Source organism: Ictidomys tridecemlineatus, chromosome 6 (assembly GCF_052094955.1).
Source record: "Ictidomys tridecemlineatus isolate mIctTri1 chromosome 6, mIctTri1.hap1, whole genome shotgun sequence".
Lineage (NCBI taxonomy): Eukaryota > Metazoa > Chordata > Mammalia > Rodentia > Sciuridae > Ictidomys > Ictidomys tridecemlineatus.
The window spans coordinates 5172429-5298425 of record NC_135482.1 but is presented as its reverse complement, the minus strand read 5'-3'; the positions used below and the strand labels follow the sequence as shown (position 1 = coordinate 5298425).

Here is a 125997-nt window from a genome sequence, read left to right as displayed (position 1 = left end):
CAAATATCCTTCAACTGGATTAATGTATTCTGCTACATTCCTTCTGTGGAAACTCCCAACAATAAGAAGGATCAAAATATTGATACATGAAACTGCAAATGAATTATGTGAAGTGAAAGAAGATAAGACCATCCTCAAAGGCTAACTATGATGTCATTCCACTCATATGACATTCTGGAAAAGGCAAAAGTATAAACACAAAAAAGAGGTCCGTGGTTTCAAGAGACTGGGGAAGTAAAGGATGGCGTAGACGTGGGTAGAAACAGCTCTGTATCTTAATTGTGGTGGTTACACAAGTGTGTGTTCTGTCAAAACTCGAACTCTGCACTGGCACAGGAGCATTTTATTATGTGTGAATTACCTTAGAATGAAAATAGAAATAGGAACTAAAGCAAGTGCTTGGCGATGTGGGAGTGGGGAATATCAGTGCGTTAGTGGACACGTGCTTAGGGATGCGAGAAAGGCTGGGGATGAGATTCTCCATTTGTAATACTGACCCAATTGTGTTAGACACATACAGGAGGATGGTGACAATGACAACAAGGAAAACACATGAAAAACGGGAAAGACGACCATTGAATGTCAGCAATGTGACCTCTGGATGTCAGGATCTTGGATGACTTGACTGTGTTGCTGCTTCTTTTTACTAAATTTCCAAATTCCCTCTGAGCCTTTATTTCTTGGGTAATGAAGAGACTCTTAATTGCTGTGTGAGAAGATCCAGAGGGCAGGAGTGGGGGGGAAGCGGCCGGGCGCCTTCACCTGGGGGCGGTCTTGCGCAGCCCACGGTTCAGTGCATCATGCGGCCTTGGTGATCTGAAGGCCCAGGGCTCGGGCTCCCTCTATCCTCCTCCCTCTGGCCCGGGCACTGTCCTGCACCTGAGTTTTGGCCCACAGTCAGTTAGGTGTCCTTTCCTCAAAAATAATGATGTTACTTATTTAGTTCACTTGTTCTTTTCTTGGTCCTTCCCACAGGATATAAAGAGGCCTAAAGTCACATAATTTGGTTTTCACAGGATGGGCCTAAACTTATTTCCTCTTTCTTTTCAGTTCAGCCTTCTGGACGCTGGGGTGAAAGATGTTCTTGTCCCTGCCTCGAAAGTTTCCTCGGGGGAGAAAAACCAGCAGTGACAGGGCGTGTGGCTGTGTTGTGGTGAGGGGCTGGGGGCACAGGAGGGGCCTTTCAAGTCAGGCAGTTCAGTAAGTGTGGTAACTCCAGTTGTGGGAGGTGACATTGGGTAGGCACAGCACATGCAGGCAGAGGGCCATCTGCTGTACCGCTCAGGCAGGGGCCCTCATAGTGAGGGCCTGGGTCTGAACCGTAGCTCTGCTGTGCAATAGCTGTCACACATTGGGCAAGTTACCTCACCTACAAACACGGGGATCCTAACATTCCCTAGTTCATGCTGTTGCTGCCAGGGCTAAAGGAGTTAATGAATGTTAAAGAGTTTGGAACAGGGCCTGGTGCAGAGCGAAACGCAGGTGCTTACTACTGTTGTTCCCATTTTAGAGATGAGCAAACTGAGGCTTACAAAAATCAAGTGCTTTATTCAAGGTCACACAGCTAATGTCACACAATTGGATCCAAATTTGAGTGCAGGGAATATGACCTCACAGTGACACTCATAAACAGTGATGTGGCTTTTCTGTCTTTGTAGGATTGCTCATCGTCATGAAGCTTCAGAAAAGATAAACCCTTTGTCAGTGGTGGAGACAGTGCAGACGCCTTCGGGGCTGATCCTCACGGCTAGAGGAGCCCTGGGTGCCCAGCGGCAGGTTGGGGAGGATTGGCATCTCCACTGGGACCTGCATGTTTTGGGTATGACTGGCTTGGGGTGGTTTGTGGGGTGGAGACAGCCTCCATACACAGCGTCCTTGACCTCAATGATCATGAGGGAAGACAGGTACGAACCACTTCTCATTTTCCAGACAAGGAAACCAAGGGTCAGGGAGATAAAGAGGTTTGTCTGATGACATGCAGCTTATCAGTGACCCAAGAAGCCTGTTCACCCCTGGAAGACACCTTTCCCTCTACCACCCGGCCACCCCCTAATCCTTCCTGCCCTTGCTTGGGAATCAGGACAAGCTCAGGCTGAGATGTCATGCTGGCCTGTGTCCCTCTCCTTGGATCCTCCTTGTCCATACTGTCCCCACCCACTTGGGCCAGGCAGATGAGTCCTTGGCTCCTGGGGTCCATCTCCTGTGCCCCAGAGCTGGCATTATGGAATGTATACTGGTCACACAGACAAATCAGTAAGCACACAGCATTGCTGGTGCTTGGGCAGCTCTTTTGTAGTTTCAGGGGTTGGTGCTGTCAAATGTGGTCTTGGGCCAGCATCAACTGGGGACTTGTTAGATAGGCAAACGTGAGGCCCCATTCCTAACCTAGTAACTTAGGGAGCCGAGTTATAATAAACCCACGAGGTGACCAGAACTACTGTTTAGACAACAGCCACTGAGAATTCATGCCTGCTGTCTGGAGCTGGGCACACCTGAGGGCCAACCCCAAGTCGGCCTGACTTGCTGTGGGGGCCAACAGAAGTCACTCAGACTCTCTTGCTTAAATTTCCTCCCTTGTACACTCAGGTTCATAAATCGTGAGGTTTACGTTACTGTTTTCAGGGAACAGTGCTCAGCCTGGGGTCTGACATGAAGCTGATAAATATTGAGCCCAAGGCTGGTTGGAAATAATGGGCTATGTCACCTTTTCCACTGAAGGTGCCCAGGAGTATCAGTGAGCTCAGCTGCTATGACAAAAAAACACCACAGACTGGGGCTGGGGCTGGAGCTCAGGGGCAGAGCACTTGCCTCGCATGTGTGAAGCACTGGGTTCAATCGTCAGCATCACATAAAAATAAATAAAGATGTTGTGTCCACCTACAACTAAAAAAAAATTAAAAAAAAAAAAAGCAAAAAAACCACACCACAGACTGGGAGGCTTAGACACAAGAGAAATTTTTTTTTTATTTTACTGTTTTTTTTTCAGGGATTTTTTTTTCTTTATACCTAGGTCCTCCCATGGTGGCAAGGGTAGGAACCCTTGGGCCTCTCTTATAAGGCCACCAGTCCCATTTATAAGGGCCTCAAACCTACCTCACCCTCATCCTAATGCCATCACCACAGGGAGAGGATTTCAACGTATGAGCTTTGGGGACACAAACATTTGTACCATAGCAGTGGCTCCTTTGACCTTGTGCCTGGTGGTGGCCACGCTGGGCTGCAAATGCACCTTGTACTCAACTGTGGCCTTGAGAGGTTCAGCTCAGCCTAGGTCCACCCTTCAGGCTTCGTGGAGACGAACCATCCAGGCCCCAGAGCCCATTTGCTTGTTCCCACCACAGTCAGGCTCTGAGGTCACTGCCAACACTTCTGTGGGGAAAGCCAGACCAAGAGGGGTATGTGTCCCTGCAAGTGTCTGGGGATTGGATGGGGAGGGGACTGCTCTGCCATGGAGGGGACCTAGGGCAGATGGGCCTGGGGAGCTCCTGGCTCCTGGCTTGAACTGTGCAAACAGGTACAGGGAGAAGGGTCATTACAGGCTCCAAAGGGCATGGGGGACTGCTGGCAGGGTCTCTTGGCTTCTCCGCAGTCATCCTAACTAGTCATCCCCACCTTGCAGGAAGTGAGGCTCAGGCCACACCTGGGCTGCATCCTCGCTGCCCATTTACAGTCCAGCCTGACTGACCTCCTGCCTAAGGGGGACTCAAGTGCTTTGCACTGTGGATAGGGGAATAGCTCAAGGACCAGAGCCTACCTTCCTGAGGCTTCCAGAATCCATGTGCACTCTCAAGACATTCCTGCCCTTCCTCTCCAGATCTCCCATTCTGAGTCAGAATGACTTGGTCCCTGAGCCTCCAAGGATTCCCCAAGGGCAAAACCTGGCTCTTCCTCATGCCTATCCTGGCACCACAGTCTCCCCCACAGTAGACAGCCAATGAATGCCCATTGAGTGAATGACCCTGAGTGGATAAGGAGGGGCGACCTAAGGGTCAGACCTTATACACATCCTCCTCATCCATGGAGAGGATTCACCTTCCTCTCACTTGGCTTCAGTCACCCCAGGAACTAGAAGGCAGCTGATCAGGGGTTCACAGAGGCCTTCCCTGCCGCAGTCTGGCTGGGCACAATTCAGGAGCCACTTGTCAAGCAGAAACAAACTTTATTTTTAGAATACACACGCCGCACCACACGAGCTCTTCAGGAATTCCCTCAGAGCCCAACTGCCACCACCAGCTTCCCACAAGCCTCTCTACCCCCCCCACTCCTCCTGCTCTTCAGGCTGATTGGGTCGTGTAGGCGGAGCCAAAAGAGTCCCCCAATGAGCAGCTCTGTGGTCTGAAAGGGCGGGGAAACAGCCCAATGAGCATCACCGCAGAGGAGCCAATCAGCTGGAAGTTTGCTGGGGCCTCTTCGGCTGTGGCTCTCAACATCTCCCCCTCTCTGTTTAATCAAACAACAAGCATGTGGCTTAGGTACCATGCCTGCCTTAGGTTGTCCAATACTACATATGGTCCTTACCCGTCATCGGATGAGCTGACCTCAAGGCATCAAGCTCCTGTCTTAGGTTGGTACCACTGCAACTGGATCTTACCCGTCATTGACTACTGGTCCAGCATATAGCCACACCTGTGGAGAGGCCTTTGTACTAGTGGGGGGGTGAGGTTCTTTGCCTCACCTCTATTGGCTCCCAAATTTTAGCTGAATGACCATCACAAGCAGAAGGGAGGAGGATACACCAAGCCAATTGACGGCTCCTTTTGGAAAAATTGTACTACCGATGACACCATCAGCAAAAATACCCCAACACTACCACAAGTCGCTGCACCAACAGATAGTTCATAATGCATAGGGGTGATACATAGTCCAAGCAAGTTCTGCAAGCAGTTCAGTGATGGCTATTGCAGAAGCTGTAGATTGGTTTCATCTTTGTCTTAACCGGCACTGGGATGAAGATAGGAATTCTGGCAATAATGGCTAAAGAAAAAATCATGTAACATTCCAGTGGGCACTAAAAGAAAACAATTTTCTGAACAATTTACATTATCCTGAATAGAATTATTAAATATAATGAAAAGGAAAGGTGAAAGTAAACAAACAGATCTGTTAACCTCCTCTTTTGTTCACATATTAAAACAATCCTCTACAGCTGTTTACCCAATTTAAATTAAACCATTTAAATCACGTGAATAAGAAAAAATATATATTTGGATCCATTTTTTCATGAGTGCTCATCATATATGATATATGGACATACATTATACAAACATACAACACAAAACACAAGTGTGCACACATAATACATACAACACAAAACATAATAGTAAAGGCCTTATAACTTTTTACAGGTGAAATCTCCATTGCAATGTTTAAAAACTCTATAGTCAAAAAATAGAACTGATCAGCAAAACATTAATCTAGGTCTGTATGAGCTCAAAAAACAAAATAGAACTTCATGATGTGGGAAAGGGCAATAATAAAATAGATATTGAAAAAAGCATCCTGGTTCTGTCACAGATGTAAGGATAGCCAAACTGGAGTTCTGGATATCAGCTGTTATGGATTTGAGCCAAACCATCTTCTTTTTGGTCTGTAGAAATCGCTTTAGTTAATCTCTCTGGAATCCAAATCAGCTGCTGTTCTCCCTGTGGAAACACACAAACAGACCCTCCGACTCCAGACAATCACTGGGTCAGGACCTTTCCATTGTCCTCTTAGAATATCCTTCCAAAGTACCTTGGGCTTATGTACATTTTTTGGACACATGTGCCTTTCCGCAGCACTAAGCCCTGATGAATCCAAATTGTAAAAGTTTAGAGTAAAAAGGATTATTTTAAGTTTATCTTTGGGGGATATATACCCCTTCCCAATTCCCTCTTTTTGCTTTAATAAGTACATTTTAATAGTTTGATGAGCTCTTTCAACTATGCCTTGTCCCTGTGGATTGTATGGGATTCCTGTTATATGAGTAATGCCAAATGATGAGCAAAATTGTTTAAAAGAGGTAGAGTTATAGCCAGGGGCATTATCTGGTTTTAACTGTTTTGGAACGCCCACAGTGGCAAAATTTTGTAAGCAATGAGCTATAATATTTTTAATTTTTTCTCCGGTATGAAGGGAGCCCATCAAAAATCTGGAAGAAGTATCAACTGTAACATGCAAATATTTTAATTTTCCAAATTCTGGCAAGTGTGTGACATCCATCTGCCAAATATGGTTAGGTATCAGTTCTCTAGGATTGACTCCAAGATTAACTTGTGGTAAAAAGATCACACAATTTTGACATTGTTTTATTATTTGTCTAGCTTTTTCCTTAGATATTTTAAAAAGCTTTTGTAAAGTATTAGCATTGACATGGAACTTATGAAAATTTGTAGCTTCTTCTAGTGTAGAGAAAATATGTATGTCATGTGTAGATTTATCTGCTAAATCATTGCCCAAACTAAGGGCTCCAGGCAATCCTGTATGTGTCCTGATATGTCCTATAAAGAATGGATCTTTTCTGTCCCAGATTAGACTTTGTATAGTGGAAAACAAAGAGAAAACAGTTGAGGAAGGGGAAATCCTACCAGCATCTTCAAGGGATACTATAGCATTAACTATATACTGATTATCGGAAAATAAATTAAATACAGAATCTTTAAACATCACAAAAGCTTGTAATACTGCATTAAGCTCTACCTTTTGAGCTGATTGTTTGGGTACTAAAAAATGTAAAAGTTTAATCAGGGGTAACTACTGCTGCTGTACCATTATTTGACCCATCAGTGAATATATTTGGAGCATTCATGATAGGTGTTTTTCTTATCATTTTTGGAAAAATTGCAGGATGCAATGACCAAAAAGACAATAAAGGATTAGATGGTAAGTGGTTATCAAATGAAACATTAGGTTTGCACATGATTATTGCCCAAGTATTTAACTCATTAGCTAACTCATCAATTTGATCCATAGTATATGGAGTAATAATTTTATTGGGAGAAATTCCAAACACTCCCTTTGCTGCTCTTATTCCTTTGAGTATTAATTGTCCTACAGCCTCAGGATACCCAGTAAGAATAGTGTTAGGAGAATAAGATAATTGTATCCATAATAATGGACCTTCTTGCCAAAATACTCCTGTAGGAATATTTTTTGTTGGCAGTACAATAAATAATAAAGGCAAACTTATATCAATTCTATCTAAATGCATATTTTCCATATATGTTTCAATGGTTTTTAATGCCTTTCTTGCTTCAGGCGTTAACATTCGGGGTGAATTTGGATCTGATGGACCTTTTAGGATATCAAATAAAGGTCCCAACTCTCCTGTTGGTATGCCTAGATAAGGCCTTATCCAATTTATATCTCCTAATAACTTTTGAAAGTCATTAAGTGATTTGAGTTGATCTACTTGTATTTGAATTTTTGGTGGACGGACCATGGTTGAGAATAATAGAACTCCTAAATAATTAATTGGAAAATTTAATTGTACTTTATCTATTGCTATCTCTAGATTATAATTTTTTAATAAGTTTGTAAGTGTGGCATAACATTCTAGCAATGTGTTTTATCTTTGTGTGCTAACAATACATCATCCATATAGTGAACTATTTGTAGTTCAGGATTTTGATTTCTAAGTGGCTGGATTGCTTTGTTAACATAAATTTGACACATAGTTGGGCTGTTAGCCATCCCTTGAGGGAGCACTTTCCATTCATATCTCTGATCGGGACCTTCATGATTCAGTGCAGGGATAGTAAATGCAAAACGTGGACTATCCTCAGGATGAATTGGAATTGAAAAAAAAAAACAATCTTTAATATCTATAACTAAAACATACCAGGTTTTTGGCAAAGCAGACAATTGAGGAATCCCCGGTTGAGCAGATCCCATAATAACCATCTCATTATTAATGGCTCTTAAATCTTGCAATAATCTCTATTTACCAGATCTCTTTTTGATGACAAAAATGGAAGTATTATGGGGAGATACGGAAGGTTGTATATGTCCCTCCAATAATTGTTGTTTGACCAGGTCATGGGCTGCTTGTATCTTTTCTTTAGTCAGGGGCCACTGAGGAACCCATACTGGTCTTTCTGATTTCCATGTAATTTTAATTATCTCAGTGACCCCTCCTGAAAACCCAATCCATGTCTGTTTGTTCCTTCATCTATTTGTATTGGTGGTGCTATACCTTGTTCTCCTAATCTTTTTCCTTTCCTAAAACCTTGTCTAGCCATAATAGTGGACGCATTTGAATTGATGTTATTTGTTAATGTTAGTCCCAACTGATCTAGGACATCTCGTCCCCATAAATTTACGGGAAGATGATCCAATACATATGGCTGTATGGTTCCCTTACATCCTTTAGGATCCTCCCAATCTAATACCATCACACTTCTATGGGGATTAGTCGCCACTCCTAGGCCTCGAAGCGTTTGAGTGGCTTGTTGTAACAGCCAATGTTTTGGCCATTCTTGATGAGAGATGATGCTAAGGTCTGCACCTGTATCCAGTAGCCCATTAAATTCATGTCCTTGAATATTTAGTTTTAGCATGGGGCGAGAATCTAAATTTAAAGAAAGCATAGCCCAATCCACACCTGTGGAGCCTAATCCCCTGGAACCTCTTTCTACAGTACGACTGGAAAATTTATCATGCAGGCTGGGTATTATTAATAACTGTGCTATTCTATCTCCTGGTGAAATTACTGATATACCCCTTGGAGAACTGGCTATAATTTTTATTTCACCTTCATAATCAGGATCAATTACCCCAGGACTTATCATAAGTCCTTTTAGAGTAGAAGAACTGCGTCCCAATAATAAGCCTACTGTTCCTTGGGGAAGAGGTCCTTTCACCCCTGTGGGAATGATTTGAACTCCCATCTCTGGAGTTTGTACTGCTCTGGTGGAGGCGCAGATGTCCAATCCTGCACTTCCTCTGGTTTGTCTAGTGAGGGATCTAATGGACAATGTGTCCTGGGCATACCCTGATGGTGTTGCTGGGTTCCTCCAGTGCCCCGTATATTTTTGGTCACGGGCCCCAGAGCATTGGGTCCTCCTGTCCGTTTTGTGGCAATGGAGCCTGATGCCTTTCTCCATGATATCGTGGGTAAACACCTGGTCCTTGTCCATTTTTTGATATGTAACGGAGTACCCTCTATGGTGGTTTGAGAACGGCATTCATTAGCCCAATGTCTCCCTCTACGGCATCGTGGGCAAATAACCCGGTATTCTATTCCTTTGATACCTACTTTTGTTAAACCCTCCTTCTATGGGGCAATTCCTTTTAAAATGTCTTGTTTGTTCACAATTGTAGCATGTTTTTGGCCTGGCATCTAAAGCCTGTTGTACTGAAGCTGCCAAGACTTGCTCTTGTTCATTAATGTCTCTACATAATATATGTGTTTAAATCTCCATGTTTCCATGGTCTAACGATCTCCATGTTTCCATGGTCTAATGACATCTCTGCACCAACGATTTGCTTGCTCATAAGCCAGTTGTTTTATTAATGTCATTGCTTATTCTGTATTCCCAAAAACTCTGGTAGCTGTTTGAATAAGCCTATCTACAAATTCAACGTAAGGTTCATTAGTTCCTTGTATTACCTTAGATAATTGACCTTGTAAACCTCCATGTCCTTGTAAAGTCTTTCATGCTCTAACTACATCTACAGCAGGATCATATGCAATTTGTTGCTGCTGACCCTCATAAGGTCCCTTTCCTAACAACATATCTAGATTTCTCTGAGGATAACCGGCTGCTGCATTTTGCCCAGCCATCTCCATGCAAAATTCCTCATTGGCAACCTTCCATAACAGGTATTGTCCTCCATTTAGCACAGCTTTATACATATTAGTCCAATCTGCTGGCGTCATGTTCAAGTTGGTAATGGATTCTACCATGCTTACAGTGAAGGGTGCTTGAGGACCATAGATCATTACAGCCTCTTTTAGCTGCTTCACTGTTTTGAAATCTAAAACATGGTGAATTCGCTGCCCTCCTGCCTGTTCAAATACAGGGCATGCTAATCTTTGAGGTCCTGTCTCAGGATCCCATCCATCAACTACAGGGGTTGGGGGCCTCCCAGCATATGGAGGTGGCGCTGTTGGTTGGACACTTCCGCCCTCTGGTGATTGAAAGGTGTTAGTAACAGCCTCCTGTTGTAACTTCTCCCCTGATGGCTTTTCCTCCTTTAAGTTTTCTTCCTCTGTCTGACTAGCTCGAGAGACCTTCTCTGTTACTTGATCTAATATGTCTTCTACCATAGTCTGAACTGAAGGCTTTGGACTAGGCAAACAAAATCATTATCATCATTCACAATGGCAATGTGCCAACTGGCAGAGTTCCTGGGTTTTTCTTTTCCCTGTCCCTTAAATCTTCACCATGATGGTCCCATTGTGATATATCTAACAACTCCTCCTTAAAAAGCCATGGGCTACATTTTTGTATTGTATCAACGTATGCCCTGACTGCTCTTGGTTTTACTGGGAAGCCTCCTTCCTCGAACAATTTACTTAACACTCTTTTGGTTTGTTTTTTACTAATTTCTGATCCCATATTTCTACTATAATACAACCCAACAAGATAACACCAAATAAAACCAAGACAGAATGAAACAAAAATGGAACAAAATTCATTATATCAGCCTTTCTATCCTCCTGAAATGCCCATCCGTCCTTTCTCCCTATCTGTTCCTCAGACACAAATAGTTTTCCCTCAGATGTGAGCGGTTTTTCTTCCGTCTCACCCATCTCCAGGGACAGGCAACTTAAAACAAAAGTGAAGCAAAATGAAAGAAGAATCTTAAAGTGGCTCCCCACCCTCTCGCCCTGCCCTCAGGGGCGAGCAGTTTACCTTAACACTTACCCTCAGTCGTTTCTATGCGGGCCACCAAATGCCGCAGTCTGGCTGGGCACAATTCACGAGCCACTTGTCAAGCAGAAACGAACTTTATTTTTAGAACACACACACACACACACACACACACACACACACACACACACAGCTCTTCAGGAATCCCTTCAGAGCCCAACTGCCACCACCAGCTTCCGGCGAGCCTCTCAACCCCCACTCCTCTGGCTCTTGAGGCCGATTGGCTGGGTCGCGTGGGCGGAGCCAAGAGAGTCCCCTAATGAGCAGCTCCATGGTCTGAAAGGGCGGGGAAACAGCCCAATGAGCATCACCGCAGAGGAGCCAATCAGCTGAAAGTTTGCTGGGGCCACTTAGGCTGTGGCTCTCAACACTTCCCCACTTCGCCCATCCCTGCCCTGACGGGCTGTCCCAGCGCCCAGGGCCTTGGTGTAGCCCAGCCCCACCCATAGCCTGCTCAGAGAAGACCAGGCCAAGTGACTAGAGGCCTTCCATATGTTTGGGTGGCTCAGGGCCCTGTCCCAAAGCCTGGGACAGAGGCAGTCCTCTCCTGTCTGCAAAAACGCAGCACTTTATCTCAGGTGTAGCAGTCAGGTCCCTGCCTGGGTCCCTGGGCTCGGTCTGCATTATGGTGGGAGGTGGTGGGGAGGTGCGGCTGGGAGGAAGAGGAAGGAACACTTCATGGCACTGAACCAAGCCCCTGCTCAGGAGCAGGTTGGGGCCCTGACACTCCCCTCAAGTGCAGTGTGGAGCTCCGGTGGTGGCTGTGGGTGGCTGTGGGAGGCAGAACGAGGAGGAGCCAGGAGAACATAACAGCTCCACATGGAGGTGATGGAAAGGCCAATCAGGGATGGCAGAGTCCCAGCCCCCACCTGAGTGCCCCTCAGAATTAGGACAATGATGCCTCCTGAGCGCCTGTGGACTCCCCCTTACCCAAACCCTCCAAGGGGGAAGGCCAACATCCTTCTGCCTGGGAACAGAGGCCTGGAGAAGAGGTGGGCTTCCCAAGTTTGCCCCCAAGAGCAGAGCAGGACAGGGCAGTAGGCCTAGTCACCACCACAGGTCCCTGCGCGGTGGGGTGACCGTAAGAATGGGTCTAGCACGGGGCAGAGGTGCCACCTGCTGCCCCTCTTTAGGTGGCTCCTTTGGGAGAGCCCCATGGCCAGAGGGGTGTTTGGCTGGGCAGCCTCGTAGGGCTTGGTGAGTGTGGCTGTGGCAACCCTCGCCCCTCCTCTGCCCCACTTAACATCAGTAGGGGATGCCCAGGTCAGCCCACCTCCCGACTCTGCCCAGCCCAGTGGAAGGGTGGGCCCTGGAGTTTTGCTGAGCACCTCAGCCCTCCTGGGGCAGATCTGGCTCCAGGAGCTTCTGCTGTTCCTCTGTAAAACAGGAACAGGGACTCAGTCCCACCCATGGAGCTGTTTGAAGACTTGTTTGCAGGCGATATAAATACAAAGTGGAGCACAAGGACCAACGCACAGTAGGTGCTCAGGAAAAGATGTTCTGAGGACAGCTATGGGGGGTGAGTGATCACTGGCCTTGCTGCTGTGAGGGCCTGTGGAGAGGTAAACGCTAGGCAGATGCCCACCCCAACCTCTGGTTTGTTGGGGGCAGTGGGGCACCCCTTGGGCAGAGGCCCTGTGCCCTAGATCTGGTCCAGTTCCAAAGCCAATGACCCTGGGAAAACCACTGACGCAAGCGGGAGGTAGATGCACAGCAGAGGCCTCTGGGAAGCATGAGATCAACTGTTTATTGATTTTGCTCTAAAATACTGTACATCTAGAAATCAAAGACAACAGTTTTTGGTAACTCTGCAGCACAGGCACAAGGGTTTCTGCTGGGAAGCTGCGTGACACACAGATGTACCCACTTTCCAAGCAAGACCCACGCTGGCTGTGAACACTGAGCAAGTGCACAGCTTGCTGGGCTGCTCAGGCAGCAAGACCAAGGCCCTCCTGCACCTTCCCCTCCACCCACCATTGGGACTTCGAAGGGACCTGTGCACTGGGTGAGACCCAGCCTCCCTTAGCTCCTGAGGAACACAGGTGACTGCACAGCCTGCAAGTCCAACCGGCTCTGTGGCGGAGCTTGCACAGCGCCCTGCAGGGAGCTGGAACTGGGGCCTGTCAAGATGCTGGAGCCACAGGTGGCCAGTGAGGACCGCCTCAGCCAGAGGCCAGGGCCGCCTCAGAGTCCAGAGGAGGTCCAGCCAGCCAGTCAGCCACACCCCAGGTGGTCACCTCAGGCTTCAAGCAGTTTATAATGACACCCACGTTCAGAAGCTATTAAACCTCATTTAAACACTAGGTGAACTCTTTATATTCTCTGAATATCAAATAATATATACAGATATACAGCAAGACATGGCAGTCCAATATAAAGCATCTTAATCTACAGATGCATCTGCCTGAAAAGCTAACCTTTAATGTTTTAACCTTTCCAATCACTGATAGAACGTTAATTTGTACAAGAGTAAAGTTTTAAGCAACAGAATAAAAATAATTTTTAAATATGGCGACTCTGGGGAGTTCTTCAAAAGGTTCTCTCTGCAGTGCGCACTCTGTATTGAAACCTCACCACACATGTCCCCCACCTTTCTGCCAGGCCTCTGCCAAGGGCACTCCCTGCCCAGGAAGAGGTCTGGCTGATGAGCAGCGTGGCATGGAAATGGAGGTACTGTGTCCTTGAGAACAGAACGGTGCGGCTCAGTCTCACCATCACTTATGTACAAATGAATGGAAGAACAGGTGTATAAAAAAAGTATAACTGTACATCGCCTTTAAATTAAAAACCTCAAAATCTTTACTCAGAGATTGGCATGTAAGTTTGTTCATTTAACTTACAGGTATGGGACTCATCAGGGAAAATAATCAGTGGAACAAGAATCAGTGTAACCACCATTGACTTGGAGGAGACGAGGTCAAGAATAGACAGATCCATGATAAGCCAACAGAGCTAGCGGGCAGGGAGGGGCCTGGCTCTCCATGCTGCATCTGCCTGTGCCCAGTCCTCCCCAGATGCACTTGGAAAGGGGCTGAGTCCCAGGGGAAACGATCAGCTTGTCTGCCTTCAAAGGACACCAGGAGACCAAGAAACCATCTTTTGCAGGTGGAGTGGATGCCACATGGCTGCTGGGGCACCCAGGTGCTGCTGCCCAGGCCTAGGCTAGCGGAGCTCAGGGCCAGCCATTTCCATCCCTCCACCAGCCTGCTCACAGCCTGTCACTGGATGGCCTCGACGTAGTTGGCTGGGTACAGGCCAACTTGCCCGCTGTCCAAGCGTCCTTTGCACCAGCCCTGCTCATCCTCGTCCTCTATCTTGGTCAGCTCATCTCCTGCAAAATAAAGAGGGAGTGGTCTTAGAGGGTGGGTGACACTGACCTGATGCTGGCTGCAGGAGAGCTTGTGAAGGGTGTTTCTGGGTGGAGGGGCAGTGGGCCTGGTTATTTCTCTAATGTTTCTTTAGTCCCAGGAGCCCAGGATCTAAAGAAAACAGCTCTCACATAGTGACCCTGCAGCACCCGGCTCTCAGTTGCTATAATAATCCCCAAAGATGCTGCAGAGCCGAATACTACCAGCCTGGCCTCTGCCTTCCTGCCAGTCCCCTGTTCCTCACAGTTCAGGCTCTCAGTGCTGCATCCCTTCCTGAATCCCAGACAGCCAGCTCTTCCTATCTCATCTAGCTCTTGAGGCCATGGTCTGTGGGTCTCTGTTAATCCCTGTCCTTGCCACTCTCCAGGTTATGGGAGGCCAGAGATCATGTATGACTCAGACCTGTCATTCCCTGGCTTGTGCAAGATGACATCTGTCAATCCTCCTCTACATGCTGAGATGGAAGTCACAGGCTTCGTTCTGGAACCTCCCTGTGGCTCTGTGCATTAGTGTGGCTTCACTTATTTTTTGTTTATTCCAACCTGAAGAAGCCCCAGCTCCAGGCCCAGCCTTGCTGGAGGGAGAGACACAGAGATGAGAGAAATGGACAGAGCCCAGCTCAGAGAGATGGGGAATAAGGTCCATGGTGTGGCGATGGGAGCTGGGATGGGAGGTGGCACTGGGGCAGGGTCCCAGGTCCCATGTTTGCCAGCTAGGGCAAGCAGAGCAGCCTGGACCCCAGGTGTCCTCAGCTGCAAGCAGTGGGTGGAAAGCTCAAGCTGGGGCTGCCGTCTGCCATCATGGGCAGCTCCTGTTCTCGGGGTATCTGCTGTCTGTGGAGGGAAGGTGCCGTGCGCCCATGCACTCAACACGCAGGGCCTAGGAGGTAGTGAGGCTGGTGCGGGTTGTGCTCTCGACTCCCATTGCCCTGCCACCCCTGCAGCAGGGCTCCCACAAAATGGGCTGGAAACACGTGAGTCTGTGTCCACAATGAGCTGCCAGCTTCCCCTGCCCCTCCGGCCTACGGTCCAGCCCTCACAGCGGCTGCACTTAGAGGCAGCTGCCCAGCTCCAGCAGCTGCCCAGCTCTAGCTGCTCCCCATGTCCGTGCAGAGGCTGCTGGCAGGTGATGCTGCACGGGGCGGACAGAACCCAGGTAGGGCTCTGTGAGCACCACGTCCAGAGAGGGAGCTCAGTCTGCTGCGGACAGAGGAGGAGCAGCACCGGCTGGGCACTGCTTTCCATGGTTAAAAAAAAAAAAAAAAGCAAAACCACAAGAGACGGGCAGGAAAGTGAAGGAGTGCGGCTGGTGGCTAGAGAACACTCATTCCCATCAGCGTTTCTTTTTTGACAATTTACTCACAGCTGGAGGACACATTTGAAATCTATGAAATTGCTGCCAAGGCCAATACGTACGATGCAAAAATGATTAGAAGTTAAAAGTAAATAAATCAACAAAGTAGTGAGTGACCACAAGAATCACTGAAATCAGAAAAGTGGATGAAGATGGCTTAAAGGTACATAAAACACTTCTAGGGCCAGGCACGCGATTACCTGGTAGAACACGTGCAGGACCTGGGTTAGGTTCCCAGCACCACAGGAAAGAAAAGTCTACAGCAGGCCAGAGATGACCAGTGCTGGGCACAGGTGTTTGGGGCAGCTGGCTGGCCTTACTGAGCGCCCCGGAGAAGGAGGGTCAGGAGCCTGGCTGTTAGGGGAGGGCACGGGCACCTAGCCTCTCCACAGGTGGGGCCTGAGGGGTACACACCCCGCCCTGCTGCTGAGCTCCAGCCTGGCCTCCCTCTTCTTGGAGGGGTGGCTCTGGCTTTAGGGAGGTGCAGGGCAAGGGAAGGAACCTCCTGGGTGTGCTCTGAGGGAGTGCTCACCAAACGCAGGCCCATTTTGGTGAAATGCTGCCAGCATTAAAGAGAGCAGGATGGAAAATGCGCAGCAGAGCACGTGCGAACAGGGCCCCGACTGCCCGTGGCAAGGAGCGCGCACCATGGCTCTGGGTTTTGGGCAAAGCCTGGCAGCTGGGGCCTGGGGAGACGAGGCTTCCCTCGGGGCCTGCGGGGCTGCTGTGCTGAGCAGAGGGAGTGAATGAGGCCTGCTGCTCAGGCCAGTAGTGGGTCCGGCATGACTAGCCAGTGGCCAGCAAGGGCGGGCCTCCTGGGAGAGACGCGAAGGCACCTGGCTGTCTTCTGAGTTTTGGCACCCAGCAGGGACGGAGGAGAGGAGGCAGGGAGGACCAGCACCCAGCAGGGACGGAGGGGAGGCGGCAGGGAGGACCAGCACCCAGCAGCGACAGAGGGGAGGCCGCAGGGAGGACCAGCACCCAGCAGGGACGGAGGGGAGGCGGCAGGGAGGATCCGCACCCAGCAGGGATGACCAGCACCCAGCAGCGACAGAGGGGAGGCCGCAGGGAGGACCAGCACCCAGCAGGGACAGAGGGGAGGTGGCAGGGAGGACTGGCACCCACCGGCCTTGAAGCTCAGCTCGTCGTGCTCCTGACCCTCGTAGTCATAGAGCGCCCGGACTCGCACTTCTGTCCCTGAGGTGGTGTCCTCGTCGAACGGGTTGGAGTCCCCGTTGGCATCCGTGGAAGAGAAGGGGTTGTTGGACTCGTCGTCGGACCAGTCAGTGGGGTAGCTCTGGGTCTTCTCATAGCTGCTCACACTGTAACACAGAGGTGGTCACAGGGCCCTCAGCATGGGGATGGGAAAGGACTGAGGCCCCCACCCAGGGCCTCTGCCCCTTGGGCTGAGGGCTCCTGAGGGGGCACAGCTCCCTCTGGCCTACTAGCTTGGGTGGAGCCAGATCCCTGTGAGAATTCATGCCCTTCGCACTCATCCTGAGCCCCCAACAGCGGGGCCAGAGACGCCCCACATCAGTGGCTGCAGAGGCAGACTTGGGCCTGCTCCAGCAGGTCCCCAGCACAGCCTGTGTTCCTGTGGCAGTGGTGCCAGGGCCTTGAAGGGTTAATGCAGGATGAGAAAAAGCAACCAAAGAGCGTTAGCTGTGCCCTCCCCAGAAGTGGAGAAGCCAGAGACCGTCCACGGCCAGCAGGAGCCTGGCGTGCAGAGCGGCAGGCGCCCACCTCCTGCAGGCCTCATGCATTGCTGGAGTGCCGAGCGGCCGGGACCCCGAGAGAACCTTGACAGAGAGAAAGGGAGACAGAGCGAGCGAGGCGGAGACCAGAGGGAGACGTGTGTTCACCAACTTTTTGGCCTTAGTGTCCTCCTTCTCACTGACGGTGCTGCCCGTGTCGTCCTCGTCCTCAAAGGGGTTGTAGCTGGACTGTGACTGCGCAGACTGGGCGGGGTTGTTCAGGACACTAAGATTGCTATGGGGAGAGACAGAGCTTTCAGGGACCCCAGCTGGGGCCCGTCAAGGGTCCTGATGACTCCCAGCGGCAGGATCACAGTGTAGCCCTTCCAGGACCAACTAGTTCCTCGTACAGAGGAGGAGGAATATGTCACGTGGACAAAAATGGTTATTTTAGAAAAACACGCGGTCAAACCTCAGCTGTTCAAAACACTTCAAGAGTCTAGAGACAACCAGATGCCCACCTTCCTTCCTTCCACCTGGAGGCATCGATGTGCACAGAGGCCCTAGGCGTGGGGGGCAATGGGCCACAGCTGGTATCTGGCTTGCTCTTGGCTCAGGGCTTCTCCACATTCTTCCCCTCCCCCTGTTCCCACATGGGGCCGATCCAACGGGGCAGAGTCAGTGGGCCTTCCTGGGAGGATGACAGCCTGGCAGGGGCCATTCAGAGCTCTCCAGCTCTCCAGCCCCAGATCACACCGATGGTCCCTGAGCTCTGTGTGGTCAGGACTTTTCAGAGGCCCCCTCCTTTCACTACTAAAAGGCTTAGTGGCAGCTTCCTGGTTCTCCTGGGGCTGGAGCTTCCAGAGTCAGGACCAAAGGCTCCTCTGCAACCCTTTCCAGGAAGCGCGGAGGGTCTCTCTAGTGTCGTGGGAGACCATCCGCTCTCCCAACTCTATCAGCCACCTTCTGTGTGACAGGCCCAGTGTGGGGACCAGAGAGACTGGAAGTGAGGGGGATGAGATGAAGGGGCTGCAGGGTGCTAAGCACTGGGTGGGGTGGACGAGGGGACAACAGTTAAGAACGAAGTCTGAGGGCTGGGCTGGGGCTCAGCGGTAGAGCGCTTGCCCAGCAAGTGCAAGGCCCTGGGTTCCATCCTCAGCACCACATAAAAATAAATAAATAAAACAAGGGTATTGTGTCCATCTAAGACTAAAAGAAATTCAACTAAAAAAAAAGGCGGTGGATGCCCACCAAATAACTCTGGGCTGATGTCCTGCCCTCTACTGGGCAACACTGCTTTGGGGAACAGCTGGGAAAGGGAGGCAAGGAAATACCTTGGATGCCACCGAATAGCCTGAATGGCAGCCACTGCCTCATGGGGTCCAGTCTGGCATGGAGCACGGGGTGAGACCACGGGACGGCGGCTCTCCTTGGCATCTTTCTCTGCAGACTCTTCTGGGGGCTTGACGCCGGCACCCACATTGGTACAGTGTCTCTGGCCAGCCAGGAGCCTGCGGGCCTCCTTCCTACCCTCTGCCCCAGCACACAGGGCCGGCCTGCTCTCTAACCAGTGCTCACTGCCGATCCCATCTGCCCAGTCCACGTGAACAGCGGCTGAGCGAAGACCAGCCACATCTGCTGGGAGCCTGTGGGCGCAGTGCCCAGGGCGACAGGCAGGCCACGTGCCTGGCTGAGTCTTCCTGGGAAGACCCAGTCACAAGGTGACTAAGTGTTACAGAGCGGCCTCTGGGCAAGTCCTGCAATAGGCCTTCTACAGCACACACGCTTTCCAGAAGCATCTAACAACTGTGCAGCCAACTCTTCTTTCTTTCTTTTTGGTACTGGGATTGAACCCAGGGTCACTCAACCACTGAGCCCCATCCCCAGCTCCTTTTTATTTTTATTTTTTAGAGACAGGGTTTCGCTGAGTTGCTTATCGCCTCACTTTTGCTGAGGCTGGCTTTGAACTCATGATCCTCCTGCCTCAGCCTTATGGGCACTGGGATTACAGGCCACAGCGCCTGGCCTAAACAACTAAGAAAAAACCTGACCCAGGAATAACCAATGTTGTCAGCAAGAAGGTAGTTTAAAAAGGGGACACTAGAGGGTCCCCTGCCGCTCCCTCAACTGGCACCTGTACAGAGCGTGGGAAGGAAACATCCACCCTGACAGCACCTGACCTGCTGGAGGACTCCTGCATGCGCTACCTCTACCTGCCACGTCCACATAGGGCCGTTCCCTGCGGACATGAATGCCCAGTCCTTCCCTGTGAACTTTCAGCAGCTCCAGCACCAAGCAGCAAGACAATCTTATTGAGACACACTGCCCAGTCCTCAGGAGCCTGGGGGGCTTCAGGTAAGATGTCTGGGGGTGGAGGACCCTTCCTCTAGGGTCCCTCTACCACCAAGGACTTCTTCAGCTGAACAAGCTGGTGCTACTGAGGGACCAGGCAGATGGCCCAGGAGATGCCTCCCACAGGTGGCCTCTTGTAGACTGAGCCCATTCCTGGCACTCACCTGCTGGGCTTGCTCTGCATAGACTGGTCGCCTGTCTGGTTGATGCCTGTCAGGGTGATGCCATCAGCTGCCTTCTTCTTCTCCCTGCGGCTGAGAGTTCGATTCAGATCTGCAGACCACTCCTAGGCATCAGGGGTCAGGGAGAGAACCAGTCAGAGGTCTAAACATCTAGCAGGACAGAGATCAGCCCTGTGCATCAGTGACATCTGCCATCATGGCTGCTGGCCTCCCTTGTGACCTCCCTTGTGATCTCAGGCTCCCCAGCACCCACCTGTGGGCCAAGCGACCTGAGCCCATCCTTACTGATTACAGGGCTTGGAGGTCGGCACCCTATAACCACAGGGCCTAGCCCACCTCCTGGGATGAGCACACTTGCATGGGTGTGGGGTGCAGACAGAACCAGGGCTGACTCGAGTACCCAGCCCCGGCACTTCCCACTCCTTCTTGCACCATTCTTTCAGCTTCTGGTCTGCCTCGCCAGGTGTCCCAAGCCTCCCAGGGAAGTAGACAGGGAGCCAGTGCTCTGGGGACCTGACTGGGACACATGGCCTTGTCCTGAGGTGCCGAGGACCCTTCCCACTTACACACTAACTGCTGCAGAGGTCTGAGCAACCCTGCCAAGTGGGGACATTCAACCCTGCACTGCCAACAAGACCAAGGCTGACTACGGCACGACAAAGGGGGCAGCCCAGTGGGCTACGGCCATGCAGGTCCCCAAGGCCCACTCCTGATGTATCCGCAGGGTAGGGAACAGACCTGGCCGGATTCAAATCCAGATTGCCTTGTTTATTAATTACTCTCCCAACCAAATGCTCAGCTGGAACCTCACTGTTCCTTACAGAGACCTCTGAATATAAGCCCATCTTGCCTGGGTGGCTTCCAAAGGCTGAAGGGATTGGCATCAAGTGATTTTGGAAGGAGGGCCAGCAGCTAACAGCCCTGACACAAAGGGGCATCAATTGTTCTGCCACAGAGCAGGGGCACCCCCCGCCCCCAGGGTGGAGCTGGGTGAGACACACCACGGGGGGTTGGGCAAGCCATGAGTTAATCATAAATCAGACTTACTTCATCCTGGTGGCATGAAAAGCAAAAGCAAATAACTTCATCAGAGAAAAGAAAAGCAGTCTGGTGCCAGTGGCAGATGTGTGCCCAGCGAGCACGGGGACAGGGAACCCACAGGCTCTGGCCAGGACACCTCTCCAGGGAGACAGTCTGTCAGATATTCCTCCCTCAGTTCCCCTCTTATATTAACGGGCATCTCTGAGGGACACAGAAGAATCCCACTGTTGTTGCTTCCAACAACAGTGTCCCAGGCCACTGGAGGAGCAGCACCACTGTGGGCTAAATGTCAAACAGTGCCCAGACTCCAGCTCACACTTCCTCCCAGGGGGCTGCCAGGGGAGGGGAGGCTGCCTGTCCCCTCCAGGGCCACCTGCACTTGAGGGCTGGCCCCTACTAACCCCAAAGCCTCCTAGAAGGGGCACAGCCTGCTCTGCAGCCTCTGCTGGGCAGGTGGGAAGAGCTCAGCCCCAGGGGCCCCACCCTGGCACTGGAGATACCATGTGAAAGTCCAGAGACAGAAGCACAGGGTGAGGTCGGACCCCAGTGCAGACTGAGAAGGGACCGTGCGTGGTGGCCCTGGCTTTTCCAAGGGCCATGGGGGAGGTGGCTTTTGGCATTCTCCAGTGCCGACTTTTGGGACCAGAGTCGAGCCCATAACCCAGCAGGACCAGGTCACCGCCCCACCACTCCAGGTTGTCATTCCCATCTCACATTTGGGAAACTGAGCCACACGAGGGCAAGTGGCTCGTTCACCCCACAGCTGCAACACGGCGAGGCAGGAGGCAAGCGAGTTAGAGAGCCTCCCCAGCGCACAGGGACACCATGGGCTAGGCCTGACACAAGGAGGGGCTCGCCCTCTTTCAGGGAACGGGGTGGCAGGACTTCTGGCCACTGCCTTCTATGCTACCATCACCCAAGTTCCCCAGGCCCTGGGGTTTGTGATGTAAAGACCCTGGAAGGCTCATCTCACAGACGGGAGGCTAGGAGTAGGAGGGTGCCCAATGCAGGGAGGCCAGGGGACACTGTGGCTGCTGCCCTCCCAGCCAACCCTGGAGGAAGGGGCAGGACAAGAGGTCCCGTGTGTCCTTGCAGCTGTGGGAACAGCAGCAGGAAGGGAGTGCCAGTGGTCAGCACGTGACAGTCAATGTCCCTACCTTGCACCATCCCTCGAGACTCAGAAGGCCTTCAGTATTGCCTGTGGCACCTGGGACCAAACCCGGTCCGTACCATAGCCACCCAAGAAGACTGCCTAATAACCAGGACTAATGCTGACAGAGTCTGGCCATGGGTCCAGGTCCCCTCCTGGGAGATGGGGTAACGCAGCCTTCTCTTACCTCAAACTGTGGCCAGTTCATGGCCATGCCAGGCCCATGATTGGCTCGGAACCACCTCAGGTCCTCCACTGCATCAGCAGCTTTGATGCTCTGTTCCAAGTCCCGGTAAATGGTTTTGTAGCTAAATCAGAGAAAGCAGCACGGTGCTGTGGGACATGGGGCCGGCCACCACTCCCCCACCCGGTGCCAGCTGCAGCAGGCCCCCAGGTCTCATAGCCAGCATGAGTCGATTTCCCAGTGGTTCAGGAGTGCCCTCCCCGGTAGGCGAAGGCTGCTGGCTGTCACATGCACAGATGGGGACAACCACCCACCACAGCTTGCTTCCAACAAATGACGGTGGATCAGAGCAGAAGGCAGGCAGTGAGCCTCGCTTCGGGTCAGATGGCACTCATGGGCTGTGTGGGCTCCACTGTGTGGTTGCATTGGGGCACATTGAGGGGAAGGAGCGGCAACTGGAGAGTGCCAAAAGCCCCCTGCCCCATGGCCCTCAGAAAGCTGGTGGTTGGCAGAGTGCAAAGGCAGTCCAGTCTGAAGGCTGCTTGAGATGCAGGACATGCCCACTGCACCCTGGGGCCTTGCTCTGATCACTCCAGGAAGCAAGAGCCAGGGTCAGGGCTGGACCTGGTATTTTCACTCATAATCTGTGTTGCTGGCAAGTCAGTCCCCTTCTCTGGGCCTTCATTTCCTCTGTTAAGCAGGCAAGTCGCCCTCTGTTAAGGATTGAGTTTGTCCTCTAATAAAGACACATTGGAGTCCTAGTCCCAGGATCTCTAAATTTGACCTGATTGAAAACAGGGTCTTAATAGATGTAAGCAAGTTCAAACGAGAACATTAAGACCCCCAATAAGGGCTGGGCTTGGCAGCCCACACCTGTAATCCCAGGAGGACTGCGAGTTCAAAGCCAGCCTCAGCAACTCAGTGAGACCCTGTCTCTAAATAAAATACAAAATTGGGCTGGAGATGTGGCTCAGTGGTCGAGTGCCCTCGAGTTCAATTCCCAGCACAATCAATCAATCAATCAATCAAGACTGATGTTCTTTTAAAAGGAGGAATTTGGACTAGATACAGAAGGAAGGTGACATGATGACACAGGCATGGAGAGAAGACCAGGAGGCCTAGAGTGATGTGGTCAGAAGCTGACGAAGCTAAGGATTCTGGCAGACACCAGGAGCTGGAAGAGGTGGGAAGGATCTGCCCTGGAGGAAGTGTGGCATAACCTACACCTTGATTTTGGACTTCTGGCCTCCAGACTGTCAGGTGACAAACATCTCCAGTTTTCAAGCCACCAAAATTTTGGAACTGTTACAGCAGCCCTAGGATGCAAGTGGCCACCTCACCCAGTGGCTTGGAAGACAGGGAGTCAAGATGCGCACACCTGGCTACAGACTGAGGTTGATCACATATGAGGCAGAGATGACCCCACATGCAGAGAGAAGGACACACCCACTCCCCTGGCCTGACAGGTCACCTAACCCTTATCCACCATGTCCTTATCAACAAGGCAGGGACGGTGCTGTGTACTTTTCAAGGCTGTCATGAAGATGAATTGCATGGTGGCAGGTTGGCTATACAATAATTGTTGTTTTTCTTTTTTTAAAATGAAGAAGATAACAAGGAGAATGTAATTTCCTATAAACAGATCTTGACCTCTGATTTCTGTCTTAATGGCTCTGTTAGATGAATGATGAAAGTAGAACTCTTTTAATGCCCCAGGAAGTCTGGAGTTCTGACCAAAGACAACGAGGGCCCAGGAGAGACGTCATAGATCCCGTGTCATAGTTCAGAACCAAGCCTTGAGGGGTCTGAGTCTCCCCAGGAGGTCTAGGATCACTGTGAAGGGGAGTGGACAGCAAGGGTGAGAGGACCTCATGAGGGACCTCAGCATGAGCCTGTCCAGAGACAGGGGACACCCAGCCTGGAAAACATGGGACTCACGTCCAGGGGGAAATCAGACCCCCAGCTGCGCTGATCACAGCTATGGCCCCTTCCTGCCCAGAAGCACAAGGTGCTGGCTGGCAGTGCTGCAGAGGGGCTTGGCACGAGGGACCCTGGGCTCAGGGCTGCAGTGGGAGGCCTCTGGCTGACACTGCCCCCAGGCCTGCAGCATGGCACCCGAGTTCCGCTCCCCAGCAACTCCCCTGTGTTTTCCAGCAGAAGGAAACTTACCCAGCCACGTTTGACAGGTCCAGGTGCTTCTGAACCTCTAGCATAACCTCCCGGAAGAAGCGCAGCCGCTTCTCCTCAAACTGCTGGCACTGCTCGAACACCTGCTCCATGTTCTCCATGTACTGGGGAGTGCCCTGGTCCAGCTCCTTCAGGGCCTTCTCATACTTCTCTTTGGTCTAAATGAAAACCCAGGCACAAGAAGATGTTCATTTCCTGGGTAGCTTCTCAGGCCCATAGGATTTCAAACCCAAAGGGCAGGAGCTCTCAGACGGATTTCAAGCTCAAGTCCCAGTCGCCCTGCTTCTGTGCACCTGCCCTGCTTCTCACTGGAGTGAGGCCCAGGCAGACAGACACAGTCAAAGCAGGGGTCACTCCAGAGCTCAGTGTGCATGATGCCACCCGTGCCACACACCTGTCCTTTTTGCCTTTGGGAAGGGCCACCCTGCAGCCTTGGCCATGGTGCCCAGCAGCAATGGCTCAGTGAGTCACCACAGAAACAAAGTCACAGCTCCAAGTGCCACAGAGGGCTGGGGCTGAACCCCAGAGCTCTTTTGTTTCCCTGGAGCCTTACTTTCATTAGCAAAAAATGGGCACACTCCCCACCTCACAGGGTTCTGAGTGCAAACAACAGGCGCAAAGGCGGTGAATCAGCAGGCACTTGCAAGGTCTCATCCCTTGTCCCCCACACCGCTGCTCTTTTCCAGACGGTCCTGAGAAGGGGTTTCATCCCTATCCTAAGAGCACCCAGGGACAGCTAGAAAACGTGAGGCTCCTGCCTGGCCGGCAGGTGTTTGGGAATAGTGGCTTCGTCCACAGACTCCACTCTCTCCCCACCACATCATGCTGGCCCACTGCTTTGCTGGCCAGGGCATTTTGCTTTCTGGTGGCAGCTCCCTGGCATGAAGGGAGGCATAGCAGGGCTGGGGCCATCTCTCTCCTGCAGGGTTCTCCACCATGAGACCCTGAGAAACAAGGGGGTAGCCAGGGGCTCCACCTGGGAACTTTGCTTTGGACTCCCTTGTTCATGTTTGGGGCCTTCTGGGGAAGGCTGAGTCCTCCCAAGCCTGCAGGCCTCTGAGGCACCTTCTCTGCTCCCCCAGGACGCTGAGTCTGCTCTGCCAGCCTTGCCCAGCCTGCCCCCTTCCCAGTCACCCTTTGCTGATTCAGGGGCTGGGATACCCCTCTGTATTCCGAAGAGAACCCAGGAGTCATCTACCTGTAAGCTACATCCCCAGCCCTTTTTAAATTTTGAAATGGGGTCTAAGTTGCCCAGGCTTACCTCAAATTTGCAATCTTCCTGCCTCAGTCTCCCAGTAGCTGGGATTAGAGGTGTGCACCACCATGTCTAGCAGAGGTCCCTCTTCTTGAAGCCTCTCCCCATCTTCTGGGGACAGGTCCCACCCATCCCCCGGGGCCTGCTCCTCCCTGGCCCCTCTCCTGGCATCTGTGGTTCCTCATTTCTGTTCTGAGCTCTCAAAGGTGGCCATGCGTGGGTCCTCCAAGAGCACAGGAGAAGGTCATCCCTGCCAGGGCTAGGGAATGCTCAGCAGGAAGACAGTTCCACAGCCACTGTGGTTATTCCCCGTCTCCATCAGCTCTGCCTGCACCCGCTGCCCAGGGAGCCCTGTGTGGAGCCCAGTGTGGAGTCCCGGCTCAGACACAGGGCACGCAGGGCAGTGGGCTCAAGCACCCAGGTTGTGGGGCAGGAGCTAGAAACAGGTGGCTTCCCGGGAGCCCCTGGAGTGCAGTCGGTGCTCCCACCCCTGGACTCGGCCTGTCCCCAGGCTGTGCTGATGGTGCTGAGCCCCGCTTCTCCCCCAGCGCAGCCCATGTGCTAAGCTGGGGTCCTCACGATTCAGGAGACCTACAGGCAGAGCTCGCAGGAAGTTCCCAGTGAATATTCACTGACTGCATGGAGAGGCAGCCCTCGCCCTCTGGGGCACTGGAGTATTCTGGCACCAAACGCAAGAGCTTCCTCTCTGATGGACACTGCCCAATGCAATCTCTGCCTGGCCGCTACACAAACCCAAGTCCTTGTGCAACCAGTCAATGCTGGCATTTTCAAGGGTCGGGGGAACTGGGCTCTCCGCAGGACTCAAAGGCTATAAGAACCTCCAAGGCATCTACATCACTAGAAGAACAGAGGTGGGGAGGCCCCAGGAGGAAACCCCCTACAGACACTGCACCTCTGTTGTGCAGACGCATGGCTTTGATGTGTCTGTAAAACATGAAAGCACCCCCCAACCGATCCACAAGAAGAGGTTCCGTCTTCTTCCAGGCGCCCTCGAGCGCACCTAATTCCATCCTGGCCAGGGTGGAGCACTCCTTGGCTTGTTTCTTCCTTTCTTCCCGGCCCCTTTCCTTTTATTTCTCTTTCTTTCTTTGCCTTCTTTCCTTTTCTCTCTCCTTTTCTCTCCCTCCCTCCCTCCCTCCCTCCCTCCTTCCTTCCTTCCTTCCTTCCTCTCTCTCTCTCTCTCTCTCTCTCTCTCTTTCTTTCTTTCTTTCTTTCTTTCTGGAGGGTACCAGGGATTGAACTCAAGGGCACTCGACCCCTGAGCCACATCCCCAGCCCTATTTTATATATTTAGAGACAGGGTCTCACCAAGTTGCTTAGGGCCTTGTTAAATTGCTGAGGCTCGTTTTGAATTTGTGATCCTCCTATCTCAGCCTCCCAAGACGCTGGGATTACAGGCGTGTGCCAGCGTACCCTGCTCCTTGACTTAAAACCTAGGGGCACCCCCCACATCCAGCATGTAGGCCCAGGTCCCTCATTTAATCCCACAGGAAGGGACCTGGAGTGCTTCAAAACCCCCTAATTCCTGGCCCCACCCCAGCAATGGAGGCCAGAGGCGCTGCTCCCCAAAGGGACTCTGACATTTGATGGACTCTCACAGGATCACGCTTCCTCCCCAGCAGGGGAATAGTGTGGAAAGGCACTGGCACCGGGGTCAATACCCCTGCTCCTGAGCCACTGGGCAACATATGACTTCAACTCTGGCCTTGGCTGCCTCTCTCACAGTGCACATGTGCCACTTCCCAATCCACAGGGCATGGTGATGCTCGACTCAGGCCTGGGAATCAGCCCACGACTCCTGCTGCTCCGTGTAGCCTCCAGTTCTGTCTGTGGAGCGCAACCCTCTCTAGCTCTAGCCTATCTGCTCCTGCAAAGCCAGGTCTGGCCAGACCCCTGAGGCAGCTTGTCAGCAGAGCGTCCTCCAGCCAGCTCCTCACCGCTGAGCAGAGGAAGGGGGACATGGACAAGGGGCCGGCCCCTCACAAGAAACTTCAAAATTAAACATGCTGCCTAGTTTTTAGACTCCTGTGATTCCGGGATCTTCCAGGAAGAATTGCTCCCAGGATCTGTGGGGCACTTCAGTTTACAGAGCACTTTTACAAAATCATCTCCTGTCATCTCCTCACTCACCCCTGGAGGCAGAAGTTTCTTTTACAGGGAAACAGAAGCATGCCCAGGATTTCAAATTGCCTGGGCACTGACTGTCTCCTCATCAAAGGAGACTACCTGCTGCCCACAGCCTCTGCCGTGCTCTCTCGGGCCTGGCACTGCCATGAATGCAGGACAGTTCCACCCTTCTCCCAGGCCTCAATTTCCTATGGGCTCCAAGATACACTCTCCCCCTGGGCACCTCCTTCCCTCCTGCCCAGCACTTAGCTCTGCCCCTCACCTGGGGCAGGCACCACAGTGGAAGTAAGGTCAGTACCCAGAGGGAAGGAAGTGTTTCTCGCTGTTTCTCTCTACACCTACCCAGCCAACCAAGCAACTGCAAAAGGCTTACTAAGTGACAGACAGAGCGCAGTTTACCTTCAGTACATCTTGCTTGCATTTTTCTACCTTGTCTTGCAATTTCTTGAGCTGCTCAGGGTTGAGGGATGGATCTGCTTTGCTGTTGGCCTCTCGGGAGATGGCCAGCTTCTCTTCCTTGCATGCTGCATGGTGGGCTTTCTTTGCTGCTTCTACCTACAAGGAGAATGTGTTCTGAAGGCCTTGTTGCTGAAAGTCCAGGATCCTCACCAGAGGTCACACAGACTTGGGCGTGTGTTTGCTGCTGAGCCAAGGCACAAGGAAGCACAGGCTCCATGCACTCTACTTCCGAAACAGGACCACCAAGAAAGCAGGCAAGAGCCAAGGAACACCAGGGGGCCGACAGACTCACAAATGGCTGGAGCAAGTCAGCTGAGCGGACATGGAGCACCAGGGAGGAGGCACGGCTATCCAAGGCCAGTGCATGCCAGGCAGGGAAGTTCCAAAGGGGCTATCTTGTGGGCGAGTAAGCGGGCTGTGTGTGTTGGGGGGGAGGAGGACGCACATGCTGCCGCCTGTGATTCCACACGCACTCGCACGGAGGTGTCAAAGTGCGGGTCCCTGGTGTATTCCAGAGCTCTAGGTTCACTTTAGAGAAAAAGAGGCATTCGGAGCATCGGCCTTGTGAGAGGGGAAACAGTTCCACTGTGAATGGGCCCAGGGGTGAGAAGGAAAAGAAAATGGCTATAAAACCCAGAGACTGGAGGCATTTTCTGAACAATCATGAGAGGGCAGTCAGCACAGCTCCTGAGAAAAGCCACGTGGACAAGGAGGTGTGCCCAGCAGGGAGGGGGCCCAGGCTGTAGCAGGGTGCAGGGCACAGCTGCAGGCTGGGGTGGCTGAGGTCGGCCTCCAGCTAGCAGGGGCCTGAACAGACTCCGTGACCGGTTGCTCATTTTAGAAAATGGAATATCAGTACCCTTTGCAAATTTAGGAGAAAAACCCAAGCAAAAGAATAACAAAAGTCACTCCTTTCTACTGTTAGGGGGTGAGAGCTCGCGCTCTGAGCTCCACCACCAATATACAGTTCCTAGCCTGTTTACAAGTCGGGCTGGTAGGGATTACATTTAAAGAATGTTCATAAAGCACTTGTGTCTGCCATCTGGGTAAATGTCAGTCACTCTGACTCTGGGCTAAGGGGTGGCTTTTCCTCTACCATCTGTGGCCTCCCATGGCTAAGGCAGCAGCATGAGCTCTTGGGAGTGTGGGCAGGAGAGAGCCCTGGTGGTGGGGTGGCCAGCAGGACAGAGGTCAAGCCAGCAGTGGCCTGCGGGAGAAAGGCACCTCTTTCAGCTTCTTGGCCCAGGGCTTCTGGGCCTTCCGGAAGCCGTCCTCGGCTTCCTTGGTCTCCTTGAAGCCTCCCATCATCTGCTTGTGAAAGGCCTCCTTCTGCCAGTTCTTGATCTTCTCGAAGTCCTCGTTCATCAGCGAGGCCTTCACTTCCAGGTGCAGCTCGCTCACCCGCTCTGCCTCAGACATGACTGCCATCCAGGCCCTCTCCACCGTTCCATACTGGGGCCCTGGCATGGGACAAGAACTGGGTTACTTGGTCGCAGCTGGTGTCGGGGATTTCCTGTCACCCTGCAGCTGTTCACATGGAAACAGCCTGGCCCACACGCATTTCCTTTTTTTAAGGCAATGAGCTCTTTAAAAATGCAAATTTTTATACTTTGGAGGCATTAATTTGCTTAAAGATGGTCAGAGAAGGGGGGGCTTTCTGAAATGGGTCCCCTCTATCCCAGGCTGCTCTGCACCCACCACACCCACACCTGACGGTGGGGCTCTCAGGCAGCCCCTGGCCAGCGCTGTGGCTGTCGGCCTCCCAGGCAGGCTCCCAGCCCGGAGCAGCAGCCAGAATGCTGGGATGGAGGCCCGTCTCCTTGGCAGGACCAATCCTGTCCCTGGAGGAGGAGGGAGGAGGGGAGGAAGGGCAGCAGGACACAGGCCCAGATGGTGACCTCGCAGTGCAGCGGGGGCTCCTTGCTGCTCAGGAAGGAAACTTAATCTGGTCTGTCACTTTTGATAAGGGGACCCGGCAGGGGAAGAGCAGAGCTATGACAAAGCTGAGGGTAAAAATGAGACCCTGGCCAGGTCCTTGAGGTATTCACAGGGAGTAGTAGTGACCGGGCAAAGAAATGACAGAGGAGTGGGGCACACAACTCATGCTTGGGAACAGCAGAAGAACCATTAATCCCTTGGGATTGCATAACGAGGGGACTGCAAAATGATCAGCCTGCTGTCTGAGTCACAGTGCCCTCCAGACACCCAGGCGAGGGCGGACGCCGACAGCGGTGGAAAGGCAGCAGAGGGCTGCCACTGGCCAAGGGAGGTCTCCCCCACCCAGGGCTATGTGCCTCTCTACAACCTGAGCTCCGAACCCGAGTTCTGAGCCAGCAAGCCTGCGTGTCTCCTGCAGGCGAACAGGGATATTTGCAAAGAACAGTCTGGAGTCCTCAAGGAAAGGGGACAAAAGCTCACACGCCCTGTGCCAGGCTGTGTTGTAAGCCCCTTAAATGACCTGCTTCAGCATCCAGGGAAGGAACAGGCACCTGGTCAAGGCAGGGCTGAACCCATGCCCAGGGGCTTGGCTTCCCTGCTTGGCTCCTCTGAGGTCAGCTGGCCCCAGGAGAGCCTACCCCAAGCACCCCCGAGAAGCTCCCCTACGCTGTGTCCCTCCTAGGAACTCAATCAAGTCCCACCCCTAGGCTGGGAAGTGGGCTCCACCCTCACAGAGGCATCTGTGGACACAGATGTTGGTAGGGAGGGCAAAGGGACAAAAGTCCACCATGTGACACTGTAGTCACTCCCTTTAAGACTCCCAGCTACAAAGCCAGCCAGTTGTCACCATCTAGCCTGATCTGGGCTTAGAAATGAACAGCTCTGGTGTGAGAAAGCCAGACTTCTGAGCAGAGCGCCTGCAGGTGACAGGAACTTCCTCACAAGTCAGCACCAACAGCTGTTCCGAGCTGGCCATCAAGGCTGAGTGCCTGCGGACGAGGAACAGGAGGCTCAAGGGCTATTTGCAAAGAGCAGTTCAGAGTCCCCAAGGAAAAGGGACAAAAGCTCATGCAGTGGGTGAAAGGCTCCCACCAGCCCCGTGAAAATCACAGCCACAGAAATGTAAGGTATCCTGCTGCCCAGATCTTGGGAGACACAGGTCAGAGAGCGAGGAGCATTCCCCAGAGCCCCGGTGAGCACCTGGCGCAGGGCCAGCCTCCCTACCCTTCTCCACGAGCTGCTTCCACCGCCGCGCCCACTCGGTGAGCTGCTGCGCGTAGGCCTTCTCAATGCGTGCACGCTCATGCAGGCAGCTCATGAGGTCGCTGCACAGGCGGTGGCCATCGTCTATCCGCTTCACCGTCCGCTTGTAGTTACCAACCTAGGAGACAGAGCCATGCTGTGGGGCGGACGCCCAGCCAGCTGTTCACCTGCCAGCCCCTTGCTGCCTACAGGGCAAGCCACCAGGCCGGGCTCCCCCTCCCCAGTCTGAAAGACACCCTGCACGCTGGACAATAGCCTCCCTGCCTGTACTACCACAGGGGGCACAATTCAGGAAACCAGAGCTCCTCAGTACACTGCAGCCAGGTGCTGGGCAGAAAGCCACCTGTGGCCTGGGAGGGAGGCAGACGGAGGGGCCAGGGACGGCTTCCCAGACTTGGTGACTTGTAAGTAGACCTGCTCTGATGTCATTACATGCTGGATTATTACTTCCCAGTTTTAGTAATAAACGCCATTTCCCCCTTACTGAGCACCTAGCTTCAGCCAGGCACCAGACTAGGAAGTGCACACCTCCAACCACTGCCACCTACTACCAAGTAGGAACAACCACCTCTTTTTCAGATAAGCAAACCAGGCTGTGATCTCAAAGCTGCAGCAGCTGGGCTGGAGCTAAAGGTAGGTTTTCCAGTGGCTGCAGAAGGACAGACTCCCGCAAAGTTTAATTCTTATCTGCTTTGTCAAGGGCAAGGTGAGTTTTGACTGCTTATTTTACATATGAAAGGAGAAACTAGCTCATCTAAATTAGAAATAATAAAACTATAATTGAAATAGCCTTAATGTCTAATTTGGGGTGAAAATCAAAATATTTAATATTTCATCCTTTGAGTCACTGACCTGCAAGGGTATAGGGCAGCTGACCCTGGAGCACCCAGAGGAAATGACAAAAGCAAGGATCTATTATATTCTCATTCTTTTTTCTTCCACTGTCTTAAAAATTCTCATCCATCTTGCCTTTTCTAACAGTCTCTGCCTGGCTGACCACCAGGATGTTCTCTGTTCAGGGCCAGCCTGGAAGCTCCTAGAGGACAGGATGGACACATGCCTTTTCTGTGCGGAGTGGCCACAGCACCCCTGAGTCTCTCCCTTCCTAAGCTGGGTTAGCCAGTGGAGGAGGGCTTGGGTGGGTGGGTAGGTGGGTCTGCGATGAGACTTTGCAGAGGAACAGCCCCTGGGCCCTGCACACAGATGGCAAGGGGAGAGAAAAGGGCTGTGGCGCCTTGAGAAGGACTGTCCCCTGAGGCCGGCGTTCCAAACAGGCTAGGATGACCCCTGCCCAGCACAGAACCCCCACAGGTAATTTGCCTGGGCAGCTTCTCCAGAGGACCGCCTGATTTCCAGCCTATCTGCTTCGGCAAGGGAGCAGATCTGCCCTCCACCACCACCCCAGCCTTGTGCCTAGTCCTTCCCTCCACAGACGCCCCTCCTCCCAGGTGTGGCCTGGTGGAAACTCCTCAGCAAGGCCAGCAGCTCAGCCAGACACACATGAGCTACACATGAGCTACACATGAGCTACACATGAGCTACACATGAGCTGTGGCTCCAAACTTCAGCAGGCCCTTTCCCAAGGCAAAGCCAAGTGTTTTCACAACCAATTAGAAGTGTACCTGTTTTTCCTAAAATGGGGCCTTGTTATCATTTTGACACTTACAGCAGGATGAAAAAACAAACAAACCCTGATTAAACACAGCTCAGTACTGCTGAGCTGGAGGCAAGAGGAGAAAAGATAATCACAGGCCTAGGCAGCCTCCACGGTTGCCATGGAGCTGGGATGCAGAGTGGCTTCTCATCTCCTGCTGCGAGCAGTTCTCACACAGGCAGGCGCTGACCATCACAGCAGGCTGACCATCACAGCAGGCGGTGGGCTCTCCAAAAGCCCGGGAGGAAGGGATTTCCCCACAAGCCAAGCTTTGATAGGTTCATCAGCACACAGTGCAACTAGGAACTGAGGACTGGGGACACCTGAAGGCAGTCACAGGTGGGAAGGCTTTCTCAGCCAGTACACACACACTCCAGGCTTCTGTGCAAGCTATCGGTGGTCCTGGAAGTGGCTGAGGAAACTGTGCTGGCCTTGGGGCCACCACTGGAGCCACAATGAGAGAGTGCATAGAGCCACTAAGCGGTGCACAGACCCCGCTCCTCTCTCCACTGTATGCCAACAAGGCTCATCCCAAGAACCCCAAATCTGCACCCTACTAAGACCACTTGCTAGGATACCCTTGATTTTACCTTGAGAACAATCATGTCACTTAACCTGTGACCGTGTGTGTTAGTACCACAGCTGTCTTCTCCACCCTGGTGAGGAGGTTCAAAGTAAGCTAGCTGTGCTAAGCCTCCTCCCAGGCAAGCCCCACAGTCGGACAGTACACCCAAAGCTGAGAAAGGTGGTCGAGCAGTTCTAGTGCCCTCTCTGCAGGCTTGGAGGACAAGGGTGAAAGATGACTCTTTCAGGGATGCCTAATTATAGTCCTACAGATGGTTACAAGAGGGCTAAATAGCTTCTGAAAACTCACGCACCTATGGGCCGCCTGCCCTCTGGCTCTCACAAGGAGAGCAGCGCTGATCTGGCCCTGCCCCAAACGTGTGACCTTGAGTCTCCTCTCTGCATTTCTGCCCCTTCAGCTGAAAGGTGGGGTCCAAGCTGAGCCTGGGAGAGCAGGGCACCAGTAGGCACTTCCACTGCAGGCTGGCAGCTCGCCACCCGGCCCTCACTTGACTCAACCTGGCCTCTGGTTCCCATTAAATCATCTTGTCCACTCAGCCTGGGGGGAAGCGGGGGGGAGGCGAGGCTTGGATGACTCCAAGCCTTCACAGTTCTGGGATCTCAATTGAGCGGAACCTGCCACCACGGCATTCCTAACTCTCAACCTCCGAGGGTCTGGCAACACCCTCTGGCCGCCCTCGGACACTTAACATACATCAGGGACACGAGAGGTGCAGGAATGTAATGGAGAACAAACTGTCGCCACCCTTGTGGGACTGAGGGCCAGATGAACAACAAGTACAGATGGGAAGGGGACTCTGGTGGTCAGGGCAGCCCAGAGGAGTGAGCACCACCAGCGCAGCCTGAGTGCACACATCTCCCTCTGTGTGCCTCCTGCGACCCGGTCCCCTTGCATGGGCTGTGCTGCCACACAGCAAGATATATTAAAATGTAGGCTGCAAGGGAAGACTTGCAGCTTTCCTTCTCTCCATCCTCCAGGCTAGGCACACATAGGGCATTCCACAGTGTCTTCTCAGTACCCAAATAGCGCAGAGGCTGGGATTCTGTTCCACGGAGGAGGGGACCAAAGAGTTGCTGAGAGCTCAGAGGCACAGGCAATGGAATAACCTGAGGCCTTTTATTTAACAAGTCTAGTCCAGGGAGTCCCACAAGCTTTTGCCCACTGGTGTCCCAGGCAGGCTGCAGGGTTCAGGATGGAGTCCCTTCTCCCCAGGGTGGTGCTCTGCAGATTCTGCATCCTATACTTACCTGCAAGATCTCCCCTGGTAGCGCAGGGCTCCCCATCTCAGGCAACCTTCTGACTTCCCATTCCAAGCCCTCCTCTGAATCCTCCTTTCCAAATAGGGGTGACAACTGATTTTGGAGTCGTGAAATTTGTCATGCATGCTTAAAGACTCTAAGGGTTATGTTTAGAAAACTGTACTCTCTGAATCCTTGTTTTTATGAGATCCTCAAATTCCTGTCTCCATCTTCCCTTCCACCCGACCCTACGATCCCGATGTATCCTAAGCCTTCACCTGGGTGCTCCCCTGAAACACCACCCCAGACAACACCAAACCTCACTGGGGCCCCATCTGCAAAACAGGGTGATGCTCTTTACCTTGCAGCACCTGAGAGGGTCTGGTCTGGGCCTGCTGCTACAGCCATGGCTTCACCAACAGCCTTGTGTCCAGCCCACCTGGAGCTGGATCTGCAAGTTCCTGGCTGACTTTGACCCAGCACTACTACTGCTATTTCCCTGGGGCCTCCTTCGGTCAACTCTGGGTGCTTGGCTCCTGCCCCCACTGGCTGGCCCCACCCTCTGTTCCAGGATCTGCTGTTCATCAGGTGGAAGGGGGAAGAAGATAAGGCTCCCCATCCTGCAAAGGCAGCCCGTCCTTTGATAGTTTTAAACAAAACCCCCAGATTTCCACAACTTCAAAGATCAACTAAGTCATCCATCTTTAATCAAAACGTTCAAGATGACAAACTAGAAAGTGGATGAACTAGTAACCCAGAAACTTCAACTTGCAGATCCTGAGTCCAAAGGCAGAACACGTACAAGAAACACTGTCGAGAGGAAGGATGTTTAAACAAAGCTATTTTTGAGCCAAACTCCTTCCTCCTAAGCCAGGTTTGCTGTGCCCAGTGCCTGCGGGGCATGTGGTGCCCAGGAGCCCACCCCCGCACTGTCCCGCCCAGGTGCTCACACAGACAGTGCACCCCAGACCTGCGAGCAGTCACCCCGACACTCCCCTATACCTCCTGGTCTCCTGGGCAGAAATGTACAACTTCACTTGTCCTTCAGTCAACTGCCCGGCAAACAGCAGAAGCATGATCCATGGCTGTGGAGGGGCTGGACTGTCGTCGTCTTCATGATCCCTTGCACCCAAGCGAGGTGCCACAGGGGATGGCAAGATCCTTTTCCTGGGTAAGTGCTTGCAGAAGGCCAGCCGCTCTCAGCAGAAACCCAGAAGCATTCCCCAACTAACCACAGAAGAAGGCAGGAACAATCCTGGAGACACCAGGGACGGGGCCAGCCCCTAAGGTACAAAGCCAAATCCTCTGGTAGAGAATCACCACTGGGAGTTCCTCCAGGAACACCTGCCCCTGCACCCTCCCAGTTCCCTTGTCCCTGACCTCAGTCTACCTCTACCCTGGCCCTGGACCCCTGAGCTTGATGCCTGTCTACTTATGACTCCCGCCACCCTACACCCCTAGCCCCGCTGACTGCACCTGGGTACCTCCACCCCACCCTGCCAGCCCAAACCAACAACGGAGCCAAGCTACTACAGTGTCATTGAGCCTAAAGGCCTCTCCCACTCTAAACTCTACTGGTTAGAAAGGGAAATGTGCCTCCAACCCCTTAAACAGTTACTTCCAAACCACTGAAACCCAGGGAGAAAAGAAAGTTCTTCTTCAGAGAAGTGGTGTCCCAATGGCACAACCCTGAAGTGTTGGGTTCTCAGGAGGCAAGTACAGAGCCACTCTAACCCTGTGGCAGCCAGGAGGCTGCCCGCACTTAGGAAGGTCTACTTCCGCCACCACTCCTATCACCACGTGCCAGGCTCACACACACCACTGAGGGCCCAGGTAAGAGCAAAACTGGCGCTGCAGAGGCCTCCTGGGTTCAGAAGCCCCTTGGACCCTGGCTCTGCCCTGATACCAGAGGCTTTGGATTCAACATGCTGATCAGTGCTGCTGGTCCAGTGCCAGTCAGCACCAGCGTGTGGGGCACCTGGCATGGGCAGCTGGTCCCGATTCAGGAGCAGGCCACCCTGATTGTGGAGTCTACCCTGTGAGGATGCACCCTGAACACTACCTTTCCTTTCCCCACTAAAAGCACGACTCGATTCTCCCTAGCACTAGCAATGAGTGAATGCACAGGCTCAAGAGGGCTGCAAACGGGGCACGTGGAGGGCCCAAGCCGAAACCACACCCACAGAATCCATGCTCGGGGTAGCAGCTAAAATGAACCATCTGGCTGGTTCATTTTACTGGGCAGCTAGGTGAAGGGGACTGGCACCAGCCATGCCTGCTCTACCCTGTGGTGTCCACCCTGCATGCAGTGAGCTGTCTGGAGGTCCAGTGGCTGCCTGCTAGAACTGGCCAGTTCTGCACCTGAACCCAGGCTCCCACAGAGGACACACTGGGCTCAGCAGGGAGAGAGCTCTTGGGAGGACCTTCAGTACCTCCCTGTCCCATGCCCAGTGGTAGGCACTAGCATCACAAGCCAACAGGTCCACCCTGCTCCTGCTGCACCACAGGTCAGCAGCCAAGGCCAGGTGCAGCAGGGTGCTAAAGGCTACCAAGCACACACTGATAAGCCAGCCTGGCGCTGCACACTTACAATCCCAGCTCTACAAGTTCAAGGACAGCCTGGGTAACCTGACAAGACCTTGCTCAACATAAAACAAAACCCGCTGGGGTGCGGCTCAGCTCGGGGGTAGAGCACTTGCCCAGCAGGTGAGAGGCCCTGGGTTCATTCTCAGCACCACCACAACAACAAAAAAACAAAACCAGAAAAACAGAAGGAACCCAGGGCACTGATGCTAGCTGTGGACTCTACGAGGACGGAAACTGTCCCTGTCGTATTCACCTCAGGGACATGTCCCAAGCTCAGGTCTGGCACACGATGAGTGCTCAACTCATACAGGCTCACCTGAACGACCAAGAAGTATAAAGGAAGCCTGGAGAAAACCCAGAATCCCCTCCAAAAACCCCTTGGCTGGACAGAGAGCGCAGCACCGGCTGAGTTCTGCTCTAACATCAAAGTCCCAGCCAACGCCCGGCGCTGATGTTTGGATGCTGTCAGAGGCATCCAGCCACGGCTCATATGTATGTCTTCTGAACTGTAAAATCACAGAGGAATTTTCAGGTTTAATTCTGAAAATTCTGTAAGTCATGAGGTCCAGAACCAGACAAACCAGGCCATGACAAATGCAGCCCCAGAGTCTAGGAGCCCAGCACCCTTCAGGACTCCACCTCACCATCTGGACCAAGGACCAAAGTGGAGACATTCACCCACCAGAGAAGTGCAGGATCTTAGGAAAACCACATTATCTCACTGGCTGAAAAGAACTTCACAAGAACACAACTTACTCCTAAAAAGCTAGGGACAGAGCTCTGAAGAGCAGGCCACAGCAGCCTGTCTAGCAGTCCCAGAGTGACCAAAGGCCATCAGCAGCAATGTGACTCTCCTAGAAATATGAAGAACCTTAAATAAAGACTGCACTTGCCAACAAGTGCAGCACGCTTACCAGGCAGGGTAGAGAGTCTGTCGAGGAAAAAGGAAGAGGGTGTCATGTGCCTTGTGAGGCTCTTCGTGGAGGTTCTCAGTAATCATTATGACCGACCTGGGAAGCAGGGCCCAGCAATGCCACGGAACTGCTTGGGAAGCCAATCAGGCCTTCTCACCTCTCTGAGCCCACAGAGGACCCTGCTGTGTTCACGCGTGGCCACCACTGCAGAGGACGACTCCCTTCTGGCAGAGGCTCCGGAGGCTACGAGTGGAGGGAGCCCTGTGCCCAAATCCCAGCTCCACACCTTTTCCCTACAGGAACTCGGCAGTCCTAAACTACTCTGAGCCTGGGTTTTCCCACCTGTAAAGAGGCAGCTGCAGCCTTGGAAGGACCGCAGGGCCTGGTGCAGTGAAAACCAACCAAGAGCCCTGGTTTCCATTTCTAAACATCTTGAAGCTTAACATGCCCTCAGAAAAGGTCACAGATCAAAAGTACACCACCCATGTGTACAAGCTTGATGCGCCCTGCCTGGGACACGACAGGGCCAGGGGGTCACCGCTCTCTAGGAGCAGGCAGCCCAGGGCCACCTCAACCCAGCTGGTGCTCCAAGTCGGCAGGCAGGGCCTTCTGCTGGACCCACACAGCCTCCAACTAGGACCATTTTAGTCCCTCTGTCTGCTTTATCCATCCTGTGTCCCCAGGTCCAGAAGAGGGCGTGGTGCCTAGCAGGCCTCTATAAATGCTTAGAGAAAGAGTGATTTCTGCTCAGTGTTATTTAAGTACATATCTTATTCCAAATATCTGTCTGCATCTCAAGAGCAGTCCTAACACACCACCCAGTTTGGCTTCATCCTTTCAGATCAACTCGCACCCCCGGCCACTCCTCCCTCAGTCGGGCTCTCTGCTAAGCCCCAGACTGTCATGTGAGAAACATGTCCTTGCTGGCAGGGAGTTCACAGTACAGATGAAGAAGCAAGCAGTGACCATACAACATGCAGGATGAGCAGGCACGAAGGCTGCCTACGCTGGCCAGGAATGGTCCAGGGAGGCCTCCTGGAGGAAGTGCTCCCTGGGAAGGACACAGAGGTCCGGTTGGAAGAAAGAACCCTTCATGTGCTTGTGCTCCAGGAAGCAGCTCTTTGAGACAGGCTGCTACTTTGCTCAGGCTGACCTTGAACTCCTGGGCTCATTCGATCCCCCTGCCTCAGACCCTGGAATGCAGGGACTGTGCATGTACCACCGCACCAGCTCAGGTCATACTCATCCTGGAATGAAGGATTTAGTCCAAAGTCCACTGGGGCCTTTCACTTGAACAGGAAAGGAGAGTACAAATGATGGACATTTGAGCCCCTTGGCTCAAACCCTGGGCTTCTGAGATTTCCCGTCCCCATCAAATCATAACACAGACGTGTTCGACTTGCCACAAACTGACACTCTGTTTCTTGTTGTCCCTGGCCAACACCAGGACATCAGCCGCCACTTCCATCACCAGAGCGCCCGTGTCAGGAGGGCGCCCGTGCGGTGCTGATGGCTGTCCCACTTTATCTGGCAGTCTTCCCTGGGGACCAGTATCCACCTTTACAGATAAAGACCCTGAGGCTCGGATGAGCTGAGCCACTTGCCCAAAGTCACACAGTCACACAGCTGTGGTGGCTTAGCTGGAACCCACGCCCAGGTCTTTTCCACTGCAGGGCGCTGCTTTTTTTCATGAAGTCCATAGCTGCCAAGAAGCTCCAGGGGTCTTGCCCCAGGGACAAGAGGAGATCAAGAGCTGACTTTTAGGCTGGGGGTGTAGCTCAGTGTACAGCACTTGCCTCCCACGTGCAGGGCACTGGGTCCCCTTCCCCAGCACCACACAAACAACACAATTGACTTTCCTTTCATCAGTGGGCAGGAAAAGTAAGTGGGGCTCAGGAAGAATGGCTTCTGGAACAAAACACAACACAAACATTCACACTGCAGCCAGGAAGGGAGTTCCTCACAGGCACAGGGCAGCAGGCAGATGCTGCACTGGGCTCAAGGGCAGTGTGGTCAGTCCTCTGGCCATTTGCCTGCACCCTGCAGCATGATGTCACATCACAGCTGTCTGTGTCTCCATTCCAACAAAAGTAAAGCTGCCTCAGGCTAAGTTGGGTCATCAGCCTATGTTGCTCCTGGTCACAAAATTGCAAAGCAGAAAAGGAAACATCTAGAATGGAAAAGGTCCCCAACCTCTTCAGCTACCCGACCCCCAGCAGGACCAGCGTCACCTCCCTGCGAGTGAAGGTGAGCCTGAACTGGCCAACAGCAAACACTGCCCCTTCCCTGCTGCCATCCAGACCTGACCACAAGTGCCTGGCGGCCTCTGGGTATGTTCATCTCATCACCTCGACCAACACACAGGCTGCCAGGACTGAGGCCGGGCTCTGCATCACCAGCAGGGTGCCAGGCTTTACCTCCCAGAAGCTGTCACTGGACACCTCCACGCCCACGGAGTCATCATAGGGAACAGACATCTCTCTAAAGGGTGAGGCAGCAGCAGCGAGCTCCCGGACTCAGGGGTCAGCTTCAGATGCTCAAGATCTGCAGACACACCTAAGGAGGAAAAGCACAGGTCACTGCAATTTCCCATTCTCAAGGAAAAAAGGAAGTCACCCCATCCAGAACTTCCATGCTCTCCACTACCCATCCACAGAGGCTGAAAGGTTTCTGTTGGGTAAGAAAAAGAAAGTCGTGAACGTAAGCAGCTCTGGGCACTGGCCTATGAGCACAAGCTCCTCCATCTGTCTCCATGTTATCGAGGAAACCTCAACATCTTCCTGAAAAGCTTAAAGAACTCTGAAGATCAGTCCGTGTTCTCAGATCAACACGATTGATACCCTGGCTGAATAATCTTCCCCATCCCTCAAGGAAAGGACAGAGATCATGTATGGAGAATATGTGGAAGTGAGCAGGGCCCCTGGGTCAGGACTGCCCCAGCCCATCCTAACCATCTGGAGGGGCGAGGACTGGATGAAACCTGGTGGACTGGACACAGGCCCACCTTCAACACCTGACCTCATTCTCCAGAGTTTCCACCACATTTCGCTTTGGCTAAGCATTGATCCCACTCCCCATCTTGATGGACTCAGCCGCAGAAAGCCCAATTCACACCAGTTTAGTCTCGCACCCTCTGTGTGAGGCTTAACTAGAAAGAGAAAGACAACCCCACCATTTCTGAGTAATAGACTCAAGGCAGGCCCAGGCAAAGGGCAATCATTTCCCCTGCTAGCAGGAAGATGGAGGGCCCTCCACATTCATAGCACAGATGGATTTTCCAGGGCAACCTGCATGCAGCCAGGTGAGACAGTGACTTCCCGAGCTACAGGGCCAAGAGGCCAGTGCCTTAGCTTAGCAGTGGGAGGAGCTGGTCTCGGCTATGCTCCTTCTTGGAGCACCTACAAGGTACAAGGCTTTGTTCTAGGTACCTCCCCTATGTCATCCATTAATCCTCACCATTTCTTGGGAGACAACCTAGAGATAAAGTAATAAACACAGGCACTAGAATCAGGCTGCCCAGGCACCAATCCCAGAGCTGCTACTTACAGCTGGGCAACAGTGGGCAGGTTACCTACCCTCTCTGTGACTTAATTGCCTTATCTATAAAAGACAGATAAAAATGAAACCTACATCACAGGATTGCTGTGAGTCAAATACATACAAAGAGAGCTTGGAACAATACTTGATCCACACTAAAAACTGTGAACACTAATCACTATTGTCATTATGGTTACAAAGTAATTATAATTACTATCATTCCTTTTGTCTGTGTTACAGATGGGAAAACTGATGCTCCCGGAGGTTAAATACCTAGCACCCTGTAGTGTTCTCCCCATTATACCAACACGTTTTCAAAAAATAACCTAGGATCGAACCCGGGCCGCACGCATGCCAGGCGAGCGCGCTACTGCTTGAGCTAAAAAATAAATATTAAAAATTCTCTCTCTCTCTCACTCTCTCTTTAAAAAAATAAATAAATAACCTAGGGCTGGGGATGTGACTCAAGCGGTAGCGCGCTCACCTGGCATGCGAGCGGCACCACATACAAAGATGTTGTGCCCGCCAATAACTAAAAAATAAATGTTGAAATTCTCTCTCTTTAAAAAAATTTTTAAAATTTTTAAAAATAACCTAAAACTTAGATAAGTCAGGTGTCCTATCACCTAAACGCTAATTGCTGGTGGAAAGGGTTCATCCTGGCGGACCACAGAGCTTCCAGAAGTAAACACGGTCATCCATCGATACCCAGCAGGAACAGGTTAGGGCACTTTAGAGCCAGGCACTCCAAACCACTCAGGCTGAAGAGGCAGAGCCAGTCACAGCCATGTACCCGACAGTGGGCTCTTCTCACTGAGAGGACCCCCAGTGAGCACTCCTGCTTTGGGGCTCCACTCTGCAAATTGCTAAAATATCACAAAGGCCACCCTGCCTAGGTGCCACATTTCACAGTGTTCCCTTCTCCTATGGACTCCTATGCTACCAGCCAGGGATCTTCTGGAGTCACCCAGCCCATTCCTGCAGCAGCAGCAAGTCCCCTGCTAGAGTAGCTGTCTCTGCTCCAGGCCCTCAGGGAATACCAGGACTTTTGTATGGGGTGAGCCTCACGGTGGCCCCACCAGGCCATTTTCTGTCTGTATGTAGCTGTGGTTCAGACGCTAAGAGAAGATCAGTTCTGCACAAAATTTAAGTGCCTGCTAAACACTTGGAGCCAAGAAGAGGCTCAGCACAACAGCCAACTTTTAGGGGCAAGAGAGTAAAGGGGTAACAAATCCAAGACACCAGAGCCACCAAGGGTTATCTATGGGAGAGGATGCCTGTTCCTGCTATACAAGAACAGATTTGAAAGCCTGAAGGTCAAGTTACTTATGCAAGGTCACACAGCTCACAATAAATGGTGAGAGAAAGCTTTGAAAACCAGGTTCTAAAATCTGAGTTCTTCATCTAATAGTACATCACATATAATTAGCAATTCATGGTTATCATGAATGAAATACCAGGAAAATATCAAGGGGGCAGGAGTCTCTTCCTCCACAGGACAAAGGGAAAGGTGGGAAAGGGGTAACAGGCAGATGGGAACTGTTCAAGTATTGAAAGGAAGGGCTTCCTTTCTATAAAGGTGGTCGAGATGGGTCAAGGGGGACCAATGAAATTTCCTCTGTCCCTGGAAATCCACAAGTGGTGGTTTCACATATGTGACAGAATCAGCTCTCAAGCTTTATGCTCAAAAGGAATATTCTACACAATGAATGAGACTGACTGGTACCACAGACTCAATATGGTCTACTCCTGGGCCCAAGTGACCTCGAGTCACATCAACACACCCAGGCACAGAGCTGGGTCAGCAAGAGTAGAAGGGAAGAGTAGGAATCCTCGTGTGGCTCAGGACACAAGGGTCCCTGACAACCTGAAAAGGGAAGAGGGGAAACCTGCCATTACTAGCTGCTGTGGGCAAGTCTCATCCATTGAGTAAGTATCTAAGTTTCAGGAACTGGGCTAGTGCCGAGGATGCAGATAGTCCATGAGCTACGCACACTTCAATTTCTTTTAAATAAAATTCAAAAATACAGCTTGGCACGGTGGTGCATGCCTCCAGGCCCAGCTATTTGGGAGTTGAGGCAGGAAGATCACTGAGCCCAGGAATTCAAGATCAATCTGAAGTGAAACCTCACCTCAAAAAACAATAATTTAAAAATTAGTAATAAAACTAGACTCCATCAGTGAGGAAATAAGAACAAAATGTTAAATCTTGTCAAATGCAAACAGAAGAAAGGATTTGCTCTATAACACTGTGAGTAAAATTGGTAATAAATGTTTGATGACTATTAGAATAAAATTTCATGATGTCTGCTCTACATATTTACACAAGAAAAATGCCAACACCCAACGTGAAAGGGGCGTTAGGGTACCAATCAACTTAGACATTCTTCATCTTCTTTTTTAATGGATTTACAACTTAGGAAAAAAAGTAACCCGTTTTCCCTACAAAGCACTGAGAAGAAAGGGAAGAAGGCCTACCACAGCTCCACACTCCCTTCCAGCTCGCCTCCTGGCACCACCACAGTCCCCTCTCGCGGGTGAAGGCAAGTGCGCACAGTGGGTGCACACACGACTTGGTACCTAGAGCTGCAGACAAGTAGCTCTGAGGTGAGAGGAGAGGGCAAGGGACGCAGCCCTGTTCTAAGAGAAAATGCGCTTCTGGAACAAAATGCCCCTCATTAAGCAGATGAACACTGGCTCTCTGTTCTAGTGCGGACCCTCCCGTGAGGGTCTCCCTTCTTAAGTGAGTATTAGCAGTTGATCTGGACCATAGCAGGCAGGCTGTACCCCAAAAAGTACCACGCTGAACTCCACACACAAGCCACCAGGGAAGGAACTGCCTCACGACATCACATAGGTGTTTAATAACTCTCTGGTGACTGAATTACACCCCCACGGTGGCTCTCTTGACTGGAAGCTGCCGTGTTCGCTTCACAGGTGTGGTCTGCTGCTCCACCCGGAGTCCAGGGCAAGCGTTCTCCAGGGGTGGAGTAAGCCAACCTCAAGGTAGCACTGTGCTCTGAGCACCTCTCGGCACTGCTAGCTGTTCCAGGGAGCTTTGACACATTATTTCTGGTTCCTCAAACCCCCCACAGGTATATTACTGTCCCAGGAAAGCAGCCAAGGTGCGAGGGATTCCAAGCCCTGGTCCAGAGCCCTCTGCTCAGGAGTGCTGGCAGGAGCTCCCTCTGCTCTGGAGTCGCAGAGCTTCTTACTGGTAGGAATCCCCACAGCACCCCAAGGACAGCAGGGACTTTTAGTCAGAAGTTGTTTTTCCTTTTCTTTTTTTCCCCTCACACACAAATGTCCTTACCCATTTAAATGGTTGTGATTCCAGTATCCTCTGAGCTGAGGAAATCCCTAGTTTGGGGAAACGAGGGGTAACATTCCTGCTAAAGGAAGAGATGTTGCTGCTTCTGCTCCATCCCTTCTCCCAGGAGCAGGAGCTGGCCTGGCACCTGCCCATCCTGGGCACACGCTGTGGGACAGGCTGTTCTCTAACCCTGGAGGTACTGGACACGTCTAACCCCTCCCCATCAATGCCAAAAAATACAGACTGTGCATTTGATAATTAACTGCTGCCTCTCATCTGGACGATAAAGTTCCAGAAAGACAGCGGGAAGCTGAGAAGAAAACGGGCCTCCGCTCTGCCTCTGGAACTCAGGCATTCGTCTGTATGAGGGTCACCGTCCTCTGTGAGGCAGGCATCACAGGCCCTGTCACCTCCTGAGGTACTGAGAGGCTCCAGAGCAATAAGAGGTACAAGAGAACTCTGGGAAAACAAGACACGACAGACAAATGAGTCGTTGCTGCTCTCTCCTATGCCAGGGCCTGGGCTGGCACTTCTGCACGGTTCACATATCTGATCCTCAGGACTTGACTGATGATCTCGACCTACAGAAATCGAGCTGCAATACTCAAATCAATACCCAGACAACTCGTGCTGGGGTGAGGAGAGGGTTCCCGCCCTGACACGTTCTGCACGAGTTCTTGGCCATGGAACGGTTCCTGGCCCTGATGCTATCTCACGGGCTATGCTACGTGCCCCACAAGCTAGCACAGAAACGTGGCCATCTGAACTCCACACAACTAATTCTGAAACGAGCCTTTGGTGGGTACTGAATGCCCAGTTACTCTAGATTCTTTCCCATCACTGCGGAAAAATACGAAGGCAAGAAAGTATGTTTCTACAAACTGTTTCCTCCAAAACCATGACACTAAAATAGCTGACACACTCCTGCTGCCGAGGGTCCACTGAAGTGACAAGAGGGAATCTTTGACAATGTAGAGACACAAGAAAGAGGCAGAGCCGCAGGAGTGGAGGGTGGATTAGAAGCAAGCAGATGGACCAGGCTAGAGAACACAAAGGAACCACCCAAACACCAGGGGTGGGGAGGGGCCTTGCCAGGCAGGGGACAAGGGAGAAACCCAACAAAACTCTGGTAAGAATTCTCTAGGGCGTCAAGGATGACTGCATCACCATGAGACATGAATGGTTTGCCATGGAAAAGCAGAACTCAGGAAACCTTACTCTTTTTAGAACTTTATTAAATACCAAAATAAGTAATTTTAGTATAATAAACAAAATTAAATATGAAGCTAGTAGCCAGGTGTGGTGGCACATGCATGTAATTCCAGCTACCTAGGCAGCTAAGTTCAAGACCAGCCTGGGACACATAAAGACCCTGTTTCAAAAAAAAAAAAAAAACAGAAAGAAAAAACAGCAGCAGCAGCAGCTAGTGACCTGCATGATAAAACCAGAGGAATTTCCTCTTCCATAAAACAGGAGGATAAAGAGAAATGTAAGGGTCAGTGCAGGTAGCCAGGAGGAGCATCTGGGGTCCTGAAGGCCTGGGGACGAGGAGCTTTGTTCTGTGCACCCCACTTCCCCTCTAGCTCAGGGGGCCCACAGTACTGCGTGTGAGAGGGCCTCAGTGAAGGCTGAGTGGTGAGGGTGTGGGGTGGGCGGGTCACAGCAGCGCCCAGCCTCCCCTCCCTCCTGTCATCCGCTGGGAGGAGTATAGAGCTGCTATGGTCACTGAGCAAACTGCATTCATGGGTGGCTCCCTCAGGTCAGCTCCTTGGAGACCATAACATTCCTACTCACATGACAGCGTGCACCCCCGGACTCATCAAAGTGGACAAGCAGCAAACCACAGCTCGATTGCAAGAAAATCCCAAGTGTAAGACGTACAGTACAGATCACCACCTCCCCCCCCCCATCCTCTTGAAAAACACGCTCAGGGTCCTCCAGGCTGGCTCACAGTAAGCCCTCCGAAGATGCTCACCGTGCCCACATTCTAATAGGCACTCTTCAGGGATCCAGAATGACTGGGTTGGGTAAAGGGGCCCAGATCTCTGATTCCACTGACTTCTGCCATGAGGACCGTGAACACCGTCAGTCAGCCGCAGCTGAGGTTGAGCGCGTGCAGTCTCAGAGGTGAACAGGAAGTCGAGGGTGCCCTTGGCCTCAGCTGGAAGCTGGCATGACCTCCTTCCTCCCCTTAGGGCCTGATAACAGGTATCAGGCAAACAAAAGATACACATTGCATAAGTACCTCTAGTCCCCTTTAATCACCTTAGTTTGTTCCAAAAAGAAAAACCAGTAGAGGTCGTTCCTCCGTGGCGCTCATATGCCCGGGGATCTTGGGCTCTGCCTGTGAGTACACCACTCCCTGGAGCGCTGAATAGTCTGGGTTTAAGCTCTCTACATTCTACAAGGTCAAGAATGATGTGTGGGGAACAGTAAGAAGTTATGACTGTATGGAGATACCTGACACATATGGGGAATCACATACCTTAAGAATCAGGCCCCAGTGAAGTTTCCTAACAGCTTACGTGAATTTGAAAAGAACGAATAGTCTTCTCTTGCCTGGCCTTTTCCTGGTGTGCTCTTTTTCCCAGCAATGTACAACATATTTCTAAGGGAAAATCGTGGAGGATTTTGAAATTTAATGGTCATGCTTCCTAGCTCAGCAATCTAGGTCACCTCTGCCTTTGCCTTTGCCTGTTATTTCATAGTACTGTAGAAATGAAGCTAACCATAGTAATTAGAATCATTTCTGTCCATAGAAATGTAAATTGTGCCAAGTATAATGTCACTGACTACTGCTCTGTGGATACTGGCCAGTTTAGTGAGCTTTGCCCATCTGTGAAAGTCCTTTCAGCATTCTGTATCCCACAGTAAATGTTTAGAATTAACATTAATTAATTAAATTAATTGAGTCAGGTATGGTGGTGCATGCCTGTAATTCCAACAGCTTGGGAGGCTAAGGCAGGAGGATTGTGAGTTCAAAGCCAGCCTCAGTAATTTGACAAGGCACTTAGCAACTCAGTGAGACCCTGTCTTTAAATAAAATATAAAAAAGGGCCAAAGATATGGCTCAGTGGTTAACTGCCCCTGTGTTCAATCCTCAGTAGCCCCCCAAAAAGGAGAGAGTATTCACTTGAACAGTTTATCTTATTTATTCTCTCATTAATGAATTAAATAATTAAACACACACACACACACACACACACACACACACACACACACACACGTCATTCTTTGGATCAAAGGCCATTGCTTAAAGCAAAAACATTCCGTACAAAGTACTCCTTGGCAAGTCTCCCTGGAAGCCTCCTCCCATCCCTGACCACAGAGCCGCAGAGGGCCTGTCCCTGGGGCAGGCTGGGATCTGGGTTGCACTGCAGCCTCATGGAGTACAAGGCTGTGCTCGTGGCTTCTCTCCTCCTGGGAGGCAAAGAAAGTTACTTGGGATGGAATGTTCTCCAGGAACTGGGAAGTGATTGGAAGCTCTCCTGCTACTGCTCTGCCTGGGTGAGGGGAGGATCCTTCCTTAGGTAAGACACCTCTTTACCCATCTGTGCTACAAACATCCACCAAGGACCAGGTACTCTTGTAAGCCTGGCGATGCAGCAGTGAGTGGGACAGACATGGTCCCTGCCCTCTTGGGGCTAATGTCCTACTAGGGCACATGGCATGCAGCTGCAGCATGTGGGAACACTAGAACAGAAAGGAATGGGGCTCTAGAAAAAGAGCATGAGAGAGGGCTTGTTGATACCCCTGTGGCCTCTCGGAGGACCCTAGGAAGATGAGGAGTGGGCATGGGAAAGACAGGCGAGGGTTACTATCAGGAGAAGCAGAGGGCACTAGTGCTGGGCCTGCCACAGCACCCAGCAGGGTGGGAGAGCAGAAGGGTGGCACTGAGGGCTCCAGGGAAGGGTGACATGGCATCGTTGCTAACTAGGATTTTAATATCTGTGCTCTGGTTTTCAAAAATCAAAGCCTTGGGCTGGGGATGTGGCTCAAGCAGTAACGAACTCACCTGGCATGCGTGGGGGGCTAGGTTAGATCCTTAGCACCACATAAAAATAAAATAAAGATGTTGTGTCCACCAAAAACTGAAAAATAAATATTTAAAAAAAATAAAAATAAAAGCCTCAATTACTTAAAGGAAATGCTATAAAACCTAAGCACAAGCATTCTCCTGTCATCGCCGTCTCAGAGCCACGTAGCCGCACTGACGCACGCCTTCTCAATGGGAGATGCGCTTGACCCAGCCCTACCCTTGGACCCAGCTATTTCTTCGGAAGGTTTATCCTACAGATAAATTCACCCAAGAGCCAAATTCAAGAGTTCACCATGGCATTGCTTTCAATAGCAACAAACAAAATCAATACAACAAAAAAATTGAAGCTACCACGTGTCCATCCAGAGTAAAAAGTGCAGGTGTGCCTGCGGAGGGACACCAGGAGCCTGTGAGGGTGCCCCAGAGTGAAAAGAGTCACAGCCCCACAAGCAGATTCATCCCATAGTATTAAAAAAAATGACCAGGTATCTGTAAAAGCTCGCTGGTGCACAGGAGTTCCTGCAGGGTCTCAAGGGATATGTCACAGGAGTAAGGGGGGACCTTCAGGTTTCACCTGGTAACCTCCCAAACTACTCTAGGATGTTCTCCATCGGTATGAGCTAGTATACAAACTAGCTAATAAAACCCCAGCAAATACCCCATTGTTTTGTGACTGGCCTGAGCTGGAAGGGAGGGGGACCCCACCCTAGGACATGCTGGGGCTTTGGGAGAGCTTGGGGTCCACCTGTACTCCTGGGCTGGCTCCCCTCTGCAAACCCAAGGAGATGACTTCTTTCTACCATCAAGAATGCCACTCACTTTGCCCTCGGGTGATTGCTGTCGCCTGTCTCCTAGCGGACCTCCCAGCATGCTCAGCCCCACTTTAGTCTATTCTCAACAATGGGCCCTCCCAATGGCTCCTCCAAGCCGCTGCAGTGACCTCATGCAGAGAAGGGGCCCAGATCCTTCCAGCTGTGTTCTGCTCACCTCCCCCAAGTTACCGGGTCCCCAGGCCTCTCCCCGGCCATCACAACCCCAGCTCCAGCCAGGTAACTCTGCTGGTGGTGGCACTGAGGGGCACAGCCAACTGGTCATCCCCTCCTTAGAGTGGCCTTCCTTCTACACAGGCCCGTATTAGCCACTACCTCAATGAGGCCCCCTCTGCCTCCGTGGCCTGGCACAGCCCCCGCCCAGCCTTGTTTTGCTGTCCCAAGCACTATGGCCTCCCAACAAGCTACGAGATTTACTTCCCTGTTCTGTTCATTATCTGCCTTGCCCAGTAGAATGCATGCTCCAAGAGGGCAGGCGCTGGTGACCCCATTTTCAATGGTACAGCACCAGCAGCCAGAGTCCCACAGTAACAGTCACTGTTAAAACTTGCGAGAGGAGGGGCTGAAGCTTTAGCTCAGTGGCAGAACACTTGCCTGGCATGTATGAGGCACTGAGTTCAATCCTTAGCACTACATATAAATAAATTAAAAATAAATAAAGGTACATCAACAACTAAAAATTATTTAAAAATAAATAAAGTTTTAAAGAATAAAATAAAACTTGTAAGAGGAACTCAGGTAAGAAAAAATGAACGAGGCTGGGGATGTGGCTCAGTGGTAAAGGACTGGGTTCAATCCCCAGCACGAGCACAAGGGGAGAAAGAGGAAAGCTGAGCTGAAGACTCCAGTCATTCATACAGACTGAAGATCCACAGATGGAAACTAACTGGGAAGTTTATTTGAAGATGCTTTAACTCCAGGGGTTAGAATTATGTGATGAACACTATGGTACAGGTTACACCACACCACAAACGGACTCAGTAACCACGGTGGGGGGCATGCAGCTCGGCCACCATCCACCCCCAGCCACCCAGCAGGCCCTCCTACTGCCCGACAGCCCAGGGTCCCAGGCCTGAGTCTCTGCTGCTGCCAGCCTGGCCATGGGCCATTTCTGTTTGCCGCACTGGTCTCCTGCCTCTCTCTAGCCCCCTAGCCTCCGGGAGGAAGGCTAAGCCAGTGCACTGCTTTGTGCCTCTAGCTGTAAAAGCTCAAGTATTTGGCCCAATCTCTTTTGTTTCCAATGATTTCATCTGGAAAAGTGAACACTCCTCAAAGGGAAGAGATACAGATCAGCAATCTCTGCAACACTGTGTGGTGCACTTAACTCAGGACTGGAAAAAAAACACTGGGTTGCAAGACGTTGAGTTAAAGGTGCCCCTATGAGGAGGACGATGAGGCTCAAGGCTGTCCGGTCCTGGGCAGCAAGAGCCAGAGTACGTTTTCACAACTGTGAACAGCAGAACCGTAGGACTATAAAGTTTTAGAAAAACAGTCAGCGCCCCTAGGCAGACACAGCTTGTGGTTGCCCTGGAAACCCTTACCTGAAAACCAGGCTGGCTAGCACAGGATCTTAAACCACCTTGTGGTGTAGACCATCCACAGCAAGCTGCAGGGTGGGCTGGCGAGAGGTGGGGCACGTCAGGAGTCCACCAGGACACAGGCCAGTTCCCCAGACACAAGCGTGACTCAGAGGCTGAAATATCAGTTAAAAAGAAAAGGAAATGTAGGGAAACGCCTCTTACTTTGTTTTACTCAACACAGCAGAGCAGTCCTATTCCTCCTGCAAGGAGAAAAATCTCAGCCTGGAAAGGAGAGCGAATCCAGATTCCTCTCAGCCAAAGAACCCAGCCGAGACACAGCATCCGTGCCGAAGCCTCCAACTTCCATTTAGGCACAATCCCTCTAGCTCTGTCTTTCCAGCCAGCAGTACTGCGAGGCCCATGACAACTGAAAATCCAAATGCCATCCCTCAGCCAGCACAGAGCTGTCACAGACAATGAGGGCACCACCCACAGGCACTCCACACCAGGCTCTGCTCCAGCGCCGGTGCTGCCTCCCGGCCTTTCTTCTGCCGTCCTGGGCTGGCCCTACTGCCATCACAGCCAACCAGCCTGTGGCCCGCTCCTTAGCCACATGGCAGGCACCTCTCCCTGAGGTCCACCTGTCTCCCTGTCACTTTCAACGGCTTTCACACATCACCCTGTGGTCCAGCACTTACATCGGATGTCAGCATTTCAGGTTGTCCTGTCAGAGCCAAGGTTGGGGACAGGGCACCTCCTGTACAGCTCTGCGCCTTTGTCCCATGACTCCACCAGGACGGTCTGGCTCAAGCATCCTGAAGACAGTGGGCAAGCCTCGCCCTTAAGGGGCAAGCCTCCAATCTGACACCCTCCCTCTGCACTTAAAGGGCAGATCGCACCCCCCTAAGAAGTGGGAGATACCCTGAGAGGAGCGGGAAGACCCCCACAGACACTCCGCAGCACACAGCGCTGCCGTCTTGGGAGTTCTTGCAGTAACTCCCCCACCCCCCGCCGCCTACAGCACCCCGTAACTCTCTATCCACCTTACAGGAGGAGGTTTCAGGAAGCCAAACATGACCGGCGATGAGTAAGAAGTGGACAGAGTGGAGGAAGTAGAGAGAGCTCCCAGGAAAGCAGGGCTGGCTGCGTGGAGTCACTCTTGGCAGGAACAGGAATCAGGCTGGCTTGGTTTTTAATAAACATCAAGGACATAAATGACACTCATAAAATCTTAAATATGAAACTTATTTAGTATCAGCTATCAGAGTGCTTCATCTGTAGATACCCACGGGGACCACTCCTTTGAACTTGGCAGGACGTGCCAACATCTGAACAGGATTAAGTGCACCCCATAGGCAAGAACGGGTACAGTGCGCTTGTGGCCTAGATGTGGGGAGAAGGGAACCACTGGTGTACACTGCCTGGAATGCCAATTTTTATTTTATTTATTTATTTTTTGGCAGGGGGACCAGGGATTGAACTCAGGGGCATTCAATTCCTGAGCCACACCCCAGCCCTATTTTGTACTTTATTTAGAAACAGGGGCTCACTAAATTGCTTGGTGCCTCCCCATTGCTGAGGCTGGCTTTGAACTCTCAATCCTCCTGCCTCATCCTCCTGAGCCTCTGGGATTACAGGCGTGCGCCACCACACCCAGCTGGAACGCCAATTTTAAAAGAAAAATATCCCAGGCATTCACATATCTGCAAATAAACAAAATGAAGAAAGCTACACTGAACATAATTTTTAATGATTCAAAAATCTTTTTTTAATCTCACAAAGGGCTCTCAGGGCTCAAATTTGGAAGACTCGTCTCAAATTTGCCATCAAACAGCTGTGGGACTTTGGACAGACCCCTTATTGTTTCAGCATCTCATCGTCTTCATTTGAAAAGAACAGAGTTTGATGAAATTAAAAATTTTTAGAAGAGTCTCCTAGTGGGAAGAGATTGTGAAAGAACTTGCATGGAGTAAAGCTAAGAAATGAGGAGAGTGTGTATCTGTGTTGACTTTAATGATGCAATGCCTTTGGCCTTCACTGCACCTGAGCCTTAGAGCCACCCTTTGAGCACATCCCAACGCACCAGGACCCCAGTGTCCAAGTTTGAACTCTTTCCCGAGGTCTCATGTGAAACAAGCCACCCAAAGCCTAAGCTTCCCAAGCATACCTACATCACAGAAACTACGTTAGTGAAACAGAAGCTCAACAATCCAACATGTCTTATGCCTACAGATGCTAAAATTCAAAGGGAAAGCTGATAGCAACCAACACACATTGCCTCGAGAACTCACGGGTGTTCTGATCCCAGGTCCCAAGACTTCTCACCAAAGACGCTTCTGGGAGGCCAGGCACGGTCGCAGCAGGGGTCAGTGGGTTGTAAAGGTTAGTTGGGAACAGCGTACCTGCAGGTGACTTACCCACCCGGTTTTCTCTCAAGGTCAGCTTGCCCACTCTTAGAATGGATGTCATACTGACCACACAGCTGGGCATCTTGTCAAATACAGGATGTCCACTCTACAATGGTGACCTACTTCCAGTTGGTCCAGTTTGCAGGCTGCTTTTGCTATCTCAGGGTTCCAAGAAGAGCCCTGCTCTGTCAGGGCTCAGCACCTCCTTTCACACTATCTCCCTCCCTAAAGTGCCTCTCAGATGAGGTCAAGGGACTAATTGTTCTTCAAGGTCAAGATTAGATGAACCTCAATCAAGGTGGAAGTAGCTGTGCGCCACCCACGGTTCTAAGGAAGCAGCTTCCCAGCCAGTGACACCAGTGACACCACAGGTATACAGGGAGGGGCAGGCGCCGGAAACCTTAGGTAAGGGTGGAGGTGGGATGTGGATGGGGCAGAAGAGGGCACAGGCATCAGTGTCCATGGGACACTGGTGCCTGCCCAGAGAGGATGGGGTGAGGGGGCAGGGAGAACTGGGGTCTTTCTACCCAAAATCGCTGTGTGGTTCAAACTTGAGACACTGTCACACTTCGTAACTGTCCAGCTACTGGCTAGACTAAGAACTATTTTACATGCTATAAATACTGTTTTAAATTACCAGGACCACACAGATCATGCCGCTCTTATTGTTTAATGACACAACACTCTCTTCCAAATGAGCCCAGAAAACTTTGCAGAATCCCGGATCATAACAGATACAGGTATGTCAATAACTTCATATTTTCAAAGCGAAATGAAAGTACAAGTTTGATGTTTCCCGGAGGAATACCAACGTTAGGTAGGAAAACCCACCCTCCTTTACAATTTCCAGTCTCCTCATGGTAACTTGTGCAGGCACTCAATCACATCACCTTCCTGCTCCACATGCACTGCGTCACTGTTAAACCCCGATTCCTTCCCCTTGTGGCAGGTCACTCGGAGCCGGCTCTGCCTGCCCTCCTACTGGTCCCCTCCATGCTCCTCTCCTGCTGGTCCTGCTCTGCTCCAGCACTGTTACCTCGCCACCTCAGAACTCTGGGACACAAGCACATGCTGTTCTCTGCCTGAAATGCTTTTCCCTGAAGTAACTGCATGGCTGGCTCCCCGAGACCACTGGGCCATTCCTCAGGGACACTCCCTGACCATCCTCTCTAATCTAGCCCACCGCCACCATTCTAACCCGCTGCTCTCATCCTAACTCTTCCTAGGCTTCTTCAGAGCACACACCACCGCAGAGCTTGGTGCTGTCTACAGCAGGCCCCTCACCCACAGTGACAGGTCCTCCCTGCCCGTCAAACTGGCAGACACATGCTGAGGTCTTTGAAGAGTAAAGTGTTGACTTTAGAAAAGCATATCAGGGTCAGGAACTTTACAGTAATTACACTATCAATTTCACTCATGAAGGCTATATATTAACAACTCTTGGATAACACAGGAAAGAAAAAAAAAAAAAGACTCAGATTAACCAAAGATATTTCTTGAGCTGAGAGTAAAACTTAATTTTTTTTGGTGATCATTAAAGAGCCAATCCTTAAAAAAATAAACAAAGGCAAAATGCCAATTCTTGCTCAACAGCCAGTGGTGCAGCCCATCAAGTCAGAAGCCCTCCCCATCTGGAGCCTCCTGTTGCCTCCAGAACATCCCAGAAGCACACACCTCTAGAAGGCCACATGTTTGCATTGCTTCTGTTCTTCAAGTCCCCTCTGCACCAGGAGAACCAACTTTGTCAGGAAATACGTCAGTCAACTACACTCAAAATTTTCAAGCATCAGGAATCACTCAAGTGGAGGTGGTCACAGACCTCAAGAGATTAGACACAAACTAGCTCTGCGGTTCCATGCATTCTTGGGGCTTTCTTTAAACCCTGAGCAATTCTTCAGTAAATTCACATTTCTCAAAGCACTGAAGCGCAGAGAAGAATCTCCTAGAATGATCCCAAATGCCTGGAAGAACGGGAAAGGCAAACATGGCCAGAGAATAACAAGACCAACATGGTTTTTCTTTAGACTACAGATTCTTAAAGCAATGGATCTGCCCAAAGTGGAAGTCTCAGTCAAGTCCAAAAACAAATTACTACACAAGATCAAGAGAACAAAACTATACTCATGCTTGATGATGCCCGAGAACCAAGGGTCTCTTGGCTGTCTGGACCACACTGCACAGTGGTTGCACCCATGAGGCCCATGCAGCCTGTTCTCCCACCATGAACCTGGGAGTGGAAGTGGCTGCTTGCAGAGGACATGACCTGTCCACTCACACTCCAGTGGAGCCCCCAGCCCATGCCCACTGCATGGGCCATCACAGAGCCAACCCTCCCTCTCCCAACCTCTGTAGGTGACTGAAACAACCAACCCCTCCCTTGTGGAGAAAACTGCCGTCACAACTGGAGGAACATGGACATTATGAACAAGAGGTTCTAAGGGTTGTAAAGTTGATGCTCAAGTGTGTGAAAGTATGAACAAGCAGATTTGAAGAAATATTATGGAGTCATGGTAACAGAAACCACCAAAGAAACTCCAGTTGCGCAGAGCTGTTTAAAAATAAACCGGATACTCAAATACCAGCAAAAAGCTACACTGACTCACCCTGTTCCCCTCAGTGCTGGAGCACAGCCCGTTCTTTAACACACTTGTCTTCCAGGCATTTCCCCTACTGCAGAAACGTGAGGCAAACAGGAGTAAAAAGGCAGCTTTGAACTTTTCTCTAATTTTATCACATAAATAAGATCTTATGTTTTGGGCTGGGAGTACAGAAATGAACATTCATCGGGAGCACTGAGGCCCTTAATAAGAGCAAACTAAATTCAAAACAATAACCAGGGCCCTAGAGTGTGCCAAACCCAGTGTTCAAATCAGTGAATCTCAAGAACAACGGCATGGCTTCTACCTTCCAGCTGCAGCTGTGCGCAATGCCGTGCTCCCCTTCTTGGCTTGTGTGAACACCCCCCACATTGGATCCGGTCTCCCCGCACCACCTGCAGCCTCACACAGGAAACCCTCGGGGCCTCCCACTCATGCCTGCACTACCTGCTCGGCCCTGACCTCCTGCACTTCACGTGTGGCACGCTGTGGCCTGACTGCCCTTCCTAGTCCACTCCTGTCAGCTGCAAGGCCAGGCTGGAACCTCACCCCTCCTCTTCCATGCCACTACAGTCTTACACAGTGCCCATACCTGGCCACCTTGCTGCTCCCCCAAGCAAGCCGTCAGCTCCTAGGGACCATACTCAAGTCGCCTGGCTGCCCTGGTGCCTGCACGGAACCTGCAGCTAGCTGCTCAGTGACTGCTGTACCCAGGACATGCCCCTCCGCCCCGTTCCCTTTTCCCTGCCCTAACTTGCAGCATCTCTTCTCTCATTCACCATTTAAAAAAAGGGGGGGGGGAGGAAACACTCTCGGGTACCAACTGCCCCTCTGCCTGCAACCCTGTGAACACACCAGGTCCCCTCCCACCCTAGGTCTGGAGCCAGAGTTCCAGGACACCTGTGGAGAACAAGCTCTGCTGCTGGCTGAGCCCTTTCAACGACTTGTACTTTGGCAGCCCCTGAAAATCAATTCTGTAAGCCTAGTTTTTCAATCTTTTACAATAAAAATTATTCACTAAGTTGCATAATCTCTGAAATTTCAATTTGTCTTGTTACCAAAACGCCAGGAAACCACCCAAATGCACACCAACTTCAAGGAGGGACAACTACCTCCTTTGACGAGAACATGCTATCAGCAGGTGCACCAGACCTTCTGCAGGCAGCAACATCAATGTGCGTCCTGGGGAGCAGGTTCCAGAAGGGCTCCACAGGACCCTCAGCCATCAAGTTTAATAGCCATGGTGGGAGTGCGAGTGTCCAGTGAGTGCACAGGTCTCCGAGATAATTCAGTCTTCACCCAAAGTGGGCATGACCTGAGGCTTAGCTCAGGGATTACAGGGAGGCACCTGCCTCTTGTCTGGCAAAGACTCGCAGAGGCTCCCTTCGCTGGCTCTGGCATAATTAGTGAGGCTGAGCAGAATGCCTGGGGGCAGGGCACAGCCTCCTTGGACCTTGGATCTCCCTGTTCCTAAGGCAGGTGATCTTTCAGTCTGCTCAGACTAACGACCTGAGGGGAGGCTGGGAGCACAGGCAAAGGATGGACTTGCTGGAAGTCATAAGTGAGAATACATACTGTGCACCTGGTGTCAAAACAGATGATTTTTAAATAAACAAATGAAGAGGCGGTTTTCCTTTAAGTTAGCATACACTTACTAGGCACACACTGGTCATCTACCCAGCCTCTGTTTACTTTCCATTCTTCCCACACCCAGCACTGGGAATCCATGCAGCCAAGAACATTCTGGGGATGTTTCCCCAACCAAGTACATCCTGGGGAATCCACCAGGTACAAAAAAAACAGAAATCCCTGCACCTGTGGAGTGTGTGTTCTAGTACAGGTGACTGACAGAGAAATTGCTAGGCAGAGAAAGAAGGCAATGAAAAGGGTGGGAGAAAGGGACCAGGAGGAAGCTGAAAAGAGGCTGAGGCGCTTTAAACAGAATGACTGGGACGGCCTCATCAACACCTGAAATGATCTGGGAGGAGGAGCCGCCTGGGCCTCCAGCCCAGGCAAAAGGAAGAGCCCACACTGCGGCCAGGGAGGCTGCTGGAGTGTCTGCAGAGGGCAGACAGCTACTGCAGGAGCCCAGGGGAGAGGGTGACGCCAAGACCACCCAGACAGTAGGAGCAATGACAACGCATGAGTTTAAGGAACAAAATGACCTCGTTCTTGCAACTTCTGTCTCACCCTCAATGTCTACCACTGACCCCTGGACTAGATTTCCTGGCACAATCATCCGCAAGCCGGTGCTCAGGAGCTGCTGTGTGTGCATGCATATGTGGCCCTGCCCTGAGTCCTGTACAAGGAGGGGTTGGACACACACCAGCACACCCAAGGCTTTCAACAGTCACACCCACCCCTTCCACAAGCCCCATGTGGCCCCCACCTCGACTGTCCCTTCAGGGCCCCCTGTGGGTGAGGAGCAGGAACATGGCCTGAGCCTTCTCTACCCAACACAGCTCCAGGAAGCAGGAAGGTCCAGAATCCCAGGGGTCCCACACCATTTAGAGGCCAGTCAGAGACATGGACCCCTGGGGGCTTCTGCTGGCTTGGTTCAAGCAATTCTGAACCCCTCTCTGCCTCCTGTAGGCCACCCCTGCCAGGCCTCCCACAGCATGTCTTCCTCGTCCTCCACCTGGAGCTCCATGAGGAAGGGCTTCTGCTCTGCTCATCTATGTGGGACCCAAATCAGGCGCTCAGGAAGTGAGCAGGGAGGCCAGGGAAGGGAGGAGAGGAGATGCTGTTGGCCCTGGATCCTGAAGGTAGAGAAGTCAGTATTAAAAAAATACTGTTCGTGGGCTGGCTGTAGTTCAGTGGTAGAGCGCTCGCCTAGCACGTGCGAGGTCCGGGCTGGATTCTCAGCACCACATAAAAATAAATAAATAGAATAAAGATGTTGTGAAAAAACACTGTTTGTGAGAAATATAAAAGAAATAGTGGGTGTGGGTGCATGCAGTAACTGTTACAATGACTATTTCCCCTAAAATAACTTTTAGACCTAACAGTGCAAGAAGACAAGCTGATAGCCAGGCGTCTGGTCATTTTAGATATGCTCTGGGGTGTGGCAGCCTCAGGGTACAGAGAACCAACAGCAAAGGTAGGAGGAGGCCCACAGTCACAAGGTCTCAGCTGTCAGTTCACCCCCAGGATGGAACTGGTGAAGGGCTGCCGCTCGCAGCATGGTCAGAAATGTCTCCAGCATCATTTCTTCTTACATAACGAGAAACACGTCAGCTGACAGATCTGTGCCTTAGGCTGACTGTACAGCAATGTTTCTTTAGACATCTGGTTGGCAAGGACCCTGGGAATATGGAGATTCAGCCTGAAGATTTTCCAACCTAAATATTGAGTCACTGTTCCACAGATTTAAAATAGAGTTACTTTAAAAAGGACAAAAAGGACACAGTTTTCAAGCCGGATATTAATGTGAGAATGCAAACAGCAGTGCAAGGAAATGAACAGGAACAGTCTAAAGATTTGAAAGAGAAATGATCCACGGCGACCCACTTACATCCGCACTAGGTGAACCAGAGCGTGCCTCTCAGCCACGGAGCCCTCCAGCTCCTAGAGGGCCAGCCATGTGGGGAGCCATGCGCACCCCCAGGGAGTGTTTTTATGAGAAATATGTAACTACTTTGCTTTCCAGGCTGAGGGGCAGAACGCACAGTGGGAGGGTGAGTCGGGAAACCTGGCTTTTACAAGTCACTTCCCAGCAGCTTCCGTCTCCTCACCCACTACCAGAGGGAGGGACAAGCCCTGTCCAGCAGTTAGGCCAAATGACAGGTCACTATCATTGCCTCTTGCGGTCTCTCACTGGGTCACTCAGGTGTCCTGAGTGCCTGCATGTTCCTGCCTCTTTGGAGACTGCCGTGGGAGGAGGGCATGAGCAGGACTCTGATGACCTGCAGGAGGAGGCTGCACAGCAGAACCGTCCCAGACTCCTGAGCTGAGTCCTCCTGCCTGCGCACCAGGTGCCTGCTCCGTGGAGGCTGAGGCGCTCCTAGTGGGCTTCACACCTGCACCCAGCCCCTGTGACGCAGCCGGCTGTTCAGGGGAGACAGACTACAGCTACATGGAAGCACATGCTTGTAAAAACTCAAACTCGCTCTCCATTACTCAGTCAGTAGAACAGTTTTCCGACTCTGCAATGAAAGGAAAGAAGTGGCTTGCAGGGAGTCGCGAGGCTGTGGGCCTGTGTTGTCTTCGTCTCTGAGCAGAAGCTGGGAACTGGGGCTCTGCCTAAGGGGTGTGTGCTGCGCGCAGAGGCACGTGCACTAGGCACTTCTAGCACTTTCAGCTCGGTGTCCGCTCCTCTTTTATGGATGATGAAAGCTGGGAGAGCAGGCCAGTCTCTAAGGGCAGCCAGTCAGGTAGGAAGTGTGCCCCCAGAATGCAGGCCTGGCCAGGGGACAGGGACACAGAGCCCTCACAAGCATGGCCTGGGGAGGGCAGCCCCGCTCACCCCTGGGCTTCCCTTGGAGCTGGCACAGCACCCCCTCAGCCTCCCCTGCCCTGAGGCCTCGGGTTTCATCCTGGAAGACAATTTAGAAGGTTCAAAAAGATTGAAATTCTGTACCTACAATGAAAAGGTCTCCTGATGGTTTTTATACTCAGCAGGGTTTGTTCACTGCTTCTGTTCTGGCTGATTAAACTTAAATTGGATTTCACAGTTTTTTTCCATGATTTTACCTTAAAGAAAACTGACATTGGCCCAGATGAACGGTCTTTTCAAAGGCCTCATGTTCATGGCACTGTGCAGGGGCCGGGCTGATGGCCGTCAGCTTTCTTCCTCTCCTGTAACTAACTGCGGCCACCGCTGGAAGGGAAACCTTTGGTCCTGGAAAAATGCTCCTTCTGTCCCCTCTCACTGGCTCCTGGGGACAACTTCCTCAGGTGCTTCACTCCCGAGCCACAGATCCTATCCTGAGTCCCTGTAGACTCCACTAAAAAGGGCCAAAGTCTGAAACTGACCCCCCAAACACACACCACCGTGGACCACTGCGCAAGTCCCCTACAGCTCTGCACCACCCTGGATGCAGGGTGCCAAGGAGTCTGGCTGTAAGGGCCTCGTGTAAGTCTGTCCAGAATAGACAAAGAAATGAAATGGCATAGCCAGGAGAGCTGCTCAGGAGGGCCAAGGGCTGAGCACTGAGCACTAGGAAGTTCTGCTATTTCACTAACAGCTTTAAGATAGAATTCACACACAATCCAGCCACTTACAATACACATGGTGATTTGTTTTTTTGTTTTTTTGGAGGGGGGGACCAGGGATTGAACTCAGGGGCACTCGACCACTGAGCCACATCCCCAGCCTTATTTTGTATTTTATTTAGAGACAGGGTCTCATTGAGGTGCTTACAGCCTCGCTTTTGCTGAGGCTGGGTTTGAACTTGTGATCCTCCTTCGTCAGCCTCCTAGGCCACTGGGATTACAGACATGCGCCACTGTGCCTGGCTTGCACATGGTGATTTGTAGGTTAATTCTAGAATACTTCTGTCATCCTAAAAGAAGCTTCACCCCCTTTAGCAGTCACCCAGGGCCCTGGCAACCACCGATCTATTGTCTGTCTCCAGATTTGCCTGTTCCGGACATTTCAGTGTGGCCTTGTGTGACTGGCATCTTTCATTAAGCACAATGTCTGTGAGGCCCAGGCTTCTGCAGCCTTATCAATACTTCACTCCTTTCGTTTCTAGAGAATATTCCATTGAATGGACACACCACAACTTATTTACCCATTACCACTGTGGGGCAGTATGAAGAAGACCACGAGAATTTGTGGACATGTGTCTTCATTTCTTTCCGGTAGAAACTTACAAGAGGAATTGCTGCTTCCCAGAGTCGGGGGCTCCCGACGTGCAGAGAGATCGTCTTCCACAGTGGATGCGCCACTCTGCCAGCGACGCGTGAGGCTTCCGATTTCTCACGTCCTCACCAGCATTCGTTCTTCTCATGACCGTCTGATTCACTGATTCTGGTTTGCGTTGTCCTGATGACTAATGACACTGATGTTTTCCTGTGCTTACTGCCATTTGAACACTATCTTTGGAGTGGTCTCTCTTTAGATCCTTTGCTCGTTTTTTAATTGTCTGTTTTTCATTGTTGAGTTTTAAGAGTCCTGGATCAATGTGTGACTTCAGAGTGTTTCCTTCCGTGCTGTGACTTGCCTTTTCACTTTCTTGACAGCATCCTTGGAAGCAGAAAGGTTAATTTTTATGAAGTTCAACTGATCCACATTTTCTTTTGTTTTCTGTGTTTTGATGTTGATGGCTTTATATCTAGGATATCATCATCTAATTCAAGGTAACAAAGATTTATGTCAATATTTTATTCTTGAGAGTTTTACAGGTTTCACGCTTGCATTTAGGTCTCTGATCCAGTTAAGTCTTTCTGTTTGTTTTAATTTTTCTTTTTTTAGTTGTCAATGGACCTTTATTTATTTATATGCAGTGCTCAGAATCTAATTTAGTGCCTCGTGTATGCTAGCAAGTGCTCTACCACTGAGCCACACCCCAGCCCTGTTTTGTTTAAGAAATATTTATTTTTTAGTTGTAGTTGGACATATTACTTTTATTTATTTATTTGTTTATTTTTATGTGGTGCTGAGGATCGAACCCAGGGCCCTGCACATGTAAGGCGAGCGCTCTACCGCTGCCACGGCTCCAGCCCAGCCTTGTTTTTTGAGATGAAGGTTAGCTATGTTGCCCAGGCTGGCCCTGAACCTGTGATCCTCCTACCTCAGCCTCTGAGCACATACCACAGAGCCTGGCTGAGGTCTCTGGTCTACCATGTGGAGTTCAATTTATGCACAGCATGAGGCAGAGATTCAAACTGGCTCCTCTCATGTGACACCTAGTCATCCTGGCACCTCCTGTTGAAGATTATCATTCCCTCCACTGAATCGGCTCAGTGTCTTGCCAAAATCAACTGACCACAAATACAGGAGTTTTGTTACACACTCTCAATTCTACCCTGTTGCTCTGTGTGTTCATCTATGCCAGTACCACACTGTCTAGAGCACAAAAGATTGGTAAAAATTTGGAAATTTGAAAGTGTGGGTACTCCAACTTTGTTTTGGTTCTTTAAAACTGTTTTAAGTACATTCTAGGTCCCTGAATTTTAGGAATTTCCAAACTGGCTTGTTGGCTTTCTTTTTTTATACTCGGAATTGAATCCAGGGGCGTTTAACCACTGAGCCACATCCTCAGCCCTTTTATTTCTTACTTTGAGACAAGGTCTCACTAAGTTTCTTAGGGCCTCACTTAAGTTGCTGAGGCTGGCCTCAAACTTGTGATCCTTCTGCCTCAGCTGAGTTGCTGGGATTTTTGGTGTATACCGTCACACCTGGTATTCTGCAATCTTGCCAAACTTGTACTAGTTCTAATACAGGTTGAGCATCCCTACTTCAAATATACAAAATCTGAAATTTGAGTAGTGTCACGTTAGTACTCAAAAAGCTCTTGATTTGAGGGCACTTCAGATACTGGTTTTTCAGGTGAAGGATGCTCAACCAATAAAGTCCACACAAATACTCCAAAATCTATAAAACTCCAAACCCTGAAACACTTCTTCCCCCAAGCATTCTGGATAAAGGATACTAAACCTATTAGGTTTTGGTGGACTACAAGTTTAAGGAAGACTTTTCTATATAAGATCGTGCCACCTGTCACCAGAGACAGATTAACTTTTTCCTTTCCAATTATACGCCTTTTATTTTTTCCTCTTGCCTAGTTTTCCTGCTGGAACCTTCGACACAGTGTTGGACAGAAGTAGCAAGAGAGCAGTCATCATCCTAATCCCAGGCACGGGGAAGGTCTGTCTTTCGCTGATGCCCTCCACCCAGACAAGCTACTCCTAACTCGTTTGAGTGCTTTGATCCTAAGGAGTATGGCGATGTTGTGCATGTAAGTTTAATGTTTCAGAACAAACAGGCATCACGAGGGACCAAAGTTACCCTGGATTAAAATGACCTGCCATTACATACTTTGATTAACTTGAAGCATCCTGGGAACTAAATAAGATCCATTTTAAGCAACTCAAAGAAAACAATTCTTCTCTGGCATTGAGAAGATGAGTTTGTAATGTTAAAAAAAAAAAAAAGATATCAGAGAAAAACAAGAATATGCTCCAAACATGTAATTATTTGAACCTTTGTATAACACGACATAATGTAGAAAGCAAAGAAAGGAATAAGACACAGCTGATAAAATCTCATCACCAAAAATATTCTAAAGACGGACACCAAGACTGGGGATCCGATTCCACTATCTTAGAAGCTGAGAGGGACAAAGAGGAGGAGAGCGCGCCAAGCCAGAGCGGTGGAAGTCCCAGCTGCTCAGCCAGGCTGGGCCAGTTGTCTGGGTCACATGCCGGGTGGAAAGGCTGCACAGAGTCCGGGCCCTCTCCTTCCTGCTGCTGTCCCAGCCACTGAGCAGGCCTCGAGGGGCAGCTGCAGGACAGCGGGCTCCTGAGGCAGGCCGGCCCCTGGGTGGCTGCGTGCGACGGCACTTCAACCACAGCACAGGAGACTGCAGAGCGAAAATAAAGACATCTGTGTTTGGTCTCTGAAATCTGGGGTCCGCTTGTTCCTGGGGGATGACGTTGCTAATACAACACAACCAACTGCTGTGTGGCAGAGAGAGCACAACTTCCTCAACAAATGGAAACAACTTGTAAAAATACAAGTGAACTCGACAATGCCAGCTGGGTGGGGCTGGAGGGAGTAGGAAGGTGTTTCAACACTGATGACAGGCTTCATGGAAAAATCTGGAAACACAGAACAAGGCAGCTAACAGCCACAACCTCTGACCCCGCAGTCCCCTCTGGGGACTACGCTCGGAGAAAATAAGTCCCAAGGGAAAAGAGCTGGAACAGATTGTTCATCCCAGTAGCAGACATTTGGAGACAAGTTACAAGTTCAAACACCAAGGACACCAGGGTAAACTGAAGAATGGACACTGCATGGCCACCATAAAGGACAGCAGGTGAGCCGTTCTGCATTTGAGACTGGGCATAAGCAAAACTGCACACAGACACTGATCACATGTGAACGTCAGGGGCGAGGGTTGGCATTTTCTCCCCTGCCTCCCTAGAGGGCCCACTATATTATAGATGGACACTCGAATGTTTGCTGGGTGACTGGATGTCTGAACCAATCCTAACCACGTTGATGAGCCAAGTCAGCGAAGCAGGCTGGCAGGGACAAGGGTGGGAGGGGCCGAGGCCCGGCAGCCTCTGGTCTGTAGAAGATGCGTATTTGAAATAAACAAGGAGAAATGCTATTCCTCCTTCACGGGGAATCTCCTCCATAGGAATTCCAGGAAGAAATTCCTCCATAGTGGGGTTCCTGAAGTTCAGAGGGGGGCTGGCAGGCCATCTGGCATTGTCAGGCCTGGGAGAGGTCCCTCTGGGTTCCCCTTACCCTGTAGGGGCCAAAGCACCTCCAGAAACCCACACAATAGCACCTCATCATCCAGACCTTCCAGACCTGCCCAGGCCTCGTTGCCTCGGCTCCTGCCGGTCATCACAGAATCAGGCTCCTCCTTTGAGCTGGTATCTGCATTAATGGTACACACCAGAAACCTGAAGAGCAGTCCCTCATGGGTCAGCCCTCCTCGGTCCTTGGCTCGGAACCCACCACCCACTGTCTGGCACTGGCCGCTGCTCCATCTTCATCCCAGCCTCAGAGCCCCACAGAAGCAGTACTGCCAGTCCTTGATGCCCACTCCTTCCTGCTCACTCCTGGTGAACACTGACCCCCACCATCGCTCCGCCCCCTCCTCCCGGTTCTAACCCGCCTGCTGGGTACACTGCGTTTCTGCAGTTTGATTTTCTCCTGTTCTGAACATGGAGACTATGCCCATGGTCAGAGATCTCAAAAAATCTCAGCTCCAGTGAGGCACATCAGACAGAAGCTCCTCCTGCCCACAGACACGAGCAGCCACCTGACTGCCCAGGCCACCACACTCAGCCACCTGACTGCCCAGGCGGCCACACGCAGCCACTCACTGAGGGCTGTGGGAACAGTGCTTTCAACTCACCGACATCGCACAGCAGGGAGCCCCCCAGCTCTGCCACACGTGCCGCCGAGGTGCTCCCACACAGGCTCAGAAGCCCTCCTGCATCACACACATGTGCACATGCTTCGTTCCCCTGACATCAGGCCAGGCGTCAGGACTGAGCACACTAGGACCCCCTCACTTCAGGGTGTCTTCACATCCTAACCACAGTCCCCCAAAGTGACAAGAGAGGTGACAAGGCTGTAGAGGACTGGAATACTGATTCGGGACTGCATTTCATCTTTATTCCCTGCACTTTCGAGTCTCTGCTCCCCTTTGTGCCAGTCTTTGAGGGGCACCACCGGGGCCAGCCGTCATGTCACATCGAGCACTTCCTGAAGATCCTCCCTCAGTCAGATGCACCTCCTCGTGGGTGCCTCTTCCTTAAGCTGCAGTTTCCCATTCAAGAACTACATGTAAACCCTAAAAAGGCCGGGCGTGATAGCACAGCTCTGGAGGCTGAAGCAGGAGGACTGCAAGTTCAAAGCTAGCCTCAGCAACTTAGCAAGGCATTAAACAACTCAGGAGACCCTGTTTCTAAATAGAATATTTAACAAGGGCTGGGGATGTGGCTCGATGATTAAGCATCCTTGGGTTTAATCCTCGGCACCAAAAATAAAAACCTCTAAAACAGAAGTTACACATGGGCTGGGATATGCCTCGAATGCACAAGGCCCTGAGTTCAATCCCCAGCACCAAAAAAAAAAAAAAAAAAAACTACATAGACCCAGAAGAATCAGAAAATGATCTTTCAGAAAATAATCTTTGGCAAAAGTAGAAGGGAAAAAAATATAGAATGGGTCAAGAGATTGTCCTTTATTCAGGCCAGAAAACGGGGGCATTCTCCATGAGGGCAAACGTGAGGGGCAAGAGGGAGAAGAAAAACGCTGACGGCCTGGAACAGGGGCTGGGGGCAGCCGGGGAGGAGCCACGCAGGTTCCCAAGACAGACAAAGGGCACTATTAACAACAGCACGAGTCAGAGCGGCCCCAGGTCGACCTCTCCAGCTTCTCTGAACCCCTCCACTCTGAGGCAGCCCCTTCTAGACACAGGACTTCCTGTCACACAAAGGGCCTCTGTGGTCCTTTGTCCACAGAGGAGGAGCGGATGCTTTTCCTGTGCAGCCAGGCAGCAGTTTCTGGGGTTCTTCCCCACCCCACACTCTGATGGGGCAGAACTCTCGAGGGAGGGACATCTCTGGATAAGGGTATAAATTGCAAAGTGGAAAACAAGAGATCAGAGACAGCAAGAGAGCAATGCAACAGAACGGGGTGCTGGGATGCAGGCTCTGACAGTCTCTGGAATCTGCTCCTTTGATTCTTTTTTTTTTTTTTTAATGTTTTTTAGTTATACATGGACACAATACCTTTATTTTGTTTAGTCTTATGTGGTGCTGGGATCAACCCAGGCTCAGCAAGCGCTCTACCACTGAGCCACAACCACCGCCCTAACTCTGATTCTCCACAAGACAGGGCTTTCTAATGCTCCAAGTACTTCAGAGAAAAATACCTGCTCATCTGTAAAATGGAATCCAATCTGCGTAAGAGGCTGTGCAGATAAAATGGCACACCTCTGGGGCCTGGCACGGCCTCTGGAGAATAAGGGTCTTCAAATTCAGCAGCAGCCACAGGATGACGCCCATGGCTAGGTGCCCATCACCTGGGGGGGCCTTCCCACAGGGTTGACAGGCACAGGCACAACCTCCTCCAACACCATGGCCACACACTAGGAAAAAGTTCTGCAAAGACACTATGGGGATGTGGACAGGATCAGAAAGGGTGACCAGGGCTGATGTTTCAGCAGGAACTCATTATCTGAAAAGTAGGGAGTATATCTCAGGAAGAGACCTGTGATGAAACAAGAGCGCGCCAGGCTTAGGGTCTGGCTGGCCCTGGACGGAGCCCTGAGAAGCTGTGGCTTTGACAGAAGGAAACAGAGACTTACGAATAGCAGGGTGCGAGGAACGGGTACAGCCTGTAACGCAAGTCACCTTGAGAGTGACTTCTGCTCCATCCACCCCACCAACCAGCAATAAAAGAGCAGCACGTCCGGCCCAGAGCACACAGCCTGTCCCCCAGGCCTGCCCCCAGCCCAGCACGAGGAGACTGGAGAGCAGGAAACAGACATGCGGAGACTCGTCACTGACAGGAAAGGAACCGCTCAGGTACTTCTCAAGCTAGACCATCAAGAAGTCGTGCAAACCCCACGAAGACGGGATTTTTAACTATTTTGTGAGCATCTCTGCGTTCAACATGGTGCCACTTTCTCAATAAATCATTCTAGCCGTCCACAGGTACTGCCTGGAGCCAAGCGCTCTCCTCTAGACAGCACAGAGCACAGGGCCAGGCTGGACCTGGTGTGACCATACAGAAAACCGAGTTCTCATTTTCCAGTAACATGGAAAAATGAATAAAGAACCCACTTTAACATTCTGCAATTACCAAGCTAAAGCAAAGCATAAATTAATCACAGGTTTCCCTTAAACGAGGAAAGCGGCAAGAACTCCACGGTACCCGGGTCAGGAACAGGTCAATTTCTAAGCCCCCTCCTTCTTATCCGAAAACGGGGATAAATATGGCTGACTTACTTCAGTGGGAAGTTATGAGGAATTTAGGTGACCCCTGGGAGGACCTGCAGATACCAGGTACTTAGGAAATGCCAGGCTCCCTAAGCCCGACCCCCTTGTCCCCCATAACTCCTGCCCGCCCCTCTGGCCTGCTGTCCCTCCACGGGGCAGACGCCCTCAGCAAGCAGGGCTCAAGCAGCCCTCGTGCCTTGGCTGACCCCTGAAAACTTATGTTTTCCACATGCTACCTGCCCCATAAACATTTCCAGTGGCCACTTTAGGAAGGAGAGAATCAATGACATTCACATTTATGACAGAATGCCAGATTCCCAGACCTGTCTTGCCAAATATTATCCGGGAAGCCTTGAAGAAAATATCTTGCTTACTATCTAACCTCAAAGATAATGCTTCTCTAACACACAAAGACCCTTCATAAAATGTGTCAGTCTGCCTGACCTGAGAAATAACCTGTATCCCAAATTTTTAATTATTTTGAACAAAATATTAACTTTGTTGTAAAAAGCTGAGTAAAATAATTTTTTAAAAGAGAGAGTGAGAGAGAGAGAGAGAGAGAGAGAGAGAGAGAGAGAGAATGTTAATATTTATTTTTTAGTTCTCGGCGGACACAACATCTTTGTTGGTATGTGGTGCTGAGGATCGAACCCGGGCCGCACGCATGGCAGGCGAGCGCGCTACCGCTTGAGCCACATCCCCAGCCCCAGTAAAATAATTTTAAATCAAAAGTTGTTTCTAACATTATATATTTAACACACTCTAATAATAATATACACACATACACACATACATATTTCTCCCAATTTTCTTTATTTAAAATATTCTAGGGGGCTGGGGATGTGGCTCAAGTGGTAGCGCGCTCGCCTAGCATGCGTGCGGCCCGGGTTCGATCCTCAGCACCACATACAAACAAAATATGTTATGTCCGCCGAAAACTAAGAAATAAATATTAAAAAATTCTCTCTCTTTTAAAATAAATAAATAAAATATTCTAGGGCTGGGGACATAGCTCAGTTGGTAGAGTGCTTGCCTTGCATGCACCAGGCTCTGGATTGTGTCCAACTACAACTAAAAAATACATTTAAAAAAAAAGAACTCAAATATCTCTCTCTCTCTCTCTCTCTCTCTCTCCCCTCCCTCTTCTGTTCCCCCATTGGCCTCAAACTTACAATCCTCCTGCTTCAGTCTCCTGAGGACCTAGGATTACATGTGTGCTACCAGATCTGGAAAGAATTCAGTCTCAACCATCTGTGGATCCTAGGGTCTAGCAGTGTCTGATGTGAACAAGAGAATAAATGGATGGATTAAATGAATTAATGTATGTGTACATGAATGAACAAATCAGTCCATCCAGCCAGCATCCTGATAGACTGTCCCTCCAGGTAATAACTTAATCAATGGCTAGAAATAAGCACGGAGCTCACTCAGATATTAGCATGTCCATCTACAAAGGCAGTGAGATGCTGGGACAATCACAGTTGCATAAGCCTCTCACAAAGAATGTCCATCAGTACAACTTCTGCTATCCCAATTCAAATCTTCAATCTTAGCAGTTTATTGGATGTGCCCAAGAATAAATTTAATGTCTTACAGAGTTCAATGTCAAGAATGCAGAGACTTCACCTCTAAAACCTGTCTGCTGCTTTCTTCATGACCTTGCTCTAACATTCTTCCTGCACAGGCAGGACTGGATCTAAGTGACCCTGAGCTCACCTCCTCCACAGGTGAGCTTTCCAAGTCAACAGGTACTGCTGGCCAGACCACTGTGCCTTGCACCATTTTTTCTTCCCAAAATCAGAAAAGAAAAAGCTCTTCACTGTCCCCATATTGCCCTGTGCTTCATTTACTTTCTTAAACTAGTGCCACCACTATATGTTAGGAGTTTAGGGAAGTTCAACATATCAGCTTAATTACATTAATGTCTTGTTAAGTAACCATTTCCAATAAATTCATCCCCTGCACTCCTAGAAGGATTGCACTTTAGAACAAATCTTGATGGGAAATGAGACTATGAAATTCACAGTCCAAGCTTTAGGTTAACAAAAAGAAAGCTTAAATCCCGTACTACTGTGATGACCACTGGCACACATTTCAAATTCAGAATACTTTGTTAGATTCTGTTTCCCAAAATGGAACAATATGCTTCATGAATCCACACAGAGAGTCATTTTCTTATGATTCATGGATGATAGGGATCGAATGAGAAAAGTATGCCAGATTCCCAGGGCTGGGGAAGACATCAAATAGACACCCAGCCTGTCCGGGGGCATCAAGACACAACTGAGATATGCAAATGTGTCGAGACCACTAGAGTGCCTTCAAGACAAACCTCAAGCTGGGAGAGAGCTTAGCTGCAGAGCCTTCTCCAGCATGCTTCAGGCACTGCAGCAACAGCCAAAATCCATACAGACAGAAGGCTGCAAGTCACTAGTCCACTCACTCCTTCATTCAAATCAATGACCTCTGTTTTACAGTTACCATCTTACATACCGAAAGCACAGGCCTAGAGCAGCGGGGAGAAGTTTCTTCAGCTCTGGTCTGGAAAAAAGCCCCACGCAGGGATGGAAGCAAACAACCCCCCGATGGCACGATGGTGTGGTGACAGACAGCTGAACGTCTCAGAGAAGTCTGGGCCCCAGCAGCCCCAGGGCTACCCTTTAACCTCCTGACTGCAGCAAAGCCATAACTGCAGATCCGCTGTCCCTTCACGACTCTAAGTCTCACAACATTAATGTAGGTAGAAATTAGGGGTACCAAACAGTACCCATGCTGCCCCATGTGTGAAAAGACAGCAGCAAGTCTGAGTGCTAGCGGGAGACACAAGTCACCAGACAAGGAAGTGACCTGAGCCGCACCTTGGGCGGCTCCCAGTCCTCTTGCTGCAGCCCAGGGCCTGCTGACCACCAGCAGTGACCATCCAATTCACCATCCAAGAGTCAACTTCTTCAAGGATGCTGACAAATCCTGCCCACCAGAACTCCCGAGGGAAGTTCTGTCCTGTTGCATAAAAATATTGCTCGTGTATCCCCCTTCATCCTAGTAGCTCTTTAATTAAAATAGGTATAAAGTTATTAAATTCAATTTCAAGTACAATTAAAACATGTATGAAAATGACCACTTTCCTGGAGTGTATCTGTTTCAAAAATTCCTCAAGCATCACCACATGCACTGAATACTTCAGGAAATACAAACACCTGTCATTATATGAATCTACCTGGGGCGCTGCCGGTGGCTCTGCACAGACAGTAGGAGGCATGCCAAGGTCTAAGGGAAGTCACCTACTGTTCTCAGTGCACTTCTATTTTCGTACTTGAATTTCCAGAAGATTTCAAATTCAGTTTTTAGGCAATTCTGTGTGAATGCGAGCCCCGGAGCCAAGGATTGAACCCCAGGCCTCACATGCTCTCAGTGACCTACGGCTGAGCAAGGCCCCTGTAGAGACTGTTTTTAGAGATCCTGAGAAGCTGGGAGTAAATTCTCTTTTTATAAATAAAATCACTCATTCTTTACATCCCACTACACTGTTCTAACCTGTTCAGTCCCTCTCAAGGCCTTCTGAGCGCTGTCGGTATATCTTTACAGGACCCAAAATGCTGAGAAATGGGGGAGAAAAGTTCAGGGTTTTCCTTTCACATCCCGAGGAATCCTCCTTCAAGTAAGAACTGAGTATCTGTCCACTCCGTGTAAGCTGTGATCTTAGCTGGGCATCCTCATACAGCAGATAATCACACAGTGAAGTCCTCTTTGATGGGGACCTGACTGAGGGGAGAGGCAGGAAAACTATAAAACAGACAACTCTTTAGAAAATGCATCTGTAAGAAGCAAAAACCTCAATGCTCTTTGTACTAAAAGCACTCCACTGTGCACTATATAATTTATTACACAGTACACACCTGTGTCAAACAGTACCTACAGGGAAATCGTTATTGAACAAAAGCTGAGTATTTGAAAAGGAAACAAATTAAAAGTGAGCAGAAGAAAGTGCCACTCAGCCAAGCACTGCTATCTTGAGACAATAATGTGGGTGGAAAGGTCACGACCTAGAAGGTGGGAGACCTGGGCTCCACACTCACTCTGCTTGCAGGCCGAGGACCCTGAACAAGCCACATCACCTCGAGGTCCCACTCCTTTGTTAAGATGAGGGGCCTGGCTATACCCATCCCAACAGCCACTACAATGCTAAGTACTGTGTTCCGCCTTTTAAATTATGCCACCAAATGTGTAGAATTTGTGGGTAGAGGAGAGTCAAAGAACTAATACTGTACAAAAAAGAAAAGCACAGAAAGAGAGGCTTATTTTTACGTATTGGCACAAATCTCATACCTGCAGGGCAGGCTCTGAAGTTAAGAAACCTCTTAATTATTTTCATAAATGTACCATTTAAAATTGGTCTAGAATTCAGTACATTTTATTGTCAAGGTCAGGATCTGAGAAAAACTATGCAGAGCTATAAGAACAAAGACAAAACTGGCGGATCAAATTAAAGTCTCACAGATGCATTTTACCTCAGAGGTTTCTGGAAACCATTCCTGTGAGACCCTATGAAAGTACTGGACATACACGAATCACAGTAGGTACCAACCCAGCAGCAAAACATGCTTCTCCAAGTGGCACAGACCACACAGCATGGCGTTTTCTGGAGAACAGCAACAGAACCCTGCCTCGTGGACATTCATGGCCACAGGTAATCTGATAAGTGAAGTTTGCTTAGTGGTGATTACTTCAATATTGGGATTTAAAAACAAAACCAAAAACCCTTCTAATTAGAATTGCAGTGCTGCATAAAGGAAAGAGGGAGCCACGCTTTTTCAATTCCAGAGTGTGACATCTAAGAAAAGAAACAGTTAAAAATGTGTGTGTGAGGCTGCTCTGTATTAAGACAATAAAATAATAAAACTTCTACATTTCACTATCTGCTAAGGACATGCACAGGGCCTGGTGGCAGCCCCTCTGATGGAAACAAGGGCACAGGGTCCAGCTGAGAAGGAAATTAAAAAGCGCTGACTCAGGGGGACGGGGGAGGGGGGGGGGAGACAGGGATGGGGCTGGCGTAGTTGGCATGCCAACTTAAGAGCCTGGGCAGGCAAGAAACAGCAACCGCGGTCAACCGGACAGGCTCCTTGTTCCTTTTCTCTGCGGACCTCCAGCTTAGAGGTGGCTGGTGGGAAGGCGCTGGTAGCATGTGATAAGCATGACGTGTCTGAGTGAGGGACAAGCCAGCCTATAGTAAAGCGAGCTCGGAAACTCACAAGCTCCCGGCAAGAAGAAAGTGCAGCCGGAGGCAGCAGCAGGAGGCAGCAGCCAGACTGAGACCAAAAGCAAAGTCACGCCACAAGCACACCTTCTAAAACCAGCCCCAAATGCTAAGGCACAAGCTTCCTGAGTTTGTCCAAAACCTATCCACCAAGAACATACTCACCACACAGGACGGCAGGTCCACACCGGTTAGCACTGGCCCAAGGGGACACTTCCCTCCGGGAATTCCGAAACTACCTGGGTTGCTGACAAGGTGAGACTGCTGGTAAACCAGTCGCTCGGCAAAACCCAGCCATGAACGTTGTCTTGCAGGAGGTCTACCTTCCGGAAATGCACACTGGCCAGCAGCTGGCTCGCTCCTGCCCGCAGGTTCCTGCCCCTGACTGCCAGCAGCTTCCGCACCTGCCTCTGCCCAGCACTGCTGGTGAGTCTGACCTCCGTCTCCCTGCCGAATTCTCCAGCACATTTCATCATTTCCTGTTGGCTGCCGAGATCAGGTCATTCCCTTACACTGCTGCAGTCACTGTAAAGCACCAGGCTCTCAGAGGGCTCTGCAGGCTCCTGCCTGCCACGCCCAGCACAGAAAAGCTCTTTTCAGAAAGGGACCACAGAAACCTTGGTGTTTCCATGGGAAATCAGAAAGAAGGAGTCTGACAAAGAAATTTATATAACATCAACCCCAAAGTCAACTTGTATATAGACCAACTTACACTATCCTCCCAGCCTCCCTTCTTGTTTTTTTTTTTTTAAAAGAGATTTCTTTTTTAAAAAATATTTATTTAGTTAGTTAGTTTTCGGCGGACACAACATCTTTGTATGTGGTGCTGAGGATCGAACCCGGGCCGCACGCATGCCAGGTGAGCACGCTACCACTTGAGCCACATCCCCAGCCCAGCCTCCCTTCTTGTATTGGGATAGGTCTGCTTAGGAACAACAATAAAAAAGGCACAGCTGTATCTGAGGAGCCAGTGGCAGGAATTGGCTTGGGGGCACTCTTCTCACACTGCCCCACACACAGAGCACCACGTCTTTCCATGCACACATCACGCAATGCAGCTTGTTAGCAGAATAAATGTGGACCCTGACGTCGGAGAGAGGATTGGGGACACAGGGTCCTACACTGTCTCCTAAGAGGGAGGGCACTCAAATAGTCAAGTGTCATTACGTAGAGTAAAACAGGAAACACACCCCACATCTTCCATTCTGAGAAAGAACTGAAAGTGAAGAAAAAAAAAAAAAAGTAACTTTAGGCAGGAAACAAATCCTTCCTAATTCTAAGATGTATGTGCCCACAAGACCACATAGCACTTGAGTCCCCTTAGGCAAAAGTCCCCGTGTGTCATAGCCAGGAGAAGAGCAGCAGGAGCAGGTCCAGGTAGGCTTCCGAGGGTGCTCTGGTCCTTGAACTGGTTATGTGCACGCTGCGTGTAAAGTTCAGGCACAGGCACACTTGTGATCGGGTACTGTTGTATATGCATGATATTATTCAATAAAGAGTTTTAGCCAGCACACATCTGTAATCCCAGAGACTTGGGAAACAGAAGCAGAAAGATTGCAAGTTTGAGGCCAGACTTGGCAATTTAGTTCCTGTCTCAAAATTGTGAAAGGACCGTGGATATAGTTCAGTGGTAAAATGCCCCTGGGTTCACACTCCAATCCGTGAAGAAGCAAATTTTAAAAAAGAGTTTTTAGCTAGACGCAATGATGCATGCCAGTAATCTCAGCTACCCTGCAACAGGAGGATCACAAGTTTAAAAGCAGGGAAACCTAGCAAGATACTTTCTCACAATAAAATTGGAAAAGGGCACAGTGGTGCACACTTGTAATTCCAGAGGCTTGGGAGGTTGAGGCAGGAGGATCGCCTGTTTAAAGCCAGCCTCGGCAACTTACTGAGGCGCCAAGCCACACAGGAAAACCCTGTCTCTAAACAGAATATAAAAAAGGGCTGGGGATGTGGATCAGTGGTAGAGTGCTTGCTTCGCATGTGTCGAGCACTGGGTTCAATCCTCAGCACCACAAAAATAAATAAAGTACTGTGTCCATCTACAACTAAAATTTTTTTTAATTTTAAAAAAATATCTTTTATAATATGCCAAGCTTGGTGAAGCAGCCCATAATCCTAGCGGCTTGAGAGGCTGAGGCAAGGGGATTGCAAGTTCAAAGCCAACCTAAACAATTTAATGAGAGTCTGTCTCAAAATAAAAAGGGATGGGGGTGGTACTGGGGTTGTGGCTCAGTAGTAGAGCGCACACCTAGCACATGCAAGGCACTGGGTTCGATCCTTAGCACACATCAAAATAAATAAAATAAAGGTATTTAAAAAATAAAAAAGGATAGGGATGTGACTCAGTGCTTAAGAGCCCCTGGGTTCTTAAATACCAAAAGAGAAAAAAAATCATCTCAAGAGTCTCATTCTGGGGCTGGGGTTGTGGCTCAGTGGTAGGTCAATTGCCTAGCATGTGTGAGGCACTGGATTCGATTCTCAGCACCACATATAAATAAATTAATTAAACAAAGTTCCATCCACAACTAAAAAAATTTTGTTTTAAAAGAGAGTCTCATTCTATCTTTTTAAAAATCAAACAAACAAAGGCTATTCAATAAACATTTATATAATGCTTACTTTATTTCTGGCTAATTGTGAAAATAACCCTATGGAGGAAATATTGTCAGCTCAATTTTCCACAGTTGATAACTGAGGGTACACAGAGAGGTCACAAAGCTTGCCTGTGACCCACAGCTACTATGGGAGAGGGGTGCAGATTGGAACCCCTCTCCCATAGTAGTAAGCCATGTGAGTCTCAGCTTGCTACACCCACTGCTTCTCCATCTTGGCTTTCCTCAAGGATCAGAACGGGGTCTCTGATACAACTGCCACTTAATAAACCTCTGAATTCAACCTGAATCAAGAATACGGATGGCAGTGGGACTATGAAGTAGCCAGCCCAGCGTTCCAGCATGGCTGGGGCACTTTCGCCTGGCAATAACATCAGGCACGCTTCAACAGAGGACTCCAGGAGGAATAGTAGCCCCTCGGGCAGGGGACAGGACTGGCTCAGGCAGCAGTCTTGCTCTGGGGAGGGACACAGCCCCCAGGCGCAGTGCTGGGATAGAAACACCGCCCCAGAAACCCACCTGGTAACCTCCATATGCAACATCTCGGCTGGTATTTCCAGTTCCAATCTGGTTCCTGTCACCAAAGACTTGAAGTCATTGGGCACTCATTCAATAAAGAGTGCCAGGGACAGTCCTTAGGGACTTAGCACCTCACAGCTGAAGCAGCCAAGTCCCTGCCTTGGACTGGCTCTCAGTGTGTGGGCCAAGCAGAACTGTAAGTAAGTAAAAACGATGACAGCAGATAAATGCTAGAACCTAGCATGTACCAAGTGCTGGGGGACATTGCAAAGGAAGGGAACAATGATCCAGAATTAGTAGCAAAGTCAGGGAAGTCTTCCCAAAGGAGTTGATTCTCTAAGAACCTGCCTTCAGCCCACTCAAACTATGTGGATTAAGGCAGGAAAAAAAAATTCAACAACTGAAAGTCCAGCCAGTTTGCTAAAGATGACCAGGGCTGTCCATCACCTGGTCTTCATCCAGTGGCTTAGTGCCCACACATCAGGCACATCATATGATGGGAAGTCTCCTGGTAGCAATTCAAGCCAATAGAAGTATTAAGCAAGCCAAACTCAAAAACATTGGGACCATTAGGCATGGTGGCACATGCCTGAAGGTCAACAGCTCAGGAGGTTGAGGCAGGAGGATTGTGAGTTCAAAGCCACCCTCAGCAACTCAGCAAGACCCTAAGCAACTAAGTGAGACCTTGTCTCTAAATAAAATATAAAAAGGGCTAGAGATATGGCTCAGTGGTTAAGTGCTCCTGGGTTTAATCCCTATCCCAAAAATAGAGAAGAAGAAAAAAAGACAATGGATCAAGGATCTAACGTGGCTGTTCCTCTGTCTGATGCTACACAGTGAAATGGCTTAAGTTCACAAGCTATTTTACAGTAACTCCAACTACTCAGAAGGCTGAGGCAGGAGGATCTCAAGTGCAAGGCCAGCCTTGACAACTAAATAAAAATAAAAAGGGCTGGAGATGTAGCTCAGTGGTAAAGTGCCCTGGATTCGACCCCAGTAACTAGGAAAAATAAATAATTACATACCAACTTCATAAGATTGGTACTATTAGCCCAGTTTTACAGGAAGGGCGACCACAACAGAGAGGCTAAGCAAACTGTCAGCTAACAAGCCAGAACAGGAGTCAAATTCAGGCCCATATGATTCTTTCAAAGAATATCCTCTATCACATTCAGGTCAGAAATTTGGATATCTGGCAACAGGGCATGTTATGTGAGGAAGGGACAAAATTTATACAGCATGATCTTCCCCCTGTCCCTCTACTGGTCTATCCCTGCTTTAGAGTTACCTTGTCCCGTTTTTGTAGTAGTAGTAGCAGTAGTAGCAGTAGCAGTAGCAGTAGTAGTAGTAGTAGTAGTAGTAGTAGTAGTAGTAGTAGTAGGACAAGGAGGAGGAGGACGACTACGATGACTTCGACGACGACAGAATGCCTTTGTTTTATTTGTTTCATTTTTAGGCGGTGCTCAGGATCCAACCCAATGCCTCACACATGCAAGGCAAGTGCTCTACCACTGAGCTACTGCCCTAGTCCTTTTTTTTTTTTCCTAGCTTTATTGAGATCTAACTCACATGCCACCCACTTCACCACTTACAGAGCACAATCCCGTGTGTTTAGCATACCCACAGAGGGATGCACCATCATCTCCTCAACGTATGGTGTTTCCATCACCTCAGAAGAGCCCACACTCATCAGTGGACCTTCCCCCTTCCAGCTCTCCCCCTGGCACCAGGCAGCCCGCCTCCTACACCGTATTCATAAGGGTGGCGGACACACAGACTGGGTCATGGCTTTTGTTGTTGTTGACTGGTGTCAGGGATTGAACCCAGGGAGCTTTTACACCACTGAGCCATATCCCCAGCCCGCTTCTCCTCGCAACCTTTTTTTTTTTTTTTTTTAAATCTTGAGATAGGTCCAAGTCAGTTGCTTAAGGCCTTTGAAGTTACTGAGGCTGGCCTCAACCCTGCAACCCTGCTGCCTATATTTGGTTTGGGTTATTAATCTGCAGTCCCATCCATCAGTCTCCCCACCCCACAAGACTAAAGATCAAGGTGAGAACAAAGTGGGCACCTCCACAGCGGTGGCCACAGGGGAGGGAGGTGTCTGGCAGTCCCACCTGGAGAGCCTCCACAATCCGCACATATCTGGGTCCCTGAACTAAAGGAGCCCAAAATGCAGAGCCAGGTGCTCCACCATCAGGAGGGATGTCAGAAGCCATGCAAGAGCCCAGGAGGAGCCCCTGACTACAAAGCCTTAGCCATTAGGAATCCAATGTCCCCATTTCCAGAAGAGCGAGCATCCCAACAGTACTGCCTGCCCAAGCCAGCGTAGACAGACGTGGGGAATCACAAGAGCATTCCGCTGAGCAAAGGCAGCCCCATGCGAACAGCATGTGCTGTATCTGCCTGAGAGTATGAAGCCCAAGCCAGGCAAGACCCCTCTGCAGGCCGCATCACTGTTGGCCGGGCCGGGGCGGGGACTACAAAGGGCTCCAGGAACTTCTGAGGGCTGTGGAAATGCTCCATCTGGACAGGTGTGTCCCCCAGTCAAGGTCCACACCTGGAGGATTCAGTTGTCTGTCACAGTATCTCAAAGAGAAAGACCGAAGGGAGAAGGGGGGACAAGGGGAAAGGAGGCGGGAGAGGGGGAGAGCAGGAAGAAAAGCCCTCCACAGACCCCCCCAGGCCCTGCTTCTGCCGCAGTGGAGATGGCGCTGACCACGAACTGCATCGCAAGGTGCCGGAGTCACAGACTAGAACGAGTGCCCTCGTGCTGGCCTGAGTGTTCCTCACTGCGTCTCAAGCCCTGGGACAATGCGTTCTGCCACACACCAGGGATTCTGATGTGCCCAGCACCACTCTGCCAGCCAGCCTAACTCGGGTTCCCGCCACTGTCACTGCAATAGAATGTGGTAACGCCAGGGAAGTGACAGAAATGGCAGCTTTCCGTGGAGGGCTCCAACGGTCACCACACAGCTACCAAGCTAACGTTCAGACTGTCTTCAAATGCTAAGTAAACATTAAATTCTGGAAAATGCCTACTAATAACTAAGATCATGTGAAAACACTGTGATGTGGTCAGTCTTGGGGGCAGGCTGGGGAGGGTGGGGACCATTCTCAAATCCTGTCAGCCCCTCGTCCAATAGAGCCATCCTGTTGGGCTCCTCCCACCACCCATAAAGAGGGGTACACTGTTGAGAGCCACAGCCAAAGGGGCCCCAGCAAACTTCTAGCTGCCAGCAAACTTCCAGCTGCAGGCTGATGATTGGCTCACAGCGGCCCCAGCAACATCTAGCTGATTGGCTCCTCTGCGGTGATGTTCATTGGGCTGTTTCCCTGCCCTTCAGACTGCCAGCTGATGATTGGCTCACAGCAGCCCCAGCAACATCTAGCTGATTGGCTCCTCCATGGAGCTGCTCATTGGGGGGACTTCTTTGGCTCCGCCCACACAACCCAGCCAATCGGCCTCAAGAGCAGAAGGATTGTGGGAGGTGGAGAGGCTGGTGTGGGTGAGAGGCTTGTGGAAGCCGGTGGTGGCAGTTGGGCTCTGAGGGTTTTTCCTGAGGAGCTGTGTGGTTTGGCGTGTGTGGTTCTAAAAATAAAGTTAGTTTCTTTTGACAAGTGGCTCCTGAATTGTGCTCAGCCAGACTGCAGCAGTACCCCAAGCCAGATTTCTAGCACTCTCTATCAAAGAAGGTGCCAGGACAAAGCTGAGTACCAGTTCTATCTTTGGCAAAGCAAAACAAAGTAGAAGTCCCTCACCTCACTTCTCCACTCTGGCAGCTGTCCAAAGATGGAGGGAAGAGGAAGGAAGGGAGAGAAGGCAGCAGCTGCCGCCAGACAATCAAGGCAGAAAGCCCCTCAGAAAGCTCGCCTGCGCACACGCAGGGCAGAGAGGATGTGCTAAGCTTTTTCTTACACATTTTATAAACCCCCAAAGGCCATCAGGAAAAGCAACACCTAATTTCCTAACACGTCTGAGTGGTCCAGATGTCACCGTGGTGGCTGAGATGCCACACTGCATGCAGTCAGGAAAGCTCAGGCCTCCTTTGGGCCTTGCTAAATTGCTGAGGCTGGCCTTGAACTCAGGACCCTCCTGCCTCAGCTTCCTGAGCTGTTGGGATTACAGGCATGCACCACTGTGCCGACTGAAGTTTAGACCTTGATTGTCCCCACTAAAATCTGTGTGTTAAAGGCTCAGTCCCCACCCAGTGTGGCAATTTTGGGAAATGGCAGAAACTTAAAGACGTGGAGCCTAGTGGGAATTCTTCAGGTCATAGAGGGTGTAGCCTTAAAGGCAACTATGGGGCCCTTGACTCTTCCTCTTTCTCTTATTTGCACCCCAGCCATCAGGTGAGCATCTATGCTCTGCTACACGCTCTTGCCATAGTCCAACACCAACATGGCCAACTGATCATGGAATGAAATTCCCAAAAACAGGTTAGGAACCCTATAAGGTTCAAATTCAACTTTGTTGAGTGTGAGCCAAAACAAACCTTTGCTCTTCATAAGCCGAGTAGCTCAGGTATCTGCTACACTCACGGGAATCGAATATCATCTGAAAACCTGCAATCAGCAGCCTCTTTATTATGGAAGTCACAGACTCGATAATTCACCATGGCTGCCCCTAAGCAGTTCAGAGCCTACAGAAAGGCAGATGAACAACTGCCCAGAGCACCACACGGAATGACAGGGGCCACAGAGCAGACCTAAGCAGGGAGCCACGCTGGGGCTGGGACCGGGGCAAGGAAGACATGAGGGCAAGTCCCAGGAAAGAGAGTGCTCAGCTGAGCCAGACCCAACAAGGGCTTGCATCCCCTGCACTTCGGCTGTCCTCTCCCTCTCTGGCTACAGCTTCCTCCTCCTCCAGGGAGAGCAGAGGCAAGACAGGAGCTCACAACTTGCTGACCACCATCTCTTACTAGGGACAAGTAAAGCTAAAGCTGCCAGCACAGGCTGCCAACTGTATTTTGCCCACTGAGGGCATTAATAAAAGGAAAAACCTATTACCTCCCATTATTTCATTTCAAAGCCATTTTATAATTTTTTTTTTTTAAAGACAGAGTGAGAGAGGAGGGAGGGAGAGAGAGGGGGGGAGAGAGAGAGAGAGAGAGAGAGAGAGAGAGAGAGAGAGAGAATTTTTAATATTTAATTTTTAGTTCTCGGCGGACACAACATCTTTGTTGGTATGTGGTGCTGAGGATTGAACCCGGGCCGCACGCATGCCAGGCGAGCACGCTACCGCTTGAGCCACATCCCCAGCCCCCATTTTATAATTTTTAAAAAGCATTTGAACACTAAAACAGTTACAGGTTAAGGGTGTTTCAGATTTCAGACTTTTTCAGATTTTAGAATATTTGCATACATGAGAGGTCTTGGGGGTGAGACCCAAGCCAAACATGAAACTCATCTGCCTCACACATACCCTATACACATAGCTCAAAGGTAATTTTATGCAATATTTTAATAATTTTGTCCACGAAACAAAATTTCATTTGTAGAATTTTCTATTTGCAGTGTCATGACAGTGCTCAAAAAGTTCCAGATTTGGAGTACTTTGGATTTGGGGTTACAGAATGCATACCCTCAGAATAAATAAAAAATGCTTAAAATAAGCATTTTTAGCTTTATAAAATAATTGTTCTGCTGATCTTTGGGCTGCATGACAATGAAAAATACCATCGTGAACTGGGGTTAAGGAACCCTGCAAGGGGACAATACCATCAAATTTAACTTTGTTGAGTGTATATTTGATGACATTTCAGACATGCTTGCCAGGGCCTTTGTGTACAGTGACTGTGCTCATGTTAGCTGTGCAGGACAGGAACACTGGCCCATTTTCAGATGGGAAAAATGCAGCTCAGGGGGAAGTGGCTTGCCCACAGTCACACAGAGGTGTCAGTGCGTGAAGCTGCTATGTGTGACAGCACAGTGTGACCTGGGCCCTAAACCCAAGGGACACAAAAGGGGACAGTGGGACAGGGCTCGAGGTGATCTCTGAGGTGCTTGGTAGAATGAAACATCTTATTGTCATTGATCTGGGGATGGAAGGAGGAGGTCGGTCTTTCTTTCCCCCCCCCCCCCCCGTATTCCCAACAATCACCAGCTCAAATCCTTTGTGAAATCAGGAAAGGTAAAAATATGTAAATAAATGCAATCACCACCTGAGACCTTCCAGACTTCCCCTTGCGTCTTCTCCATTTTGGACCAATGCCAAGGAAAAAGAAGTGGGAAAGATGGGAAAAGACCAAGTACTCCACATGCCAAGACGGGACTTTCAATGCTGTATCTCAAGCTGGTATGGAACAAACCTGAAGCCTGGGCATGATGTTATGTTAAGTACGATTTAAAAGGCATGGCTGTTGACTTCTAAAAGCTTCCATTCCATGAAATAAGGAGAATATTACAGATTACCAACTACAATCTTAACGTGTCTCATTTTATAACTTTTATCTTTCTTCTACCTTTGCCACTTAAAATTGGAGTACATTATATTTAAAGTCTTTTAAATAATTTTTCAGTGGTCTCTGGGCTTGGGATGAGAGGATTTGGACAGTAACTAGCCCAGTTGGGTCCCAGCAGCCCCTCCACATGCACTTGTGTGGGAAACAGTGGAGCAGATAAAATAACCAAAGGGAGTTGTGAGTAGCTGCGAGACCAGGAAATCTCTCACCTCCGATTCCCCTTGTGCTACAGCAGAGACAGATCAATAACCACCTCGTGGGCTTGTTGAGATTAAATGAGAAGGTGTGCACCTAGGGCTTGGCACAATGTGTGGCCTGGAGAAAGGTGAAGCCCACCTCCTGGTGACTGAGGTAAGCTCCCAAAAAGGCCGAGCCCAAAACCACAGAAGAGGCCAAGGGGGCCTCGAGAAGCAGGGCTGAAGCTCAGGAGGGCAGGCACAGCAGCCGTGGCTCCGGCACACGGTCAATCCCTGGAAACTCAGAGTGGGCCAGCAATGAGTGGTAAAGTATAACCCATGCCACAAAGTCCACACAGGAGCGACCGTTAGGCCCAGAGAGACCACCAGGAACCAAGCATAGGTATGGGCAGGGCTGGCTCAGAGGTCACATGAAGGAAAATATGGGGACGGCACCTCACCAGGAACTGACTGGATGAGCTCCAGAGGGACTTGGGGCTCCTGCTGAGGGGTGGGGACTGCTGTGACAAGCATGATGCTGGCCATCTCAGCAGGCATCACAGGGGGAGAAAGCAAGGAACATGGCCCTGTAGGCAGTCACATGCTTTTGTGACAGATGACCTGACTCAAAGTGTCAGGTTGACAAAGGACACTTATCTCTCATGTGTGAAACTAAAAGCTAAACATGAACAAGCTACAAAACAGTTAAAATAATATGATTCCACTATTATTCTTAAAAAAATCACTGTGTGTGGGGCTGGGATTGTGGCTCTGCGGTAGAAGCTCTTGCCTAACACGGGTGAGACCCAGTGATCCCAGCAGCTCCAGCTCAAGAGGCCAAGGCAGGAGGATTGCAAGTTCAAAGCCAGCCTCAGCAACTTGGCAAGGCCCCTGGCAACTCAGTGAGACCCGGTCTCAAAATGAAAAGGGCTGAGGGTGTGGCTCAGTGTTTAAGCATCCCTGGGTTAATCCCCAGTACTACAAAGGGTGGGAGAGGGGAGAAAGGAAAGCCACGGGAATTCCCTGACTCCAACCTGCACAGACAGCCAGGCTGCACTAGAGAGCTGCAGAGAGAACAGAGGGGCTCAGAGCCACCTGCTCCAAAGCAGGCACAGAGAAGTCACAGGGCTTTCACAAAATCCCTGATGCTGGATGAACTCTGCAAACAGTTACTACTAACCAAAGCCTGACACCCCACAGCCGGCTTCAGCTCTTTCATCCATTTCATGTGGGAGAAAAATGTGGTCACTCTGCACTATTTACTCCATGATGCAAAGTGGGAGGTTTTGTGAAACAAAGCCTAGGGAGAGTCAAGACTCTGCTAGACTCAAGGCAGAGTCCTCAGCCCAGGGAGCTCCTCCACCAGGGCGTCGGCCACTCCGGCGAGGCTGGAATCAGCAGGCTGTCATGTCACCTGGAGGTTCTCTGATGTCAATGACATGAATTGATTCCAGGCAGAGGTAGGCAGGAGGGAGACATTCTTGTGAATAAGCAAGTGTTAGTTTGCTGGATGAGCAGAACAAATCAAGAGAGACTGGCACGCTCAGAGTGCTAAGTACTGACCACCTACCGGTGGACATTTTCTTTAAATTCAACCCTAGAAGTGTTCTTGTTCTGCCTAGAGTAGTTTATTTGTTTGACTGTTGTAGTTGTAGATGGACAGCATGCCTTTATTTTATTTGTTTATTTTTATGTGGTGCTGAGGATTAAGCCCAGTGCCTCACCGTGCTAGGCAAGTGCTCTGCAACTGAGCTACAGCCTCAGCCCCCAAGTGTGCTTGTTCTGTATACATTTTGTGCCATTCACCTTCACAATTCACAGCCAGGCAACCACAGCGGCAGGATAAGCTAACCCAGATCTTAGGCCCATGGATCTGGCCCCCGCAACCACTCCCGGTCCATACAGAGTCCCCACTGTCAGTAACTGTCTTGGGGTTCAGGAGCTTGGACTAGGATCTATAGGTGGTAGCAGAACTTCTCTGCTACTTCACTGAAAGGATGTACTCACAGTTCGAAGCATCAAAATACCAGAGATTATTTTAAAAAGGTGTTTCCAAATTTGTTAGATTCAGATAATGTTGCCAACAAATTAGCATGATGTTATATGATAAGATCTTCTTTTTCTTCTATAAATTTATTCCAACTAATTTGTAACCTCCTTTTAATTGGATTTTTTTTTTCTGGTGACATACCAATGATCCTTCACTCTCAAAGATGTTCAGGAATATTCTTATACAGTGCCACTAGCAGGGCCGCCTACTGTTGGTTTAGACGCACGCTGTGCTGACAGAGGCCTTGGGAAAGAGCCCAGTGCATTCAGGGCTCTGGCAGCCACTGAGACGAGAACACCTACATCAACTAGTCTGGGACTCATCCTAGCTCTGCGTTGGAGATGTTTTTACTCTTTCTCTTTTTCAATGAAAAATATCAAATGTTAAAAGTAGAGACTGGAATAAAGATTCCCAACTTCAACAATGGTCAACACCTGACCAATCCTGCGTCTCGTGCTGTGAACACCCCCAGCACCTCTCCACCTGACCTGGCAGCACCGGGACAGACTGGTGCAGCAGAGCCTTACCCTGGAAGGGGCACAAAGCAAGCAGCCAGGGTGCAGGGACAGGCCCCTTGTGGGGAGTCAGGGCACCTAACACACATGTGAAGCCAAGGAAGGACAAGGGCAAACCTGCAAGGCTAACAAGCCCCCCAGGAGTCACACTGAGGTCACAAGACATGCTGTGACAGGAGGGTGCTCCACCTCTGGGGGACTCTCACCCCACCCAGAAGCCCAGCCCACTAATGGGAAAGCACCAGGCAAACCCGAGCTAAAGGACATTCAACCAAATTCCCAGTTCACACTCCTAAAACTGCTGGGGTCGTGAAAAACAAGGACAGTCTGAGAAACCGTCACAGCTGAGAGACTAAGGAGACGTGACAGCTAAGCACGACGGGAACCTGGGTGGGATCCTGCAACAGAAAGGGAATGTAGGGAAAGCTTGATGAAATCCATGAAGTTTATAATTCACTTAATACTGTAGCCATGTCGATGTCTTAATTTTGACAGATGTGCTATGGTTTGTGAGATGTCAACACTGGGGAAAGCCACGTGAAATACAGGAACCTCCGCCAGCTTTGTAACTCTTCTATATCTGTAAAAATTTTTCAAAAAGAAAAGCTAATTACAAAAATATAAAAATGTAAGCTGCCTAATGAATATTTATGAAGTCCTTTGTAAACAGAGTCAGTGACAACGTGGACTTCATTTCAACATTTATCCAGGTAAGATGAAGCCCAATGTAAGAAAACAATCTGTTAAAAATCTCAAAGAAAGTGAGGACCTGCAAACGAAGGCCAGGCCCTCTGTAAGCTGAAGGTCACACAGGAGGATGGACCACCCCAGCTGACCACAGTCACAGATGGCGCCATCAGCCAGGGTGACTTCCAGACCACGAGGCTGCCCCACAGGGTCTGCTCACTCAGCCCAGGGTGTTCATCAGGCAGCGCGCGGGCTCCCTGGCCCACCGATTCCCACCTCCCTCAGGCCCCCAGCCCTCTCTGCTGCAGCCCACCCAGCACCCTCCTCATCCACTTGGAGTTCTGAGGGTTTGCAGGTTAACACTAAGCTGAGAACAACAAGAGGAGCTGGCATCACAAACCACCCTGCGACGCCACACTACAAAAACAGCTCTCCCTCCGTCTATCCAGGAAAAAGAAACGGATCCAGTTCAGCACCAGGACACCTGAAGTCACAGCCTCGAAGTAAGGGCAGCCGAGAAGGAGCTGAAGCAAGAGCCTGCCTCTGGGATTTCTGATCCGGATATCAGACTTAGGACTGCTGAGACAAAACAGGAAAAAAGCCGAGTGCAATGCACAGGCCTGTAATCCCAGCGGCTTAGGAGGCTGAGGCAGGAGAATTGTGAGTTCAAAGCCAGCCTCAGCAATTTAGTGAGAATTTATCTTGAAATTAAAAAAAAAAAAAATTGAGGATGTGACTCAGTGGTTTAGTGCCCCTGGATTCAATCTCTGGTGCAAAAAAGAGAAAAAAGAAAAACATCTATAGGTAATGTGCCTATAGTCCCAGCTACAGAGGAAGCAGAGGCAGGAGAATACGCCACTTAATGAGACTCTACCTCAAAATTAAGGGAGAGGCTGGGGTGGTGGTTCAGTGGGAGAGCGCTCCCCTAGCACACATGAGGCACTGGGTTCGATCCTCAGCATGTCAGTTTGGGCACTCAGGAATTATAAATAAAGATATTAAATTATAAATAAAGAATTAAAAATAAAGATATTGGATCCACCTAAAGCTAAAAAATAAATATAAAAAAAATTAAGGGGAGGACAAAAAAAAAAACTCTAAGCCTACCAGCTGCCTCGAGCAGCCAAGAATTCAGTCATGTTTTTATCTGTTTATTTAACTCTTGCGCTGGGGATTGAACCCAAGGGCTCTCTACCACTGAGCTACATGCATAGTATTAAATATGGAAAATGAAAAACCCCAAATAGTGAGGCCTGAGAAACAGAGTGAAAAAGAAAACCATGCACTGATAGCTTTCATCTCTGCCAAGCTAAACCCTCCTGCAGGCAGGGAGAAAGTGCCTCATCACACCTAGAGTGATGGTCTCTAGGAAACACTAATACCCAGATACACCCTCTCCAGGTGCTGGCCACCAACCCAACCCCCCAGCCCAAAGACCCAAATTCCTGAGTGCCCAAACTGACATGCTCACTAAATCACCCATAACCTGTATAAAGCCCAGTCCCCTCCTTTGTTTAGTGGCTTGTGATCCTCCTGCCTCGGCCTCCAGAGTTGCAGGAATTACAGACACATGCCACCAGGCCCTTAAATAGTCTTGGATGTGCATCTTCATAAAAATGTCTCCCTGCATTTGAAACAGCACGACAAGATCCTTGAAACCAAATCACACACCTGGATTTCAAGTGATGGCTACCACACGGGGGCTGAATGTATTCTGAACTGGATTTATGACGACTTCTGCTGTGTGGGTCAAGCCAGAGGCAAGCACTTTTGACAAAGCTTTTGCCCGGGAAAGGGAGCAGACATGCCTGGCCTGAGAATGCTGGCCAGTGAGGACCTCTGCGAAGCATGCCCATTCAAAACACCCCACAAGACTGCTGAAGGAGTGCAAGCAAGTGGCACTGATGTTTTAAAAAAATTTTTTTTTTAAAGGGGGGTACAATCTAGGGGCTGGGACTCAGCAGTAGTGTACTTGCCTGGCTTATGTGAGGCTCTGGGTTCGATTCTCAGCACCGCATATAAATAAATAAAATAAAGGTCAATCAACAACTAAAAAAAAATTTTTTTTGAAAAGGCAATCTAAAGAAGGTCACACTTGTTCTCCAGAACAAGTTTCCAAATAACAGAGCCTGACGTGCTTTTCCCAATGAATCAAGACCTCTTGAGCAACTTCTTTTTTTCTTACCCAGTATTTGATGAGTTTCTGACAAAATGTTTTCAAGACTTCCCCAATGCTCCGGATTATGCATCTGGGAATCCACACAGTACCCCCATGCTCAACACCACGTCATTTCATCCCTATCTTCTCAGTAAGAACAAGGCTATATGAGCTTTTCCCATTCATTTAAAAAAAGTATTTAACTGGAAACTTTCCAAACCTCCTAGAATTCACACACTTCGGGGGGGGGGGGGGGGAGGCTGTAAAGCTGTGGCCAGCTCCCAGGCCAACTGCATGTTCTCTACCCAGGTCTGGCGAGCCTAACACAATCCCCAGAGCCGCTCCCCTCCAATGTGGCCATGGAAGGCGGCCTGTTCTGTCTGGTCCTTGGGCCTGGGCCTTTCCCCATGCTCATCTCCATCACACCTCACTGCCCTATGGGGCCAGCATATGCCCAAAGAAGAATGGAGAAAAGTCCATAAGAGAAATGGCAGCCTGAGCTCTGGGCACACAGCCCAGGTGCAGACGTCTCAGTGTGGAGCACAGACAAGTTCAAACCCAGTGCACAGTCCCCAGCTGCAGAATCACACATCAGTTCACCTCTGAGCTTCAGCTTCTCCAGCTGTCACAAAGAAGACTGCACCTTTGACCTCACAGGGTAGAGGCAAGCTTTACTTCACTACCTCCCCTGCATGCTGAGCAAACCGCCCCACGAGCCAAACTCTACTTCTAAGCACAAACCTAAGAAAAATGAGGATTTCTGTGTGCCAAGAGAACTGGTGAAGAAGGCTCACAGCCAGAGTACTCATAATAATTTAAAAAATGGAAGCAACTCAGGATCTGCTGATGGAACAAAAATATGGTCTGTGCATGTTTGACTCAGTCATGGAATGCTCAGATATTTAATCAAACATTCTGTATACTTCTACCAGGATATTTCTGGATGATATTAACACTTTAATCAGTGGACTGCAGACTGCACTCCACAATGTGGGTGGGCCCCATCTAATCAGCTGATGGCCTAAACAGAACAGGAACATTGAGGGACTCTACCTGCCAGCCTCCAAGCTAGAACTGCACTATCAGCTACCATAGTCTAGAGCCTGACAGCAAACACAGCATATTTGGACTTGCCAGTCTCCATAAATGCATGAGTCAATTCTTTATAATAAATCATACTCACACATACAAACATACACACACACACAACATGCAGGGGATACATGGCTGTTTCTGGAGAACCCTAATACGATGCACACAATAGAAAATTATCTAGCAATAAAAAGGAATGAAAAGGCACTCTGCAGATTATTCATAATTCTCACTTTATACAAAAACTGAATGTATGATTTACAGATACATATATGTGTGTATAAGTATTCTAAACAACAAGGGAATTATGAAAATTCCAGAACCAAGCCCACTCCTGATGCACCCACCAGAAGCTAACTTCTGGAACAATGGTTCCCTTCTGAAGCTGGGGGGTTGGTTCGAGGCTTTTATCATGTTACAGAAACAGCCAGGTAAGTAACACAAGCCTATAATACCAAACTTGGGAGGCTAAGGCAGGAGGATCACAACTTCAAGCAAAGCCTGGGTAATTTAGCTAGATCCTATCTGAAAAATAAAATTTAAAAAGGGCTGGGGATGCAGCTCCGCGGCAGAGCCCTTGCCTAGCATGATTCAGGCCTGTGTTTGATCCCCAGTCTCTCTCTCTCTCTCTCTCTCTCTCTCTCTCTCTCTCTCACACACACACACACACACACACACACACACTCTCTCACACATTCATCTCTATGGTTTTACGTGAAGTTTAAGCTAATAAAACATTTCTAAATAAGAAGTAAACAAGACAAATGTCCCAAGACAGACTCAGAAGTAAATACGGATATTCAGCAAAAGCAGGCCAGTGCCGAGACACCCCCAGCCCCCAGCTTTCCAGCCCAGTCTGCAAGGTCCCATCTGGCCTACAGTCCTATGCTACTTCCTCGCCTACAGGGGATACAGCACCAAGGACTCCTGCCCAGCCAGCCCACCTGTTGCTAAGCCTGGGAGCTCCAAAGAGCTCTCTGGGTTCCCAAAAATTCCGTCTAGGACAACCTGTTCCTCTGCTTCTCTGCATGTTCTGAGGAGGGTCATCACCTGAACAGTCCTCTTCCCTGCCCAATTCCAGGAATTCCGGGTTCCACAGGGTGGGGCCAGAGGCCACACCCAGGGTGGTGAGAGGCCCAGGGAGGTGCAGGCCTGGGGGCCAGCTGCTCTGGACAGCAGGAGCCACAGGCCCACAAAGGCTCCAAAGCCTGCCAATCCCAGGCATCGCCTCCCAGTCGTCCAGCCTGGAGTGGAACAGAACAGCCACCATGTGCTCACTGCTGTTCTGGTAAATATTTCTATACAGACACAGATTTCTTCTATGACTGTTTTACTCATATTTTTGCTAGGATTAGCTATAGAATCGTATTACATGCCTTTCAGACATCTGTTGATATGGTCACATGGGTTCCGACTTTAATTTGATGTAGAGAATTGTTATATATGAAATTAACTGAGCGCTTACCGTGTACCGGGCCCTGTCCTAACCACGCAAGGGGAATTATCCCATTTCATCCTAATACAATAATTCAATCCTTATACAGGAGTACTATTCTTGTCCTGCCGATTTTACAGATGAGGAGACTAGGCCTTAGTTAGACTAATTTGACCAAAGTCAGAAAATTAGTGGATGGCATGGCTGGGACACTTTCTCTGGCTACTACACTCCCTGGTGTTTGGCTACCCTTGCATTTACAGAATACACTTACTTGTTCAAGGGGATTCATCTTCTAATATAGTACTGTATTCAGATTTTTCAATTGAGGGATGTATTTAGAAATGCAGCAAATATGTATAAACATACATGCATAAGGACACACATACACATCAAACTGGTCTTACTGCTTTCTCTAGACCATGGTAGAATAGGAAATGCAAATATTTTTATAAAAAAGAGACAGGCATATTTGACTACATACAAACCTCAATATTTTATGGCAAAAGACACCTAAACAAAGTAAAAACAAATTATAGAAACCATAGCCAGGGGGCGTATTGGCAATACATGCAATAAATGACTTGGAGCCTAACAGCCCAAGAATTCCTAGAAATCAAAAAGAAAAACAGTCCTTTGACAGGGGGCAAAGGATATGAAATTCATAGAAAAAGAAATACAAACAATCAAAAAACACGAAAAATGATGTCCCGCTCTACTACTATTCAGGAAAAAATTAAAGAAAACAACAAAGGAATTCTCACCTTGGAATAAAACAACACCTAGTGCTGGTGGGGTGCCCAAAGGGGTGTGCCCACATGCTGTGGCCACAAGTCGACCAGAGACCAGAGGCTGCCACCTGGAGAGATGCAAGCACATCACAGCCGCTCAGCACCAAGCACCCAGGACACCCAGCGCTCCCTGACCCGCCTCCTCCAGAGCGCTTAAGTTCAAGCATGTGAAGCTCAAGGGAAACGGAAACAGCAAGGTGCTGGTGATGCTCACAGGAGCGTCCTCTTAAAACACAAGGGAAGGCGCGGATCGCTCTTCCCCCAAGCAGTCCTGGCCAGCCTGCCCGAGGTCTGAGGCTCCAGCTGCTGACCATCTTTCCTTTCACTTGGCAGGAGCACACAACAAACGCCAAGACCTCTAAGAAATCCAATAAGAAATAGTACAATACAAACAGCCCTCGTTTACGTAGGACAAAATAAGAACCCAGGGCCCACGGTGCATTGGTGGGAGAGCCAGGAGGCACCTTGTTCCAGTGACTGGCCCTCCAGTGCTGTGGCCCCCCTGCACGAAGTGCACCACCCACACAGGCACACTGGGGAGGACTCCCCTGCACAGCCACCGCCTCCGGGAGCTCAGGGAGGTCCTGCACTTTTGGTTTCCAGACGTTCAGGCAGACTTGACTGAGACCCCGCGGGGGGGGGGGGGGGGGGGCGCGGACACTTGCATTCTGGACGCAGCCTGGCCCTCGTGGTCCTGGTTCCTATTCCACAGGGTGCTTCACAAGCACTTCCAGATAGATGGGCACACTGTGTCCAGCACCCACTCCTCCTCCTGACAACAGCACCCCAGCCAGTGGTTTCCCTCCCCCTGGAAACCACACTCCCTCCCCCAGGCTCCTCTTCAGGTTTTCTCTGAATCGGTGAGGCCACCCCACCCAGTTCTTCCAAAGAAAATGGCTTTTCTTATCAGATTACTGAACTCTTGACAGACAGAAATTTGTCCCTCTTTTCTTACTGTTTGTTATGTTTCATTTTTGGTAGCAGGGATTGAACTCGGGGGCACTTGACTACTGAGCCACATCCCAGCCCTATTCTGTATTTTATTTAGAGACAGGGTCTCACTGAGTCGCTTAAGGCCTCACTAAGTTGCTGAGGCTGGCTTTGAACTCGAGTTCCTCCTGCCTCAGCCTCCTGAGCCACTGGGACTACAAGCATGTGCCACCGCACCCATCAAACCTGTCCCTCTTGACCAATCCCCTGCAACAGAGTACAAACAACAGAATTATGGAGTTCTGTCACCCAGGAAAAACAGACATGCCCCCTCAAAGGGCTGCGACCCAGGAATTTCAAAAGTCCTTCAAAGGAGCTGGGGATGTGGCCAGTGGTAGAGCCCTTGCCTAGCACAGATCCCTGGTTCCAATCCCCAATACCAGAGGAAAACAAGGAACTCTGGATGTTCTTGTCACTGCCCCAGCCCAAGACCAGTTGTATCTGTTTACATCTCTATTCATAGGAAAATGTAAATATTTAACTAAATATAAAAATAGTCAACTAAACACAAAAAGAAATTAATGGCCTGGGGCAAATGCCATTTTCTCTATGCATCTGAGCTGTCCTGCTGGGGTAGGGTCCTCTCTTTAGGCACATTTGCCATGTCTAACCTGTGGTGTGTGTACTTAAATACAGAGCCCTACTTACTAAAGGGAACCCTGAGCTTACTGCCCACGTGTGGCAAACAGACCCCCAAGCTGCCCAGTGTGCAGGACCTGTCTGTCCTCAAGTCTCTGCTTATGACAATTTTGATTCTTACTGTAAATGTACAATGTACACACCCTCATTTATTTGTCCTTATCTTTAAACAACTTACATAGGTGTCCTGTTTCACTGAGGGCAGGCAAGAACATTTTTAAGGTCTTGCCGAGTGCTATGCGGCGGCCTGTGGAGGGTCCTCCGCCGGCCCTCACCCTACCTTCTCCTGTCTCCTCTCTGAGGCAACACCGTCCCCGGCACTGACATAACACCTGGCCAAGTGATCTCAGGATTCATCTCAGGTGAGACACTGGCCACTTGCTGGTTAACTGAAGAAGTAGAAGAGATAATTGTTTTTAAAAACATAGTTTGCTGGGTACAGTGGTGGTGCACACCTGTAATCCCAGAGGCTCAGGAAGCTGAGGCAGAAGGATGGAGAGTTCAAAGCAGCCTCAGCAACAGCGAGGTGTTAAGCAACTCACTGAGACCCTGTCTCTAAATAAAATACAGAATAGGGCTGGGGATGTGGCTCAGTGGTCGAGTGCCCACAAGTTCAATCGGCAGTGCCAAAAAAACAACATAGTTCAGGCATTTTATTTTTAACTAAAAAAAAAACTAATGCAGTCTTACATGCCAATCCTTCATTGGCCTTCTCATTTTTGGGTGCTGGGGACTGAACCCAGGGCCTGTGCCTGCTAGCAAGTGCCCCACCACTAAGCCATGCCCCACCCCACGGGCCTTTCCTTTTACATTCAGGGCTCACTCACTGACCAGAACTGTCAGGTATGGTTTTGTAAAAACCATATCCATAATTTATTCTCTTGAGTTTCTGATTTCTGCTGAAAGATGACTTAAGACAGAAATGAGCACAGAATCCTCGAGTTTTCTAGATTTTTCACCCAATCTTGTACACTTGTCTCACCCACACCTATAATGTGGTCAGCAGGTGTTTGTTTGTTTTTAGTTGTGGATGAATACAATACCTTCATTTGTTTATTTTTATGAGGTGCAAAGATGAGCCCAGTGTCTTACACATGCTAGTCAAGCGCTCTGCCCCTGAGCCACAACCCCAGCCTTTATATTTTTTAATTTTAAAAAATTAACAACTATTTCATAGGTTCATAAGCGTGTGTACACACAGACCTATCTGAAGCTTCTTCAGCAGCCCACTGGTGGCTGGTCCCAGTTTCCTGAGACAAATGCTGGTCAGGGCAAGTGTTGGGGAGGAGACAGTGGAGAAAGAAGCCTGGGGGAGGGCAGGGGGAGGAGCCTCACAGGCCACGCCCTGCCGGAGGCAAGACCTTAACAATGTCCTTGCCTGCCCTCAGTGAACAGTTGTTGAAAGAAGGAACACGTCAGTAATGCAGAATTCTCAATTGCCAGCCTAAAAAACAAGCTGCAGGCCACAGGCTTCCCTCGGCGACTCTTGATGTGGACAGTCAGCCTGCCCCACGTCATCTCCTAGGACAACCTGGAGGTGAGGAAGAGACTGTCCTGTCAGAGAAGGTGACTTTGCCTGACCCAGGACAGCAGGCTGGCTACACCTGACCCAAAGCCAGTCCAGGTGCAAACAATGCTCCCTTTACCCAGTGCTTAGGGACATGTGGGGAAAGGGACAAAGCAAACCACTGGGAATGGATGTAAAATCTCCCTAACCTCAACTGAGCTGAAGGACTGCAGAGCTGCGCCGTCTGTGACAGCCAGGGGGCTCACTAACCCTGGGAAGGGGGGAGCTCCCACTACAGAGAGACATCCGCAGCACCCCAACTTTCCAACAGTGAGCTCCTCCAGCCAAGCAGCTGTGATGGCTAATCCAGAAGCAGTAACTACTGGCTCCCAAAAAAGTGGGGTGTGGAAAACCAAAGTGGGGCACATATTTAGTATTTTTTTTTTTCTAAATTAAACCTTAGAGATGGATATATGTGGGTTTAGTTTGTTCTGGCTGGTAACCAAAGGCCAGGAAAGCTAACGCAGGCTGCTTCCTATAAATATGGAATCAGGAAGTATGCAGGATCCATGTGACCAGAAGGAGACTTCTCCTCTTTGGACTACATACCTCTAGTGATGGGGTGCACACCCCAGAGGCTGGCTGGCTCTCAGGCCACTCCTAATGGGCTCCACAGCCCCCCGGTGGGGACACAGATAGGTGCCTGGAGGCTCTACTGTGCTCCCAACACTCAGAGCTGGCTTCCCTCCACACCCAGGCCCAGTTCCAGACTCAGCAAGGTCACCCTTTACTAACCAGCACCCCCAACAATGAGACAATACTCAGCCGACTCCTGGGAAGGGCCCAGACAGCTGCCATTAACTGTCTTCCTCAGGACCACATCACATTCTGGAGCCAGGGACAGGTTTGAAATCAGAGCCTTCCCCACCCCCCCATCTCCACCCAGAAATCACTGAGCAAACCCACATGTTTACCCAGACTCCACTGGTTCCTAACTCCTCCTGAACCATTCCACCCCACCCCACCACGCCCTCCCTCCCTGACTGCAGGACTGAGGGCCACTACCACTGGCTACCTGGATTCACCTCCACACCAGCAGCACAAAGGACATATCAAGGTCACCCTGACTAAGCCTCAAGGTTCAGCCAACCAAGCACAAAGTCCTGAGTTAGGAGACTGACCATGAATCTCAAGGTCGACAGCCTGCCCACCCCACCCCGCCCTGCAGTCTCTGTCAAGAGACCCCAAGTTGCTTTTCCTAGAATACAGAAAAAGTAAGTATTGACAAGGGAAAAGGAGCCCAGGAGCTACACTGGAGGTTGTGAAAGAGGGAAACGATGGCTGGCAAAAGAAACTCGCCCAACCCGAAGGGAAAGCGACCCACACTCAGCAAAACCATGCTGCTGTCACAAGCCACAAAGCTGGCTGCAGGAGTGGCCATGGGTCTGGCAGACATCCCAGCTGCTTGGGAAAGAGCAGTGGCCACCCAACTGAAACAGCACAAGTATGGATCCAGGGCAGCATTAATCTGGTCACGTGAAACTAAATACCAAAAAATGACCTTGGCTCCCTCTCCCCATCCTGCTCCTGCCAGACCAGCTTGACGTCACAGTGCCCAGCCCTGCGCTGCTTCCCCAAGCCACGAACTCACTGGGCACTCTGAGAGCCCACAGCACCCCGAGAATAGAGGCCACAGAAAGAGACTGGCCACACCTGCATGACTGTGGACATCTCATGGAGGAATGGAGACCTGCACCAAAACCCGTGTGGAAACAGTAACGTCAGCACCCGGCAGAGGGACGCTGGGGAGGGAGCAACCTTAGACTAAATGCCACTGAGCAGGGGCTCTGGCACTCTGACCTGAAGGACAGGAAGGACGTTCCAGGAAGTGAGCAGCACAGCACAAAGCATTCCGTTGTCCCCATCCAGTCCCTGTCCTTTTCCACCCACTCCAGGAAAACCTTCCCAGGCCAGGTCTGGCCTCACCCTGGTTAAAAGCCTCTGTTGATTTCCACTTCCTGAACAGTGAAGCCTGAGACCCAGGCTCCTGGCAGGTTTCACTGTATGTAAATTACACACACCTACAAGCAGGTAGAGCTACTCCACTTCCACCAGGAAGCCCTGCTGACTAGCAATCCCCTGGGACCTCCTGACAGCCTGCAGACACTAGGCTACCTGGATACTCAGACAAGAGAAGTCACTGTCCGTGACTGGGGGGTGACTGAATCTACACAACACGGAGGCTAACCTTTCAGACCTAGTTATGTGACTCACCTACCTCTGTGAGCCCACATTTTCCCTGTGATACTGAGCCTTGCAAAGCTATGGTGAACAGTGGAAGTCAAGAGAGTGAAGGGCCTGCCACGTGGCAGTGTCCAAACACTGGCCAACGCTGCTCTGCATGGGCTGCTGAGCTTGCCACAGAGCACTGCTTCTTAAGCCCCTAGACGACATCACTAAACAAGGGACCTCACTCAACACCCACCATGGTGGCTCAAGGCAGCCCATTTAGAGTCCAGGAACAACCACCCCCCATACACACACCCACGCCACCATGCTCAGAGAACAGTGCTACATTCAAATTTGAGAGCTCTAGGAATTTCATTTAAAATACCTGTTCCCAAAGAACATGAAAGAAAATTCTTTTGGGAAAATTTAGGTGTGCCCCAGATATCAAAGACAGAAGACAGTCCCTGAATACTTGTCATTCATGGCTACTGCCAAGTCCCCTCATGGTCAGAGAGCTCATAAGGACAAGGACACTTGCCAGAGGGACACTCAGCCTAAAAAAGCAGCCGTGTGGGGCTGGGGTTGTGGCTCAGTGGTAGAGTGCTCGCCTAGCATGCATGAGGCACTGGGTTCGATCCTTGGCACCACATAAAAACAAACTAATGTATCCACCTAAAACTAAAGATACATAAATCAATAAATATTTAAAAAAACAAAAACCAGCCATGTGGGCTGGGCACAGTGGGGCACGCCTGTAATTCCAGCTGCTTGGGAGGCTGAGACAGGAGGAGCGTGAGGCACTAAGAAACTCAGTGAGAGTGAGACCCTGTCTCTAAATAAAATACAAAACAGAGCTGGGGATGTGGCTCAGTGGTCGAGTATCTCTGAATACCTGGTACAAAACAAACAAACAAACAAAAAAAAGGCAGTCATGTGCCAGGAACAGGAGTGGATTGTTGGGAGCCATCCGTGGACTATAAGTGGACCAAATCAACACTGAATAGGAAAATCTGCTAATCTGCTATTTGGAAACTTCCAGTGGCAATCCCACTGGTCAGATCGCCCAGGTACGCGTGAGTCCTACTCAGCTCTGCCAGGTCTCTCACAGCACCAGAGATGGGGTGACCTGCTGCAGCCACACAGCCCCTCTGAGATGGGTGTAGCCTGCCAAGATGCCAGTCAGTCTGTTGACTTCAAGGCCTCATGAAGCAGGACTCCACACCGCCTCTGATGTGCCCCTTAAGTAAAACCACAGAACCATTTTCTAATTGTTCAGCTCCAGCTCCTGTGCAGGCTGGACCTAGCAGGTGCTCTGCATTTCAAACTATTTTTCTGACTTTGTCTTTTATTTCTTCACTATTTCTGACTATTTTCTCAGGTGGCTTGTCCCCTCCTGCACAGGAAAAATTACCCTGGTCAGGGGCTAGCCACCTCACAATAACGGACCCCAACCAAACAAAACCTGACCTCATTTTCGTAAAAGTACAACTCCACCTCCATTTCTCTACCGTCTTCTTCTCTCACCCACCAACCACAAAGCCAGACAGGTGAGAAGGAAATCTCCTCCCGGTAGCTAACGGGAGAGATACATTATGTGATGAACTGAGAATCTGGTTCAAGGCTCAGACCTCAAGAGCCCCCAAGAGTCCACTGGCCGGAAGTCTAACCGCCCCTTGAACTATAGAAACCTCCTCAACTAGAAGCAGCAAGAGCAGAGCTGAGCAGCGCAGGCCAGCCGCTAGCCGAGGGGGCAGGCAGAGGGGGCAAGGCACCTTTCAGAGCCGGCTTCCCACAGCAGGAAACACCTCAGTTCTTGTTTCCCACCAGAGTTCTCCCCATCAGAGACAAGGGCTTGATCCCTTCTAATCCACAGTGGCCTCACTGCCCAATTCCACAGAGACGTTTCTTTGAGCTTACATAAAAACAGACAGGTGAGGGGAATGTAGAAGTTAAATCCATGATCAAAAAAAGTCAAAGAAATGAAATTTTCCTTAGAGAAAGAAAAAGCTGTGTAAACCAGTTCAAAATTCAAACTACTCAACACTGATGAGAATGACACAGCTTAGAACTGGAAGATCCTCACAGCCCCCACGTGCACATTTGCTCAGTCACGCCTGCTGCCTGTGGCCGCCTGGGACCACTAATGCAGGGCTTAACTAGACACCAGTAACAAGCAGTGCCTGCCCTCTGCCTCACCCAGCTCCTGGTCCCTTGGGAGAAGGCAAACAGGAGGTCAGTCACCCTGTAGTAAGGAGCACTGGGACAGGTGTAGACCATGTGCTCTGCAGGCCACAGGACAGGACACCTGGGGAAAGGGGCGGATGAAATCAGAGCTGGGTTTTGAAGGATGAGGAGGAGTTCAGCAAGCAAGGATGGGAGAAAGAGCAGCTGCAGCAGAGATAAGAGGATTAATGGAAAGCACATCAGAAGAGAAATGCCAGAAGTTCAGCAGTGGGTCAAGAGAGAAGGCCAAGTGTAAGCAAGGGCCAGTCAACAAGGCAGGGTTTTATTAAGATGGCAACAAGAGCTCAGTGCTGTGACATGCACATGTAATCTCAGTGCCTTGAGATACCAAGGCAGGAGGATTGAAAGTTCCAGGCCTGGGCAACTTAAGTCAGACCCCGACTCAAAAAAAAAAATAAAAAGTCAGGTGTGATGGTGCACATCTGTAATCCCAGCAACTAAGGAGGCTGAGGCAAGAGGATGGCAAATTATAGGCCAGCCTCAGCAAGTTAACAAGACTGTAGGATCATAAATTCAAAGTCAGCCTCAGCAAAAGCAAGGCACTAAGCAACTCAGTGAGACCCTGACTCTAAATACAAAATAGGGCTGGGGATATGGCTCAGTGATTGAGTGCTCCTGAGTGCAATCCCTGGTACCAAAAAAAAAGAGCTGGGGGTAAAACTCAGTAGAAGAGCACCCCCAGCATTAAAAATAGAAAGTGAGGGGGGCTGGGGATGTGGCTCAAGCGGTAGCGCGTTCGCCTAGCGTGTGTGCAGCCCGGGTTCCATCCTCAGCACCACATACAAACAAAGATGTTGTATCTGCCGAGAACTAAGAAAAAATAAATGTTAAAAATTCTCTGTTCCCCCTCTCTCTCACCCTCTCTTTAAAAAAAAAAAAAAAAAAAAAGAAAGTGAGAAGCCTTTTCCGGTGCTATGGAACATGCCTGTAATTCCAGAGACTCAGGAGGCTGAATGAAGCAGGAGGACAATTTAGTGACACCCTGTCTCAAAATTTAAAAAAATAAATAAAAAGAGCTGCGGATGTGCCTACCCCACACACACACACACACAGGCAATAAAGTGCCACTGAAAAATTTTAATCCAAACAGCCCAACCCTTCCCTGTTGCTGATAAGGAAATGCAGTATTCAAAGAGAATCATCCAAAGCACTCCTTCTATTTAATGCAAGAGTTGGTGACAAATGGGAGGAAGAAGGGGAAGGTACCAAGGAATGAAACTGATCACACTATGCTATATGCAAATATCACGTTACGAATCCCACTACTATGTATAATCATAATGTACCAATGAAAACTAAATAAAAGGGTCAGTGAAAAATGAAGCAACTCAATCCCTCCACCTTCAGTAATGAGAAGTGTGGCTCAAAGACCTCTTACACATGGCCGCCTTCTTTATGCCTCAGTTTCCTTGTCTGGAAAACTGACTGTCACCACCTCATAAGGCTGTGTGAAGACTGACTGGGGGCAATATATACAAGAGCTCAGAACAGAGAAGCAGCTCTGTGGGAGACCATCCTTACACGTGACTGAGTCAAACTCCCTGGCTGGGTGCTGAGGCGCTCAGTCACAGAAATGTGGCAGAGCTTTCACCACCCTTCTTGGGTTTGAGGGTCAATATCTAGTGAATGGGTGTGTCTGGCTACAGCCCCATGGGTGAAGCTATACTCACCTGTTCCTTTGTAATATAACCCCTTGCCCTGTTTAGGATAGAATCTTCCATGGAAGTGCCTTGTGTGTGTCCCCTTCTCTTACTGTGCCCTAGGGTGTGGTCTACCCAGGTGTCAGTCAACCTGCTGACAGTGGATATCATGAAGATAGATTCAGCCCCCTGAAACCTGACCCCTTGCCTCATTTAAATAATTTCTCAATAAAAGGGATCAGCACATGCTCTCGCTCTCTCTTTTTCTGCAGACCCTTAAGGTCAGAGGAGCCGTCACAGCAACCCCAAAGAAAAAGGTATTGTGTCTCTTGTGTGGTTATTTCGTGCAGCCCAGTTACCCAGTTTAATTGGAGTGACCCCTGAGCCTTTTAGTTTCGAGAACAGAAACCCAGCACAGCTCCATCACTGCTGGGTGGCAGCAGCACTGTCAGTGCTGGCCCCAACAGCACCTGCATCACCAAGACCCACTGCCTCAGGTCCCAAAGCAAATGAAGGCCACCCACCTTCTGGAAGCTGCTGCAGTGGTAACTATCGTGAGACTCCTCAAGCCACTCTGAGATTCAAGTGAAAAGAGGAATCAACACTGGGCCACCCACATGGTCATCCAGCTGGCCATGAGGACCAGGGCACAATGCAGCCAGCAGGTCACACCACTGCTAGCCCTTGCAGAACAAGGAACAGCCCCTCCCGCCCTCTGCAGACACAGCCTCGTCCCCAGCCTGGGAGCCACCCATCCAGGGACAGAAGGCTTATTGTCCTTTCATCTCTCTCTCCTGGCAAGCCTCCACAGTCACCTCTGGAAATGATGCTGCTGCCCAGAACCCACCAACCAGGAAGTCTGTAACGCCTCTGTGCCCAGGGCTCCTGGCAGCGTGGAGCAGAGGGAGACTGACACCAGTCCCTTCCTCACCCACTACCCAGTTACCAGGGGCCAAGGACGCCAGGAGACAAGGCCAGGCCAGATGAAGCAGCAGAGAACAATCCACACTCATGAAAGGAAAGAGACCTTGGTGCCAGAACCCTCATTCCCAGGTTCAAGATTTTCCCCCAAATTTGGGGGACTTTTCAACAAATAGTGCTGAAACGACTAAATATCCAGAGGTAAAAAAATAAACTTCATTTCATACCTTTTACCATTCACAAAAAGTAACTCAAAATGGGTCACAGACCTAAATGCAAAACCTAAAACTTCTGGAAGAGACAGAGGAAATATCTGTGACATTGAATTGGGTAAAGATTTTAGGTGTGACACCAGCCAAAAAAGTACAAGCCACAAAAGAACAAACTGACTTCATTAAGTTTTTAAAGCTTCTACACTTCAAAAGATTGTTAAAAGAATGAAAACAGGGCTGGGCTCAGCAGTAGAGCACTGGCCTAGCATGTGTGAGGCCCTAGGTTCGATCCTCTGCATCACATGAAAATACATAAGTAAAAGTATTGTGTCCAACTATAACTAAAAATTTTTAAAAATTGAAAAAAACAATGAAAAGACAAGCCACAGATGGTAAGAAAATATCTGCAAATCACATTATTTGATAAAAGACCTATGTCCAAATATATATACCTCACAACTAATAAAACAAAAAACTGAATTTTTTAAATGGGCAAATGATTTGAAAAGACACATCACCAAGGAAGACATAAACAACAAACAGGAGAAATGCCATTTAAAACCACTCTGAGCACCAGAGAGACCCCCCCCCCCAGAACAGCAAAGAGGGAAAAGACCAGCTGGGCCCTGCTGGCAAGGAAAGAGGAACTGCGCACACAGCACCGCGGGACAGCACTATGAGAGCACACGGCAGCATGTGAAGGTGTGGCGTCCACCCAGTCCACTCCAGGCCCCCACAGACGGGAAAGCATGCATAACAAAAACTCATACATGGCATCATTATTTGCAATAGCCCAAACTAAAATCCACCCAATGTCCATCAGTGGGTAAGTGGGCAAACTGGGACAGAGTCATACAACTGATGAAAAAAGAAATTAATAATAAACAACATGGATCAATCTCAAAATAGTTTTGCTGAATCAAAGACAACAGACAACAAAGAGTACACAGTGTATGATTCCATTTACTTTCTCTCCAAAATGCAAATCAATCTACAGCGGCAGGGAGCAGTTCAGTGGCTGCCTGTAGCAGAGAGGGGAAGGGCCTACAAAGCCACCGCGGGAAACCTGGAGTGACCATGCATTCACTCTCCAGTGTGTCACAGCAACAATGTGTGCTTATGTCAAAACCTATCAAACTATACACTTTAAATATGGACAACCTGTTGTCTACTCACTGTAACTCACTGAATATTTTAAGTGTTCGGGGAAAATTACATAGGGTTAATTATGTTAACTTTCATTTTGTTGAGTAAGTATTCTCTTCAGAAACTACCAGTCCCAGGCTGGCAATGCAGCTCAATGTAGTGCACTTACTTACCCAGCATGTCCAGGCCTGGGACCTGAGCCCCAGCACCACCAAAAAACCCTACTAGCTCTTATCCACAATACTAAAAGAAAGGACATTTTAAAACAGGTTCAATATCATAATTTTATACCAAAACAGGTTCCTTCATAAGACATATGTGAAGACCACTATCATTTTCTCATGTGGGCGAGAACCCACATTCCAACCACTTCCTGTGACCCTGTGGCAGGAATGCAACTGGGCTCACCAAGCCCAAGGCAAAGCCCTCCCTGCTATGTCTCCATGGCTAGCTTGGCAATCCCTCCTAGAAGGACAGTGCCAGGGATAGCCATGTGCACTGTAGGACCAAGACACTACTTCTCTCCCTAGTAGAGGATAAGTCACAAGAAGGCCAGGCACGAAGGTACACACCTGTAATCTCAGCTACTCAGGAGGCTGAGGCAAGAGGATTGCAAGTTCAAGGCCAGCCTTGGCAACTTAGCAAGACCCCATCTTAAATAATTAGGAGCTGGGTTGTGCTTCAGTGGTAGTGGGTTTGCCTAGCATGTGTGAGGCACTGGGTTTGATTCTCAGCACTGCATATAAGTAAAAAAAATAAAGGTCCACTAACAACTAAAAAATATTTTTAAAAATAATAATAATTATTAAAATGGTTAGAGTATAGCTCAGTGGTTAAATGCCTCTGAGTTCCATCCCTAGTGCTGCATTAAAAAAAAAAAAAAAAAAAAACACAAGATCACAAAAAGAAGGCTCCACAAGGTTCCTAGAGCACTGCCTGCAGCTGAGGGGCACTGGCTTGCTTCTGCAAGCAGCAGCACCCTGAGCCAGAGCGGCTGGGTTTGCACTAGGAAGAGCTCAGACGCCAACATGAAGACTCCTCACTGGAAGGCTTTCAGCTAAAATCTGCTGAGCTAAAGCGGAAATGAAATGTGAGCTCTAAAGAAGACCACAGCGTAGGCAGGAATCCTTCAGATTGCCAGAATGCTGACAAAACCCAAAGAACATCAGGCAGCCCTAAAGGAAGACTGGGGAAACGGGCAGTGGCCAGTGAGCCTCCTCATGTGTTACTGGTTTCTGGAAAGAATGGCTGCCCAGGGGGGCAGGCCTGCTCTTGGACCCAGGTTCCCTGGCACCAGGGCTCCAGGCAGGGTCTCAAGCCCCATCTGTCAAACAAGGAGGGGCAGACATCACCAAATAAATAAGCATGGACTTTTTTATTTCAAGAAACCAAGTGTACCTATGGGTCTTTGTCCTGTACTACAAGGATCCTCACACACACACTGAGGGGGACACCCCAATCCACACATCGCAGTTCTGGCCACACATACCTTGTGCATAGTCACTGTTTGGCTACTGTGGGTCTCAGGCATGTGCACCTAGAGCACAAACCACCCTGGGGGACATACTCAGAGAGGAAGCCTACACAGTTCTTTTGTTAAGTGGGCTGGGGTCACTGGCCCAGGGTATCCCAGAGTTCCTGTGTCCATGCATGGTATAGAAGGTTACAGGTATACACTACCCCATGGTCTCTCAGCAGAAGGTCCAGGCCAGAGGTCCTATGTGCCAATCCACAGTGACCCCGGCATATAAAAAAGCTCATATTGGGGGCTTCCCTAAACACCCCTGCACATCCACATCTGGAGCTATATTCTCGCAGCCTGCAAAAGCCGGAAACTCCACTAGACTGCAGGACTGTCCAACAATGGCCCCTTGATCACACAGACAAAGAGGGCATCATGCCGGAACCACCACCATCCTCCCACCCGCCCCAGCCGCCAAGAAGAACGGCTGGACGCTGGCGTGCTTGGCTAGCACCTTCCCACCTGCGGAGAAACCTAACCCAGACTGTGGGGCCCTTCCAAAATAGGCATAAAGATGCAACCGTGCATCCTGCATCCCACAACAAGTGAGGTAAGTCTTAGAAAAAGGCAGAGCCACAAAGTGATTAAGTGTAAATATTTAAAGAACTCACAGCTGCCAGAGCCAGGAAGATGGCAGCTTGCAAACTTCCAGGAGGAATAATGACTCTGACATCAGGGGTAAATGTGTGTCCCTCCACTTTCACAGAGTCAAGGTGTTTTTTAAAAGTAACTCTTCAGGAAGTGACTCTGTCCAGTGGGCAGTGCCTTAAAAGTCACAACAAGAAAACTGTTGTACACATGTATCTTCTCAGTCAAGAATAATGCTGCATTTCAAATGCCATTCATGAGGCAATTATTTGGGACTGAGGATGAGATCACACAATTTGCTAACAGTAAATAGTTAGACTTAATAACTTCAAGTGTCAGTAATGTCCACCATACAGAGAATTTAAAGCATGTTCCACTCACCCTTCCCTACTTGAGCAAAGCAACCTGATGTGACAGTCACAGTGAAGATTAAATTTCTGGTGACAGAGGAATAGTCATGAGCCAGGACAAAAGGGACACACTTTCTATTTTTTTTTTTTTTTTTTTTTTTTTGGTGGAGGAGGGTGCTGGGATTGATTGAACCCAGGACCTTGTACATGTGAGGCAAGCACCCTGCCAACTGAGCTATATCCCCAGCCCACACTTCAATATTTTTTTAAGAACATTTTTAGTTGTAGATGGACACCATACCTTTATTTTGTTGATGTAGTTTTTTTATGTGGTACTGGGGATCGAACCCAGTGCCTCAGTGGGCTAAGCAAGCGCTCTACCTTTGAGCCGCAACCCCAGCCCCACACTTCCTTATTGCTGGCATTTCTGACAGCATGCTCAGGCCTGGCTCCCAAGTGCCAAAACCCACACTGCACACTCATCATCAGCACATACTCACTGCGGGCCAGCACCTCACCCCTCTAAGCCCAGCTTCTTACCTGCAAAACAATGCTGTCCTGAGGATGAGTGTAATCAGGCAGGGGAAAGCTGGGCACCTGGCACAAAATAAACCTCAATATGTACCAAATTTTAAAAAAACATCATGGTAAGGTCAAAAACAGGACAGGGGCTGGGGTTGTGGCTCAGTGGTAGAGGGCTTGCCTACCACATGTGAGGCGGCACTGGGTTCCATCCCCAGCACCATACATACACACACACACACACACACACACACACACACACACACACTAATAATAATAAAATAAAGGTATCATATCCATCCATAACTAAAAATATTTAAAAAACAAAAACATCCAGGACAGGGATGAGACAGCTGGAAGGGAGCTAGCCTAGATCCTCAGCCCACCGAGGCCAGCCTTCCCTGCACACTGGGCCAGAGGGAGTTTAATTATACTCTGTCTCCCCTAATCAGAATGTAATGCCTTCATCTACTGTTTTCGTCTTGTAGCCCCAGTGCCAACACAGCAGATATTCAAATATTTGCTGTACAAATTGATAGGGCTTCAGGAACCAATTAGAACTGCTTGCAAAAATGTTTGAGTCCGTTTCTAGGGAGAGATTCAGCAGAATTCCTCAGGGCCCTCCCCGTGGGAACCGCCAGTGCTCTGGCATCTCCTATTTGAACCTGATCGGGTTTGGGGCACCTGACCTTGCTTCCAGTGCACAGCTCAGCCCTGCCACACCGGGGACCGCATTTGCACAACATGCCCTGACCTGACAGGCACGCAGATGCCAGAGGGCAGGGAAAAGGACAACAATAAACTCCTACTAACCATCCCTGCAAGAAAAGGGTCCTATAAGACTGACAAGGTCCCTAAATCACTAGATGATAGTACTTTTTGCATTCAATGGCATAGGAAAATCAAGGTGACAAGAGGATATTATAAATTCTAGTTTTTAAATGAATCAGTATTTCATCATATCACAGCATGGTTTATAACAGTAACATATGAATGTTTTTTGTATGTATGGGGGTGCAGCACATACATATCAGATTATTAAACCATGCCTGCTGGGCACAGCCCTGAAGGAGTGGTCCTTTGCAGTCCTTTGCTGACTTCCTGGGGAGCCAGAGCCACTGTGGGGACCACCCATGCACCGAAGCAAGAACATGGGTCTGAAGAGTTCTGAAGAGTTCTGAAGTGTCCACCCCCAGAAGGGAAGCACACAGCTGGAGGGAGGGGAGGGTCCCGCTGCAGGAGCTGAGCTTCAGGGAGCTCTGTGGGCGACGCCTGCCTGGGCCCTGACAGGCACTCATCCAGGACAAACAACAGTCCCCTCAGCACTCCACTGTAAAGGCGAGGCAGGTCCCACAATGAACGGCAGGGACAGGCCAAGCCCAGGATTTCTGACTGCAGAGTTCTGATCCAGCAAGGAGTCCAGACACACCAGTAGTCCCACAGCCCTGGGCGGGCCCCAGACCCAAACTCTGTTAACAGAGGCCAGTCCCTATCCCACTGCTGGAGAGGGGCACCGTACAGGGAAAGCAACCTGGGTCCCAGGTCAGGACCCAGGCCTTCAGAGGGAGGGGACGAACTTCCCAGGCTTTGTGGGAAGGGGTGCTGGGGAAGGGGTGCTGCCCCACCCACACACCAGCCCCAGGACCCCCTGGAGTTCCCCCCGGGCTGAGTTTGTCTCCCTCTCTGCCAATCACATGGCTAACATGAAGTTTTTGGAGGGCAGGGATACGAGGAGGTGTCCCATCCCTTTATTTATTAGTAAGAGCACAGCCATTTTAAACTATTTCTAAACATTGTAAACCCGCACGTTCCCAGCAGAAGTAGCAGACATGTCCAAAATACCCATTCTGGAAATGAGGTGCGTGTGCATGTGTGTGTGTGTGCGTGCGCACACACAATCTTCAAGCAAAGTAGCCTACCTGAGCGTTAAAGGGAGGCAATGAGACAGCTCCCATCGTCCTCCACCACCATCGAGCAACTTCAGACACAGGCTTATAAGAGCAAGAAGCAACCCAAAAGGAAACAAAACCCACATTGAGAGAGAAGAGCAAAGGGTAAGTCTGGGAGCCATTAGACCAACTCCTTTACTCAGTCTTCATAAAAGGAAACACACTGCAGGGCCCAGTGATCCAATCATGGTGTATTTTCCCCGTGACTTATGCTAAGCCAGAACTATCCCTCTGGCCCACTACAAGGCCCTGTTTCTATGGAACTGTCAGCCCCGGGTCTGAGAAGCAAAAGAAAATTGACAGGACAGCATGAGGAACCGGGCACCATCCCAGAATAATGCTCAGGTCAAAGGCTGCTGTGGGACGGTGCCTCAGGGTTACGCCCGCTCTGTGCCATGTCCCCTAGCAGAACAGGGGCAGGTAAGCAGAGATTTCTCAGGAAAATCAAAAGGAAATGGGATGGACAAAGGGGAGCAAAGGGCAAGTGCCTCAAGGACTCAGCTTTGACCATTCGGCTTGGTTGAGGCGCCCTAAGGATGACCTGGGTGCCCACCCAGCCCGGCCAGAGCCTTTGCACTCACAAGCACTGCTCAGTCAGTTGCCAAGGCAACGGCAACCCAGACATGTTTAGGCATCTGTGGAAATCAGAGCAAAGTACAATCTCTACACTTGTGATAAAAACTCAGCAGCCAAGCACAGAGCCAAGCATTACTCAAAAAATTGGTCCTACTGACAGAATAAACAGGGTGGCGGGGAGCAGGAAGTGATAGCACCCAGCAGAGCTGACAGTAGGCCAGCCCTGGAGGGCTGGCACCACAGCTAGCTTGCACTGGGAACAAAACACTTATGCTTTTGTGTCATTTGTGATTGTTCCTCTTATTCCCACCTTAGTATAGAATCAAGTCCTTTGGTTTGGTTTGGTTGTGAATGTCAGCTTAGCTGGGATAAGAGGAACCAAGAAAAGCCAGTTTTTGCCCAAGAGGAGGACAGAAAACTAAAGGGGAAACAGGCCCATGGAAGGGGTGGACACCCCACACACACAGTTGTCACAGCAGGAACTGAAGGAAGGGGATGAGGGTAAGAGCTGAGCTGGGCAGGCCTGCCCCTGGCTCCCTACTTGGGCCCCCTCCATGTCCCCACTACGCACCTTGTCCTCTGCAAACACCGGAAAATGAGCCAACAGGAAAACAGGGTTGCACTCAGTCTGAAAGTGAATACCTGAGGACAGTGGTAGGTGGAAAAGCCAATCAGCCCATGGAGGGGACATGGTAGAAAGCCACAGTGGACTTTAGGGTGGAAAAAACAAGCAAGCAAATGAACAAAACCAAGAGAAAGCACCAGTGTGACACACTCCCCAGGAAGCTCCTCTTGACATGTTCATCTCCAGCAAGGAGGAGACACGGGACACTCGGGACAGCAGCACCCAGAAAGTGCTACTGCAGAGGCAACAGCCACAGGCTCACAGGACCCAGAGCTATCCTGATTTCCAAATGAAAGTCTTTGTTGTTGTTTTCTGGTTTTGGTGGTAGTGGGGGTTAACTCCAGGGGTGCTCTACCACTGAGCAACACCCCCAGCCCTTTTTATTTGAGACAGGGTCTCACTAAGTTGCTGAGGCTGGCCTCAAACTTCGGATCCTCCTGCCTAAACCTCCCTGTTGCTGGGATTACAGGTTGTGTCACCATGCTGGCGTCTGATTTGAATAAAACCAGCAGAAATAGCCTTGCCCAGTCCTCAACATGCACAACGCAAATGCAGGAAAGCAAACTAAAACGTGTCCTATGAGTTGCTGTGGTTCAGAGTATCCTGAGGACAAAACTGATGAAGGAATACTACCATAAACATTTACAGCCTTGGGAACGTAGAACATTAGCTCAGGGATTAATAATAAAGAAGGACTCTGTGTGTGTGTGTACACGCTCTGGGAATCACAGGCCCTTGCATAACACTAGGCACCAGCTCTACTGCTGAGATATACCCCCAGCCCCAAGTAAGGGCTTTTCATCACAAAAATAAAGCATCCAACTCAAGTAAAAAGATATCCAGAAACTTAGGAAGGAAATGTGACTCATTCAAGAAACCCTCACAAAAGTTTCTTATCTCACAGTTATGCACAAGGTCTAAAGACCAAGGCCCCTTCAGGAGAAATAATCTCCCATTTTCTTCACCCAAAATGCCAGAAAAATAAAGACTTACAAGCAGTAGAGCAGGATTTCAAAACACTCTAAGATATTCATAGCCTTTAATCCAAGATTTCTTTCTCTTTCTTGGCAGCACTAGGGGTTGGGCCAGGGCCTCACACGTGCGAGAAAGTACTCAGTATTTTACACTGAGCCATAATCCAAGATTTCTATTCCTGGGAATTTATCCCCAGAAACAAATTACAGAAAAAGAAAAGTAAAATTGAAAACTGTTAATCATCTACATTAGCCAAAAAGCGGAAATAACCTAAAATGTCCAGCACAAGGGAATGTTTTAATCTCATTACCTTAACAGAATAATACAGCCATTAAAAAACCTTCTGGGGAGTAGACTCGGGTGTATAGCTCAGTGGTAAACACTTGCCTAGCATGTACAAGGCCCTGGGGTGATCCCAAGTGCGCGCGCGCGCGCACACACACACACACACACACACACACACACAAAATTTAAAGATGATGATAAGAACATGGGGGAGGCCTCCTGGTACTTATCCTCAGAAGCAGAGCAACCCTACCCCATATTTGCTGAGTCTCATGAATGGAGGGACCGAGAAGGAAAAACAATGGAAGATATTTGATAAAATATTTAAGTGAATCTGAAAAAAGTAACCATAACAGTGTTGATTACTGAAAAGAAGGCAGACACCTGAGGTCAGTGCAGGCTTCAAATGTCCCCCATTTACAATGGATGACTCTGGAGTAAGAATACCATCTTTGACCCACAGGCTCCCCGCGTTCAGACTGACAGCCCAAGAGCAATGTGTGAGACGGCAGAGGCGAGGCGCTGCTCCTGCCTGTCTAATGCTTGCTAGAGACACAGTCCACGGGCAGCAGCACCTGCTTCTGGTACCCACTCTAGGACTCATGAAAACCCGCAGGGCTGGGGCTGCAACTCAACAGTAGAGCACTGGCCTGGCATGTGTGAGGCACTGGGCTGGATCCTCAGCACCACATAAGATAAACAAAGGCATTCTGTCCTTCTACAACTACAATAAACAAAAATAAACAAACCCTGTGCATATGGAAGATAACACACAAAAGCATTTCTTCAGGAAACCCCATTTTCTATGTTGTCCTTCCTTCTTCCCTCCCTCCCTTTCTTTCTAGTACCAGGGATTGAACCCAGGGGCATTCCCTAGCCCTATTTATTTACTTTTGAGACAGGGTCTTACTAAATTGCTGAGGTTGGCCTCCAACTCACAACTCCTGACTCAGCCTCCGAGTCCCTGGGATTACAGGTGTATATCACCACACCCAAATGTTCCTTCAATTTTTAAAAGATCTTAAAGTAAGGCTGGGGTTGTAGCTCAGTGGTAGTGTGCTTGCCTAGCACAAGTGAGTCACTGGGTTCAATCTTCAGCACCACATAAGTAAATAAAGGTATTGTGTCCATCTAAAACTTAAAATATATTAAAAAACAAGTAAAAAATCATTTTGGCATAAAAATGATAACTATCACAAGGATTAAAACATCTGCTCTAATTTTCCTGCACAAATCATCTTCATTTGATAACAAGATATCAACAAAATGTAAGCCTTTCTCAGTTTTACAAAGTACAGTGTAAGACAAGCACACAAAAATGCAATTTCTTCTCCTTCGACCACATGCTTTTTAATAGCAGGAGACGTCTCTTAGAATGCAGCTGTGGAAGGTGAGGCCCCTAAGTCAGGGCCTCTGGAATCCTGGGTGTGCTCCTCATGACTGACCAACCCACCTGCATGAGCTCGGGGATGACCAGGTTTTGACCACACATACGCAGTTGCACCTGTCCTGCTGCGTGAAGCACTAAGAATTTTCAAATTACCTTCATCAGGTCAGTCGCAAGCACAGATACTGCCTTAAACAAAGACCACATAATTTGCCTCATTTTCTGTTTCTCAGGGAGTGTAGAGAGAGATTAACTTTGAGAGATTGTTTTCACATTTGAGGGCAAGTGGCTCCAAATCTACTTAGGCAACATGGGTAAAACGACCTAAGTGTGGGCTTTAGTGTCAACTCTGACCCTCTGAAGGTGACTTAATCTCTCTGAACTTTGGTTTACTACTGGGTGAAGTAGAATTAAAGTATCTTGTTGCAAGAATTCAACTGGCAAGAATGTAAACTTTCTTTTATGGTCACTCAGAAAACCCAACAGCAGGGGTGTACCCCCTCTCCCCACTGATCCCATTCCCACCCAGGCCCAGCCTCCCTAATGATGATACAGGTGCTGGTGCAGGATCACAACTGCTTAGTTAAAACATGGTCGTATCCAAGCTAAAGGGCACCAAGGTAGGCCGGCTTCAGCAAATCAACCAGTTCCAGAACCGCTAATAGCAGGCTTGGAGGTTTGTGCAGGGAGCAGAGCCTGTCCGTGGTTCTTTTGAAGACCGCAATTCACAACCTTGGCACACTCACTTGGTGGCAACACAATTTAGTATAATGGAACACAAACATGGTTTAAAATATGAAAATGTTCACAAACTACATTTTAGGCATCACTTTATACTAAAATTCCATTTAATTCAACAGGAAACTTCAAAACACTAGCCACAGTTGATTTCATGTACTACAGACCACCCTGTAGGTACAGACAGAGGGCCTCTCAACTACCTCCCTGGGAGCTCTGGCTCAGGCCTGGTCTGGGTCGGTGGCCTCAGGCAAAGTCACTGACCCATCCACTTTTGCCTCTTCTCCCCTGAACCACAAAGAGGAACAAACTAACAAGGTTGTTCTGAAAACAAAATGAAGGCTGTGGGGAAGTTGGTGATAAGCTGCAAAGACCTTGGCAACCAAATTATTTTTTGTTTTTTTTAATAAAATTTTTTTTTTAAAGAGAGTGAGAGAGAGGAGAGAGAGAGAGAATTTTTAATATTTATTTTTCAGTTCTCGGAGGACACAACATCTTTGTTGGTATGTGGTGCTGGGGATCGAACCCTGGTCGCACGCATACCAGGCGAGCGCGCTACTGCTTGAGCCACATCTCCAGCCCAATAAAATTTTTAACTGTAGATAGACACATACCTTTATTTATTTTTATGTGGTGCTGAGGATTGAACTCAGTGCTTTATATGCGCCAGGCAAGTGCTCTGCCACTGAGCCACAACCCCAGCCCCCAGATTGTTTTTATATATACTTATTTTAATTATAAAATCAAGTTATGACTTAAATATTAATTCTGAAACATAATGGGCATTGGTACACTCTGGAAAAAAAAGACTTTCCGCAATTCCACAGCCTTAACTATCACTGCTGCATAAAATTTTAATAATATTTTACATGTGATCAGATCAGTGCACATACAGTTTTTGGTGGTGCTGGAATCGAGCCCAGGGCCTTGTACGTGGGCCAGTGCTCTACCCACTGAGCTACGTCCCTGCCCTTATCATTTACTTTTCCAAGTCCTTCCATTTTTCTTCGCCTACATGTGAGTGATTATCACAGTCACACAGGCTCCCTTCCTGTTCTTAGGCACCATGTACAGTCACAACCACATCCCTTCATCCCAGTCTCAGGCATTCTGCAAGCCACCAACATGACCCTCAGCACAGAGTCATCAAGCCGGGAGGAAGGCCCCTACCTGGCAGGGCTGCCCTCAAAACACAGGGAAGAGGCGCCCAACCTCAGCCTCACTCCCAAAAAGTCGAGAGAAGCAGGCAGAAACCCAGAGTTGGTGAGAAGGGAGGAGACAGGCTGGGAGAGCCAGGATACAAGGGTATGCCACACAGGACCCCTGTCACCAAGGGAAGTCTAACACATTACATATACTCTACCTAAAGGAAGAACAAAACATTTTAGAAGGATTTTCAGAATTGTATATAATAAAATCAACATGGCACTTTACACATACTTTGAGTGACACCAAAATTATTAAGCCAGGACTATCAATCAGGCACACATGATGAACTCTGGGGCTGTTACTTCATAGGACCTACCTCAATCCTAGGAAAAAGGGGCTGTCGGTGTCCTGGTACGATTAACTAAATGTCTATGTCTCCCCCAAATTCCTTTACTCAAATCCTGCCCCTCACTGCAATGGTATTGGAAGGTGGGATCTTAGAACTAAACAGGGGGTGACGTCATGAATGGGATTAATGGCCTTATAAGGTACACTGTGAGGTACAATCAGAATTCAGCTGTCTGTAATCTGGGAAAAAACCCAACCATACTGGTACCCTGATCTGACTTCCAGATTCCAGAACTGTGAGAAGTAGTAAATCCTGGTTGTTTACAATCTACCTGTCTGAAGTACTCTGTGTTACAGCAGCTCAAACTAAGACACCCAGTCTCAGAAATGTTGATACATTTGGCCAAGAAAGGTCACAGGGTCACCTGGTGGTGGAGCTGGAAACAGAACCCAGGGCTTACCTAAAACTATGTTTAGGAGCTGGGGATGTGGCTCACTCACCTAGCGTGCGTGAGGCACTGGGTTCGATTCTCAGCACCACATAAATGTAAAATAAAGATATTGTGTCCACCTTAAAAAAAGAAAAACTAAATAAATAAAAATAATAAAATAAAACTATGTTTCTAGGGGCCAGGGTTGTGGCTCAGTGGCAGAGCACTTATCTAGCACATGCAAGGCACGGGGTTCGATCCTCAGCACCATATACAAATAATAAATAATAGAGATGTTATATCCACCTACAACTGAAAAAAAAAAAAAAAAAAAAGCACCAAAGCCATGTTTCTAACCTCTGATTCCTTAATGCGACATGACCTTTTTTCTGCAGGAATTGACAGTTGACAGTGAAGGTTCCATTCTAACCTCATAGACTTGTGAGCATGAACCATGTGGAAAGAGCAGACCCAGGCAGCTGACCCATTACCCACCTCCCGCTTCTGCCAAGACTTTCATCCTCCTCTGTGGAATACCCTACAGTGGCTCTGTGTGGGCCCCAGTCCTCAGGAGGGGGTTCAGACCCAAGCCCAGCACACAGGCAGCCTGCCCGCTGACCTTCCCTCCTCCACACCCGGCAGCCCGTACACATGCCACCTGCATATTCTTGACGACTCTGCCTCTGCCCAAGACTCTCCTCCATCATCCCACCTAGGTGCTGGCGAAGGCCAGTCTCAGCCGCATCCCGTGAGCAGTCCCACCTGCCCTCCTCCCCTCCCACTGTGCACCCCCTCCTATCTGGCACTGTCACCGTGAAACATAACTGTTTCTGAGCCTGTTGCTGACCCTGAGCTGACTCCACAGAGCACAACAGTCCCTTAATCTCAGGGCCCAGAGTGGCAGGCAGAGCCAGGTGCCAGAGGCACAAAAGAAACACAGTTGCCAGTGCAGCCCCCTCACCGCACCTCACCCATTTCCCTTCAGCTACTGATGCCCGTCCAGACACCAGCAGCTAAGACAACCTCCAAGCAGCCCAGAGTGTGACAGTAGTGAAACCCCAGCACTTCCATGGCAGCTTATCGATGTCCCCAGCTCCCTGCTGACACCCTGACCCCTCCTTGATATCTAAATCAAAGAGGAAGCCAACAGAAGGGATGGGCCAACCCACAGGGAAGAGTAGGCCAAGTGCAGGCAGAGCCGAGAAGCAGGCCTGTGGCAGGCCATGTCCACACTCCACAGCAACTGGAACCATCCTGCCTGGTGGCACAACCTGCTGCTCTTTTTCTGTCACAGCGTCGCCTCTGACTGCCTGGATTCCCACCAGACATCCGCTCTGGGAGGTGGCCCACTGCTCACCAGTCAGCCTTAGCGGGAGCCTCCAACAGCTCCTCTCACAGCAAGAAGGCCCTTCCCTGGGAGAGGCTTCATGTCCAATGTCCCTGAGGCCATGCGTGGCCACCTTGTACTCGCAGGTATCTTAAAGGAATGGTCTGTGATACACACAGATCTCTTTTCCACACCTCAATGAAGATTAGTCAGCCCTTGTCCTGACAGACCCCAGCATGGATTGTCAGGAGGATGGGGGATTCCTCTGCTACCTGCCACTCGTGAGTAATGCCTGCTGTGAGCAGCTCTACCAACTTCCATGCTGCACAATCAAAACACTGATTAGGATGATTGCTTTCATCAGAAATAAACAATCTAACATCTGTGCAGCTTTAAAGTTTCGTGTTCATGGGGCTAGGGTTGTGGCTCAGTGTTAGAGTGCTCTCCTAGCATGTGTGAGGCACTGGGTTCGATCCTCAGCACCACCTAAAAAAATAAATAAAAGCTAAAAAATAAATATATATATTTTTTAAAGTTTTGTATTCTTTCACATACATGTGCTCTTTACATAGCTGAGGCTCTCTATTCTGCTTATAAACTGACAAAACTCAATCCAGAAGGTGTTAGGAATGTGGCCACAAGAAGCTACTATTAGACAGTCATGGTCACTGGCACAATCCACACCCAAGTTTCAAACCCACCCAGAGACTCTGGGCCCAGGGAGGAACCTCAGGCCACAGGGAGCGTCTCGCCCAGGAGGACATATTTGGATGGGACAAGTCAAACATTTGGAATTTTCAAATAACATTTATTTCACAATTTTCTGAAGTGCCAAGCAATCATCTCATCATCTCAATGTACTCTTTAATCAATAAACATTAAATCCGCTCAAAACCCCAAGCTCTACAAATTTGCCCCTTTGAAAAATGTGGCAAGAAAAAAATATATAAATAACCTTTTCATGGTCAGGCAGAAAGGTTTTTAGGGATCCAAATTCCAACAGAAAAACAGTCCTTCAAGAGACGCACAAATAGTTTCCTCTGCAAGTGACACATTCTGGGATATTTACACTGCCAAACATAACTCATAATGACAACCACCAAGGAAGCAAACCCAATGGAAAAAAACCATGCTGGCAACTGGAGTCCAGTTTTAGTCTCAGGACAGGCCTCACTCAAGATCCGGTCAGAGGGCTGGGGATGTGGCTCAAGTGGTAGCGCACTGGCCTGGCATGTGTGCGGCCCGGGTTCGATCCCCAGCACCACATACAAAGATGTTGTGTCTGCCAATAACTAAAAAATAAATATTAAAATTCTCTCTCTAAAAAAAAAAAATAAAATAAATAAACATTTATTTTAAAAAAAAAAAAAGATCCCGTCAGAGTGGTGGCCACGCCTGGCGACCCTTTCTTCATTACAAAAAGGAACATCTACCACTGCCATCCACTCAGAAATGTTCTGGACACAAAAAATGATAGTGAAAATGCTTTGGAATGTGTGTCCTCTATAAATAAAAGCCACTGTTATTATTAGCTCAAAGATGACCAGGAAAATAGAGTTATAGAATACGGGAGGCAAGAGGCAGCTGAAGAAGGTGCTATGCCCACCACGATACCACCAGGCCATGCGAGAGGCAGCTTGGGGGAGGCAGATCCCACTCTTACCCTGGGTTCCAGGCCCCTCAAGCTGGCCACATGCATCTTTTGGGGGAAGGGGATCATGGTTATTATCAGAGTTTCAAAAGGTTAAGAACCTCTAAGCTCCACATTTTAAGAATATGAAAACTGAGGCAGCTCACTGCAAAGCGCTTGCCTAGCATGTGTGAGGCACTGGGATCAATCCTCCTCACCACATAAAAAGACAAATAAAATAAAGGTATTCTGCCCATCTACAACTACAAAAAAATTTCAAAAGAAAATATGAAAAACTGATGGGGCTAGGTTGTGGCTCAGCGGTAGAGTGCTCACCTAATATGTGTGAGGCACTGGGTTCAATCTTCAGCATCACATAAAAATAAAATAAAGCTATTGTGTCCATCTACAACTAAAAAATATTAAAAGAAAATATGAACACTGAGACCTCAAGATCTGTGTTGACTGTCCTTGACCTCAGGGCTAGTCAGGGAAAGGCTGGACAGAGGCTAGGTCTCCTGATCTCCATCATGTCCTACCACACTACCATCCCATATTCTAAGGAGGGAAAAAAAATTTCATATAGCTACAGAGCATGTTACACAAACCATCACACCCGTGGTTTCTAAATTTATAGCAAAGTTTCTTGTTGAGATCTTTGATAATTGAGTTTGTTTTGTATACACTGCCACATTCTCTGTGTGGAGCCAAGAAACGTGAGTGATTGAAGATTAAAAATTTTTAAAAATGGGCTAGGGGTGGGAGTTGGAGTTGTAGCTCAGTGGCAGAGTGCTTGCCTAGCATATGAGAGGCACTGGGTTCAATGCTTAGCACTACATAAATATAAACAAAATAAAGACATGCTATCCACCTACAACTAAATAAAATAAATAAATAAATGTTAGTGATGAGCCTTAGTGGTAGAGGACTTCTCTAGCATGTGCTAGGTTGTGTAACTAAGCCCCTGGGTTCCCCATCACAGAGAAGAAGGAAAGAAGAAGGGGGGCGGGGGAGGAGGAAAAATGAAAAAAAAAAAAAAAAAGGAAAAGACTTTATTTTAAGAAAAAAAAAATAGTGATTACCTGGTACTCTGCTTTATTAAGCAAAAAAAATAAACACACACTGATGAGAATAAGCATGAGTCAATATATAACTTAAGTAGAGATTTAAGATCTTTGTTTTACATGTGATTTTTTTTTGGGGGGGGGGGCGATAACCAGAGATTGAACTCAGGGACACTCGACCACTGAGCCACATCCCAGCTCTATTTTGTATTTTATTTAGAGACAGGGTTTCACTGAGTTGCTTAGGGCCTCACTAAGTTGCTGAGGCTGGCTTTGAACTCGAGTTCCTCCTGCCTCAGCCTCCTGAGCTGCTGGGATTACAGGAGTGCACCACCACACCTGGCTTTACATGTGATTTTAATCAAAATACCAAAATGTGTGCTCTCAGACGCCTGCTACCCCTCAAGCAGTTACCTTTGAAACTACACAGATGTCAAAAATGTCACACTGTGCAAAATACTTGGAGAATTGTTTTAAGATGTAAAGTTCAGCAGGCAGAACGTAACTATCAGAACACCACTGAGACCCTCCAGAAGCCAAGTTTCAAAAGAGCAATGCTTTCAGGTGGGGACATAAAGAAAGGACTCTACCTATGGAATACAAGGTGGTTCTGCTGCATTCAGGTATGCAGTGGCAGTTCCAAACAACTGGGGAAAAAAAAATGAACTGACACTATCACTCATGTGAACATGGCCATTACCCACATAATCTACAGGGCGGTCTCCATGAAGCTGAAATACAATCAGATGGCAGATAAGGCAGGCTGGAGTCAGCTGGGCCGTTCAGGTGAGGGGGGCTGGGAGCACTGGTAAATGCTACAGCAACATCTAAACACAGGGTGCCATTGCTATTATAAATATTACTTTAATTTGTTTGATATTCCACACATCCTGGAATAATCAACTGATGATCCCTTAAGAAGCAGGAAGCCTGGCATTATGTCTTAACTCAGCACAGACTTTCAAGTGACAGAGGAGTAATGAAAGGGCTAAGGACAAGAACCCCTCTGCTCCTACCCCAGAAATACCTAGTTATCCGAAATCTGGACTGGACACCCAGGACCAGGTAAAGGCAATCCTACTTCACAGCAGCAGGTCCTGTTGAAAACCTAGATATTGTTTTTTACATATGCATAATTTTAAATTATTTAAATATTATGACCTCTTAACATCTGGGCTAAAAGTAATGAAGTTCCAGTTTCCAAAACAGCATAAGAATACCATTTCCGGACAGTAGAATAAATCAGTCATATCTTTTTTATGCTCATATATGAACACAAGACCAGTGTAACTCCATGTCATGTACAACACAAGAATGGAATGCTAATTAGAAAAAGTTATACTCCGTATATATGTCAAAATACACACCAATGTCATGTGTATCTAAAAAGAACAAATAAAATGAAAAAAAAATTATTTAAAAAAACTACCATTTCCATTCAAATGAGTTGTTCATCTATACCTGTGTTATATTACTTTCCCAAGTAATAAATATCATTGGCCTAATGGTCAATTTCTTTATAACTTTAAGACAATTGTCAAAAGAAAAACATACTTCAGGAAAGTTTTTTGTTGTTGTTTGTTTTTTGGATTTTGTTTGTTTGGTTTTTTTTTTTTTTGATTTAGGTGAACACAATATTTTATTTTTATGTGGTGCTGAGAATCGAACCCAGTGCCTCACGCATGCCAGGCAAGCACGCTACTACTTGAGCCATATCCCCAGCCCCTCAGGAAAGTTTTTGATGTAGTGGCCTCGTATCTCAACCAGCACAACCTCACAAAGGAGGCTGTCAAACAACTCCAGTTAAGTTTAAACGAACACAGATCAATGCTTTCCAGGTGAATCAAGAGAAATCCAAGTTGCACTGGCGCCCATTCAAACCTTTATGAGGCAGCTCTGGGCAGGCTTGCAAAGCTGGGGGAATAAGAGTGTTTCAAGATGGAACAGGAGGGCTAGCACTCAATAAGACCCACCTGGTCCCCTCTCCCTGGGATCCAAGCTGGCAATCCTAGGAGGGTTAAAACAGAACTTCAGCATTCTGAAATAACTGCAAAGAGAGGAACCCAAGAGGAGGGAAGGAAAGTGTGAGCTCACATCCGCAGCTCAGGTTTAAATTCTTTGAGCTGGTCTCTTGATTTTCATCAGGACAGCCAGGGAGTGTTTGGTAAACAGTATAATGAGTAGCCTTGGAGACTGTGAGCTGCCAACTCTCCTTGACCACAAAAACTCAGGACAGTTGGGGTAAAGGAGAAGAGGCAAGACCCAGGAATGATGTGTACACCCCACCCAAAGGCCACCTTCCCTCAGGCACCCTATCAGAGCGTGGCCTCCCTGGGGCACCAAAGATGGGCTGTACTGATCCCAAGGAGACCGCACAGCTTGCTCTCCTTCTGGAAAGAAAATCCGACTCTGAGTGAGCGAAACTGAATGAATCGCTGAAATTCAGCAGCTACCATACCTCTCAGGATAAACTAGCTTACAAGCCCCAGAGAAAGAGCAAGAGTCCCCATCTGGGATTCAATGAGTCTGGAGAAACTTGGAGAGTCAAATGGGCAAACACTCAAGCCTCTCCTGCTTGTCCCCCAATCCTAGGTCCTGCTGACATGGAAGGGCTTTGCTCTCCCACCCTCCCCAGACACACGCACACAAGAGCCAGGACAGGGAGGGTGGAAAGGAAGGAAATGGAGGGCGGTCATCAAAGAGCCCAGAATGGGCGCATCCGCGGCTCCTGCCCGCTCACTGGCGCTCCCCGGCCACACCTCTCCTCCAGCCCCGCTGCCCAGCACCCCTCGCCCACCCGCGGGCCCCTGGGACTCTCCGCCTTCCCTCCAATCGCGCCCCTGCTCCGCTCAGACTCCTGAAGACGCCCACCTCCCACTTCTGCGGCTGCCTAGAGCCCCCCGCGAGCGGCCCGTGGGCCCGGACGGCGCTGCTCCGGACTCCTCTCCAGCGCGCCCCGCGCCCCAGAACTCACCAACTCCCACTCCTCCCGCAAGCGCACCCCACTGGCCGCGGCGTCCTCTCCCGGCGGCCCGGGCTCCGCCGCACACGCCCCCTCCCACGGCGAAGGGAAGTTCCGCGCGACGCGGCTCCACAGCTGTTCCCGGGGCGCGGAGCTCGGCTCGGCCCCTGCGCGGCGGCCTGTCAGGCACGGGCCCGGCCGCCGACCCGCGCCCCCGCGTCCCGCCCTGGCGCCCAACCGTCGCGGAGCGCAGCTCACCTCGGCCTCCGCTCGCCTCCGGACGCGCCGCGCACCCAGCTCCTACCGTGACGGCGTCTCCAGTCACCGCTCGGGCTCTGGCCCCAGCTCCCCGCTCGCTCCGGCCGCGCTGCCCAACCCTGCCCAGACCCGCAGCGGCCGCTTCTGCCGCCAGCCGCCACAGCACCGCCCCCGCCGCGCCCGCTGTGTTCGCCCCATTGGCTGCCAGACGCCGAGCTCCGCCCCACAGCCCCTTTGAAGCTTCGGATTGGGCCAGGGGAGCAAGGAGGTGGCACGCCCCCTAGCGAGCTCTAGGGGCCTCCCCTGAGCGTGCATTGGCGGCTTCCTCTATCAATCAAAGCGGGAGTACCTTCCTAAAGAACTGAGAGGGCTGAGGGGGTCAAGATCTGCAGCCTCAGGAAGACCTTGGTCCGCGCGTTTTGCGGCTGGAACCAGCTCCTAGGGGTGGGGGTTGCAGCAGGGCAGCACCGTGGCTGACTGGGAGCTCGGGGAAGGTAGACTTTCAGAAAGTTTCTTCCCGTAGAAAACTCTGAATGTATCCACTTGAGCCAGCTTAATTTAAACAGGGCCAAGAGTGCATCTCCATGGCAAGATACCCACATTTTTTCTCATTCTCACACTAAACTTGCTTGATAGTGGGGCTGGGGGTATAGCTCACTTGGTAGAGGGCTTTTCTAGCATGCATAAGGCCCTGGATTCAATCTCCAGCAAAAAAAAAAAAAAAAAAAAACGTTGCTTGATAGGGTAGGATACTAACCCCATTCTGTGTACAGAGGGAAATAGTGAGTCAAATGGGCTAACATTTCCTGAACATCATTCTGGTGAGAGAGTAAGGGTATGCCCAAGTGAGGGTTGGGAAACTGAAGCCAGGTAACTTGCTGGAGATAATATGAAGTTATCATGTTAAGAGCAAATGGCAGAGCCAGGACTAGAAGCCCGGATCCTCTGGACCAAACCCGTGGCCTGTGCTGGTCCCACATCACCGTGTGAGAATGGTAATGAGGACTGTTGTAGCAATATGGAAAATGCTGGAATTAAAATGTTAAAAGTAAAAGCAGGGGCTAGGATTGTGGCTCAGTGGCAGAGTGCTTGCCTAACATGTGTGAGGCACTGGGTTCAATCCTCGACACCATATAAAAATAGTGTCTTTAAAAAAAGTAAAAGCAGGATAGATTTAAAAATGATGGAAACTCTCTAATTATTACTGCATATGGGTAGGAACTAGAAGAGTCACAAAGAAATAGTGGTTGTTCACCTTCTAGACTGTTCTGTTGCATTGTCCTTATAAGAACTGAGAAAGTAGCTGGGCACAGTGTAACACCCCTGTAATCCCAGGGACTCAGGAGGCTAAGGCAGGAGGATTGAGAGTTCAAAGCCAGCCCCAGCAATTTAGCCAGGCCCTAAGCAACTCAGGGAGACCCTTTCTCTAAATAAAATATTAAGGAGTCTGGGATGAGGCTCAGTGCTTAAGCATCCCTGGGTTCAATCCCTGGTACCAAAAAGAAAAGAATCAAGAAAGTTTGCCTAGTATGTGTGAGACCCTCGGTTGGATCCCCAACCAGCAACACACACACACACACACACACACACACACACACACACACATACACACATACACAAATTGAGAAAGAAAGTAAAGAACCTGATAAGATAAATCACTGCCAAGAAGTCCCATGTGTTCTCCCGGACTCTGTCCACAGGGACTTCTAGACCACCTGAGTGGACCCAGGCATCAGCTGGGTTCCCTGCCCTAAAGACCTGCCTAAGGTCAGCTGGTGCTGCAGAGCCATGCCCTGAGCAATCCAGAGGTGCCACCCAGGTTTCTGAGCACCAGTCTTCTTGTGGCCCCTTGCTCTTCCTGTGCCCAGTGCTCACTGGCCTCACCATCACCCTTCTGCTGTTACACATCCCATCAGGGGTCCTGGAAACTGGAAGCCACAGAAAGGCATCAAGCCCTTTTGGCCTCCTGGCCCCAGGGGTGAGGGGTCACTGACTGGTCATGTGACCCATGCAGCAATACAGTTGCTCTGCAAGCATCTGGCTCCTTTCACACTCCCCTCTTCTTATCTCCCCATCTCCTCAAAAGAAACAAAATTCCTCTTGTTTTGTGGAGCCCAGCAGTTTGATACTGTTTGCTAAATTCTTTGGGTTGGGGCACCTTTTATCCCAGCAGCTTATCCAGGTAGTTTTCATATGCAACTCCCCTTTCTTTGCAGGCTGGGAACATTTCACAGTATCTCAGCCCAGCCACCTCCTTCAACCCTATTCAGGCAGCCTACAGCCCCCTGCAGCCTCTGCCTTTCTCCAGCTAGGACCCTTGGGCAAGTCACTGCAGCTGCCTGAACTTAAACTTGCAGTGGTCTTGGAATGGGGCCTGACACAGTCTCCACTTGTTCTGTGTGTTCCAAGACCCCTACACCTTTTGTAAAAGTGCTTCGACTTTTTTAAGAATTGTAGTTGACGGGCCGGGGTTGTGGTCCAGTGGTAGAGTGTTCGCCTAGCATGCATGAGGCACTGGGTTCCATCCTCAGCACCACATAAAAATATATTGTGTCCACCTAAAACTAAAAAATAAATATTAAAAAAAAAAGACTTGTGGTTGAGGACTGGGGATATAGTGCAGTAGTAAAGAGCATGTGCAGCATGCACCAGGCCCTGGGTTCAATCCCCAGCACCAATAAATAAATAAGATTAAAAGAAAGAAAGAAAGAAAGGAAAAACAGAACATGTCCTTCG

The 125997-nt window shown here is 49.6% G+C and overlaps 1 protein-coding gene across 5 annotated transcripts; it reads right to left on the bottom strand.

Annotated features, from left to right (window-relative positions):
* Positions 1-12580: 12580 nt before the first annotated feature.
* Positions 12581-123419, bottom strand: Pacsin2 (protein kinase C and casein kinase substrate in neurons 2). 5 transcript variants are annotated; one of them, XM_078052610.1, is made up of 12 exons: positions 123262-123419; positions 51669-51820; positions 40826-40964; positions 31392-31548; positions 29454-29689; positions 28170-28325; positions 24350-24525; positions 22184-22304; positions 19788-19909; positions 17444-17566; positions 16703-16899; positions 12581-14187 (listed from the first exon to the last, which is right to left on the bottom strand). In XM_078052610.1, the coding sequence occupies exons 3-12, from the start codon at positions 40883-40885 to the stop codon at positions 14075-14077; spliced, it is 1461 nt and encodes a 486-aa protein (XP_077908736.1). In that variant the 5' UTR covers positions 40886-40964; positions 51669-51820; positions 123262-123419; the 3' UTR covers positions 12581-14074. The 5 variants fall into 5 exon arrangements, with proteins under 5 accessions (XP_077908736.1, XP_077908735.1, XP_077908737.1 ...); XM_078052609.1 differs by lacking the exon at positions 51669-51820 and having other exon boundaries at positions 123262-123418; XM_078052611.1 differs by lacking the exons at positions 51669-51820; positions 123262-123419 and adding an exon at positions 74711-74847.
* Positions 123420-125997: the final 2578 nt, after the last annotated feature.

What these genes read in the sequence shown, in the direction of transcription:
- Pacsin2 (XM_078052610.1), bottom strand. Translation starts at nt 40,885, where the DNA reads ATGTCTGTTCCCTATGATGACTCCGTGGGCGTGGAGGTGTCCAGTGAC. An exon ending in GCAAGCAAGATGTACTGAAG is followed by an intron (nt 24,526 to 28,169) that starts GTAAACTGCGCT and finishes GTTTTCATTTAG; the next exon opens with ACCAAAGAGAAGTATGAGAA. An exon ending in GAGGACACTAAGGCCAAAAA is followed by an intron (nt 16,900 to 17,443) that starts GTTGGTGAACAC and finishes TCTGTGTTACAG; the next exon opens with TGTGAGCAGCTATGAGAAGA.